At 40.6% G+C, this 144,179-nt stretch overlaps 2 protein-coding genes across 4 annotated transcripts; both read left to right on the top strand.

Moving 5' to 3' along the window:
* The first annotated feature begins 6,335 nt into the window (after nt 1-6,335).
* On the top strand, nt 6,336-23,172 carry LOC140480442 (uncharacterized). The gene is made up of 5 exons (XM_072575311.1): nt 6,336-6,356; nt 6,809-6,851; nt 6,953-7,007; nt 16,213-16,413; nt 22,277-23,172. Exons 3-5 carry the CDS (start codon nt 6,965-6,967, stop codon nt 22,645-22,647), a joined length of 615 nt encoding a protein of 204 aa, XP_072431412.1. The 5' UTR covers nt 6,336-6,356; nt 6,809-6,851; nt 6,953-6,964; the 3' UTR covers nt 22,648-23,172.
* Nucleotides 23,173-48,089: 24,917 nt separating this feature from the next.
* Nucleotides 48,090-119,736, top strand: hycc1 (hyccin PI4KA lipid kinase complex subunit 1). 3 transcript variants are annotated; one of them, XM_072575313.1, is made up of 13 exons: nt 48,090-48,227; nt 64,164-64,292; nt 68,631-68,689; nt 80,789-80,890; nt 87,144-87,320; nt 88,504-88,584; nt 90,280-90,395; nt 91,226-91,321; nt 95,405-95,521; nt 95,993-96,080; nt 102,078-102,237; nt 114,933-115,219; nt 119,116-119,272. In XM_072575313.1, exons 3-12 carry the CDS (start codon nt 68,639-68,641, stop codon nt 115,184-115,186), a joined length of 1,242 nt encoding a protein of 413 aa, XP_072431414.1. In that variant the 5' UTR covers nt 48,090-48,227; nt 64,164-64,292; nt 68,631-68,638; the 3' UTR covers nt 115,187-115,219; nt 119,116-119,272. The 3 variants fall into 3 exon arrangements, with proteins under 3 accessions (XP_072431414.1, XP_072431415.1, XP_072431413.1); XM_072575314.1 differs by lacking the exon at nt 114,933-115,219 and having other exon boundaries at nt 68,634-68,689; nt 87,188-87,320; nt 119,116-119,736; XM_072575312.1 differs by lacking the exon at nt 114,933-115,219 and having other exon boundaries at nt 119,116-119,735.
* Nucleotides 119,737-144,179: the final 24,443 nt, after the last annotated feature.

The following is a 144,179-nucleotide window of genomic DNA, read 5'->3' on the forward strand; positions in this document are numbered from 1 at the left end:
TAATAGCTTTAGTGAATTTCCCACCCAGGATATTGGTACCCCTCTGGTTTAGACAAAGACCATCCTGCTTGTAGAGGTCCCACCTACCCCAGAAAGAGCTCCAATTATCCAAAAACCTGAAACTCTCCCTCCTGCACCATCCCTGTAGCCACGTGTTCAACTCCTTTGTCTCCCTATTCCTCACCTCACTAGCATGTGGCATGGGCAGCAAACCAGAGAAAACAACTGTGTTTGTCCTAGCTCTAAGCTTCCATCCTAGCTCCCTGAATTTCTGCTTCAAGTCCCCATCTCCCTTCCAATCTATGTTGTTGGTGCCAATGTGGACCACAACTTGGGGCTGCTCTTCCTCCCCCCCAAAGGATCCCCAAAACACAATCAGAGACATCACGGACCCTGGCACCCAGGAGGCACCCAGGAGTCTCTCTCGTCCCCACAGAACCTCCTATCTGTCCCTCTAATTATAAAGTCCCCAATGACTACTGCTCTGCTCCTCTTTCCCCTTCCCTTCTGAGCAGCAGGTGACCCACTGCTTTCCCCTGGTAAGTCATCCCCCCCAACAATATCCAAAACGGTATACTTATTGTTGAGGGGAATGGCCACAGGGGATCCCTACACTGCCTGCCGGTTCCCTTTCTGTCCCCTAACTGTCACCCACCTGTGTTTTTCTTTTACCTGGGGAGTGACTACCTCTCTGTAAGTCTTGTCAATAACCCCCTCTGCCTCCCAAATGATCCGAAGTTCATCCAACTCCAGCTCCGGTTCCCTAACGCGGTATCATCACTGGACTAGTAATCCAGTAACTCAGGTAATGTTCTATGAAGCCATGTTCGAGTCCTGCAGATAAGGCTGAAGATTTTGCAGCAATCATCAGCAAGAAATGCTGAGTGGTTGATCCATCTCAGCATCATGCAGACAATATCTATGCTTGGGTTGACAAATAGCAAGTAATATTTGCGCCACACAAATGTCAGACTATGACTGTTACCAATAAGAGACAATCTAACCATTGCCCCTTGACACTGTTACTATCACTGAATCCCCCACTGTCAACATCCTGGGGGTTAACATTGACCAGAAACTCGACTGTACTCACCACATAAACTCATTGGCTACAAGAGCAGCTTAGAGGCTAGGAATACTGAGCAGGTAACACACCTTCTAAACCCAAAGCCTGTCCACCATCTACAAAGTATAAGTCAGGAGTGTGATGGAATACTCTCCACTTGCCTGGGTGAGTGCAGCCTCAACTACACTCAAGAAGCTTGTCACCATCCAGGACAAAGCAGTCCACTGATTAGCAGTATATCCACCACTGATGCTCAGCAGAGATGCACTGCAGAAATTCATCAAAGATCATCAGACAGCATCTTCCAAACCCATGACCATTTCCATCTAGAAGGATAAGAGCACCAGATATATAAGAATACCACTATTTTTGAGTTCCCCCTAAGCCACTCGCCATCCTGACTTGAAAATATATTGCTGTCCCTTCATTGTCACTGAGTCAAAATCCTGGAATTCCCTCCCTAATGGCATTGTAGGTTAACCCACAGGAGGTGGACTGCAGTGGTTCAAGAAAGCAGCTCATCACCACCTTCTCAAGGGCAACTAGGGATGGGCAATAAATGCTGGCCAGTCACATCCCCCAAAATGAATAAATAAAACAAAAGCCCATGCTTCTGCACCAAATTCATGAGCAGAGGGTAGGCTGCTTGCCCAGGTGTTCAACTGATGCCTTGAAGTGCTAAATGATGCCTCATCCACTGCATCACTGTTTTAATTTAATAAGTGACAGGCAGAGGTCTGCACTTGACATACAACCCAGCGAAAGTCTGAGGGACAGACTATGAGGTTGAGGTTGAGGTTTCTAAAGCTCAGGTGACAATTGGGGCTTTCTTCTTGCCCTCCAATTTTCACTTCAGTATCCACCCAACACCTGGAGAATGATGGAAATCTCATCTCCTAACTGTTTAATTCCCATCAGCTGTAATAGTAAAGCCAGTGCAGCAAAAGTGGACTCACACTCAACTCTTTTGCTGGGGTTTGGAGGTAGGTGGGAGCTCATCTTCACTGTGGAATCCCACTATATTTGTTCCAGCCACAAACAGTTCGTTAGCCTAATAATATATATTTCTTATTTTTTAAAATGTGATGATTGTTTTTGTCTCTTTTATCCTTTCAGGCCATGAAGTCCAAATTCTCACAACCCTCTGTGTGAAGTCTTCCTTTCAACTTTGTTATCATCTTTTGGCCAATAAATATAAAGCCTTTGACACAAAACTTTGAATAACTGTGAGGAGTACAGTGTGGAATTCCAAAGGACATTAACAAATTGGTGGAGTGGGAGATAGGTGACAGATGAGGTTCAATGCAGAGAAGTGTGAGGTGATGCACTTTTGCAGGAAGAACATTCAAAAACTAATAAAGTGGGGTGTACAATTCTAAAGGGGGTGAAGGTGCAGAGAAACCTGTGTGTATATATGCACAGATCATTAAAGGTGACAGGTCAGGTGGAAAGTACAATAAATAAAGCACACAATATCCTCAGCTTTATTAATAGGGTCTTAGAATACAAGAGCAAGGGGGTGATGTTAAACTTGTATAAAACATTTTTTCAACTTCAGCTGGAGTATTGTATACAGTTGTGGATGCTACATTATAGGAAAAATGTGAATGCATTGGAGAGCTTGCAGAAGTGATTTAGAAGAATGGTTCCAAGAATGGGAAACTTCAGTTATGACATTAGATTGATGTCTGGGACTGTTCTCCTTGAAGAAAAGAAGGTTTAGAGGAGTTTTGATAGAGGTTTTGGACTGAACAGAGTAAAGTGGGAGAAGCTATTCTTGCTCATAAAAAGAACAAGAAAGAAAGGATATAGATTTAAAGTGATGTGCAAAAGAAGCAACGGTGATGTGAGAAAAGACTGTTTCACACAGCAAGTAATTAGGGATGGAATGTACTGACTGGAAATGTAGTGGAGGCAGGCTCAACTGAGGTATTCAGAAGGGCATAGAAATAATATGCAAAGCTATTAGGAAAATTACAAATGTGGCCTTACTATAGAGTTGTACAGTTGTATAGTGGGCGGCACAGTGGCACAGTGGTTAGCACTGCTGCCTCACAGCGCCAGGGACCCGGGTTCAATTCCTGCCTCAGGTGTGGACTGTGTGGAATTTGCACACTCTCCCTGTGTCTGTGTGGTTTCTTCCGGGTGCTCCGGCTTCCTCCCACAGTCCAAAATAAAATGTGCAGGTTAAGTGAATTGGCCATGCTAAATTGCCTGTAGTGTGAGGTGAAGGGATCAAATGTAGGGGAATGGGTCTGAGTGGGTTGCACTTCGACGGTTCTGCGTGGGCTTGTTGGGCCAAAGGGCCTGTTTCCACACTGTAAATAATCTAATCTAAACATGATGTCTCAACTCCTGTGCTCAATGCTCTGACTGCTGAAAGCAAATGTACCAAATGCCTTCTTAACCACCGGCAACTCCACTTTCAAGGAATTATCTACCTCCTTCCCTAGGTCTCTATGTTCCACAATGCTCCCCAGGCCTGTACCATTTACTGTGTAAGTCTTGCTCTGGTTTGTCTTAACAAAATACAAAACCTTGCATTTATCTGATTAATCCATGTCTTTCTAAATGACTATCAATACTTTCTAAGAACTTTCCCAAGACTTGATGTAATGACCTGTTCTTTGGTTCCCTACAGATGGATGTTTGCCATGTTTGTTTGGCACTTCTTGGGCCTGTTTGAAACAGGACTGATCTTCATCTGATGGCTGTACCTTGGCAAGTGAAGTAATGCTGTCCCATTTTCTATATCAGATTCACTGTCATCTTAACTTTGACTCTAACATTCATGCTGGTAGGTTAGCATCTGTTTAAGTGTCATGCCAAGGTATTTTAAACTTGAGTCATGTGTGAGTGTTGGCCACAAAACCAAGCATGAAGTTCTTTCAGTAATAGAGTCATAGAGATGTACAGCACAGAAACAGACCCTTCGGTCCAACTCATCCATGCCGACCAGATATCCTAAACTAATCTAGTCCCATTTACCAGCACTTGGCCCACATTCCTCTAAACCCTTCCTATTCATATACCAATCCAGATGCTGGTACATATTGTAATTGTACCCGCATCCATCACTTCCTCTGGCAGTTCATTCCAAACATGCACCCTCTGCATGGAAAGTTGCCCCTTGGGTCCCTTTTTAATCTTTCCCCTCTAGTTCCCTCTCGTTCTGGATTCACCCAGCCCAGGAATAAGACCTTATCTATTTATCTATCCATGCCCCTCATGATTTTATAAACCTCTATAAGGTCACCCCTCAGCCTCCAATGTTCCAGGGAAAACAGCCCCAGCCTATTCAGCCACTCCTTTTAACTCAAACCCTCTAACCGTGGCAACATCATTGGGTTTTTTGAAGGGTAAGCCGAAATGGCAGCCTTTGCAGAATTTGGTCAAAACTACCAAACTCTCAACTAGGCTTCAAGAGAATATAAATCTTCCATTGAGTGATTTGTTAATATCCTGGAACTCTTCAGCCTCGAAAGCCAAGACCAAGTAGTAAGAATATGAGAAGAACCATGACTTTGTGGGTATGGAGCCTGTGGGTAGATGTACTGAAGAAAGCCAACTCAGGGTCTGATCTCTGTGAAATCCTGTTGTTGGTAACGTGGGCATAGTTGATTTGAAAGCCAAGATGCATAGAGAATTGTCAGTTGCTGATTGTGGAGTTAATTATTGTGAGATTTTCACACAGCAGTACTGTGCATTGACATTGTAATTGGCCTGGGATACGTCAACAAATGCATGTATTATTTCTGCAATGTTGAAGCTAAATTAACTTGAGCAGCTTCCTGTGTTGGGCTACATTGAACCTGATATCCACATTGAAAACATCCCATCCCACTCAAACAACACCACTGACTGACAGCTAACAAAACACTCCGAATGACAAAATCAACAAAAACGATGTGTGAATCCGATGACCTTTAGTCATTACTGTAAGTCTCTATCCCCTATGAACTGATGAAGGCCCTCCCAATTTATGACATACATCATAGTTAACTGCAAATGTCACCAACTGCAAGCTGGTAACTGATCTGAGTCGCAAAGACCCAGGTTTCAGCTTTCTTCAGAAAATCCAGACAACCCTCAAGTGTTGAAGGACAGGCCTGGGATGATTGCTCCCCAAGTAGAAGAGCTCAAATTCGGAGTCAGACTGCTGACTGCATACTGAACCCCTGTATGTGAGATCTGTTTTTGGTGGCATCACAACCATGAGAGCAGAAGCTGTTGGTAACCTTGACATTGAACATTAGCTGCTTCTCCAGCCATACAAAAATATATCTCTTTGTCTACCCCTTAATTTCATGGTATAATGTTCACAGTCCTCTGGACGTCTGGCACGACACCTGTAGCCAGAATTGGAAAATGATAGTCAGAGCCTCTGCTGTTTTCTCTCTTGTTTCTCTTCGCAGCCTGGGATATGTTTCATCTAGGCATAATGAATTGCTGCCAAATAGAGTCAAATACCACAGAAACAGACCTTTTGGTTCAACTTATCCATACCAACCAAGTTTCCCAAAATAAATGAGTCCCACTTGCCTCTATTTGGCCCATATTCCACTAACCCTTTCCTATTCATGTACCTATTGAAATGTCTTCTAAATGTTGTAACTGTACCTGCATCTACCATTTCCTCTGGCTGATCATTCCACATACAAACCACCCTCTGTGTGAAAAAGCTGCTCAGTCCCTTTAAACCTTCCTCCTTTCATATATGCTCCTTAGTTTTGAACTTCCTCACCCTAGGGAAAAGACCTTTGCTATTCACCTTATCTATGCACCCCATGATTTTATAAATCTCTATAAAAATCCCCTCAATCTCCAACACTCCACTGACAAAAGTCCCAGCCTATGATTGATGCTAAATGCTTTAGTATTCACTTCTGGACTGTGTTTGCAGCATCTGGCATTTCACTCTCCTCCTCAAATACAGAGACTGCTTTGTCTTGTTGGGAAGACAAGGCTGCTATTCCTACTTTTCCTTAAGCCATGTTTCAGTAATCAGCATGATATCACATTTCCAAGTGTCTGTCTGTGCCCTCGGCTCAACTGTCTTATTTACTATAATCCTTACACCAAACTATACACCACTGAAGACTTTGGTTTTGGTCCACATTCCAGTATTTGTTTTCTCTGCCTTCCATAGCTACTTTCTAATTTTCTATCATCTACTTTCAACTTTGCTCCTTTAGCTCTGGTTCCTATTTTCCTGACAAAAGAGTTTCAGGAGGGAGAACAGAATTAACAAATCTCCTCACAAGGACATTGGTTCCAGCTCTGTTGAGGTGTAAGCCATTTAACTTATGCATGTGCCACCTCCTCCAGATTGTATTGCCCCAGGAATCTAAAGCTGTCCTCTTCTGCATCATCACTCCAATCGTGTATTCATCTCCGCTATTCTCCTTGAGATGATAATATTCCATGCTCGTGGTTATTCAGCACACACAAAGCCTCTTGACTTCCCACATGGCACATAAGGTGCATTCAGTGGGACCTAGATGCCCTGCCATGCTGTCCTTCCATTGTTTAGATGAGTAGCTTAACTTACAAAAATAAAATTAATATTTGATTATTCGATCTAGTTCAAGTTCAATGTGGTCAAATTAAAATTTTGAGTGTAACTTATCTCTACATAACATCTACGTGGTGCAATTTCTTCCTTATTTACTAAATTTTACTACTGTATTTACTATATTGCTTTCATAAACTTCCTTGGTGTTTGTTTTATTCATTCTGCAGATTCAATGCAGTTATTAGGATTCAATCTGAGCCCTTTTATGAAGTGAGTTGTGTTGTGTTCCAAGAAGTAATTTTTTTTTATGCATGGAAATTAAGGATAAGTGATAATATAATATGGTAAAGATTTGTCTTTTTTCTTTGCAGCAAGAGCCTCTGATGATTCCACAGTCTGCACGACAATTGCGACGTCCGACAGAAGGTACGTTTTGTTACTACCTTATTTGTGTTGTTCAGCCTTGTTACTTTCCCATGCCCTCTGTCTGGTTACTAAACAACATGCATGATTATTTAGTAGACTAGCCAACAAGCTGAGGTCATGTTTCCATTTTTAGCTTTTCAATACTACTGGATTTCATCTTTCTTTCTCCTTAAAGCCAAATTAAGAATAATAAACTTGGCATTATGGAATGCTTCAACCTGTGGTTATATTTTCTGGAGTGAGGCAAATTGAGTGGATTATTTTAGGGAAACAATATGATTTCACATCAGGCAAATGTAATCTTTGAATGTGTAAATTTTTCTGTCATTTAATTTGGAAACCTTTAGACATAATGACTTGGGTTTTGAGACGGAGTAATGTTGACACAATGAGTAGACACCATTATTATGGAACAGTTTGGACAGTCCATTCCCTACATGTGCAGTTCAACACACAACTCCGGAATGTGCTGCCTGATTTGCTCTGCTCCTTCACATGTTTTGTTAGGCTAGTACCCTAATACCTTGGAATTGAAAACATGAAGGTGTGACGTTGTAGTTGAACTTACCCACTGGTTACCCATTGAAAGATCCTCAGATGGGAATCTGCAATTTGTGGCTCACAGACAGATCTTGAAAGACTCACTTGCATCACTCAATCTTTTGCATTTGAATAGCATTATAATGGGAAAGGAATAAAAATAATTAGTCAAGTAAGGTAAGAACTATGTTCTTATTGTGGAGATAAAATTCTGATCATCATGCTGCACTTTATGTTTTCAATAGATTATTTGAATGAAAAGCATCATAGATTGCTAAATTAACCTGTTCATGTGAAATAGCTATGTCATGATCATTGATAATGGGCAGAATGTTATGGAAGTCTGAGCAATGTAGGCTATGGAGGAATTTGTGGCAGAATTGGGTGAGAGGTTTGGCAAGGTCTCTCTCCACACCGGGAGCATCTTGCTCCACCTTAATGATTTGGACAAATGGCATGGCACTTTTCTTGCTAGGCAGTGGCAAGTTGTCAATGAGGGGAATTATTGCCTGTCAAATGCCGGTAAATAGCACAGTTTGCCTCATTAATATTCAGCTTCATATCTTTCCAAACATACCAAACAAGTTAGACATAGAGAAAATTCAACATGGAAATCAGATCAAGTGGAAACCTATCAAATTCAGCTTGTTGCTTGTCTTGGGACCTCTATGCTTGCAGCTTCCCTGACTTGCACTGCCTTGCATCATCTTTCAGAGTTTTGCTCAGGCATCCTGGCATAGTAAGTCAAGGACAATCTCCAATGTCACACCACAGCTTGGACAGAGTCAGTCAGTCAGTCATACAGGACAGTCAGAGTCATGGCAGCACGGTGGCTCAGTGGTCAGCACTGCTGCCTCACAGCACCAGGGACGCAGGTTTGATTCCAGTGTCGGGTTTCTGTCTGTGCACAGTTTGCATATTCTCCATGTCTGTGTGGGTTTCTTCCGGGTGCTCCAGATGTGCAGGTTAGGTTAATTGGCCATGCTAAATTGCCCATAGTGTTCAGGGATATGTAGGTTAGGTGCATGAGTCAGGAGTGCATGTAGAGTAATAGGGTCGGGGAATGAGTCTGGGAGGGTTACTCTTCAGAGGATCGTTGTGGGGCTGTTGAGCCAAATGGCCTGTTTCCACACTGTAGGGATTCTATGACATTTCTATGAAAGGATCCTCTCTGCATGAAGGGTGAGGAGTCAAATGATGGACAGCATGCCACCTGTCTTGATTCTTTTTCTCCTATTATGAGCTAAATTCCTTCTGGAAAGAGAAAAGGCAGGAATTAAGGGAGCTGAAAGTGTGTGGTGCAGGTGTTACTTTTGGTACAAGTGGGCAGATGTCTTGAATGAGTGAATAGACAATACAGAGGATATGCTGAAAACATGTTGCTGGAAAAGCGCAGCAGGTCAGGCAGCATCCAAGGAGCAGGAGAATCGATGTTTCGGGCATGAGCCCTTCTTCAGATTCCTGAAGAAGGGCTCATGCCCGAAATGTCGATTCTCCTGCTCCTTGGATGCTACCTGACCTGCTGCACTTTTCCAGCAATACATTTTCAGCTCTGATCTCCAGCATCTGCAGTCCTCACTTTCTTCAATACAGAGGATATGCAGGGGTAGTGGCCTTGGGGGTTGGATGGGTGACACTGAGTGAAGAAAGATGATGCCAGCAATATTGACAGTGGTAGAGCATGAGCCTTTGTGGGTGGTGGGTACAGCAGCGGAAATAGAGTTAGTGTGAGGTATTGAAGAGAAGATGGTGATACCCACGCTGACAGAGTGGAAGAGGTCATTGACCTTTTTGCTAAATTGCTGGACATCCCTTCAGTCAACTGCAACTGTTCTAACCCAGGTGGCAGCCTCAGACCGGGCTGGCATGGTCTGGTGTTATGGTCTTGCCTGCTGGTTCAGCAGGACCTCCAGAATCCTATCCACAAATTGGGGTGCCAATATCCTCTGGCCTGTCATGTCCAGGAAAAATCTAGAAGGGCAGCTCTGGACTGAGAGTGCTTTTGCAGATGCAATTGGGCTTTTAAAGATGAGAATTGCAAGAAATGACAGGATATCTTAACAGTGTTGAGTTCTTTCAGGACCAGTGTGTAATAAATTGGGGTTACAATCTGACACAATTGATCCCCTTTCCCCACCTCACCCCATTCCAACCTTCCAGCTCAGCACCGTCCCCATGACCTCTCCTACCTGCCTATCTTCTTTTCCACCTGTCCATTCCATCCTCCTCTCTGACCTATCACATACATCCCCACCCCCATTTACCCATTGTACTCTTTGCAACCTTCCTCCACCCTCCTCTCTGACCTATCACTTCCATCCCTACCCCCATTCACCTATTGTACTCTATGCTACTTTCTCCCCACCCCCACACCCCTCTCATTTATCTCTCCACTCTGTAGGCACCCTGCCTCTATTCCTGATGAAGGGCTTTTGCCCGAAACATCGATTTTCCTGCTCTTCGGATGCTGCCTGACCTGCTGTGCTTTTCCAGCACCACTCTAATCTAGACTCTGGCTTCCAGCATCTGCAGACCTCATTTTTACCTAGTTGATTATACACATAGGCAGGTGATTAATGAGGTGAGTTTGGTAAGATAGTGAGAAATCTCATTAGGCCTTGAGATGAAAAACCAACAAATAAAACTTGACACAACTCTCATTTCGCCAAAAAAGGTGTGTAAGATTCCCCATTTCTTTTTGAAGACCAGGTTTTATAGTTGTGATAATCATTTCTAATGTAGCTGAGATGCTAGATTATTTTGAATGTGCTACTGGAAGGTTTCTTCCAGAATAAGACTCAATAGCTGAACAAGTTGTTATAATTCTACACATCTTAAGTTAAAGCTTGTTGAGAAGATGAGCTTTGACAACACTGTAGTAAAGAAAACCATCAAAAAACAGATTAATTCAGTCAGCTTGATTTTGTTTGCAATACATTATTCGACACAAGTTTTATTTATTTATTATATAAGTTGTAGATTTTTAAGTATCCCACTAGAGACACTAGACACAAATTGGCAATTTGTCAATTATTTGGTTTTGAACAGCTACATTTCTATCTTGTAGCTCTCAATTGTTTCTACTTTGGGTAATTTTTATTTAAATGGCTATTCTAGTAAAACAGTTTGCCAATCCATATGGTAAGTTTTGGAATACTCTGATACACCTACGACCTACTAAGCGGAATTTTGCTTTGGCACTGGGAGACTTGCCTCCTGGATGGACAGGTAAAAGTGCTTCTTCTGGCGGGGGACCTACTAAGCAGCACACAAGTCAATTGATGGCAAGCCCAGCAATGGCCCTTTCCCAAGAATTAAGTCCCGGGGCAAAAGTTCCTCCTGTGAACTATCAGCCTACCAAAACCCAGTAGCTCTTCCATTCAATTGTGTCATTAAGGAGGTGATACTGCCATCAAAGAAACTATACCCTGCACTTCCTGAAATCTCAGGACTGCTGAGGATCCAGGCTACATATGCATAATGTGTGGAGAGGGATTCTTAGGTTAGGGTTGCAGGAAGAAGAGAGCAGGACGGTTGGAAGCAATGACGGGAATTTGGGGGGGGTGGGGGGCAGGGGGGGGGGGGGGGGGTTTGTGGCAGGATTCAATGGTGGCTGTCATTGAGACCCTCACCATCACCTTCCCAATGTCCAGTCCCCCTAGTTAAGCATTAATTACCTTTGATGGAGGGATACCACCTCCCCTAATCTGAGGTGACAAGTGGCCTGTAAAACTTTGTCTTGCCATGTGTGGCAACAGATCCTGGTTGCAGCTGGGTTAGTGCCACTAGTGCGGGATAAGGCCCTTTAATGGTCTTTACTTGGCTACTTAGGAGGGCCTAGTTGATGATAATGCAGGTCAACCTTCGGCCTTCCCACCTTGAATTCAATTTTGGTTGAAGCAGGAAGACAGTAGGTGCAGGTAGAATACAGCTCCATCCAATTAAGTACCCCTCTTGTTTCTCAGCTCCCCACCAGCAGTGTCAAAGTACTGTGTCCAGTTCTGATTGCCCTGTCATAGGAAGGACAGGTTCAGAAGAGATTTACCAGAATGTTGCCAGGTATGGAAGATTTGAGTTATAAATAAAGACTGGAACTTTTTCACTAGACTGTGGGAGTTTGAGAGGTGACTTTATAGAGTTTTATAAAATCATGAGGGGTATTGATAGGGTTAATAGTACGTGTTTTGCCTTGAGGATGGGGGTTTCATTTTTAAGGTGACAGAAGAGAGATTTTTAAAAAAACACGAGGGGCAATTTTTTTTCACAGAGGGTGATCTGCATGTGGAATGAACTTCCTAAAAAAGTGGTGGATGAGGGCACAGGTACAACATTTAAAAGACATTTAGATAAGTGTATGAATAGGAAAGGTTTGGAGGGATATGGGCCAGGAGTAGGCAGGTGGGTTAGTTGGGATTATGTTCAGCATGGACTGGTTGTTTTGTGCTGTATGACTCTATTGCACTAAAGGTGCTATATAAGTTTTATTTTTTAAAAATGCACTAATGAATTGTAGGCATTATTGGTTGGGCCTGCATGAATTGCCCATCCCTAGTTGTCCTTGAGAAGGTGTTGGCTTATGCACATATACTCACAGTGCCATTAAGGAAGTAAAGCCAGGATCTTGACCCAATGATATTGAAGGAATGGCAAAATACTTCTGAGTCAGGATTGAGAGTGGTGTGAAGGGAAATATGTAGATGGTATTGTTCCCATATATCAGCTGCCCTTATCCCATGTTGTAAACACATCAAATAGAAAGAACTTGAGCATTCAGGATTAATTCAATTTTTAATATTGAATATTTAATTAAGATTTTAAAAATGTATTAAAATGTTTTCAGACTTTTCCTGTTTCTTATTCTCAATGTCATCTTTAATTTCTCCTCCTATTTTGTTTTTTGTAAATTATATGACAATGCAATAAAGACTTAAATTTATATTTCTTGGATTAAACTCTCATTCCTCGGTGATGAATTTTTAATCTACATGGTTGAAGGGATATGTTACTGCCTCAAATTCATATCAGATCAGAGGCAACATTGTTGGTCAGTGGTTGGCACTGCTGCCTCACAGCATTAGGGACCTGGGTTCGATTCCAGCCTCAGGGGACTGTCTGGGTGGAATGTATGCATTCTCCCTGTCTGTGTTTGGGTTTTCTCCAGGCGGTTTGGTTTCCAAAGCTGTGCCAGTTAGGTGGATTGACCAGACTAAGTTGCCCATCATATCCAGCGATATGTAGCTGAGTTGAATTAATCACAGGGAATTGCGGGGTTATAGGGATAGGGTAGGGGGATGGATCTGGATGGGGTGCTCCGGAGGGTCTGTGTGGACTTGATAAGCAGAACGGCCTGTTTCCATATGATAGGGATTCTACTTTAGAGAGCTATGTGCTGAAAAAGATCTCTCTGAATATTGAAAGTTGACATTTAAAGAGGTTACCAAAAATGTTTGGGTAGCTGTAAGCATTATGAATGCCTTTCTTTTGCTAATAAGAGGAAAGTTTGCTTTAAAAGGAGTTATTACTTTAAGATAATTCTTTAGAAGTAGGGATTCTGGGTAATCCAAGACAGGAAAACTTTGTAACTGTACGAACTGCTCCTTTTTTGAGGTACTTTCAGTATTGGAGCTGATTTCCTTGAATTCTAAGAACAGTAATTACTGTTTTATCAGCATATTTTGAAACTTTGGGAGAAAAAGATCAAAACAACAGCACTTTAAAATGGAGAAAGAGAGACAAAGGCAGTAACCACATGGGAAGTGATTCAAACGAAGAAAGATACCTACATAGGTGGGGATACCTACATAGACTGTAATGGTTCAAGAAGGCAGCTTACCATCACCTTCTAGAGGACAACTTGGGATGGGCAATTCATGCTGGTCCAGCCAATGATGCCTACAATTCATAATTGCATTTTTAAAAATAAAACAATTTAAGAAAGGTGGTAAAGAAAAGCCAGGGAACTATAGACCAGTGAGCCTGACACCAGTGTGGGCAAGTTGTTGGAGGGGATCCTGAGGGATATGATTCACATGTATTTGGAAAGGCAATGGATTGTGGGTAGTCAACATGGCTTTGCGCATGGGAAGTAGTGTATCACTAACTTAATTGAGTTTTTTGAAGAAGTAGCAAAGAGGATTGAAGAGGGCAGAGTGGTGGATGTGATCTATATTGACGTTAGTAAGGTGTTCAACCTTGTAGACTGGTTAGCTATGTTAGATAACATGGAATATAAGGAGAATTAGCCATTTGGATACAGAACAGGCTTGAAGGTAGAAGACAGAGGATGGTGGAGGAGGGTTGCTTTTTAGACTGGAGGACTGTGATTAGTGGTGTGCCACAGGATTGGTGCTGGGTCCACTGCATATCATCATTTACATAAATGATTTGGATCTGAACATAGGAGGTATGGATAGTAAGCTTGCAGATGACACCAAAATGGGAGGTGTAATGGACAGCAAAGAAGGTTATCTCAGAGTACAACAGGATCTTAATTAGATGGGCCAATGATATGTTTGAGCTATAGGGAGAGGCTGAATAGGCTGGGGCTATTATCCTTGGAACATCGGAGGCTGAGGGTGACCTTATAGAGGTTTTTAAAATCATGAGGGGAATGAATAGACAAGGTATTTTGCCATGGGTGGGGGAGTCCAAAATTAGAGGGCATAGATTTAAGGTGAGAGGGCAAGATTTAAAAGTGATCAAGGGGCAACTTTTTCATGCAAAGTGTGATGCGTATGTGGAATAAGCTGCCAGAGGAAATGGTGGAGGCTGGTACAATTACAACATTTAAAAGGTTTCTGGATAGGTATATATGAATAGGAAGGGTTTAGAGGGATATGGGCTAAATAGTAGCAAATGGGACTAGATTTATTTAGGATATCTGGTTGGCATGGATGAGTTGGACTGAAGAGTCTGTTTCTGTGCTGTATATCTTTCTGACTCCACTGATGAGTCTTGACATTTCAGACAGTATCAAGAGTTCTTTGTGAGATTTGTTTCCCTGTAAATAAACCAGGAGTTTATGCAGAAGCATGTATTTATGAACTCCCTTATACAATGGAGTCAAGTTATAATCTTGGTTTACAATATTTTTCTGTACAAATGGTAAACTTCCTATGAATGCATAAAGAGATAAAGTGCAAGAATATGCTCCAGCCCAATTAGTTTTCAAATGGCAGGCCTCTTCCAGAACTCTCCTGGTACCATAGGGCACCGCATATTCCTTTTCTTAAATTCCATTATCGATTTAGCTTTGAAGCAGGAAGTTGATTTTGGAGGTACGCAAGCACATTAAGATGGTTTGATATTCTAACTAAAGATGCAAATGGTTTTAGATTGGTACTTCACTCATCCTGCCAACACATTCCACCCATTCAATAATATAAAATAGTTGCTACCTTGTTAACTTGGTTTAGAAATAACACAATTGGAGTATTTTGTCTATTTGTGAACATCATACCTAGAAAGGATATAAAGTCTTTAGAGATTTTTATAAAACATATTGAAGAATAGTTTCAGGAATGGGGATCTATGGGTTATGGATAGTTGGAGCAGTTGGAATGGTTCTCTTTTGAAAAGAAGGCTGAAGACAATTTGATAGAGAGGATCAAAATTGTATGTGGCAAAAGTGAGGACTGCAGATGCTGGAGATTAGAGTTGCGAATGTGATGCTGGAAAAGTACAGCAGGTCAGGCAGCATCTGAGGAGCAGGAGAATCGACATTTAGGCAAAAGCCTTTCTTTAAGAATTTCCTGATGAAGGGCTTATGCCCGAAATGTCGATTCTCCTGCTCCTTAGATGCTGCCTGACCTGCTGAGCTTTTCTAGCACCACACTCTCGACTCTGATCTCCAGCATCTGCAGTTCTCACTTTCTCCTAGAAAGGAACTATCCATACTGGCAGAAGTTCTAGAACCAGTGGACAATGATTTTTAGGTAATTAGCAAAGGAATTAGCAATGGTGAAACAATAAAAAATAATTTTAATCCATTAAAATCTGAAACGCAGTGCATGGGATTGTGGAGGCATTTGATCGTGGTTTTCAAGAGGGCACTGAATAATTTTCTGAACAGAAAACATATTAGAGCGCTGTAGGGGAATGGGAGATTCCCTTGACACAGAAGTTGAGTCCCTGCCTGTGGGCCAGTTCAAGACCTGTCTTTCCTGGAGGTGTATCTCATGTTTGAACAGGTTGATTTGAATTAATTACAGGAAATGGGACTGACTGAAATGTTTTTGCAGAATGTCAGCATGGACCCAATGGGATGAATGCCTCCTTTGGTACCATAACCATTCCATGATTAATTGTGTGTGGAATATGGATTAGTACTACATGCCACAGTGTAAAATATTGAAAGTGAAATAAAAGTACAGCTCCCCTATTCCATTATATTCACAGCCGTAACTAACTTGATTAGAGCAGCTTACGCCAATATCATACACTGTGGCATGTAGTAGTATCCCATATTCAATAATCAAGTTATTTATGGTTGTGAATATAATGGAATAGGAAAGCTGTACTTTTATTTCACTTTCATATTATGGTGGGACTTTGGTGAGATTAGTTCTGAATCAGTTCTGAAGTTCTGAAAATTTTGTTTGATGTTAATTGTTAGAAAGCCACGCACATTTATTTTTAAAGTATTGAATAACAATTTTTCTTACAGTTATGTCTGGAAAGGATGGAAAGATTTCTGCAAAGATTGTAAATGTGGCTGAACTTGATCAGTGTTTTGCAAATGTTGTGGATACGTTCAATCATCAACACAGCAACTACATAACTCTCTGTGAGTTCACAAGACTGTTGAAAGAATGTTGTCAGTGTAACGTACTCACAGATTGTTTTCAGACGCTTCAACATGAACACAGTAAGTACTTGGACAATGGGGTAAAATTGACATGGGGGTTCTGTTCATTGCCACAAATATTACTGGGAGTTCTTAGATTGTTATAGAGAGGAATGTTTCTTAATACTTGCTTTTGTGAGGGATTCACAATATTAGACTTATAATTAAAAATATGCTAAAATGAAATATATATTTATATGGTCTTGTACAGAAAATATTTGTCTTTTTACAGATTCTGAAATATTTGTTGCATAAACCTAGCATTTTCAGTTCTTGTTTCAGATATCCAGGCATTATCTTCTCATATTTTGTACATTGAATCCATAGCGTTTGGCAAGTGTTAAATTTAATAGGAAAATGTGCTGCACTTCCTAAGTTCATGTTTTGCTTAATTTTTCTGCTGTTGAGCATTACTCATATCCAGTACTACTATATACCAATACATATTTGTATCAGACATGGAAAAAAACCCTTTTTTTAACATAGTTGAGTAGAGTTCAAAAATATATTTGTTTGTGTCTTACCCATTTTTTTGGGATCTGAACACTGGTTCGATAGATGAGAAGATGATATAATAATTCATTGTCACAACAATCCAAAATTAAGTTGAAGTGGTTTGAAACATTATTGTGTGTTGACCCGATGAAGGTGGATGACCAAAACCACTGATATTGACAACCTCCCTGCTGCAGGTCTGCCACCTCTATAACCAACCCTGCCAATGTTTGTGAAGGTGGAAAGGTTAAGTTACGGCAAAAATGCATTGTTAACTAGGTGCATTTATGTAATTTAAGCTGCTTATTGAGAGTTTTCTTACTAGCGGCCTGAGATGTCTGCAGGGGAGATTGGCTTGTGGGAGCTATTTGATAGCTGAACAATTCCAGCCTGTCAAGGAACAGGGTTGTCAACATTGAAAAAATTTGATAGTTTTTTTCTAAAAATTAAGAATGGACAAAAATTTGTTCCACAGCAATGAATTTAGTCACCCTAACGTTACCGTGCTCTAACCCAGGTTCTAGCTCTTTATCTGCCCTGCCTAGATGAAAACACAGATTCTTTCCTTTGTTTAAGGGAGGACAATCAGAACATGACCTGCTTCCATAGGATTTTGCCTCCAATCTCGCAAGTGTGATCAATAATTTGTCGCTACTTCCATTTCCTCACCAATTACATGCTTGCCTGTACCAAAATAGGAAGCCTTGTCTCCTTACCTTGCAACCTGGAAATGGATCTGGCCCTTCAGCCAAAATCTAGTCTTTACAATGTCACATGGGGTGCATGTGGTAAGCTCAACATTTCACCAGAGACCATGAAGACAAATCTGTAAAATTTTAGCAACTTAGTGAGGGGACATGGGAAGAGTATTAATGAATTAATTACATCCATCTTGTGGTATGGAACTGTTGGAGATGAGGGCCAATTTGAAGGACTGATGTGCCCCAAATATACTTGGAAGATACTGAATCTAAAAGTGGCTAAGATGACTTTTCAAGTGCCCTGGAACTTCTGCAATTACCTTCTCAAGGTCAAGTAGGGCTGAGAAGTAAATACTTGCCCAGCCAGTGACCACTACATTGCATGAACAAATTTTTAAAAAGGCAATAGAGAGCTTTCATATTTAAGTAAGATACTTTATTTTGGACCCCTCTGCCAAACAGCATCCACAGGGTTTAGGTCTGTCGTGCTGAAGATTCTTCTTGGCAGCTGTATAGACAAAACAACAGCCACAATGCAAAGGCAAATTTTATAATTAAAGGAAAATAAAATGTTCCTGTGGAAAAGTATTACTTTACCTCAAGCAAGGCAAGCACTGGAAATTTATAATTTCAAAATATGCAAGCAACCTTTGCAGGTATGACAGGTAACAGTGGTCCACCCTGAGAATGGGAATGAATCCTAGTACCCAATTTCAGGTCAGACTTGGGCTTCCCTGTTGGGATACATGCTTCATGCATGTTACACTTTCAGGTCTGAGAACAGACCTGATGCAATTTAACCCTGGAGGATTACTAGGGTCAGCATTTATTGCTCATCCTTAGTTGCCCTTGAGAGGTAGTGATAAGCTGCCTTCTTGAACTGCCGTTGTCCATCTGCTGTATGTTGACCCATGGTGCTATTAGGAAAGCAGTTCCAGGATTTTGACCCTCACCATACTTGAGGAATGGTGATACATTTCCAACTCAGGAAGGTGAGTGGCTTAAAGGGGAACTTGCAGATTGTGGTGCTTCCATGTATCTGCAGCCCTTGTCCTTCTAGTTGGTGTGGTCATGGGTTTGGGAGGCGTTGTCTAAGGATCTTTGGTGATCGTCGCTTAATGTCAGTACTGAACTTACATTCAACAATTCGTCCATTAAAATGATTGTTGTTGTCAATTCTAATCAAGATTTCTTTATTTGAATTGAGTTTTATTGCAAAAAATTGTCATTTTGAGGTGTTATGATATTATTTAATAAATCAGTCCTTTGTACCAAAAGCTATTTTGAATTGCAAGAAGTCACCCATGACTGATAAATATGAAAGTTTCAACTTCTGAGTTTGCTAATAATTTTTTCAATCAGGAACTCAAAATCTTTCCAGTGTGCTGTAGTTTTGGTCATTTTAAATTTTATTTACCTGGTTGGTTTTGTGCCTATCTTGATTTTAATCCACTGTTTGGGTTTGTGCTGTTCTCCACTTCTTACCTGATCATGCTTATATATAATGTCGATCTTGCATCTGAAAGTCTGCGCAAGTCATACTGTCATTTCATTTCCCCCCTCAGTCAAAGGAAAACACTCAGAGACACTGTATAGTTTTACCTCCTTCATCTTTATTCTGGGCCCTGGAACGAGAAAGAATGATCGCCCATGTATACAAGGACATGAGTTCTCGGTCTTCTCTGGAATAGCAGTTTCTTAATGAATTATATAGTCATTTTACAGGGTGGAGCATCTAGATAAGGCAATATACATATTGATTGGATGACTGTTACAATTAGCGAGCATCAATAACAAAGATTAAGCCATCTGCTGTTACACAATGAATGTTCTTAACCTTAACTGGCTTCACATAATGAATACTTATCACTTGTTATACTGACTTTACATGCTGAATGCTTCCAATATTGTTAAATGGCTCTAAATAATGAATGCTTTTTCACCTTGTTAACCCATTACACTTGCCTCCAGCACCCCATTCTTAACTGCAAGTTCTTATCTAATCTGAGGCATGCTCAGCTGAACGTCCTGCTTCACAAAACTCAGAACTTAACTCTTTCCCTGCCTGCTTATACCCTATACACATTCTCATTAGAAGTTAAGAACAATGCAACATTGGTTATTACATTAAATGTGTTAGTTCCTCAGAGGTCCTCCTGTTCACCTGCTATTTATGACCTTTCTGTCTTAGATTTCTGTGGAGTCTTTGATGAAAGTGTGGACAAGTGGAAGAGTCCTTAAGAAATTTACATCCTGTATTAATGAACTCCTCTCTGCTATCTAGAAAGTGTCATGCATGCACTGCCTGGCAAGTACATATTCATATGGTCATCTGGAGATTGCGACTTTGCATTGTGTCTTCTTGCATTTTCTGTGAGCAGAACTGCATGGTTTGGCACAAATAAAATAAATATTTAAAAAGAACATGTGGGGATAATCAGTATCTGATTTCCCAAGCAACAGCCACAGAAATAGAATTTTAGCTTGGTTCAGCATACTTCAGTAGCCTTGTTATTCCATACAATTGTCCTCAGTTTAGATTAGATTAGATTAGATTACTTACAGTGTGGAAACAGGCCCTTCGGCCCAACAAGTCCACACCGACCCGCCGAAGCGCAACCCACCCATACCCTTACATTTACCCCTTACCTAACACTATGGGCAATTTAGCATGTTCTCTGTCTATCTGAGATCCTTGGCAATGACTTGCCGAGTTGTGGTGAAGTGTCACAGTCTTGTCACTATGGATAAGGTGTGAAAGTAAAGCATGAGTCAATGCCACAATTTAATAACATTTTCTGATAAAAGATCATGACCTAATTTTTTTTATCCACAGATGGTGAAAAACCTGTTGAGTATTGTCTGTTGATTAAAAGATTGAATTGCCACTTGTGAGATTTTAGAGAAAATGTTAGTGTTGGAAACAGAGCTGTTGCGAAAGCAGGAAGGTTGCTTCTCTTGAGGACTCTCCAGTAGCAACTCTCCACTTTTATGCCACACCTCTGGCCTCTAAAATCCTCATTACCCACCAGTGCCCCTCTCTCTCTCTCTCTCTCTCACACACACACACACACACACACACACACACACACACACGTAGACATATCTTCAAGTCATAGTGTAGAGTCATTGAGATGTACAGCATAGAAACAGAACCTTCAGTCCAACTTGTTCATGCTGACCAGATATCCTAAACAAATCAAGTCCCATTTGCCCGTCCTTGCAACATATTCTTCCTGTTTGTGGTTCCAGCAGTGGTCATCAATCTCTTCTGCTAAGACTACAGAGCCAATAACCAAGTAGATTGACTGGCAACTCTCTTGGCTGAGACTTCTGTTCATGACGGTTGGAATTGTCATTGTCAAGTAATCAAGGGCACCCCCAATGTACTATTATTATTGGCGATTGGATGTCTGGTCTGTGTGGTTCTGACTGACCTTGTGCCAGGTAGGCTATCCATCCACTGTATTCCCCCTCCACATTAACTGAAACATTTGGACTGAAGTCATGCTGTCACTGATGCATCAGCTCAGAGTGAAACTACTTTACATCAATTCTACCATTATATTGTAAAAGCAAAATGTGAAGAAGATGGTCTTGCATTAGTAAATGTGCCTTTCGCAACCACAGGAGGTCTCAAAGAACTTTGTAGACAGTGAAGTATTTTAAAAATGTAGTCACTTTCATTATGTTTCATCCTTCTTTCCCGTTTGATATAATCAGGATCTGAAGTTAAGATGTGGTATCCATTTAGAAGCAATATATGCATGTGCATTGGATATGGAGCTTTGTAACATTGACCAACCTGGCCTGTAGTTTCCCCACCTGTGACTGACATCGAGTCTATTATTTTTGTATATCCACTGTCTAATACCTGTGTCAGACCCGTTGCTAAATTGGGTCACAATTAAATTCACACTCTATTTGGTTTTCATGGGTGTCCAGGGGTTGAAATAGATGTCCCTCAAGGGGAACCAGAAGACTGAAATATAATTTTTTTTTATATGAATCCAGAGCCATATGGAGCGGAAGTGTTCCAATTGGCTCTGTATCAAAACAGTAGGCTGCTAACTTCCTGTATGTGCCACACCCTTTCTTTTGGTCCACAGCTTGACAATTTTCTTTTATCCAGCCCTGTGCTAAGATTAACAGTCTGTCTCTGGGACTACAATAGACATTTGTAGTTCCTCAGCAACATACAAGTGAGGTCAGCTGAACATTTTGACCTTGTCCTTCCTTAAGTCTGTTTGTGTGCCTGTAGTTTGCTTTGCATCCAGATTACATCCTGATTGGACACAATGAAATTTTTATGCTTTAACCACAAAAAAAAGTATCCATTAATCACCATCCCAGATTGCTGGACCCACATTAATTAAATCGGCTGCTGATTACATTTCTGTGAAGGATCTCCTGACTATCATTTCCTACTTCAGGAGATCAGCATCTTGAAACCCTGGGAAAACATCAGAAACAGTTTTCTGGGATTTCTGCAGACCTACCACAGAAGATATGATGGAAAATTGGAAAGCACAACTTATCCTATTTCCAGGACATATTAGGGTTACTGAAGTAGTTGGTGGAGTGTTATGGAGAATGTGTTGATGCTTGCTAGTCATGTGACATTTAGGCAGTTGAAAACATTAAGTCTTAATTATGAAAGAGCTCACCGCATTTTCTGTTTTCTTCAGGAGATTTTACAGTCAAGCTCAACATGCGGGGATACAATTTTTCTCTTTCTGTGCAGCCCAATCAATCAATCCCAAGGCAACTTCTGCTTGCACAGCAGTATACAAAGGAACTGTGTACTTCAACAAAATCCATATTAGCAGCTGACCCTAAACTCCAGGAGATGATCAACTCCATGCTGCAGACTGAAGATCAGCATCTTGAAATGGTGAAGCATCTGAATGAATCCTATCAAGAGCGGACTCGATGTTTGTCGAATGCCAAAGACAATTTCATGGAATTAAGGCGAGCCAAACAGTTTTCAAATGTACACAAGGAATTAGCCGATAGTGTACTTAAAGACATTGTGGAAATAGTGGGCATAAGTGTATAAAAGTTTGGAACTAATGTACGATCATACTTCTGTGAGCTCATGACTTCAAAAACAAAACACTGTGGAATTTAGTAACCATTGGGATGTTGCCTCCTATAACTATTACTATTATTTTCTTGCTCAAGCAATTTCCTTTGTTATTATGAATGGCTGGTATATCACACTGATACAAGTTGATTAAAAATGGTGTTAGATTTCAAATGTAACCCACATGAAAATAATTCTTTAATTCCTATGTATAGTATTTCATATCCTGAACACATCAGGGATGGGGTGGAGAGTAAATTTCTTTATAAGCTCACTAAGTGATCTGTCACAACTTTGGATGATGTGTTGTAGTAGCCTATAAAAATACTTGCAGTAAATTCTCACGTAAAGTCATGATTGCATTACTGAAAATTGCAACTTTAAGTGAACGATGATTTCCCATAGGAATAAATGTTAAAGCCAGAAATAGGCTCCTTCAGACATTATTTGCCTGGAATAAACAATGTACAAGTTGAAATACTGTACCACACATGCTGTACTGTGCACTCCAAGCTAAAATAACTTGCAAAATAAATTCCTAAATGTAACAAATATTGTATACATTCAAATTAAACAAAATCCAGCAGTCCCTTTTAAGCAATATCTGTGGATTGGGGATAGTTTGTATCCACTCTGACTGAAGAGTTTAGAAATGGCCGACAAATCCAAGAGGGTGAAAGTGAGGACTGCAGATGTTGGAGATTAGAATCAAGATTAGAGTGGTGCTGGAAAAGCACAGCAGGTCAACCAGCATCCAAGGAGCAGGATAGTTTTCCTGCTCCTCGGATGCTGCCTGACCTGCTGTGCTTTTCCAGCACCGCACTAATCTTGATAAATCCAAGAGCCAATCTCCAGATTCTACTCTGTGTGGGTAGATATTTAGAAGGTCTGTTAGTTGAGTTACTTGGAGATTCTTGCATTCTCTTCATTGCCTGGTCTTGATCTCTTGCTCCCAAATGAACATTCTCCCATTTTGGTCGGTCACCATGATATTGTTTCTAGACTGGCTCACCCTGCTAGCACTTAAGGGGGTAACATTTTGTGCATTTTGTTTTATGTTGTCAGTTTTACCAGGGATTATTCTCCCTGTTGTAAGGGGTAATCTAGACAGTCTATCAGTCAGCAATATTTACTACTTATTCTCCTGCCTGACATCATCTTAAATCACCTCAGTTCCTTGTTGATTTCCTTGATGGCCTTGCAGCCGCGAGTTCATTGCCACCATTTACTGAGGCTTGTGGCCTTGTACAAAAGGTTTTGCAGCAATAATCACAAACATGAAATAAGGGGCTTAGAGCTCTCAGGCAGAGGTTCGAAAATAAAATAAGAGTGCATTGGATTGGTCATGATTTAGAATGCTGGTGTTGGACTGGGGTGTACCAAGTTAAAAATCACACAACACCAGGTTAGATTCCAACAGATTTAATTGGAAGCACGAGCACTATCCACCTGATGAAGGAGCAGCGCTCTGAAAGCTAGTGCTTCCATTGGATTGGTGATAATATACTGATATGGACTGTGAATTAGTTAATGCACAGAAAACAGAGAGTAGGAATAAACAGATCATTCTCTGGATAGCAGGCTAGTAAAGTACTGCAAAGATCACCGCTAAATCAAAGCTGTTAAAAGTCTATGCAAGTTATGTGGTGCCGGACCCAACTGTATGTCATATTTCTAAACTTGTTGATGACTCAAAACTGGAATCTAAGTTGTGAGGAGAATACAAGGAGGCTTCACGTGATCAGGCTAAGTGAAATAGCTAGAAGCTAGCAGGTGGAATATTAACATAAAATATGAAGTTATTTACTTCGGCAGAAGAACAGACAGATTATTTCTGAAAATGATGAGAAGTTGGGAAGTGCAGGTTTCCAAAGGGACTTGGGTGTCCACATTATCAAGCAAATGCAGCAAGTAATTAAGAGACAAATGGTGTCATTCATTACAAGGGATCAGAGTACAAAAGATAACTTGGTGCAATTGTGTAGAGGCACGGTGAGATGTTTACTGACATCAGCACATGTACTCTATGTGCCACATTAATTTGTGCATGCATATTTAAATGATTCCAGGAGGACAGGACCTATGGGCTGGGGTTGGAGTTGGGGTAGGACCTGGGAGGTTGGGGGAATAGCACCCAAATCCCCTCGTCAGTAGCCCCTGTTCCTCATTCTCCTCCATTCTTACTCTTCCACCTTCTATCCTCATTCTTCTGCCATCCTCACTCTTCCTCTGCATTCCCACTCCCTCCTCCCAACCTCAACATTTCACATGATGGTGTGTTGGGTCTGGAATTATGAATATGTGCAATTCTATAGTCGCACATAGGCATAGTTTCCTGTGGATTAGTGGTGCTGGAAGAGCACAGCAGGGCAGGCAGCATCCAAGTAGCTTCGAAATCGACGTTTCGGGCAAAAGCCCTTCAAAGTTTCCTGTGGTTTCAAGTGTCAGCAGACACTGCCTCTCAGTTCTGGTCTCTTTATCAATGGAATGATTATAATTGAAGATCACCAGATTATCCCTAAGGATGCTGGGATTATTTTGTGAGGAACCTGTATTCCTCGAGCTTTGAAGAACTAGAAATGATCACCTTGAAAATTCAGCTAGGATGTGAAAGGGTGGATGTTGGTAAAATTTGCAAAGCTTAGTAAGTTTTCTTGCTGTATCTGACCAAATTTGCCTCAATAATTGTCCCTTAATATGGTGCCTCTCTTGTCCAGTTTCTGCTTCATCATATCACGTGCTGTTCCTGAAACAATTCACCACTCAACAGATGTCCTGGATTCATCAGCATCTCTTGCATTCGTCCATCTTTAAAAAGCTGTTGTGGACCCAGGCAAGCACTGTCAGTCTGGACGTGCCCCGCAGGGTTGCTGATATTTGCTTCTAACATAGTGGACAGAGAAAATTGGTGCTGTGCTTTGCGGTAGATCCTGCAGGTCCTGCTGGAATGAGCTGGTACAAAAGTAGGACTTCCTCTTCCCTCAGGACCAGCAGTGGGGGACATATCACCAGATCATGTTAGGTTGCCACCCGAAATAAAGCAGTTTCAACCATCTGGAAGCATTGTAGGAAGAAGGTCAATCTCCTTCTCTACTCCGCCAGGGTAAGTGCCATCATTTTCTTCATACCTCACACTCACTCTGTCTCTGGTAATGTACCCACCTCCCACCAAGGTTCATGTGTACTACTCTCACTAATGCCTGCAACATCACCTCCAACTGCCCTTACCCAACCCTGACACCACTAACACTGCATACCCTCTGTGCTGCCTACTCACTTGCTTAGGATACCATCTCACCCACACCAACAGCAGTATCTGAGCCATCCACTTTTATCTTCCATAATACCCATTCCTCCTTCAGGAGGAAAATATACAGAAAAAGTCAAGACACATAATGTGCTGCCTACCATACAACTCTTCATCCCTTGTGGAGAACATGATCCTGACTCTGCTCAGGGCCTGAACTGGTATAGGGAGCTGCCCTAGATTTACTGCCCTTGATATGGCCATGCGCCAGTCTTTGTCTCTGTGATAAACAGCATGGCAATATGAGGCTGGTACCTCGAGCTGAGGGGCAAAGCATAAAAAGGCAAGACAACACAAGGCAGAGATGCTGTGACATCTGGGTATGGGTTAAAATTTGTGAGTGCCATGGCAGTGAGCAAAGAGCTGCAAGATGCAGCCTGGACCAGTTCATGAGCTGGTTGTGAGTCCTTGAGCATAGTGTTCTTCCTGCAGCAGTACAATGGTAGTGGCCAGTGCAGCCCAAAGTATAGAAATGTCTTTTAAGTAGATTGGAATTGTGACATGACGGTTTTTGGGCTGTCCATGGGTGTGGAGTGGGTGTGGCTGGTGCCCACCGAGCCTGCCCTGAAATGTGGATGCCCAGTTTCCAAAATGGAGATCATTCAGAGCAAGTAGTGAGCTGAATGTTCTAGGTACTTGCCCTGGTTTTCTTGTCGAGTTTTCCCAATGTCTAGCTTGTTTAGTGTGTTTGTTAGATAAAAGGCTGAATATTATTGAGGCACGGTAAAGAAAGCATTTTAACGAGCATGATTTCCTGTTGATTGGCAACTCAGTGCTGCCTTGTGAGAATCTCGCCACTCTGCTTGTGAAAGGCATAAAAGATTGAGTTGCTCTTAACGTCAAGTTGGGCCTTCCTACAGGTGTTGCCCAATTCTGTTACAGATCCTGTCATTCCCATGGTGCTCAGAAATCTCTAAGATTCCAACCCAAAGACATCAACTGAATCATGGGAGCTGATGGCACAATTGCTCCTGATGACAGCATGCCCCTTGCACAACGTCACACGGTCATGATGATATGTTCACAACCCATAAGTGCTAATTGCGCAAGCAGAACGCAGATTAAAGCTCCATGGTGCCAATATTAAAGTGAAGATAGTAATCTTACCTGAGAGGCACGGCCTGAAAAAATACACATTCAAGCAAAACAATGTTCAGTGCCACAACTAAAAGCTGGTTTGTATATTTATGTAAGAAGTAATTATGTAACTTCTTTGCTTTCAACTCCTTCTTTAATTGTTGCATTTGCAAAGCTCAGATGTCAGTTTATTGGGCAATGCAGAATTGATTCTCAATTACAAAGTTGTAAATCAGTGATTTATTGATTGGACTTTACTCAGCCCACAGCACCAACAGTGTTTGCAAATCTAGATGGAGCAGTTGCTCCTTGGGGGGTAGGTCTGACAGTTGAATCTCCAGAAGCAGAAATCAGTTTATGGGGAGGAGGTTGAATAAAATTGGCTGAAAGTAACACATGTCTCAATGCAGGAAGATGGTGTTGAGTCAATGAGGAGGTGGGTGAGTGCTAATATTATGCAAAGTTAGGAGGTGGAGCCCTTCAGGCAAGTATAAAACTTTGGACTTAATTTTCACAGCAACCCTTAGTGTGCTGTTTGATCATAAGAATTCAAAGGATGGGAGAAGGAGAAAAACATTTGGACTCTTGAGCTACATTGCCATTCAGTAAGACCATGGCTGATCTGATTGTGGTCTGGATTCCACTTTCCCTCCCCTGCTCTCGTAACTCTTAACTCCCTTGTAGATCAAGAAAATCTGTCTGCCTCAGCTTTGACAGTGACAACTCAACCTCTATTGTTCTCTGCAAACGAGAACTCCAAAGACATATGACCTCCTGAGAGAAGAAATTCCTCCTCATCTCTGTCTTAAATTAGAAACTCTATTTTTAAATGATGCACGTGTGTTCTAGATTTCCCTGTGAAAGGAAACATTCTCTCAGCTTTTACCACGTCAATTCACCCAGAATATTTTATGTTTCAAAAAGAACATCCCTCATTCTTTGAAAATCCAATGAGCAAAGGCTCCAACCTTCATAAGACATCATTCTATAAATCAGTCTTGTGAACTTTAACGGAACTACTTTCAATGCAAGTATATCTATGTTTCTATATTTCTGTAGCGGTTAAATTAAAGATATGTTTTCAAGAAGGAGTTGGATATAGTTCTGAGGACTAAAGGGATCAAAGGAAGGCAATGTCCTGGTTGTATTATTGCTGGGCTGTCAGAGACCCAGGTAATGTTCTGGGGACCTGCGTTTGAACCCAGCAATGGTAGATAGTGGAATTTGAATTCAATAAATATCTGGAATTAAGAGGCTAATGATGACTATGAATCCATTGTTGATTGTCAGGAAAATCTTATCTGGTTCACTAATGGCCTTGAGGGAAGGAAACTGCCATCTTTACCTGGCATGTGACTCCAAACACACAGCAATGTAGTTGACTCTGGGCAATTAGGGATTAGCAATAAATACTGGCTGCGGAAATGATGTCCTCATCCCATGAATGAATTTTAAAAAGGGATATCAGGAGAAAATGGGAACAGCATACTAAGTTGGATGATTAAGTCTGATCATATTGAATGGTGGTACAATCTGGGAGGGCTGAATGGCTTAGTCCTGCTCCTATTTTTGATGTTTCTATCTTTTGTTTTAAGTAAGGGAACCAGAACTATGTCCAATAGTCTAGGTATGATCTCACCTGGACAAATTTACAGTTGTAGCAAAACTTCCCTAATTTTATACTACATCCTCCTTGCAATAATGGGTAACATTCCATTTTCCTTCCTAATTTCTTTCTAAAGCTGAATGCTAACTTTTTGTGATCATGTACAAAGATTCCCAGATCCATCTGTACCACAGGATCTGTCCATTTAATTAATATTCTGCTTTTCCTCCCAAAATGAACTTCACCTTTCCCCATATGACAAAGACCAAATTTTTGCCCATTCTCTTTACCTATCTGTATCCTTTTGATGGTTCTTTGAATTCTCACAACTAGTTTCCTACCTATTTTAACTCGTTCACTCATGTCATGATACACCTCCAGTGCAGAATAAGACTGGAACCTGGACTTTCCTGCCCAGAAGTAGGGTTACAAACATTGTGCCACAATGCCTATTTGCCTTTCTATTTATTTTATTCCAGAGATATTACATAACTCTGAAGAAGGTGGGACCTGAACCTGGGCCTCTTCGCTCAGAAATAGGGGCATTACCACTGCACATTGGGGCCCTCCTGATCTCTGTATAATTAGAAAATTTAGATCTAATACAAAGCCTTCATTTGAGTCACCCGTGCGGTTTGTATATATTTGAGGCCCTAGCACCTACCTCTTTGTTACAGTCTAGATTGATTGTTGCATTTGCAACAAATCAGAGCACAGCGTGCATTGTTCCTACTGCATTTACTCATGGTCTAATTTGGCAATGAGGTCTGAAACAGATATTATGCTCCTGATTTTCATAGACAATTTTTTTCAACAAGTTTTTAACTGCCAGACTGCTTCACAGTTCCAGGTATTTTCCAAACAACCTGTTCAGAGATATTATTACAAACCTCTGGAACAGGGGAAACTTGAACCCGGGCCTCTTGGCTCAAAGGCAGGGATGTTACCACTGCACCATAAGACCCCTACTTAATTTAGTTCCATGGTTGCCACTTTAAAATACGTCACGTGTTTGTGCTAAAAATAATTGTCCTGTTTTCCTCAACTTTCTATCTAAAAGTACAAGCATATCCTAAATACTTCCATTCACGTCCTGAATCAGAGACACCAGGGCCCATATTAAATAAATAACGATAGTCAGTATTCCAAGGACGAAGTTGGCTAATCTATACATAGGCAGCTACTCACAATGCTAAATTGGAAATGAACACTGGTCTATTTTAATACTCAGATCAGGCCTCTGCTTTCATTTCAGACTGGAACTTGTTTGTTTAGTTGCATCTTGCAATGCGAAAACTTTGATAAGTTGTTTCAGATCTTGAATTGTTTAACAAGTCATTAAAGTGAACACTAGAGGCTGGTCACATCAAAACTTTGCAAAATAATATTGCAAAGGAACAACTGCAGAGGGTAGAAACCCACAGGCGATTTGGTGATGGGGGACAAAACAAAAATCAGTTGTGTGCAAGAGAACTTCTGGATATTAAAAAAAAGCAAAAAGAAAAATCACAGCTGCTCTCTTCCCACACTGGTTTACTAGCTTTCCCAATTCCCAACCCATTCCCAAAGGTTCTGTAAAATTTTAGTCACTTACTTAATTATAATGCTAATATCAAATAGGTACTGTGAAAGTGGAAAGTGAGTTTCTTTCCAAATTAAGATATTATTTTTTGATGAATAAACAAATGAGGTAGAATTCATAACATGGTAAATTAACATGGTTGATGGAAGAGACAAGCCCTAATGGACAGAAAGAATGTGTGTTTTATTCCTACTACCTGCAAGTGTAAATCTATCAATTAAGCAACAATACATAGAGGGAAAGATTGAGCATATGGAGAACAAAAGAGCAAAGAAAGGGTCAGAAAATTAACAAAGGGCATAATTTACCCCTCCTGAGGTAGCAAGAATAAGTCAAGAGTCTAAAGTAAAAACTGAAAAATGTTTGAAATAAATTAACTTCAGATGAATGCTCAGGCTAGAGACTGGGCTGACATGAAGATATCAAAGGAGCAGTAAAATCGACGTTTCGGGCAAAAGCCCTTCATCAGGAATAAAGGCAGAGAGCCTGAAGGGTGGAGAGATAAGCTAGAGGAGGGTGGGGGTGGGGAGAAAGTAGCATAGAGTACAATAGGTGAGTGGGGGAGGGGATGAAGGTGATAGGTCAGGGAGGAGGGTGGAGTGGATAGGTGGAAAAGAAGATAGGCAGGTAGGACAAGTCATGGGGACAGTGCTGAGCTGGAAGTTTGGAACTAGGGTGAGGTGAGAGAAGGGGAAATGAGAAAACTGTTGAAGTCAACATTGATGCCCTGGGGTTGAAGTGTTCCGAGGCGGAAGATGAGGCGTTCTTCCTCCAGGCGTCTGGTGGTGAGGGAGCAGCGAAGAAGGCCCAGGACCTCCATGTCCTTGGCAGAGTGGGAGGGGGAGTTGAAATGTTGGGCCACAGGGTGGTGTGGTTGATTGGTGCGGGTGTCCCGGAGATGTTCCCTAAAGCACTCTGCTAGGAGGCATCCAGTCTCTCCAATGTAGAGGAGACCACATCTGGAGCAACAGATACAATAAATGATATTGGTGGATGTGCAAGTAAAACTTTGATGGATGTGGAAGGCTCCTTTAGGGCCTTGGATGGAGGTGTGGGCGCAGATTATGCAATTCCTGCGTTGGCAGGGGAAGGTGCCAGGATGGGAGGGTGGGTTGTAGGGGGGCGTGGACCTGACCAGGTAGTCACGGAGGGAACGTCTTTGCGGAAGGCAGAAACGGGTGGGGAGGGAACTATATCCCTGGTGGTGGGGTCTTTTTGGAGGTGGTGGAAATGTTGGCGGATGATTTGGTTTATGCGAAGGTTGGTAGGGTGGAAGGTGAGCACCAGGGGCATTCTGTCCTTGTTACGATTGGAGGGGTGGGGTCTGAGGGCGGAGGTGTGGGATGTGGACGAGATGCGTTGGAGGGCATCTTTAACCACGTGGGAAGGGAAATTGCGGTCTCTAAAGAAGGAGGCCATCTGGTGTGTTCTGTGGTGGAACTGGTCCTCCTGGTGTTTTTACCATGAAGATATTAAAAACAATTCAATGTTGATCAATGTGCCAAAATATTTTGGGGGTAAAAAAAAATGAAATTGGAGAGTTAACTTCATGGAATGATGCTAAAAACTGTAAGTTAACAGAATGATCTTTGGCATTAAACATGTAACTCAAAGTGTAGCTCCAGGTAGAAAGAAGCTGAAAATTAACACCAACAATATTTTGTGTTTTATAAGCACAAAAATAAAGAAGGAATGAACCATTATAGAACGGTGTCGTTGGGTTGTCATTGGAGATACTGACCTAGAAATTGCTTCATCTCAGCTTCCTGAATAAACTGAACTCAGGAAACAATCTTTGCATAAGAATAAACATACCCTAACCACACTCAAAATTAGATATCTGGTGTGACATAAATTAAACCACTGAAGTGTAGTTGCATGTGAGACATCCTCAGGCCTCTTTGCTGGCAAATGAAAATCAACTTTGAAGTCCCTGTGTGGCTGGCCATGGCTCTCAGCTATGTGCTCGACTGTAGTGAACATGTGGAAGAACAGGGCGAGAAGATCAGGAGGGACCCAAGTGGGAGACAGTGATGGTATTCGGTACCTTGATGGGGCCACAAGTTGTCAAGTTGGAGTAATTTGCAGAGTGAGGGAAAAGCAAGGCTACGAATGGAATTAAGTAACAGCACGGCAATTTTGATGTTGACAGATGCTTTATTCTAAAGCAGTATGAAAGGATTAAGTTGCAATGGGATGTTTTTCATGCTGGGCTCTATAAAAGTGTTCCGTGTGAACAAATTTAAAATTGCTGTGAATTTTAAAAGTAATATTACAGTAATTTTTAAAGTAATAAGATAAAAGGAGCCCAACTCATTTCAACTGATTATAAGTCAAATAAGTAAATTAGAATTAAATAATGTGGATCTATGATATTCAAATGTATGCATGGTTTCAAATCACATTCTGATTTATAGCCGTCAAATTCATTGCCCCACTGATATGCCAGATTTCAGTTCAGACCAGTTAATATATTCCTAAAGGAGAAGAATTTTTTTACCTTTTGTCAACTTAGAATCAATAATGGTAGCTGAAAGATCCTTAAAAAAATTGATAGTGCTTTATAGATGTTAAATTTGTTTTCTCGATTGTTAGAGTGAAGGTATTATTGGATGACTCAGTGGTACAGTTTCTTAATTGATATTGAAATGAATGGTGACTAAAAATAACTGGAATAAAAATGTAGACACTGTGAATAAGACCTTACATAAGAGGAAACAAAACTGTTCTTATCCACATTAATTGTCAGCAAGGATGATGAAAATCTGGGGAATTAAATTAAAATTGATTCATTTAAGTGTACAGAAGAAATCATGTCGCAAGGAGGCATTGAAGTGAGGAAACAGAAGGGACAGGGAAGAAAAGAGGCAGTCGCAAAAATTCATCAGGTACAGTGGAATTTACATGTATAAGTAGAAAAATGTAATTAAAAAGGCTAATTAAGTTTTAAGTTTCAGTTTAAATGAGCTAGAATACAAAGGGGAGGAAGTTGTTTTGATCATTGATGTGGAAATTTGGTTAGTGCAAAACAGACTTTCCTCAAATTATTCTTATTTAGGGAACAGTGTTACAACAAGGAAGGAAGCAGTGTTCATTCTTGGGAATGAAATAAAGCAGGTGGTTTATTACTGTAAAGTGGGAGATGACAACATTAACAATGACCACAATTCTGTTTATAGTAATAACGAACAGAGACAAGAAAATATCAAAGGTAAAAATGCTCAATTGGACAAGAACTAATTTCAGTGTCTTAAGAAAGGATCTAATACATATTGGAAAAAAGTACTTGTACTGAAAAGCAGAAGCAGAGCAGTGGAGAGTAATCAGGGAAGGGATATTTCAGGTGCAATCTCGACACATTTCTCAGAAGGGATAAGGTACACCATCTAAAGCTTATGACAAAGGATAGAATAGTAAAAGAAAAAAAAGGATAAGGGGCATATGACAACAGTCAGGAACAGAATTCTGTTAAATAACTAGGAAAATTATGGAAAATACATGGGAGTATTGAAAATGTTAAAGTGAGAGGTGAAGAAAGATGATAAGAAGACTACTGTCAACAGTGAAGTGAACTCTAAAAACATTTCTGAGACATGTAGAATTAGATTTTTCCTTCCTACTGTAGGTCTGAAGGAGGTTGGACAGGCTTAAATTTTTGCAGGACTTGAATCCAGGATTCCCACTCATATTTCCAATGCTGGCAATCTTTATTGGAGTGCAATATGGGGGCAGATTAGAGAACAGTTTGTATGCTTGATGCTGCCAAACATTGCAGAAGTGGACCTTTGAGATCTTCTGCAGTTTCAATCAAGTTTAGCTACTTTTTGTAAGTAATGTGAATCATACTAACACAGAACATTATGCACATTGTAAACTAACTTAAACTGGTCTGTTCCTAACATAATTGCTATCTTAAGAAATGCTTTAGAAAAACCCATCAAAAGCACCCTCACCTATCAAACACACCCTCAGATTTTCCATCACGTATTTTGACAATTTCTCGCATCGCTCCCGTTATCAATGCTATCATTTTTTTCTGTTAATCTGTCTTGCATACCCAAAGTCACTTTAATTTCCTATTTTACTTAAGAATTGCTCAACACACATTTAACTACACGCTAAGATTGCTGCTTCTCAGCTTCTTAAATTTAAAGTCGAGAAGTGTGGCGCTGGATAAAGCACAGCAGGTCAGGCAGCATCCGAGCAGAAGGAGAGTTTCAGGCATAAGCCTTTCGTCAGGAATGGGGAGAGGGAAGGGGGCTGAGAGATAAATAGGGGGTGGGGGTGGGACTGGGTGGGAAGGTAAGTGGGATGGCAATAGGTGGATGCAGGTAGGGGGGTTATTGTGATAGGTCGGTGAAGAAGATGGATTGGACAGGTGGGAAAGAAGATGGACAGATAGGTCAGGTCAAGAGGGCAGTGCCGAGTTGAAGGAATGGATCGAGGATGAAGTGGGAGGTTGTGAGATTTGGAAACTGGTCTCCCTGTGCTCACACCTCCCAGCTCATCTCTGTCCAAGGCCCTCAAGGGTAATTTCAAATCCGGCAGAGATTTTCCAGCACATCCTCCCACGTCATTTACTGGATCAGTTGCTCTCAGTGTGGTATCCTCTCCAACAGGGAGACCAAGCGCCAACTTGTGGAATGGTTCAGGCAACATCTCTAGTCTGCACACAGCAAACAGCCCCACCACCCTCTGGCCAACCACTTCAACTCCCCCTCCCACCCCTCCTGGGCCTCCTTCACTGCCAAGTCAAAGCCACCCATGAATTGGAGGAAGAACACTTCATCTTCTGCCTTAGGACCCTACAACCACACAGCATGAACATTGACTTCACTAATTTCTCACCTCATCCCAGACCCAACCCTCCAACTCGTCACCACCCTCATGACCTGATCCATCTGTCCATCTTCCTTCTCACCTATCCGCTCCACCCTCCCTACTGATCCATCACAATCTCCTCCTATCTACATCCACCTATCGCCATCCCTCCTACCTTCCCCCCAGCCCCATCCCCACCTCCCCTTATCTATCTCTCAACTTCCTTCCCCCTCCACATTCCTGATGAAGGGCTTATGTCCAAAACGTTTTCTCTCCTGTTCCTTGGATGCTGCCTGACCTGCTGTGCTTTTTCTAGCGCCACACCTTTCTACTCTGACTCTATAGCATCTGCTGTCATCACTTTTTTCTTAAATTTAAAGCCAATTAAATCACAACTTTTGTGATATCACACTTCTGACACTACTATTAGATTTTATGGTTAATTAGTGTTTTGTCTGACTGTATTTCATCGTGGACAGTTTTGATTCATTATATATGGGTGGGCCTGCCTTCTGCCCATACTCTGCTGTTTCCACTTTTGAGTTTCCTGAGTTAATATCTCTCTCACCTTCACCGTTATCAACACTTACTATAACCATTGACTTTTTTCTTTCTTTATTTTGTTAGTTATTAGTATTAACTTGTGGTGATGAGCATTATTCCTATTTGTTCTTTCTTTCTTTTGACCCTCTATGAACTTTTATTCTCCCTACAGGTTCCACCTGTCCTTTTGCACACTCACACATGCACCCTCTCACAGACCTGTACCCCTTTTACACTCACACTCACATACATACACATACACACACACTCTCGCATACACTCATAGCCCCGCTCCCCCACATGCACACCCACATGCGCACATACACATGTAAGTTTGTGGGGTGAATTTGTACTTGTAGAATTATATTTTAATTTGCTCAAAAACTGCATGAATCCATGTAAAATTCTGTAAATTTCTTTTTTAGAAACAGCATCAGTCTGAACTTTGGGGCACAGACAGCCTCACACAGGGCACCTCATACCTTCAATGCATTATCTGAGACGACGTGGCACCTATTGTTAAAGTTCACTTGAGAATGTAACTTTTAAAAAGAGTTCTGGGATTTACATATGAAATAACTGAAACCAACATGGTCATTCTAAAAGAGGTGAGACTTAACAAACAATCCTGGTCTTTTTCAATACATAATTTCAGTTACATCACAAAGTAAACGTTTGCTATAAATTCTGTGTCTTATGATCTTGTATTCCACAACCACCGCCACAACACAGCCAAGCAGCGCTCTGAAAGCTAGTGTTTCCAAATAAACCTGTTGGACTATAACCTGGTGTTGTGTGATTTTTAACTTTGTCCACCCCAGTCCAACACCGGCATCTCCAAATCATGCCTACCATCAACATCACTAACTGCTGGTTCAAAGTGGAGAGGATCGCCAAGAAGATCACGCACATTGACACAGACATTAAGCTTCTGCAGAAATGCAGAAAAGCAGGGAAGATCCCAAAAGGATTAGGCATCACAAACCAACTCAAGCCAACCTACAACACAGGCTATGCGGAGAGATTTTGCCACCACATCTCTCATAAACTCCTCAATTATCTCGTGCACCAACTCTACAGCAGGCGCCACAACCTTGAAAGTGAGATGGAGTCCACACTCTCATCCTGCGCTCAGGATACAGCAGTACAGTTATGGCACATTGCCAAACAGGCAAGGCGACAAAACAACACTACATACAAACCAAGAACAAGAAACTGCAGAAACTTGGCATCACCACCAGCAGTAGCCAAGTCCGCCCTGGCACCATAGTGGAAAACATTATCATCGTGGGGAGGTCGATTGTAAAAACTTATCGGACCACACCCTTCAACCGGAAGAGATTGAAGTTCCTAGCAGGGGTCTCAAATTCTGCCCCACCACCAAGATGGACCCCATGGGTCTTATAGCAGACATGGAGGAATTCATCAGATGAATGAGACTCTGGGAATTCTTTCAAGATGCCAGCAGAGATTCCACTGAGGAACAGTCATCACTGGGATCTGTAGAGGGGCAATCAAAGAAGGAGACGACTTAGATCCCATCAGAGGGCCGCTGCCGTGGGCTTGACATAGATGATTAGATTCCCTACAGTGTGGAAACAGGCTCTTCGGGGCCATCCGAGTCCACACCGACACTCCGAAGAGTAACCCACCCAAACCCATTTCCCTCTGACTAATGCACCCGACACTATGGGCAATTTAGCATGGCCAATTCACCTGACCTGCACATTTTTGGACTGTGGGAGGAAACTGGAGCACCCGGAGGAAACCCACGCAGAGACAGGGAGAAGGTGCTAACTCCACACAGACAGTCGCCCGAGGCTAGATTTGAACCTGGGATACTGGTGCTGTGAAGCATCAATGCTAACCACTGAACCACCATGCCACCCTCAATGTATGCTCAAACCGTCAGGAAATATATAAATGCCAGATTCATCAGCCGCACCCACAAGGTAGAGCAGAACATCACCTGATCACAATGCAATGCCATCCAGGCTCTCAAGACCAATCACAACATTGTCATCAAAACAGCAGATAAAGGAGGAGCCATCATCATTCAGAATAGAACAGATTACTGCAAGGAAGTGTACCGACAACTGAACAACCAGGAACACTATAGGCATCTACCGGCCGATCTGACCAAAGAGCACACCCGTGAACTAAACACAGTGATCAGGACTTTCAATCCACTCCTTCAGAGTTCCCTATGCACCCTCATCCCACGTACTTCTCACATGGACGACTTCTACTGCCTTCCAAAGATACACAAAGCCAATACACCAGGACGTCCCATCGTATGAGGCAATGGGACCCTGTGTGAGAACCTCTCTGGCTATGTTGAAGGCATCTTGAAACCCACTATACAGGGGACTACAGATTTCTTACATAAACTCAGCACCCATAGACCAGTCGAACTGGGAACATTTCTCATTGCAATGGACGTTTCTGCACTCTACACCAGCATCCCCCACAATGACAGCATTGCGGCAACAGTCTCAGTACGCAACACCGACAACTGCCAATCTCCGAGCACCATCCTACAACTCATCTGCTTTATCCTCGACCACAACATTTTCACCTTTGACAACCAGTTTCTCGACCAGACATACGGAACAGCCATGAGGACAAAATTTGCACCCCAATATATCAACATTTTCATACACAGGTTTAAACAGGACCTCTTCTATATGCAGGACCTCTGCCAACACTAAACACCAGGTATATTGACAACATTTTCTTCCTCTGGACCCATGGTGAGGAGTAACTGAAACAACTACACAGTGATATCAATGAGTTTCAACCCACCATCAAACACACTGTGGACTACTCTTTAGTATCTGTCTCATTCTTGGGCACATGTATCTCCATCAAAGATGGGCACCTCAGCACTTCACTCTACCACAAACCCATGGATAACCTCACAATGCTACACTTCTCCAGCTTCCACCCGAAACATATTCAAACAGACACCCTAATGGACAAGCCCTCCACATACACAGGATCTGTTCAGGTGAGGAGGAACGTGACGGTCATTTGGGTATACTCAAGGATGCCCTCATAAGAACAGGATAAAATGCTCAACTCATTGACCAACAGTTCCGACGGGCCACAGCAAGAAATTGTAATGACCTCCTCAGGAGACAGATACGAGCTACAACCAACAGGGTACCCTTCGTTGTGCATTATTTCCCAGGAGCCAAACAACTACGCCATGTTCTTTGCAGCTGCAACACATTTTTAATGAGGATGAGCACCTCGCCAAGATCTTCCCCACACCTCCACTTCTCACCTTTAAACCACCACCAATCGTCAAACAGATCATTGTTCGCAGCAAACTGCCCAGTTTTCAGGACAGCACCATACAAGTCTGTCATGGCAGACACTACAGGATGTGTCAGACACGGATACCACCATTAGATGTGGGGACACCACCCACCATGTATGCAGCAGGTATTTATGTGACTTGGCTAACATTATCTACCTCACACGCTGCAGGCAAGGATGCCCTGAGGCATGATACATTGGTAAGATAGAGCAGTGGCTATGGCAACAGATGCATGGACACTGCACAATAATCAACGATCTGGGACATTTGACCTCAGACCTTCGGGTGACCATCCTCCAAGACGGAATTCAGGTCAGGCAACAATGCAAAGTGATCGAGCAGAGGCTGATAGCTATGTTCAGTACCCATGGGGATAGCCTCAACCAGGACCATGGGTTCATGTCACACTACAGGTGACTCCATTGCATTACACATACTCTCTCTCTCTCTCTCTCTCACACACACACACACACACACACACACACACTCACGCAGACCCTCTCTCATACACAAGCTCTCTCAGACGCTCAAACATGCACACCCACACTCACACACACACCCTCTCACAGACTTATACCCTTTTACAGTCAGACACATACACATACACACAGTCTCTCACAGATACTCATATCACCCCCACGCCCCAACACACAAAAGCGCGCACACACTCAGATACATTTGTGGGGTGAATTTGAACTTGCAGAATTATATTTTATTTTGCTCAAAAACTGCATGAATCCATCTAATATTCTGTAAATCCCTTTTTTTAGATTAGAATCAGTCTGAACATTGGAGCACAGACAGCCTCACACAGGGTACCTCACACCTTCAATGCATTATCTGGGCGACATGGCACCTGTTGTTAAAGTTCGCTTGAGAATGTAACTTTAAAAAAAAGAGTTAAAAACCAGGAAAGAGTTCTGGCATTTACATATGAAAGAACTGAAACCAACATGGTCATTATAAAAGATGAGAGACTTAAACAAGCAAGGTCTTTTTCAATATATAATTTCAGTCACATCACACTGTAAACGTCTGCAATAAATGTGTCTTACGATCTTGTACTGCACAACCACCTGATGAAGGAGCAACGCTTTGAAAGCTAGTGCTTCCAAGTAAACCTGTTGCACTATAACCTGGGTGATTTTTAACTATGTGCAACAAGACTGGGTGACATCCAGGCTTGGGCTGATAAGACAGGTAACATTTGCAGCCCACAAGTGCAGGCAATTACTATCTTAACTAGGAGAGAATTAAATTAAATCCTCTTGGTATTCAGTAGCATCATCACAATTGAAGATGCCACGACCAGCATTCTAGGATTTACCACTGACTGGAAATGGAATGGCTCACCCATGTTACACTATGGCTATAACAGTAGGTCAGAGACTAGGAATTCTGTGAAAAATAACTCAACCCAACAACACCCAAGAAGCTTCACAAGCAGCCCACTTGATAGGCACCCAATCCCACATCTCCAACACCAATGTGTAGTGCAAATTGTATATAACATCTACAAGACGGACAGCAGTGGCTCACAAAGACTTCTTCGAAATCAAAAGAAGAACAAGGAAGAGCATGGAAACACCACCATTTCCAAATTCCCCTACAAATCACACACCATCCTGACCATACATTATCATTTCTTCACTGTCACTGGGTCACAACACTAAAATTCTCCACCTTACAGCTCCATGCATATACCTGCACAGTACATGGACATTCCAATTCAAATAAGCAGCCCATTCCCACCTTCAGGGATCTTATAAATGGGCTTAGACAATGACATCTACATCCCATAAAAATACATTTTTTAAAAGTATTTTTCATGTTAGAGTAGTGGAAATGTGGAATTACTTCTTCAAAAGTTTCTGAACGTTGGACTAGTTTAAATTTTCAAGACTGAGTATAAGTTTTAATTAAGCAAGATTAAGCAGTGATTTTGCAGTGTTCAACAAGCAAAATTCTTTTAACTCACTTTCTATTTTAATATGAAATTTCCCTTTTTGATCAAATATTTGGTCATCTGACCTAATATATTTTACATGATTTGGCATTAAATGCCTTATAACAATTTTGTGAAGCGGATTTGGGTGCATGTTTTCTTACAGTAAAGGCCCTTAACAAATACAAGTTGAAAGGTGGAAATTGAGTCCAAATACAGATCAGCCATGATGTAATTGAATACTCCACTTGAGGGGCTGAATGCTCTAACTATAGTTTACCTTTTATTGCTCCATGTAGAAGTGAATGGTTAGATTATATTCCCTGCAGTGTGGAAACAGACCCTTCGGCCCAACAACTCCACACCGACCCCCCCAAAAAAAACCCACCCAGACTCATTTCCTTTCAAGTAAGGAACCTAACATTATGGGCAATTTAGCATGGCCAATTCACCTGGCCTACACATCTTTGGACTGTGGGAGGACACCAGAGGAATCCCACACAGAGAATGTGGAAACTCCATACGACAGTTGCCCAAGGCTGGGATTGAACCTGGCACTAGGAGGCAGCAGTGCTAACCACTGAGCCACCAGGCTGCCCAGTATTTTCCTGTATGCATGTCAGTATTTTGCAAACAAACATACACCATCAACAGTAAAATCTACAAAATTAATTGTTTCAAATCCCATGAACTTCAAGCTGTTTATGTGAGTTTAAAGTAAGTGCTAGGAGAAAGTGAGGACTGCAGATGCTGGAGATCAGAGCTGAAAAATGTGTTGTGACAACCACCTGATGAAGGAGTGGCGCTCCAAAAGCTAGTGTGCTTCCAATTAAACCTGTTGGACTATAACCTGGTGTTGTGTGACTTTTAACTTTGTGCACCCCCCCCCGTCCAACACCAGCATCTCCAAATCATGTCTATCTAGGGTATTGTCTGCACAGCCACCTATTGTATATAATAGCATACTGACCTGCTCACTGCTTGGCTTCACAGTGAGGCTAGAAGCAGAGTAATACCTTTTAAATCTTTTGCACCAATTCAACCTCCCTTTTGCTTGTTGGAACCCATGATCTGCTGAAGTATTTTCCCTAATAGCAGAAACTTATCTATACTTATTTTTCATTCACTGCTACCATAATATTTTTGGTCTTGTTGTACTCCTTAAAACATGTCTATTGAGGTGAGGAAAACATGAACTTAGGGAAAATCTCACTATGTCTTTCTCTTCTCATGAGAGTGCAAGAGGTAGGAAGGTGATGTGACATTACATCATTTCCTATGGCGTTGCGGCTATTTTCTTTAGCAGTCAAAGTCAGACTTAATTCATCAGACTACAATACTAAGTAACACAAGACTAGTTTTGTAATGTTCACTGCAATATTATTACAATGTTGCAACAACTAGGGGTTACTACACATGTTTCTGACAATATCTTGATGATGTAAATTCATAAACTGGACTGAGGCAGTAATTACACTATTAAAGAAAGTTCAAAATTACTGCTTAAACTAATAAATAATCTTTTCACAGGTTTGTTGAAAAAATATCCTGAGTGTTTGGTGCCTACACTGACAGATTTCTGGCATTCAAAGCTATCTTGTGACTCATGATTGTCACAAAAAAGTCACAAAATCACTCTTGAGGCACTTACTTTAAAGCTGAAAAATGTGTTGCTGGAAAAGCGCAGCATCCAAGGAGCAGGAGAATCGACATTTCGGGCATAAGCCCTTCTTCAGGAATCCTGAAGTGTGCTTCCAGTTAAACCTGTTGGACTATAACCTGGTGTTGTGTGATTTTTAACTGGATAGACAAGATGTCAACACAAAAAAAGTAATGTATGAGCAAGTAATAACAACATTTGACACACTTCAGTCTGTGAGAAAAAAAATTGTCATTTTGATGAGGATACAGCGATAAGGGGAAACCATTTTATCAACGATGTGTGACATGTAAAGAATTATCTACTGTATATAGTACCTTAATAGAACCAGTTAGGGAACTGATTTGCCGAGAAATGCAAATCTTAGTCAATGTATTATCGCAGGAAAAGTTAAATTCCAAAGAGAACATTTATTGATGACCTAGAGAAGCCATGAAAGTTTCCTAATCCTGGTTGTATAGCCAGCAAAATGGTGGAAAATAGATATCAATATTGAAAATACATGAATAATGCTGGATAAAAAAAATACATTGTACACCTTCCCTGATTTTGTTTCCAAGACAATTTCCATTAGAAATGTGGACATGATGTTTAAAATTGAAATACAAAAGAAAGGACACATGTACAATTTCAAAATGATGACTGAACTTAAGCATGTTTTAGGACCATTGTCAGTGTTGGATGAATCTGTTAAAAATGCTGTTTTGTACAATAATTTCTTTAATAATATAATTACTGCCTTAGTCTATTATAATATTTGTTCACCATAAGCTAGATATTGCCAAAAAACTTCAGAAGGTTTTGTTAATTGAACATATTTGTTGGCCTTTGAGGAAACTCCTAAATTATGCTAAATAAAAACTGAAGAACTACTGAAGCTGGAAACCAAAAACTAAAACAGAAAGTGCTGGAAAAGCTCAGCAGGTCTGGCAACATCTGTGGAGAGAAATCAGAGTTAACTTTTCAGGTCAAGTGACCATTCCTCAGAACCTAAATTAAGCTGTTCTTTTAGGTAAATGAACACTAAAAGATAATTTTTTTAAACTGAAAAATGATTATTCTGCCTTAATGTAAATGCAAGTCAATTTCCGTTCCTTAACAGAATAAAATTTAAGAGTATACTTGGGGGACTGAATGGCTTGCTTCGATTCCTGTTGTCATTCAGTAGCTCAGTGTAAATTTATTGTACATCCATTTCTGCAAAGCAAAGATACCAGTAGTGGAATCAACAAAATATGATGTGGAGGTACTGGTGGACAACATTAAAAAATCACACAACACCAAGCTTTATTCAAACAGGTTTATTTGGAAGTACGAGCTTTTGGAACAAAGCTTCTTCATCACCTTGCTCCCTGATGAAAGAGCAGCGTCCCAATAGATCAGAGCTCTTACAGTATGAAAACAGGCCTTTCAGCCCAATAAGTCCACACCAACCCATTTCCCTCTGACTAAGGAACCTAGCACTATGGGCAATTTAGCATGGCCCATCCACCTGACCTGCACATCTTTGGACTGTGGGAAAAAGCCCACACAGACACAGGGAGAATGTGCAAACTCCACACAGTCAGTTGCCGGAGGCTAGAATTGAACCTGGGACCTTCGTGTTGTGAGGTAGCAGTGCTAACGACTGAGCCACTGTACCACCAATAGCAGAAGTATAATAGCTTGTACTTCCAAATAAACTTGTTGGATTATAATCTGGTGTTGTGTGATTTTTACTTCAACCTACAAAATAGCCATTTTAAGTGCCATGAACTTAAAATTTGTTTCTTTTAATCTAAATTTAAGTAAATATCTCAAATATACTTTGCCAACCTCTTTGTGACACACTATTTGTGGCTCACCAAGATAGCTTTGGGAGCTGGCCATTTGTTTCTGAGCCCAAAGGCTGAATAATCAATCTTAATCTTTTTTATCAACAAAACTATGGAATGAACTATTTTGTATAATTTTGCAATATGTTTTTAATAATGTAGTTACTGCCTTAAATTGCTATATTAATGTGTCTCTGTAGGCGAGATATCACAAAACATTTGTGGTAGCCATTGGCCTTTGCAAACTTTTAATGACACTGCAATGAAAAGTACAAAATAGCATTGTGCTGCTTAATATCATTAAAACTTATTATTTGATCATACGTGAACTAGTTAAATTAATGGTAGTTTTATTTTAAAAAGTAAATCATTGTTCATAATTGATTTGAAAGTATTTCAAAGGAACCTGTTGAATGACTAGTTTGTTAGTCCAATTTTGTGAAGCATTAATGTTATATCCTCATTTTCAAAAAAAAGCACTTCAGGTTTCTGGCAATGTAATCTTCCTAACATTTATTTGTAATATAGCTGATTTGCTAGGAGATGCAAAACTTGGACAAATTCAGAAAGAAACAATTAAGATTCTATTGAGATGTTTCCTGGTGACTTGGGGAATCAGAGCATTGTCTGTGCTCCATTTGTAGTCAGCAGAGTGGTATGGTATAATTGTCTAAATCATATGGAATTTGCAGCATAAAAAGTCAATTCAAACTTACCTTGACTTTTAGTCCCAAGGCAGTCCCATTTGAAATGTGGTGATGAAGGGTTCAAGTAATATAGTTGCTGTTGTGGATCAAACTTCTCAGGTCTCTCCTAATTTCATCAATATGTAAAAAAGATTTATAACTTACTGTAATATTTTGCAAGTTCCACCTTTTGTTATAAACCACCATATCATCTGTCATGAAGGTATAAAAATATGGATTATTAATTGCTAATTCCATAAACTGATTTAATACCTGGGGATTTGTGTTTGAAAGAAATCACTTTTAAATGAGGTACTCTTTTAAAATGTCTGTGAAGCGCCCCCCAGTAAGGTGGCCAAGCTCCTTAAGAGAATTACAAAATGAATGCCTGAATAATATTGCTAATGAAGTGATTTGCATTAAGATAACTGAAATGGACTACGGCACAAACAGTTCAGTTGTGTGTGGAAAATGACCATTTTGAGGTGTGAATGCTTCTCTCCATCTGATGGAGGTTAGATTATATAGAAGTCACAGCTGAAGCATTAATATTTAAGTACCTTGAGGTATCACAACAGCTAACAGGATATAAAGGATTAATTAACCATCTTTGTTGGAGACCATTTTGGATCAATCATGCTTCAAACAATGGACAAGAGAGAATCCCACTATCTCATCGGACCATGACTGTGCAGTTTAAAAGTATTGGGACATCAGCAGTCATTATTTCTGTTAAGTATAGCAATCAGCAAAAAAGGTTGCTATAAAGAAAAAAAGCTAGAGGCTACCACATTCTTGTAAAGTTTAGACCCTTTCTCTATTACAAGTTGGAATCCATCACAATGACAAAAACAAAAGAATTTCAAGAGCAAAGATACCTACCCTGGGAAAAGTAAGAGTTGCAGTTTTTAAGAGATTTGTTCTTCTCTAGACTATTCACCACAACATCAATTGATTGCTTGCCATGATCGTCTATGATACAGAAAGGAATGGAGTCAAGGATTCCTTGCTTCCATTTCTGGAACAATTTTCAATGTAGCAGAAGAAGGTTGGAGACCTAATGAATCCTCCTTCATATCTTCCATACTGCCCAGATTCCATGACTGTGTAGTACAAAGGAACATGACTTTCAGGATTGTTGATTTTTAATTGTTGTGGATAGAGATGAGCTCTATGAATACATCTTCTATTCATATGTAGAATTCCCGTGGAAAGGGCAATCAGGAGTTTCAGGTGGGTAAAAGTGAGATAATTCAAATATGACACTGCCTAAATGGACCCTATATTGCCACTGTCATTGGGTTCAATAACACTCATGTGAGTCATGACTTGGAGGTTCTAGTGGAGGACTGGGGTGGACAAAGTTAAAAATCAGCAGGCCAGGCAGCATCCGAGGAGCAGGAGAATCGACGTCTTGGGCAAACGTCCTTCATCAGACTTCACACCTATTGTTTAAAAAGCTGAGCTAATTTGAGAATGTAATGTAAAAGTTCTGCGATTTACATATCAAAGAACAGAAACCAGCACATCCCATTATAAAAGGTGAAAGTTTTAGTCTAAGATTGTTTACTATATCACACCTCCATGACGCTGGACTCCTTTGGCTATGAATTCTATGAGCGTGATCTTAACGAATACAATCACCTGATGAAGGAGTGGCACTCTGAAAGCTAGTGTTTCCAAATAAATTTGTTAGACTATAACCTGGTGTTGTGTGATTTTTAACTCTAAGTGATATGATTCATGTATCTTTGTGTTAACTGTCCTATTTGGATATTCAATGTGCACCTTGATATTATACAGACAATTTTTATCCAAATAAAAAACAAGTATTTAAATGAAGTTTTCTCTCTTTACATGCAGGTTCTTCTGGAAGCTTTCTTTCATGGCTGCCCTGGTCCTGAGATGAGAACATGTGCTGCTTCATCACTCAGATAAAGTTAAATATCACGCAACACCAGGTTATAGTCAAAACGTGTGGTGCTAGAAAAGAACAACCAATCAGGCAGCATCCAAGGTGTAGGATAGTTGACATTTCGACATAAGCTCTTCATTAGGAATATGAGGGCCCCAACGTGGCTGAGAGATAAATGGGAGGTGGAGGGGGTGGGGAAGCTAGCTAGGAAGACCAGAGGTAGATGAAGGTGAGGGGTGATGAGGAGTCGAAAGCTGTGCATCCAACTAAACCTGTTGGACTCTAAACTGGTGTTTGTGTGATTTTTAACTTTGTCCAGCCCAGTACAACACTGGCACCTCCACATCATGGTTACCGCTCAGAGGCATAATCAATCCAGATAGTCTAGCACTATCTTGACCACTAATGAATGCCTACATGGTTGGAATGCAATCATAGATGTCCATTGGCTCACTCAAATCTTTTTTGTAGTCGTACACATAATAGTGAGGAAAGCTGAATCATCATACAACATGTTACACAGATGTGAATATGTTTGAGTAGACTACTTAATATTTATGACTTTCCTCTGTGGGGAATAACACTTCCAGTTAGATGCGTTCTGGTGGTACCCTGATTCGCGTACATTCCATTGGCGGAGACCAAGGACTCACTTGATCGCGACGCGCATCGAATTGAAAATTGGTGGAAATAAGATCGTTTCTTAAATGATGTCTTCGAAGGTTGCTCCTAACATGGCTGTAAAAGATAATCGGAACTGATATATGTTTATGTAATTGCAAAGACTTTGCAAAGTTTGTTTATTAAAGTGGCATACTCGTAAAATCATTATAAACTTCAAAACATTTAAAACAAGAGACAGTGCTGAGGACCCTCTCTTCAGTTACGCACGATCTCCCATCCATTGTCTTAAACGCAATTGCTCAAGTGGTTGATGTGTGGGGGTTTGGGGGCGGATTCACTGGGCTCAAGGCGTCGGGGGGGGAGGGGACATAGAGCTCAGCAGCGCCCCGTCCCCGCCTTCCCATGATTGGCGAGCCGGAGCACCACCTTTGTGACGTAGACGAAAGCCATTGGCGGTCCATTTCAGCCCGCGCTTTGATTGGACGGTTGCGGCCGCCAATCGCGAGAGCCCGGCACTTGGTGGGGGCAGGATCGTACGCTCGGAGGACAATCCGCCTGAAAGCGGGCGGGTAGCTCGCTGAGAGGGGGGTGGTGTTGCAGCTGCAGGCGGGGACATCTGACAGCGATTTGAAACCACTCGTTCTCGTGGTAGGTAGCTCGGTGGGCTTCTTGTACTGAAACAGCTCACACGGGACTTGGCGTAAAGCGATGTTCCCGATCCTAATTAGCGAGATTGAGAATACAGTTTGAGTCTGGTCCGATCTTCCCAGTTTGCGTTTCTATGGGTAGACCAGGAGGATGCGGTTGTTTGTCCTGCGAGTCCCGAGGAGGGTAGTTGGGTGAAGTCTCGGGGCTTTCCTGTCTCCTCCCTGGTGGTTGCTAGTTGCTAAGTAAATGGCTCAATTATAATGAACTCGTGTTGAGGCTCATAACGTGGCGACTTCCTGGGTGGTTGAAGTGTATTTCTTTCTTTCTCTCTCTCTCTCTCGCTCACTGAGGCACACCCATTGTCTGAGGGACCAGGCAACTGTCAGCGAAACAAAAGGCAGCGAGCCAGGCCCATTACATGCACTCTTCATGTATAAAAGTTGTTGGTGTTGAAAGGGAGTGAAGTGAGAGGATGGATTGCCGAGAGCTGAATTTATTCGCTGTGTACTGTAGTTTTCTCCGGTATGAACGTCGCAATGGTTAACACCCTCTGCTTCCGAAAGTGAGGATATGTGGAGTCACATAAGCGAACGTGGATCGTTTGTTTTGAAATGGGAATGCTATCAATAAATTTCCTTTGAGGAAATTTGAGACCCCCGCCGTTATTAGATTTGCAGCTGATATGGACAGTTTGATTTGTTTTTGGCTGCCAGGGTTGTTGGATTTACTTCCATTTGTGCAACGAATTGAGTTACAATGCTGTCGAGGACAGAACGAAGCAACTGCAGTTAGTTAAAAGTTACGATAGTGCCTTCAACGCAAAGCAACTTTGACTAGAATGGATGGCTGAACACAGAGAGAAGTGCAACTTTTTTGCAGGAGTTTTGGTGTTTTGACGAACATTTGGCTCAACTAGTATAGCCCAAAAAGGATTATCAATTGATTTATCTCTCTTCTATTTATGGGGCTGTTTGGCAGTTGTTTGCCATATTTGTCTAAATAGCAATGCTCACCCATCAAAAGTGATGAGTTGACTGTGAAGAACTTTTGAAGCATTGAAGACTGAGGAAAATGCCATGAATGTTTTTATTCTGCGTCAGCTTGCTGTTTAGTTCTGGGAATGATGGTCTTGATCTTGGCACAGAGAGCACTGAAAATAGCGTAAATAAGAAGTTGGAGCATGTATTTGAATACAGGATGTTTGGGTTATTTTTCAGGTTCTTTCTGTTCTGCAAGTGACTACAAGACCTAAATTCTAAGAGACATTTGTTTCGATTACACTTCCTTGTTGAACCATCTGGTTATAACTCGTAGGCTGTAATCAGGATTCAAAAATTCAATTTAGGTAGATGGGTTGGAATGAGTTGACTTGTTTAAGTGTCATGATTGCAATATCTAGCATGATTACATAAGTTTCTGTAGGGAAGCTGTTTCCTGTCATTTTATACTGCCTTGTATTGGTGTCCTAAAGCATTTGTGAAATCTGATGCTTTATAATTGACTTAAAAATAAGATTAATCTTTTTACTATTCAGGTTACATTTATTTCCTAATTCATACATTCATGTGCATAAATGGTTCTTAGGAAGGTTTATGGGCAGTACATGTGAGTCAATAGGAATGAGAAATGTTTGTGCCTCCAACACCCTCAAATTTGACTGTGCAATCTATGCCTTCCAGTTTTGTTGGAATTCAATAATAATTTCATTTTTGTACTGCCTTTCTTAATGTCACGAAAACCTTTTTAAGGTGCTTTACAGAAGCTCTATGTAAAACAAAATAACACCTGATTTACATGGGGATGACAAAAAGCTTGGCCAAAGAGGTAGTTTTGATAGCGTTTAAATGAGAAAAGTGAGGAGCTAAACTGAAGCGTCATAATGCATTCAAAGTTACAGGTGGGTTTGTAAGTTTGCAGATGATGCAAAGATTGGAGTTGTGGGTAGTGTAGAAGGTTGTCAAAGGATACAGTGAGATATAGATTGGTTGCAGTTATGGGCAGAGAAATAGCAGATGGAGTTTAATCCATCTAAAGTGTGAGGTGATGCAGTTTGGGAGATCAAATGTTAAAGAAACATATACATTATGGCAGGATCCTGAACAGCATTGATGTGCAAAGGCATCTTGAGGTTCAAGTCCATAGGTCCCTGAAAGTGGCCATGCAGGTAGGGTGGTAAATAAGGGGTATGATGGCATGCTTGGCTTTATTGATTGGGAATTAAGGACAAGAGTCAGGATGTCGTGTTGCAACTGTGTAAGACTTTGGTTAGGCCATACTTAGAATATTGCATTCAATTTGCCACATTTTATAGGAAGAATGTGGGTGCAGAAGAGGTTTACCAGGATGCTGCCTGTATTAGAGGGTATGAGCTATCAGGGGAGATTAGAAAGACTCTTTTGTTTTTTACTGTGGAGTAGGGAGAGAGGTGACTTTATAGGATTGGCAGTCAGAATATTTTTCCAGAGTTGAAATGCCCAAAACAAGGGGACATGCATTTAAGGTGGGATGGGGAAGGTTCAAATAAGATGTGAGGGGTAAGTTTTTGACAGTGGTAGAAGTCTGGAATGCAATGCGAGAGGTGATGGTGGAGGCAGATATGACAGGCGTTCAGGGAACATGCGAAGAATGGAGGGATATGGATCAAGGGCAAGCAGAAAGGATTAGTTTAATTTGGTGTCATGTTCAGCACAACACTGTGGGCCAAGGGGCCTGTTCGTCTGCTGTACTGTTCTATGTTCCATGTTAACTGTTTTTCTGTTTCTCAGAAATGTTGCCAGACCTGAATTTTTCTAGTACTTGATTTGTTTCTTTATTTCTGGTCTCCAGCAGCTACAGTACGTACTTTTTATTTCATTGCGCAATTGTTCCTTGGGCATAATGAGCTGTGAACTTCATTTTACAACCACTCATTAGAACACCATTGGGTACCTTTTTGGGGAGTTAGTATGCTTCAAATTAATGTTACTGTTCTTTCAGATACATCTCAAAGCATAAGTCAGAACTGATCTTCACGGTTTGACTTTGAACGTTTAGAGTTTTTCACTTTAAGCAAAAATTATACAATGCAGTTTTTTTTTGTAGCATTTGTTAAATTCTGATGATAAAGTGAAAGTTTAGGATGGTCATTTAACTTGTGGCTAAATGTCAGTCTGTTGCCAGTTAAAACAAAATGTAACTCAACAAAAAAAATCTTAAATCATTACACCTACACAAGAGCATTGCTATGCTTAGACTTATGCATTTTCTACAGTGCACGTTACCATGATTGATATTCACTTGACAAGCATTATTGATGTTCGCAGACTTTCTGCTAATTTTTATAGCAGTGCATGAAATCAATTTAGTGCAGCTGAAAAATGTGAATTCTGCAGGCCCAGAAAAACATCCCCTTTATAATATGACATCATTTGTTGTCGTGCTCCTGATTAGTAATCTCTCCAAGCAGCCAACAGCACTGAATCTAGTCTTGGCAGCTGTAAAGTTCACTTGTATAATTGGTAGCAAAGCCAACAATAGATGTCTCTGTCAACAAGATTGCTGTTCATTACTAGATAACATTTTTTAAAAAGTTAAAATATTTAATGATACTTAACCTTTGCAGAAACATTAATGAATTATGCAAGAATCTTGAGGTCATTCTTTCTTTTGCGTAAAGGGGGAATTTATGCAAGATTATGCATTTGTGATCTTAAATTACAGTTACACTGTACTTTAAGATCACAAATGCATAAATTAGCAAACACTTTATTAGATGTGAAATACTGTTCTCTGGCTTCAAATCAGTGGAAGTATTGCACGTGAAATGATTTGGGGTTCATTTTGTTTGGTGGCAGCTGCACTGTCTTGGCTTTATGGCACAATGATCCTGGTAATTCATTTGCTGTAAAATCATCAGATTAGTATATCATGTCAGACTTTTGAAGCAATGGGTTACAGTGCACCAAGTTAAATGTGAAAACATTCCAACCCCAAAGAAGCTGTTCTAATGCATGTTTTAAAGTTAGAAAGTAAGACTGAGGAGGTTTTGCTTTGGACTTGAGCTGAGACATGGGTAAAGTTCTATGTCCCATTCCTCTTTCTCCATGGTAGACATTGAGTTGCTCCAAGTCAGGCAGCAACTTTATGTTGGAATTCTTATGCATATGTCTTCAGAACTGTTGCATTTTATTTTTGTCTGTCTCTCAACTCTTCAAGATATCTCAAATTCTGGCCTCTTATATATTTTACAGTAATGTTTGCTTCACTCTTAGTCTCTTTCTGCTTTCAGTTGCTGGAGCTGTAATCTCAGGTTCCTTCTCTTCACATACCTGCCTTGCTTCTCTCTTTTGGAGCTCCTTGGACCATGCCTCTGATCTGGTGTCTCCTTGTATGGCTCATTGTCATGCTTTATTTTGTGGTACTTTTGTGAAGCATCTTGGGGTAATTTACTGCTTTTCAGAACTGCTATAATTTTGAAATTGGGGCAACAGCAGAAATTTCTGTCATGCAAAGTATGGTAAGTGGAAAAAATAGCAGACATATACATCTTGGCTAAGAGGGAGAAATTTAAATAGATTTGGGGAGTATTAATAGAATCAACGACTAACATGAGAAACTGCAGAGCTGCAATCAGCAGATCAAAATAGTCCTTGACTTTGTAGTCCATACCGTAGAATATAGTTCCCAGGATATCGCACCAAACACCTGCTGTTCAGGTCAAATTGTGTTTGCCAAACTTTGTCTCTTGGGTACATGTTTAAACTCTGAAAGCAATGGAAAAAATGTTTTGCATAATGAACCTACCTATGGGATAGGGTGTTTGGGACTGAATGGGAAGCTTAGTGGTATTTTAATATTAGGGATTTTAATTAATATCATAAGATGAGCAGAAGTAGGCTATTCAGGCTCCAACCATGATCTAGTTGAATGGTTATCTGATGACCCTTAACTCCACTTCCCTACCAATTCCTAAAGCCCTTGCTGATTTAGAAATCTGTCTATCGCAGCCTCTATACTTCACAATCCAGCTCCTTGAGCAGTCTGTTCATTAGCCTCAGCCCTCATCTGTGTTAAATTATGCAACTCTTACTCTGAGATAATGCCATCTGGTCTGAAACATATTCAATGGGGGAACAACCTCTCTCTGCATCCAGGATGAAAAGGTAAAGTCGCCACAGTCTGGAGGATTTAGGGCTGTTTTCTCATTTAAAGGTAGATGGTTTAGCCTCTGGGTCATGGGTAGTGGTGGGAAGACATAGGTTGGCAACCAGAATGTTGACCAATTACCTAGTGAACCTGAATGCTAACTATTGAGAGTTATGCACAAGAAGCCTCATATACCTACATGTTGTAACTTTCTGTAATCTTTTTCACATAAATAATGTTGAATTCCCTATTCTTCTTGCCAAAGTATTTACTTTCACATTTTCCCACTTTATATCCTGTCTGCCAAGTTTTCTCTATTTGCATCTGCAGACTCCTTTACCATCCTAACTGCTTGCTGTTCCACCTAGTTTTGTCATCATGCATTTGCTTCCATTGTCAAAGTCCTTTAATAATTGTAAACATATTGCAAAGTGCTATCCTGAAAAATCCGCCCATAACCTGTATTCTATTTGTTAGCCAATCTTCAATTGAACATTGAATATGAACATACCATCCGAATGCAATTGCTTTTATCTGAAGTAATCTTTTATGTGGTAACTTCCTGAATGCCTTTTTTGGAAATTGAAATCTACAGGGTTCCCTTTATCTATGCTGCTAATTCAAGTGCTACTTCACGTTAGCCTGAAAGATTCAGCTATGAAGATATGCATTTAAATAAGTAAAAGACAAGCTTAAGGCAGTTGAAGTTTGAGCAGCAATGAATAGTAGAATTTATTGCATAATGTAATGGTTCTAAAAGGGTTAATGTTGGGGACTCTAAGTTTCAGTTTATCTGATGGTCATACGGTCTTGATTTGGGGAATTGTGTCAATTAAAAACAAATGCCATCATTGTCTCAGTTCCCATTGTTATCATGCAAGAGATCCATCTTGTGAAGGCAAGTGCACTTTCATATGACTAACTCATGGTTTAACCTTTGTCACTGTTGACTAAATAGGCCGTCAGACATAGTGGCCTACAGGGATGCAACAGAGTTTCACTGGGTTCATAGTCAAGAGGTTAATGGATTAAAACCGTCCCCTGCTCTTCATACTCTCTCCAACACCAGCAAGTAGCATCTGCTGCTGAGATGCTGGAGTAGAAAGGAGGATTGGTGATGGCATATTACTTTAAACATTTAGCTGTAATATTTGGTTCTGAAGAACGTAACAGAACAGAGGGGGAAGAAAATTCAGTGCAGTTACTGCAAAACCATACTCTTGAGTCCAATGACTCTAATTGCAAATTCTAGCCCCATCCTAGATTTTTGCATGATCTGCATTCCAGGTGTTAAACCTCATTTTGGACTGAAAAGTTTATTTTTATGTATTTAGATACTTTTAAGAATCTGTAATGGCTCAAACTTGGTGCAACTGCTCAGACTGTATGCAATTTGGAAGTAGCACTAAGTCTATCTGTTGTAAAATGATTTCAGATATCTTGCACTAGAATATATTCCTTGCTTAGTTTCAATGCCCGGCCATAATGTGGCCAAGAGGGCATCTTGCTTCAAAATTTCCAAAGCTGCTTTGATTTTAACCAACAGAAATGACACTAATATGGAATACATATCCTAATTTGGCAGCATGCTGATCATTGACTTGCTGGTTTTGAGCAAAGTTAAGTTAGAATAGGTCATGTTCAGTAGTGGGATTCCTACTTTGAAGTTTTAAAATTAGAAAGAGGAAAAAAATAATAATCAAAACACCTAGTTCCACCCTGACAACCACTCCTCTCTGAACCCAATCTAACTTTGAACCCTGTCAATCACCCAATGTCTGTTCAAGACTTGGGCCCTTTCCTCCACCCATTTCCCTGGGGACCTGACTGACTTGTATGAACTGGAGAGGGTTGAGCAAACTTGGAATATGAAAGCTTTTTTATTTTGGAAAAAGGTAGGGTCACTGCAATGAGTATCGTGCGTCTCTTTGAGCATCAGGCCATCACCGCAGTCAAGACTGCTGTGATGCCCACCTGCCCCCGTTTTGCCTCCAGCACCGGATCCAGCCAATAATACAGTCATTGATCCTCAGGTGTCACCTCTTTGTCAACAACAGGCCTAATGTAGTCTGTTGGAGTTATGGAATTCAATATTGAGACCTTTTAGACTGTAAAGTGCCTATGTGGAAAATAAGGGGCTGTTCCTTGAGCTTGCATTGTACTTCAATGGAACCATTACTCAGACCAGCCTCCAATTCAATATGTTAATTGAATTTAAATTCCACTGGTTCTGATGAGGATTTGAACTGATGAATCCAAGGCATTAGTCTGCACCTTGATTGATAACCAGCCATTATTGTACTAAGTAAGTGCTGATGTAGCGTAGTATTGCTACTGTCTAACTGGGATCTGAGTTGTACATACTTCAGCACAGAGTGTGTGGTCTGTAATGTTTAGACTTAAATTCAATAAAATCCTAAATTTAAAATTCCAATCTCTAGTGATGGGATTCCAAGCTCGTTTCCTAGATCGTTTCAAAAATGTGTAAGCTTCTGTGAAGAGATCAATTGAATTACATTTAACTTTTTTTAAAAAAATCAAAATTTGGCATTAATATTTGTAAATGGCTGTTAGATCTTTCATTTTGATGTTGTCCTTGCTTCCACATAGTTTTTCTCAAATAGAGCTGACCAAACTGTTTAGAATATATAAATTGGAGTTCTGGTTATTGACATGAATGCAGTGACATATAACTAATTTTCATTGAATGTAACTTTTGTTGAAAATTGCAAAGTGACTGTGTTTTTGTTCAAGGTTTCCCCTTATAGACTATTATTACAAGGCTTTCTCAACTTTTTTTTCTTTCAGATTGAGTTTAAAGCTGCAAAGCTTGGCCACTTAATATATGGTCAGTAAGGCTGACAGTTTTTTTTATTTAAATAACCTTGTAGCTACATGATGAACAGTTCCCAGAAAATATTAGTCTTCCAAGTTTCTTCTGCCTCAGAAATCTCCTAAAATCTATGCTGTTCAGCAAATTAGAGGTCTAATAGAAAAATGTCTGAGATTGTACATGAAATTGCAAAGCTGGCTTTTAATTTACTCTCTCACTTTAGATTAGATTCCCTACAGTGTGGAAACGGGCCTTTCGGCCCAACCAGTCCACACCGACCCTCTGAAGAGTGACCCACCCAGACCCATTTCCCTCTGACTAATGCATGTAACACTATGGACAATTTAGCATGGCCAATTCACCTGACCTGCACATCTTTGGACTGTGGGAGGAAACCGGAGCACCTGGAGGAAACCCACGCAGACACGGGGAGAAAGTCACCCAGGGGTGGAATCGAACCCGGGACCCTGGAGTTGTGAGGCAGTAGTGCTAACCACCAAGCCACCGTTAGAATATTTAGTCACTTTTTATATCCAATTTATTTTGCAGTAGTAGATCATGAACAAAGATAGTTCCTGCAAAGAATTTTTTTTCTTTCCAATGTGCTCAAGATCGTTGACAAACTGGTGTTTTTCTGTTCTGATTTGGCTTTCAAATGTCCTTTGTGCTCACAGATTGTAAGTTTATTTGCCTACTCCTTCTATTTGCTATGTTATCTATCTTGCTGCCTTCTGATGTTTCTTTTAAAATATTTGTTCACAATTTACAGGCATCAGTGGCTAGGCAAACCTTTATTGCCCATCCCCATGATTTGTTGCTGCTTTACAGAGATGAGTCATTCCAAAATGAGTTTCTTTGCAGGAAATAGGGGGGAAAAATGATGTAATTCAACTCCCTCTTGCTTGGGTGAATACTCTTCTATCTTAAGAGTAGAAGGTATGTAATTTGTTAAATGGTTTAAAAGGTTTTGTACTAATTTGACAAATCTAGGATTTCAAAACTGAGATTCATTATTAATTTAAAATTTTTTTTAAAAGATGGAGGGGGCATTAAGTTTAATGTCATTTTGCATTGAACTCCACCATCTGAGTCTGGGTGAGGCAAAAAATGACTTGACCCACATGTTGGAGAGGACAATATCGCTGATTTTTTTTAAAAAAACAAAGTATGTGCAGTGTGTTAAGTAATTAAAGCAACGTCCAATTAATTTAATGATTTAATGTGCTTTGAACTCTGCCCACACATGTTCATGTGCATGCATTGTTGCTGAGTGCATTAATTTGATATGGAACGGGTGGTTATAAACAGAAGTTAGCTTTTTCTCTAATTGGCTCCTCTAGAATCAGTTCAATCTCATTAAACACCTGTAGTTTTATTGTGCAAAGGTGAAAAAATGGCTAGACACCAAGTGTTGACTAATGTCTCTCTTCTCCGTGGTATAACTATCTTTTACAAAGAGCCATTGATTTTTGTAGTCACTGCAGCCGTAGATAAAATTTGAACGAATTTACCTGTGTCTGTAGTCCTTCCTGTTTATGCACTTAACTTGCAAACACCTGTATATTAAGCAGGGAAATGTGAGGTGGAATCCCAGGTATCCAGTTTAATTGGGATAACAATATGCAAGCAATGTGGTGATGGTGTTTTTCTCCTTGGGAGTAGCCATGCATCGAGGACAGTGTCTTTTATTTGGTGTTTTTCAAAAGCCGTAGATTGAGCAAGAGCTATTTTAAAACCAGTACAGGTATTTGAAAAGTCTACTTTCACTCACTCCACGTGGATTCTGTCCTCTGACCTTTTTTACCTGCACTCAACCTGTTCATCGAGAACTGTTAACATGACTGTGGTTGCCACAATTTCTCTCTTTCCCTCATCACCGATTCCAACTTCCCTGTGAACTGCTTGCACTCTGTGCTCTCCGATCCAACCCCAACCTTGTAAATAAGCCTGCCAACACAGGTGGTCCTGGCAGACTGGCCTCGACAATGCAAAGGCTCAGGGTCAGCTCTCTGATGCCACCTCTTTTTTTTCCCCCCCTGGAGCATGACCCCTCCATGGAACATCAGGCCAATGTGTCCATTATGGTCACTAACCTTATTTCTTCTGGTGTCTCCAAACTGATGGTCTCCCAAACCCCAACAGCTTGCTTCTACCTTATTTCCAAAATCCACAAACAGGAGTGCTAGGGCAGGCTCATTTTGTTTCTACCTGCCCCTGCCCCACAGAACTCATCTTTACCAACCTTGAATCAATTTTATTTTCTTCCCTTGTCCAGGACCTTCCCACTTATATCCGTGATTCTTCTGACGCTTTAGTAGTTTAAAAATTTCCAGTTTGCGGTCTCCTGTCGCTGCCTCTTTACCAAGGACATGCAATCTTTACATGTCCATCCCACCAGGATGGTCTCAGGATTCTCCACTTCCTGGGACCGTCCCAATCTTCCACCACCCTCTTCCTCTGCCTGTCCAAGCTTGAACTCACTCTGAACAATTTTGCTTTTAACTCTTACTTTCTTCAGGTCAGAGGGGTGGCCATGGGTATCTGCATGGGCCTCAATTATGTCTGATTTTTTTTTTTTTTGTTTGGCACATGGAACTTTCCTTGTTCAAGTCCTATCTTGGCCACCACCTACAACCTTTCTCTGGGTTATCGATGATGTCATCGATGCTACTTCCAATTTCCACCCTGCTCTTTTGTTCACCTGGTCCATCTGATTCCTCCCTTCCCTTTCTCGAGATCTGTTTCCATGTCTGTGGGTAGGCTCACCATCAGTATCCCCCTTCAAACGTACAAACTTCCACAATTACCTTGACTATATATCCTTGCACCCAGCTTCCTGCAAAGACTCTGTTCTGTTCTCCCAGCTTCTTCGCAACTTTGAAAAGGGGGCCTCTGAAATGCTCACCACCTTCCTCCGCCATAGTTGACAGAGCTCTGTTGGGTCAAACCCATCTCCGGCACTTCAACCCTCTTTCCCCCTCTGTTCCCTCCCAAAACAGCAATACAGTCTCCCTTGTCCTCACTTACAATCCTAACAGCATCCACATCCAGAAGATCATGAACTGCCCTTTGTTCCACTTCCAGTGGGATGCCACCACCAAACACACATTCCCCTCCCTTCCTTTGTCAGTCTTCCACAAAGACTCTTCCTTCTTGGACACAGTAGTCTATTACTCCTTTGTTCCCAAACTTTCCCACAGCCCCATGGCACCCTCTGCTACCACTAGTATATGGAACATCTGCACAATTACTACTTCCTTCCTCCGTACCGAAAGGTCCATACACCCTTCCAGGTGAAGCAATACTTTTACCTACACTTGACACAATCTAGTCTACTACATTTGCTGCTCACAAAGTGGTCTCCTCCTCCATTGGGGAAATGAAGTGTAGACTGGGTCACCGCTTTGCAGAACATCTGTCTGCAAAAAAGACTCTGAGCTTTCAGTTGCCTGCCACTTCAACACACCACCCTGTTCCCTGGCGAATATCTATCTCCGGCTTGTTGCAGTGCTCCAGCAAAGCTCAGTGCATGCTGGAAGAATAGCACCCCATTTTCTGCTTGGGAACTCTTCAGCCTTCTGGACTCAATATAGAGTTCAACAATTTTAGGGCTTCAGCCACCTTCTCCCATGTTTTATCTCAACCACCACAGTACATCTTGTTACCACATGGTCTGCTATTACACACAACCCATTGTTTGCCATTAACAGTCCCCATTAGTCTTTGGGCTTTCTCTCTGGCTACAATTACTCCTTAAACCTGTCCTCCCACCCTAACCTCTGCCAACTTTTTCCTTGCTACTGTCAGTTCAAGGACCCAAAGTTTTAACTGATTTCCCTCCACTGACCTGCTGAGCTTTTCCAGCAATTTCTTGTTTTTTTTTTCTTGTTGCGTTCAAAAGGATAACTGTTTTGAAAGCAAGTAAACTGCCACTCACTGCAGGTATTGTGTAAACTGTTTGAACAAGCAGTAATTTAAGTTTGAATTGCAAATGATTTGGAACCGGGGGGGGGGGGGGGGGGGGTGAAAACAGTTGTTTTTTAGGAAAAACGTCAGTCTTAGAAATGAATGTACTGAAGCACTGTGTTTTTGAGGTATACCAGACATGTTGAACTCATGTATCATTAGCAGGTTTTACTGTCTTTTCCTTCACTGAGTTGGTAGAAGGAATATACAGATGCAGATTTTCCCGGCAACAAGAAGTTGATTCACTATGGACTAGTGACCAGTTAATAGTAACAAACCTTTTGTACAACAGCAGGTTATAGTCCAACAGATTTAATTGGAAGCACTAGCTTTCAGAGCGCTGCTCCTTCATCAGCTGGTTGTCAACTACCTGATAAAGGGGCAGTGTTTGGAAAGCTAGTGCTTCTAATTAAACCTGTTGGACTATAACCTGGTGTTGTGATTTTTAACTTTGTACACCTCAATCCAACACCAGCATCTCCAAATCTTTTATGCCTGCTAACAACTGCGTGACTGCACCTCTGGTAACTGAACAACTCACAGAGAAAGAAGTTTTCGGTTCTTCCTTATCTCGAACAGTCTCTCTGATCTCTGCAGTTAAACTCAGTGTAAACCTGAAGAAAATCAGCCTACAACAGAGGTCAGAGACTTTGTAAGAAGTAAATTGGCCACTTTGTGTAACTGCCCAACACACGGAAGCAGCATCTGGAGAAAAGTAATTGAAACTGGAAAAAGTAACAGACAACGTGCTGGTCAGCAGAAGAATTAAAGTTCGCATCCACACGTGAAATAATTCAACAGGATTACTTTCAATTAGTAGTATCTCATGCTGACAGTTTATAGCTGTTTACCTGTAGTTGATGTTAAATTACTTCTGAAATAGTAATTTGTAGTCTGTGTGTTCTGTCAGCTTGGGTCTGAGGGAACTTTGCATTTTTTTTCCCTAAAATCCTTATGATGACTCTAGGAATAGCAGTTTGGTATGCTGTGCACTTTTACATTTAGTAAGCTTTGGAGGCAGTACAGAGAATGTTCACTGATTTGATCCTTGGGGTGAACTGAAAAAACAAAGCTTCCAGAGACATCCCCCTCCCTTTACTATGCCAGCTTCATATACAAGAGCAGGGAATGCATTCCTGAGAGATCTAAATGCTTTAATGTCCTGTCCAAATCAATCTGAACTTCTTTGTTTTTTTAACTGGCTATATTGCACTCTCTGTGCTGTCTTCTCTAGACTGGGAAGGTCAAATGTAGATTGGGTGACATCTTTGTAGTTCATATTGTTTAGTCTGCAGGTATGACCATGAGCTTCTGACCATGTGAAATTTAAATCCTTGGCTTCTGACCTCTATGTCCTCGGCTTCTCATGTTGTTGTATTACTGAAGTAGAAGACAAACTTGGCACACATCAGCTTTCAGGAATTGACATGATGTTCAATAATTTATGAGAACAGCCTCTTACTTTTTAGCTTTTGGATACAGGATCCCTTGGCCATTTGCGTTTCCTGCAAACATGTTTTGGTTCCTATTCCATTATCACCACCTTTTACTTTTCTCCAACATTGTCTTTTTTTTAAGTGTTTCTGCCATTGCCCGTTCTCTTTGCTGAAAGAAGGCATGCAATCTAAGATTTTCATCTCTTATTCATCAGGACAGAATCACAAGAATGGCAAATCTCCAAGAACAACAATTTATAACTCTTATTGGTTATCATGTGGACTCTGCCTGTGTAGTGGTAGCATTGCCATGGATAAAAGATTGGCCAGTTAACAGTAAGCAGAAGACAGATGTAAAGTCATACACGGCATGTTGTCTAGATGTAATAAGTGGTGTGCCACAAGTATTGCAGATAGGACCTCAATTGTTGCCATTTATATAAATTCTAACCTGAAGAGATGGAAGGAAGGAAGGATGATCGCCAAATTTACTGATCTCACAGATGGTTAGGAAAATAAATTTGAACATGAGGCTCCAAAAAATATAAATAGCTGAAGTGAGTGGGTAAGGATGTGGCAAATAGAATATAATATGGATAAATGCATAATTTCTCTAATTTAGAAGGAAGAATGATAATCTAAATGGTGAGTTTGTAGAGTCTTGAGATGCAAGAGCATCTAGTTGTCCTTGTGCGTGAATTGTAAAACCTTAGTCTGCAAGTACAGGCAATTGGAAAGGCTAATAAAATGACACCATTTATTACAAGTGAAATTGAGTACATGTGGAGAGGTAATGCTTTAGTTACTGGTGAGATTTGTACCTGGTGTACTGTACACAGCATTCTTTCAGGAAAAATAGAAATGTGTTGGAAGTAGTTCAGAGAAGGGTTACCAGCTTGATACCATGTTTGAAAGATTGCCTTATGAGGAAAAGTTAGACTGGCTGGGCTTTTATTTTCTACAGCTTAGAGTAGGTGACAACTTGATTGAAACATACAAGATTCTGAGGGTGCTTGACAGATGGATATGGAGGCTGAACAATGGCTTAGTGAGCTCTGTGCCTCATAGCATCAGGGACCCGTGTTTTATTCTACTCTTGGGTGACTCTCTGGAGTTTTCATGTTCTCCCCATGTCTGTGTGGGTTTCCTGAGTGTTCTGATTTCCTCCCACAGTCCAAACATGTGTGGTTGGGTGGGTTGGCCATGCTAAGTTGCCGATACTGTCCAGAGATGTGTAGGTTAGATTGGTTAACCGTGGGAAATGCAGCGTTACAGGGATATGGTTGGGGATGGGTTTGGGTGGGATACTTTTCAGAGGGTCCGTATGGACTTGAAGGCCGAATAGGCTGTTTACAAACTGTAAGGATTCTGTTGTTTCTTATGGGACAATTGAGAACTGGTGTCATTGTTTGGCAAACATTGATTTTTTAATGTAAAACCAATTATGCAGTTTTTTCGCAATGTTAGGAATCTCTGGAATTTTTTTCTCAAAGGTATGGAAGCAGAGTCCTTAAATATTTTTAAGCAGGGGGATTTAAGGGGTTTGAAAGGCTATTGGGAAAGACACAAATTCAGACTTTGAAGTTGCAAGTGATCAATCACTATCTTACTGAATGTCAGGACAGGCCCATGGGCTTTCAAACAAAGGCTGCCCCTTCTCCTGCTCCTCATTTACACTTATGAAGCTTCCAGCAAGCTTAAATGTGAGCACAGCAGTTCATGCTCAAATTTCTGGACTAAAAACAAAAAAATGCTGGAAACTACAGGTCAGGCAGCATCCCCAGAGAGAGAGAGACAGAGCAAGCAACCTAACTTTTGAGGCTGGATGACTCTTCAGAGCTGACCTAGTGTGGAGGGGCAGCACTATGCAATAGTTGGAGGGAGTGGTGGAGTGCTGGGAGAGAAAGGATGTTAGTAGTGGGCATTTAAGTGATGAGAATGTGAGAATGGCAAAACAATGGTCTGTCTAACTCCCAGACTGGAAAGAACAGACTGTTCCACTGCAGTGAGGGGATGGAACAGTACATGGTGACAGAGTGTAACAAGTAAAGCTAAAATAAATGGAAGTGAGCTCATAATTTGAAGGTGTTGAACTCCATATGAAGTCCAGAAGGTTGCAAAGTGCCTAGTCTGAAGATGAGATGGTTTTTCCTCCAGTTTGCGCCATGATTTATGCCAAGGAAAGACAAGTGGGCATACAAGCAGGATGTTGTGTTAAAATGACCGGCCAGGCTTCATGGTTCAGCACGGACTGGAGGTGTTCCACAAAGTAGTCACCCAGTCTGTTTGGTTTCTCTAATAGAGTTGGCCACGTTAGGTGCAGCAAATGCAATCGACCAAATTAATGGAGGTACTGGTGAAATGTTGCTTCACCTGGGAAGATTGTTTAGGTCCTTTTGGATCGTGAGCAAGGAGGAGGTGAAGGGGGTTAGGTGTTGCCGTACTTTGACTTTGCTGGAGTTAGAAATTCAAAATTCTATCCCCTTATGGAAGACTGGAAGTACTTTTCCACTGAGTTTTGAAATTTTTTTATGCATTATTTGTATACAATATTTTAAAATTGTTCCTTTTTGACAGACTGAATTCCGATAACTGATCCAAATGGTCTGAATGTACCTGCTTTTGAAAATGAAGTTTCTTTTGAACTGCGCTTCAGTCTAATCATCAAAGGTTTTCCGAACGACGGCATATTCTCTCCTTTCTGAGGTAAGGGATTTAATTGTATGATGGAGATAAATAAAAGCTTGAGTGATTACAAGGTATCAGTTGTCTAATTGACTGTGTAGTGAAAAACTGGGTGGGCTTAGAGCTGCAATGTCAATCTGAAGATTACACAAGATGTTTCTGAAGTCCTTGAATGACTTCATAAAAGGTAAACTAGACATGTTAGAAACAAACTTTAAATGGCATTCAAAACTCAGCTTAACATTTTCAGTATTAATGTTGCTAGTGACTTTGGTTTTCTCGGCCACAAGGATTACCCATTTTTTTTTCTTCCTAATTTTTTAATCAGTTTCAGCATCGGGAATAAAATATAAAGCGCATTAAAGGCATTTTTGTTTGAATCATGCTTTCTTATGCCGTGCGTTGTTCCAATGTATTTAACTTTAAGGCTGTAGAAGGACTTTGTAAACATGTATGTTTCTGAAATTGCTTATTTGTAATCTATTTAAAATCTGTCACTATCTGAATGTATAGTGCATAGGATATGCTTTGAAAAAATCTCTCTAGGTTTACCTGTAACGGATATATAAGGAATAAATTAGGATTATTTAATTTATTTGTAATTTGTGAAAAGATACATTTAACATTTTATATAGTAATTATTAAAATGATTGTGTGTTTCTACAATTAGGTGGTATAACATTAACAACCAAGGCTGTCAACACTCATTTGAGACAGAAGTCTACAGGAATAATTTGTTTCAGTATATTTCTTGCAGCTAGTGCTTGCAGACCTATTTTAATCCAGGGTTCTTTCCTTTTTGACTGCCTCAGTTCTCTAACTTATTTGTTGCATCTATGTGCAAGCTTGTTTCCAGGTGTAAAACATTCATCTGTTCTTTCTGGATGTTTGCACGGTTTTTGGTGTGTTGTCTGACTTGGTTATGGGTGAGCTGGATGAACTGGGGAGACCAGGCAGATATTATCAGCATTATTCCCCCACTCCCAAACTTCAACTCCCAAGACTTTTTTAATTACCCTCTTGAGGATGCACTGCAAAGCTTTGTGTCATCCATTCCACCCCCCCCCCCCCCCCTCCCTTCCCCAGTCAAAGCAAAATGCTCAAAGACAGTATCGTTTTACCTCCTTCATCTTTATTCTGGGCCCTGGAGGGGGAGAGAGTGATCACCCATGTGCATAGGAACATCAGTTCTGTCTTTTCTGGAATGGCAATTTCTTAATGCATCTAGATGAGGCAACATACATATAAATTGGTTGACCGTTACAGTCAACAAGTATCAATAGCAGAGACCAAGCCCTTACTATACAACGCATGTTCTTAAACTTGTTAACTGGATTTATACAATGGATACTGTCCTTTTTCTTAGCTGACCTTGCATACTGTTTCCAATATTTTTAAATGGCTCTACAATAATGACTGCTTTTCCACCTTGCTAACCCACTACCTCTGTTTCCAGCACCCCATTGTTAATTAATTCCTCTCTGATCTGAGGCATGCTCAGCAGAACCCCTTGTTTCATAAAACTCGGAACTTAAACTCTTTCCCAGCCTACTTATACCCTATACACATTCTCAATCCCTCCTTTTACAACTTAGAAGTTTATGGATTATATAAAACTTGATAATATCATAAATAGTGAACAGAGTAATAGACCTCAAGAATTCAAAGGAAGTTGAAATAGGCGGACACAATGTAGTGTAATTAAATGTGTAACGTCTGTCCATTTTTAAGTATTTGGCTGCCAGCAGTTCAGATTTCTTCGTGGAGTGATGCACAGGGACAATTTGAATGAATTTTGTTTTCAGGTTGAACTTTACTGAAAGAGAGTTTGGAGGATTGGATTGTTTCCATTCGACTTGGAGGGGATGAGTGGTCACTAAGGACTATGGATTTGGGAACTTCTCTGGTGAAAGTTTTTTCGACATGGGAGGATTCTTCACACTCCAATTACTGTAACAGACAAGCGATTCTTTTTACTATAATCACTGCATATTGTGTATCAAGGACTGTTTGGATCTTGGCTGTTAGTCTTATGAAAGCTAGTAATGTCATCGGTTATCATGAATTGATAAAAGGAGGGAATGAGAATGTGTATAGGGTATAAGCAGGTAGGGAAAGAGACGATCTGAGTTTTGTGAAATGAGAGGCTCAGCTGAGCATGCTTCAGATCAGATAAGAACTTACAGTTAACAATGGGGTGCTGGAGGCAAGGGTAATGGGTTAATGAGGTGGAAAAGCATTCATTATGTAGAGCCATTTAACAATATAGGGAGCATTCAGTATTTATGGTGAAAGGTATTTCACCATAAACATTCAGTAACAAGGTGATAAGTATTCATTATGTGAAGGCAGTTAAAGATAAGAACACTCATTGTGTAACAGCAGATGGCTTAATCTTTGCTATTGATGCTCGCTGATTATAACAGTCATCCAATCAATATGTATATTGCCTTATCTGGATGCTCCTCCCTGTAAAATGATTATATAATTCATTAAGACACTGCTATTCCAGAGAAGACCGTGAACTCCTGTCTCTGTACACATGGGCAATCATTCTCTCTCCCTTCAGGGCCCAGAATAAACATGAAGGAGGTAAAATTATACTGTGAGTGTTTTGCTTCAGTTTGTGTGTGTGGGGCGCATGGAACAAGATGATATTTGTTAATAACATTTTTCATGCACAAGGAAAGGGGATTTGTATGTTTGTCTCGTGTCAGTATGTATAAGACAATGATAGGAATACAGTATAGCAAGTATACTAAGACATAGACTGTAGATGGCACACAGTGAGCATAATAAATCAATTCATAAGATTAGCTACAAAAGTCACACCTTGACTATTATCTTTTTCTGGTAGCCTGTTAGCGAACAAGGAAAACTTGCCCTTAAAATAAAGATCCTTCTTTCAATTGAGGTAGCAAATGGAAGTCTGAATTTTGCATAAGTCTCTCTCAATCTAAAAGATTCATAAACCCACTACTGTGAATTATAACCTTCCAAGATGGGAGTTTGTGGAAGAACAAGTTTGATTAATGTTGGTACCTCTTGTGATCTCAAGTTGTCCAAAAGTGTTTTGCAGCTAATTAATATTTCTGAGATATTGCTACTATTGTAAAATGTAGAAAGGGAACTGCCAATTTGTGTCCACCAAGCTTTCAGCAATGACCAGATGATCTTATAAAAGTGGTATTGTGTAAGGTGCAGTCATTTGGCTGGGATGTCAGAAAAGCTCCATTGCTCTGTAAAATAAATAGTTTGTGTGTATCTGAGGGGAGCATACAGGACCTGTAGTTATATCTCAACTGAAAATTTTTCACCTATGACAGTGTTGCTCTTTGCAGATTAGAATTGTCAACCTAGATTATCTGCTCAAATCTGTAGAGTGGAGCTTGAAACCACAGCCTTGAGTTGGCGGCAAGCAGTCTACTATCATGCCAAGGCTTGGCATATTCAAATGATGAGATTCATTAGAGCCAGAAGAAAGTAACTATCTTTTTTAATTCCTATCAATGCTGCTTCTTTAGATTAGGAGAAGCAGACATGGTTTGCAGTAACTTGGTTCAGTTCCTATTAATATTAAATAAGCATTCACAAGTAGCACTGTGACATACATTCTACAACATTTGGACAAGCCAAGCAATTTTGTGCCAAGTTTAAATTCTTCACATTTTGCTACTTTGTCACGTGTCTTGTTCTTGTTAACAGAATGGAGGCTGATGATCAAACCCTTTTTTTCTTTTGGCTGCTTAATGTTATCTTCACATTTATACTTCCTTTTACCTTTTTTTTAATGTTTGCACTGTTGTTGTATTTCTGATCTGTGTATTTTGTGCTTGCCTGTGTAGAATGTGCTATTATGACCTTGTTGCATAATTTTTTGACCTGAACTCTGGAGACATAAATTCAAGTAGAAATGCACTAACATTGTTGAAACATTTTTTTTTTTGTTTTCCTGAAAGCAGGAACCAACCCCGCCCCCCCCGCCCCCCCCCCCCCTCCCCAACTTCCCTCTTCTCCCCCCACCCCACCCCCTCCCCCAAGCAAAAATGAAAACCCAAAAGTTGCCCTCATGGAACTAAAATGAGTTTTGCTGTGATCAGGGAGTTATTGGCTGTGCTTCTCAATTAATGTATGTAGTTGTTTGAGTTTACCATGATCTATTGTCCATTAATTTTCATTAATACTTTGTTAGTTAATAAGCAAATTTTTTGTGATTTTAATTAAATATTGTTTCATATTTTTTGTTTTGGAAAGTAATCCAGTTCTCACTCAAGACTAGCCAAAATTGTTTTCTGTATATTAACAAATGGGTTCGTGCCATATTTAAGTGTCATTCTAATTTTTGGTTTTTATTATAAGAAGGAAAGATGTTGGCCACAGACAAAGGGGTGGTGGAGGAGTGGCTTTCAGAGTTTAAGGTAAGTTCTCATTATTTCAGTACTAATGTTTAAATAAGCAAATAGTCTCAAGTATTTGTCATAATTTTTTTTACTTTAATATATAAATAGGCACTGAATCCCGACCTCTGGATTACTGCCTTTCCTGTTCTGAACTTAGATAATTTTGGTGTCAAGTGAAGAGGTGCTATTTGCTTCAACAGTGGAAAGATGATACCTACAGGCATGAAATAAAGCTATTTCTTTGAAAAAGATGATAAAATGGTGGGCAGGGTGGGGAGAATGTTCTTTTTTTCAGATCACTTAGAATTATTTCGTGCCTGCAATACCCCCTTCTCTCGTACTGTTCCTCTGGAAATTGTAAACAGCAGGCCAAGATTATCATCTGTGTTAGTTGACAATCTAAACAAGATCCCAGGGAATGCAAAAAACTGCCTTTTGAATGTATGTTTAAAAGTGCAAAGTATGCTTTGAGCAACTAATATAGGTTTTCGTTCCCACCAATTTACTGGAAGTTTAGTTTTCTGTTGTGGTGAAGGTTTCCTCCTTTTTTTTAAATAATGGAGTCTTTTAAATAATTGACTATGGAGGGGATTTGAAGAAAAAAGATAACGGATTAGCAAGAATTGAGCTTCACAATAAAAGTGCGCCAGCTGAAGAAAGATGCAACCTGTGACAATAACTTTAAAGGTCTTGATTGGTGAATAAGCACAATAAGTAGTATATAAATAATTGAGTATTTACATTTCAAGAAATAATGCAGTGTTTTGCATCCAATTAGTGTATAGTCTAGGACCTGGTTTAATTTTGTTTTGCAATGGAAGTATTAACAAAAAAGAATTGCACCTCTGAAGTTTTGTTAGACCTAGAGGCAAACAAGGTGGATTTGTATAAACTATATAGTGTGTATGGGGGAAATTCTGGATCCAAGGACGTATGGGGGTTCCTATCTTTTTTTAATTGTAGTGGGTAACATCAAATGTCGTGTGCATTTGATTTTAAAATCTCCTTTTTAAGGGAATGGTTAAACAAAGTTTGCAGTACAGTATATCATGCTTCATCGCTCATCTCCTTGCAGCAAGATTATTTATAAGCAAAATTTCACATCCTCTCCGGACAATTTTATGTGCATAGGGAGCTGGTGACTGTTGTTGTGATGGGTAGTATCAAGATCTGGGGGAGAGAATGAGCATTGAGTCAGAAAGGGGTAGATGGCTAGGAAGCAGGCATGAGTGAGAAATTGTTGGGTGTGAACATTTTGAGAAATGTTTGCAAGTCAAGTGGGAACTTAACCAACTGTTAGAAACTGCAGATGGATGAACTGAACACCAAATTCGGCGTGTTGTCAGTTTGTGACAAAAGTAGTGCAGGTTTAACATGTACTTAGTTTTTCCAATGTTTTTCCAAGGTTTAGCATGTACTCTTTTTAAGCATGTTGGGGGGGAAAAAAAAACTGAATATGCTGAATTATGAACCAAAAAACACCGTGTTTATTGCAAAGTTATTTTCACTGTGAAATAAACTGTGCATCGCATGTATCACTTCAGCCACACACTTGCCTCTCCCATTTTACATTTTGTGATGTAGCAGCATTTTTTTTAAAAAGCTTTGATCCTCAAGAATCTCTGCTGGAACTGATATCTATCTATACCATGGCTATTACTGTGATTATTCTTTTTGAACAAATCAGTCTGAAGAATGCAACCATGATGTTGCCATTGCACAATTCTCTGATGCATGGAGACTGTTGCATAATGTTTATGTAACCAGGACTGGTTCTGAATTTGGTATGGTTGTGGGTAGAGGCTGATTTAGATTCTACTTTGTTTCTTTCACTTAGTACTAACAAAATTTTAGCTGTGACCAATTTTCACAGTAAAAATCCACAGTAAATGATTCAACCAGCAAGGACATCATGAGAGCTCCCCTACTTTTCTAGGAATGTTGTTGTGGTGTGGGATGTTAGTGTCCTGTCACCACTGAATCCTCTAAGATTCCGAAAGAGAGCAGAGCTGACAATGTTGCATACCCTCCGTACTACATTTGAGTTGACAGCTTAAATTCTCATGACCTGATTGTCGAGGAGCAGAGCTGACAAAGGTGTTAAATGCCTTACCTTCATATTTGTTTTTAAAAGACCTTACCAGGACACTGCAAGATGGCAGCAATTCTGTAGAACTGCTGGGGACAGCTCTGCCAAACAGCCAAGGCATACCGGTGTTTTTCTTTACCATCCCTGACCAACTTATGTGGTGGAATTATTAGCTTAAAACCTTACAGAACACATATTTGTTAATATTTGGGAGTGGGACGGATGCCAAAGGGAAAAGGAGCAAGCAAACCGAAGCAGAGAGGACCCTCCCCCTGCAGCACCAGGCATACCAGAGACTGCAGCAACAGCAGCCTCTCTGAACCCCCCCCGGGGACCTGACAGACTCACAGGAAATGGCTGTGGCGATGGAGAGACTTACCTTGAAAGTTGTGACTGCGATTGAGGAAATCCATGGGGAGATTTGTGCATCCATGCTGCAGAAGCATGAGCAGGAGATCCAGGGCCTCCGGGAGCAGGTGGAGGGTCGAACTAAGGCCTCAGAAGCTGTGATGGAGTCCTCATCCAGTCAGATCCAGGTGCTGGAGCGAGAGGTGCGGGCCTTGCAAAACCATATCAAGGACCTCGAAAATCGAGGTTGGAGGATAAATCTCCGAATTGCCGGGTTCCCTGAAGGTGAGCAGCCAGTCAGCTTCTTTGAAAGCTGGATGCCGAAGTTTTTGAGCCTTTACGTGAGTCCAGCAGGCTGCAGATTGAAAGGGTTTATCAGGTTACAGTATACAGGTCAGGGCTAGTGCAGCATCTCCGCCCGGTCCTAGTGCACTTCCAAGCAAAAAGTACTAGAAGCCTCTCGATTACTGGGAAATGATCTGCAGGCACTTCTATACTAGGGGTCAAAAATCATGTTTTTCCAGGATTTCTCAGCAGCTTTAATTTGAAAGAGGAAATCCTTCGATGAAGTTAAAAAGAGGCTGAGGAACCTGGGCAACCAGTTTTCCATGAGGTACCCCGCAGTGCTGCGTTTCTGCCACGACAACTCGGTTTATAAATTTGACTCGGTGGATAAGGCTAAAAACTTTGTGGACACTTTAACTATATTCTTCAGGCCAATCCGTCTATTTTAATGTTTGTTCTCTTTTCTATCTTTCCCCATGTTTGCCCGCCCTTTTTTTATATTCCTTACTTTCTCCCTAATACTTTCCTTTTTGGAAAGGGGGCAAAAGACTTTGGAATAAGTTGTTCCTTTTTTTTTAATAACTGGATTTTCTGATGGGAAATTTAGTGGATGTTCTTTGTTGTCTCTTCCCCCTTTTTTTTTTGTTTGTTCTGCTTCTCTTTTAGTCACAAGGAGGGGTGTCATGAAGCTAGGGATGGATGGAGTGCTCATCCTGACTTTGTCTTTTTTTCCTGTTAATTTAAGGATCATCTCCATTGATTTTATTCTTCTGGCCTAAGGCTGGGGCACAGTCCAGGTTTGAACGAGCAGTGAAGGAGGGGATGAGTAGGGTGAGTGCCCCCTATGGGTCATTCAAGGTTCTATAGTTGGTTTTCTTTGTAGTTTTTTGGTAGTAATGGTTGTTTATAGTTATGATAGAGTAGTTTGTGTATATATAGTCTGAGTCTTTATTTATGCTTGGCGCTTTGTAAGCAGGGCTCTCCCTCAGAGGGGTTCAAGGGTGTTTGAAAAGGGAAATGGCTAAGTGTCTTATTAAATGGTGCACCTGGAATATTAAGGGAAGTCATTCGCCTGTTAAAAGGAAAAAAGTGCTTTCCAGCCTTAATAGGGAAAGGGTTGATATCGCTTTGTTGCAGGAAACCCATCTTGATGGGTAACACCTGAAATTACAACAGGGGGGTTATGACTGGGTATTCTTTTCATCCTTCACTACTAAAAGCAGGGGAGTGGCGGTACTTATCGAGAAAAATCTTCCGTTCACATTATTAGAGAAGGTGAAAGATGAGCAGGGACGGTTTGTGATACTTAAAGCCCTGATACGTGGGGAGAAATATGGCATTTTAAATTTCTACTGTCCTCTGGCGCATTCCCTCAAATTTTTCATTAGTGCTTTCTCTAAGTTGAGTGCTTTTGGAACATGGCACATTATTATAGGAGGGGGGGATTTTAATTGTCTTTTGAATCTGACAATGGGCAGGATGCCTTGTGCGCCCCCCAACTATTTCTTTGCAGGCCAAGCAGGTGGTTGACTTCTGCGAGGAGTTGGGGCTGGTGGATATTTGGAGATGTCTTCACCCTACTGGCAGGGACATCACCTTTTTTCCCAAATCCACATAAATGTCACACGAGGATTGACCTCTCTCTGGCTCTCTCTGCCCTTCTGGATCCGATTTTGAGTTGTAAAATTGGGAATATAGCTATCTCTGATCATGCGGCAGTTTATTTGGAGGTTAAGGCCAGGAGTCAAGGGCTTTGTTTGTGGCATTGGTGTTTGGACTCTTTTTTTTTTTTTCTTCTTCTTAAGGATTCCAAAATTGTGGAATACTATTTGAAGGAGTTTCAGGAATTCCTGACTATCAACTCAAGCACAGTTAGTAGTCCGTCCATGCTATGGGAGACTGCTATGGCCTTTGCGAGGGGATTAGCTATTTCCTATTCAGCTAGCCGGAAACGACAGAAGGAGGAACAGCAGCGTCTACTTGAGACGCGGTTGAAAACTGCAGAGGCAGCACATTTTGCGTGGCCTTCGGTGACTATGCTACAGTGGATCACGGCCCTTCGGGCTGCCTTGAATTTAATACTGCCACAAAACACAAAGAAAGAACTTGCTTTTGCTAGACAGAGGCTGTTCGAAGATGGAGATAGGCCAGGGAAGTATTTAGCATACCTGACTAGGAAAAAGCCTGCTCCGCAATCCATTGTTGCAATCAGAGACAGCGTTGGCGTCCTTACATATGATGCTAAAAAGATTAATGACACATTTCAGAGCATTTACTCTGAATTGTATCATTCTGAAGGTTGTGAAGACAGGAGGGCTAAAATGGAGACCTTTTTTTTAGAACCTGGACCTCCCAGGGGTAACCTTGGAACAGGCCTCTCTCCTTAATGCTCCCTTGATGGTTCAGGAAATACAGAAGGCAGCTAGGCAACTTCAGAGTGGGAAAGCACCTGACCCTGATGGTCTTCCAGGTGAGTTTTATAAGGAGTTTATAGGGATTCTGTCAGGGCCGATATCAGAGATGTACAATCACTCCTATATGCATGAATGCCTGCCACCATCTTTTGAGAGAAGCTAATATTTCCCTAATCCTGAAGGGGAAGGTTCCTGAGGATTGCTTCATACAGGCCCATCTCTCTCTCAAATTCAGATTTCAAGATTCTGTTTAAGATTCTGGTGCTGAGATTGTAAAAGGTGTTGCCCCATATTATTAAAGAAGGCCAGACAGGCTTTATAAGGGACCATAGGTCCTCTAATAATATTAGAAGGTTATTGAATGTGGTCCAAGTTTGTCAGCAATGATCGATTCAAGGGTTGATGATTTCCTTTAGATGCAAAGAAAGCATTTGACCGGGTGGAATGGCTGTATCTTTTTTATGTCTTAGAACAGTTTGGGTTGGGTGGGTCTTTGCTAGGGGCGTGGAGGTTTTATATCGCCACCTTCTGGCCACGGATATCACCAACTGGGTGAAATCTGGGAATTTTACGATTGGTAGGGGTAGTTGGCAAGGCTGCCCCCTCTCACCGTCGTTGTTTACGTTGGTGATAGAGCTGCTGGCAGAGGCCATTTGTCAGAACGTCCACAGAACCGCTTCGGAAGTGGGATTGAGGACACACAAGATTACACTGTGTGCAGATGTCCTTCTGTTTTTATCAGACCCAATGACCTCTGCACCCCATTTGACACAATGTATCAATTCATTTGAGTCTATTTCAGGATATAAGATTAACTTTGCAAAATCAGAGGCTATGTCTTTGGGGAACCTTAAGGATGTGCCAGAAGTTGAAGGTGGCTCTAAGTTCCCTTTTAAGTGATCACGGGCAGGGTTCCGATACCTAGGCATTTTTATTATCCCCAAGTTTGATCTGTTAATTCGGACTAACTTTGCTCACTTGCTCGACAATATTAAGTGAGATCTCCAGAGATGGGAGGCTCTTCCAATTTCATGGCTGGGCCGAATATCTCTCATTAAGATGAATGTTCTTCCTCGTTTGCTTTTATCCCATGTGTATGCTCCCTATAATGTTTCCCAGGTCAACGCTGTGGAAGCTTATGGGGTGGTTTGGTTCCTTTGTCTGGCATCTTGGGCGGCCCCTCATCAAACTGACTAAATTGCAGTTGCCTCAAGGAGGGGGAGGAGTTGATTTCACAGACATCAGGAGGTATAAATTGCGTTCCCTGCTGTTCTTTGTCTGCGATTGGGTAGATAACGATCCAAACTCAATATAGCTGGATATCAAGGCCTCCCAAACAAAGTGCCCTCTTATTAACCTATTGTTCATATATAAGATGAGGACAGTTATTGAACACTACCGGAACCCCAATGACATTAGTACAGTCAAGGCTTGGAGGGCGATGTGTCAGAGTGAGGGTTGTTCTACACCTATAGTTGGCATGCCAGGGTTCCGACCAGGAATGATGGACTCACGGTTCAAACTATGGGCAGCAAGCGGAGTTTCTAGTTTGGGAGACTTGTTTGAGGGGGCGGTTATGATGTCTTTTGAGCAACTGAGCCGTAAATACGGGTTGCCCAGCAGAGATCTTTTCCGTTTTTTTTTCAGGTTAGGGATTTCATCCAGAAGAAGACTATACTTCTCCCTAAGCCCTATAAGCCCAATACAGCGAGGTTGTTGCTACGTTCCACAAGCACCCTTTCAGTTAGTGCCCTCTATCAACTGCTGGGTGGCAAGGCCTGGCAGGATATTAACCGGTTATGTGAGGTCTAGGAGCAAGAGCTGGGAGTGGAGATCTCTTCTGAAACATGGGAGAACATATGGGAGAAGGCTCAAAAGATCTCAATCTGTAATAGAACATGTGCTACCCAGTTAAAAATTCTGCACAGGGCTTATCTGGCACTAGACCGTCTGGCAAAGTTTTAAAAAAGGGGCCTCTTCAGTGTGCCCCAAGTGTAAAATAAGTGTAGGTACTCTTACCCATTGCTTCTGGACATGCCACAGGCTCCGTGTTTATTGGAGCGCTGTGGTGGGAGAGATAGGGAGGGTATTGAGGACTGAGGTCAAAGGTGACCCGATATCTCTCCTCTTAGGTCCACCAAATTTACCATCTTTAGACGGGCATGGGAAGATTCTATTTAATATTCTTGCAGACTGTGCACGGAAGAATATTCTGATGAACTGGGTGTCTGAGAACCTGCCAGGCTTGCTGGGATGGCAGAAATTAATTATGGAGCACATTCCCTTGGATGTTTTTACAAACATGGTGGACCACAGAACAGACCATTTTTATAAGACGTGGCAGCCCTACTTGAGTTATTTGGAAACCAATTTGTCAGTTGTCTTAACTAGGGCATTTATTTAACCAGGATGGTTAGATTTGTCAAACCCTGGGCTGTGGAGAGGGTCTCCTGAGTTAATATGGGTATATACATACACAATACTTCCATTCCTCTGTTTGGGAGCTTTGTGCTGAGCATAGCTGTTCTGTATTCTGTGGGTTATTTTTTTGTTTTTTGCTTTTCTTTCTTCTTTCTTTTTTCTTTTGGTGTTGCTTTGCATAGTGTTAGGGTTTGTTTTGTATTTAGAGGGTAGGGTAGATTAATCGTTAGGAGACAGTAGTTGTATTGTTTTTGTTTGTTTTTCTCTTTATTATACTGATTGATTTGTATTTTTCAATAATTCTATATGTTTGTAAAATTTTTAAAAATTTGCTAATAAATAAATTTACAAAAAAGACGACCTTCTCAGATGCAGACCAGGTTAGAGATATTAGACAAGTCAACTATTTTATGTAATATCCCCTTAATGAAAACTAATACAGTTGCTTGTTTTTTCTTTGAAAATGAATCTGTTATGATTGTAACATGCAGAGATCACTGCTGTGGATAAATCAAAGAACTACACTTTCCTGGAGATCTGAATCAAACTCAGCAGATTTAGTAACATCCATGGTTAGAAAACAGTTAATATTCCAAGTCTAATGCCCCTTCTTGACTAGCCTTCATGTTAATTGTTTTCTCTCCATGGAAGCTGCCAGACTGAGTTACTCCCAGGAGTTTGTTTTTACCTGTTGATGAGAATAGATCAAGAAAGCAATTTGACCCCTGAGAAGTTGTGCACATGATGCAAATGGAGATTTTGAGTAGCAGGGCTTGACTTCTCATCTGCTACCCCAGTGAGCTGTCACATGGACTTTGAACACATTCTAGGTTTATCTTTTGACTTCTGTTCTAACGGGAACAGCCCCAACTTCTCTCTTTTCTGTGTGTGTGTGTGTGTGTGTGTGTGTGTGTGTATGTGTGTCTTCTCGTCTCATCTGTGCCAAATTCCATACTCCCTGCCATACCATGTCATGTGTTTTAATACATTTCTTTGCTCCTTAAAATGTGCCTTCAACATTTCATCCCTCTTTCTGCCCACATTGCCAATAGCCTTCACTTCGTAACATCCTTGTCATCTGACCCTCTGCATCAATGTACTTTCCTGGAATTACATCTGCAACAGTAGGAATGCGTGTCTGGGTCAATTTAATTATGTTTAGTCAAGAACATGATCAGTGCTGTACAAACCCAGCATGATACAAGGTGTACTGCAGGCCTATTGTTCTTTTGTTATCTAAGATTTCCAATGTTCTTGAGTTGAGCTGATGATTCATACTGGTATTCTCCAGTTTCAAATTTTACTCACTGAAATAATTGTGGTCTGGGTTTTATTCTTTAACTATTTTATTACTTTTAAAGCTTATTTTAAACCCATTTAATATGGAGTGGGGAGGTCTGTTCTATGGGAACTGGCATAAACTCTGAATGTGAAAGTCACTGTTGGAGTCCTCTATCTTCAGAAGAGGAAAATTATCATTAATAAGCTGAATTGAGGACATAGATGTAACTAAATTCACAAAGCAGGAAACATGACAAAAATATATTATGTATCTCTCCTTTTTCTACTTCTCTTTCTACCTTTTTCATTCTTCTATCAGCATTTGCTCACTTCCTCCATTTCTGTATCCTACCTTACCACTGTTCTTTTTTTGTAGTAGTAGTAGTCGTCGTCGTCGTCGTCATCGTCGTCTTGAATTTCCTGATTTGTTTGAAAACAATTTAACCTGTTTTTCAATTAGAGGGCAAGGAATTAAATGGCAGTTAGTTTTGTGTGGGACTGCTTACTTAATGCACGAGAACCTGGACAGCATTGAGTCAAGACATCCAACTATGTTAGAGGAAGGGGTGAGCTGGGGAGATGGGTTGGAGGTGGTTGGTTAGTTATGGGAAAGGGATTCTTCCTGAAGGTTTCCTGGGTCTCTCTTGGGTTGCTTTCCAAAGTGCCCTAATCCTGCACTGGATAGTATTAGTGCTGATCGACCTTATTTGAACCCATTGTTATGCTCAACATTGGTATGTTATGGTTCTGTTCGCCGAGCTGGGAATTTGTGTTGCAAACGTTTCGTCCCCTGTCTAGGTGACATCCTCAGTGCTTGGGAGCCTCCTGTGAAGCGCTCCTGTGATGTTTCCTCCAGCATTTGTAGGGGTTTGTCTCTGCTGCTTCCGGTTGTCAGTTCCAGCTGTCTGCTGCAGTGGCTGGTATATTGGGTCCAGGTCGATGTGCTTATTGATTGAATCTGTGGAGGAGTGCCATGCCTCTAGGAATTCCCTGGCTGTTCTCTGTTTGGCTTGTCCTATAATAGTAGTGTTGTCCCAATTGAATTCATGTTGCTTGTCATCTGCGTGTGGCTACTAAGGATAGCTGGTCAGGTCGTTTCGTAGCTAGTTGGTGTTCATGGATGCACTCGTTAGCTGTCTTCCTGTTTGTCCTATGTAGTGTTTTGTGCAGTCCTTGCATGGGATTTTGTACACTACGTTGGTTTTGCTCATGCTGGGTATCGGGTCCTTCGTTCTGGTGAGTTGTTGTCTGAGAGTGGCTGTTGGTTTGTGTGCTGTTATGAGTCCTAGTGGTCGCAGTAGTCTGGCTGTCAGTTCGGAAATGCTCCTGATGTATGGTATATTTCGGAACTGAGGACAAAGTCTGAGGTATATAAAAAAAATTAAGTTTGAAATGAGGGTGGAAGGGAGCACTGTCATCTAAGGCCTGCAACTCGAAGCAGTGTGATTTCATTTTGTAATTCTTAATCAAGACTTTGCATTTTAAATAGAGCTTGAATGTGTGGTGCTGGAAAAGCACACCAGGCCAGGCAGCATCTGAGGAACAGGAGCATTTGATGTTTTGGGCATCAGCCCTTCATTAGGAATGAGGCTTATTCTCAGCGGGGGCTGAGAGATAAATGGGAGGGGGGTGGCGCTGGGGAGAAGGTAGCTGAGAATGTGATGGGACAGATGAGAGTGTGGGTGGAAGTGATAGGTCAGAGGGGAAGATGGAGCAGATGGGTGAGAAGGAAGGAAGATGGACAGGTAGGACCAGTCAAGGGAGTGGTGCCAAGTTGAATGCTTGGGACTGGGATAAGGTGGGGGGAGAGGAATCCAATGGGGCCTTGGATGGAGGCGTGGGTGCAGGTTTTGCACTTCCTGCAGTAGCTGGGGAAGGTCCCAGGGATGGAGGTTTGGCTGGTGGGGGGGGTGCATGGATCTGATAATGGAGTCACAGAGGGAATGGTCTTCACGGAATGCAGATAGAGGTTGGGAGGGAAATATATCCCAGGTGGTGAAATCTGTTTCCAGATGGCCGAAGATGATGCGATGTCCGCAGAGGTTGGAGTGGAAGGTGGGGATCAGGAGGATTCTGTCCCTGTTGCAATTAGACGGGTGGGGTTCAAAAGTGGAGAAGCGGGAAATGGAGGGAATGCACTGGACGGCATCATTGACCGCATGGACGGGGAAATTTGTGGCCTTTGAGGAAGGAGGCCATCTGGGATGTTCTGTGGTAGAATTGGTCCTCCTCCTGAGTAAATGCAGTGGAGGTGGAGGAATTGGAAATAAGTGATGGCATTTTTACAGGCGGTAGGGTGGGATGAGGTGTAGTTCAGGTAGCTGTAGGAGTCGGGTTTGTAGTAAATGTTCGGCAACCAAATGGACACAGACATTTACTACAAACCCACTGACTCCCACAGCGACTGGACTACCTCCTGTAAAAGCACCATCTTATCCCAGCCCCAAGCCTCCAACTTGGCACCACTCCCTTGACTGGTCCTACTTGTTGATCTTCCTTCCTACCCTCCCCTCTGACCTATCACTTCCACCTGCACCCTCATCTACCAATCACATTTCCAGTTACATTCTTTCCCCCTCCCATCTATCTTGCAGTCCCCCTGGCCCACAAGTCTCATTTCTGATGAAGGGCTGATGCCCAAAACATCAATTTTCCTGCTCCTCGGATGCTGCCTGACCTGCTAGGCTTTTCCCGCACCACAATCTCTACTTTCATCTCCAGCATCTGCAGTTCTCACTTTTTCTCATTTTAAATGGAGCTGTTTGGAAAATTTCCTTTTTCCTGCAGTTCTTTCAATCACTAGTTGTGGTGTGCATTTTTTCTGAGCATTTTATATCCTCTGCATTCTCCATACACTTATTTGACTCCTACAATTCAGTTTATTTCTCATTAATGGTCATTTAATCCAGATGCAATTTAAGTGGTGTTAATTTGTTTTGGGTTTTAGTTTATTTGTAATTGCTAATTTGTCTCCATATACAGCTATGTTGTAATCATTACGCATCTTAGATGCCAGGAAAAGTAAAACTAGAGATGTAGAGATATTACCAAGTTCTCGTAACCTTGTTCTTAATGTGGTCTGTTTGAATGGAATTGAGATGAAACCAGAATTATTAGATATGGCCACATCCTATTGTAACTCTACAAGCTGTCAAAAGCTCCCACTCTTGAAACATTCAAAACAGGCTTTTAATTTCTTGTGAAGTACAAGTGAAATGGATTCCATTTTAAAATATTTGTGATTTTAAAACTCCCTTTTCTTTTTATTTTTGAATTCAGACACTGCCTGAGACCTCGATATCCAGCTATGCTTCAAGTTTAAAAGGCAAAAGTACCCTGGTTTCAGAATTATACACCGTCATCTGTGAGCCACATTGTGAGGTAGGAATTAAAAATAAAAATTATGATGTGGCTTGCTTTGGATGCAACTCTGCTTAATTCCTCAGATATCTAGGACAACATGCTGTGGATTTCCTGCCATACTCCATGTTCTTTCCAACTCCTTAAGATTTTACATAACCAGACCATTCTTATTTCCTCTTTTGGCGTGCCATTCATTGTTACTTACGCGTGTCTAAAATGGCTTTCGATGTTTTTATTACATTTAACCTGCATTTATATTGTAGCTTTATATAGGGCAACATCCTCATTTTTGAATTCTGGTTACAAACCTAGGTCTCTTTGGATGTTCCTCTCTTCTCTCACCTCTATTTTTGTCATGTCAAATACAGGTGATCTCTGTTACTCCCTCCTTTTACTGCAGATTCTTTTGGTCCTAATTCTTCAATATCTGTGTATCTTGTTTTCTCTGTGCATTTTGGCTTTGGCTCAGATACAAAGGCCAATGCTTAGACCCTTTTGCATCTTTCTGTCCTGATTCCTGTTGTTTATTTTCCTTGGGCAACCTTTCTTTCACTCCACTGAATTGTCTGAACCCATCATTTTTATTTCTCCACCTTCCTGCTGTGTTTCTAACTCGACCTTTATTCTTAATTTGCATGCTATTCCTTGGCGATATGATATTGCATGCTGTTGAGTCCACTATCCTTTGACTCCAGTCTCTGTTGTCAGACTATCCTGTATCCTATCACTTAGAGTCATAGAGATGTACAGCATGGAAACAGAGTCTTCGGTCCAATTCAGCCATGCTGTCCAGATATCTGAGATTAATCTAGTCCCATTTGCCAGCACTTGGCCCATATCCCTTTTTAAACCCTTCTGATTCATATGTTGATCTATATGCCTTTTTAAATGTTGTAATTGTACCAGCCTCCACCACTTCCTCTGGCTGCTCATTCCATACGCTCACCATGCAAAAGCTGCCACTTAGGTTTAAGGTGACAAGGGAAAAATTTAAAAAGGGACCTACACCCTCTAGTTTTCGACTACCCCCACCCAAGGAAAAGACTTTTGTCTATTTACCCTATCCATGCCCCTCCTGGTTTTATAAACCTTTTTAAGGTCACCCCTCAGCTTCCGATGCTCCAGGGAAAATAGCCCCAGTCTATTCAACCTCTCCCTTTGGCTCAATGCCTCCAAACCTGGCAACATCCTTAAAACTTATCTGAACGCTTTCAAGTTTAGCAACATCTTCCCTGTGGAAGGGAGATCAGAATTATACACAATCAAAAAGTGACCTAACCAATGTCCTGTACAGCTGCAACATGACCTCCCAACTCCTGTACTCAATACTCTGACCGATAAAGGAAAGCATACCCAACGCCACCTTCATATATCCTATCTACCTGCAATTCCATTTTCAAGGAACTATAAACTTGCACTCCAAGGTCTTTGTTCAGCAACACTCCCCAGGACCTTACCATTAAGTGTATAAGTCCTGCCCTGAATTACCTTTCCAAAATGCAGCACCTCGCATTTATCTAAATTTAAACTCCATCTGCCACTCCTCAGCCCATTGGCCCATCTCACCAAGATCCCATTCTTGAGGTAACCTCTTTTGTTGTCCACTACACCTCCAATTTTGGTGTCATCTGCAAACATACTAACCATACCTCTTACATTTACATCCAAATCTTTTATATTAATGAAGAAAAGCAGTGGACCCAGCACTGACCCTTGTGACACACCACTGGTCACAGGCCTCCAGACTGAAAGGCAACACATCAGCACCATCTTGTATCCAAATGGCTAGTTCTTCCTGTAATCCATGTTATCTAACCTTGCTAACCAGTCTCCCATGAGGAACCTTGTTGAATGCCTTACTGAAGTTCATATAGATCACATCCACTGCACTGCCTTCCTCAATCCTCTTCATTACTTCTTCAAAAAATCTCAATCAGGTTACTGAGACATTATGTCCCATGCACAAAGCCATATTGACTATCCCTAATCAGTCCTTTCCTTTCCAAATATGTGTAAATTCTTTCCCTCAGGGTTCCCTCCAACAACTTGCCCATTGAGGTCAGGCTCACTGGTCTATAGTTCCCTAGCTTTTCCTTACCACCCTTCTTAAATAGTGGCACCACGTTGGCCAACTTCCAGCACTTCACCTGTGACTTTCAATGATTCAAATATATTAGCAAGCTGCCCAGCAATCGTTTCCACAGAGTTCACCTGATTAGGGTCCTGGGGATTTATTTACCTTTTATGTATTTTAAGACATTCAGCACCACCACCTCTGTAATGTGGACATTTTTAAAGATATCACTATTCGTTTCCCTTGTGTTATATTTTCCATATCCTTCTCCATAGTAATACTGATGCTAAATACTTGTTTAATATCTTCCCCCATCTTCTGTGGTTCCACACATCAGCTGCCTTGCTCATCTTTGAGGGGCCCTATTCTCTCACTAGTTACTGTTTTGTCCTTACAAATACATTAACTAGGGAGAAAATAGGGCCCTCAAAGATCTCTTTGAACATTAGGAACACAAACTAGGAAATGTTTCTTTGCTACTAAGTCTGTCCTTTCCCTTGCCATTATCTTGGGTTGAACCAAACTTCTGGCATTTTGGTCCCTTTTTATCCTCTTGTCTCCACACTGAAGGCTTTCACCTTCACTATTGGCCTTCAGTCTTGCCGCATCTGATCTGTCATACCTGTGCAAATACATGTAAATCCTGCTCCTCAGGATGCTCTCCAACAGCTTGCCCACCACCTGATGTTTGCTGTTTGTCAAACTCTGCTGCTCTGATTATTTCCCTGGTTGTTCTAGTCCTCCATGTTCTGTAAACCTTAGCTAATCTGAGACTCCGTGTTATGCTCAATTCCTCTCAATTCAGTTATCCTTGTTTTTTGACTCAAAATCCCTCAGTGCCTACATTTTAAAACTTGCCTTCACCTTACACACCTTCGTTTGAGATTGTCCTTAATACCTATTTCTTTTGACTTTAGTCATTTCTCATAAATTTATCTTAATTTTTATCTGGAATGCTGTGGTGTTTTCTTCTAGTTTTAACATCCTGTATCAATGCACATTGTTGGTTTATTGCAACTGGAATGGTTCTGGATTATTCATTATTATTGTCCTAAAGTTGACTATAATTTCATGACCTAGCATGTTTCTCATCTACCATTTAAAAGTAGATGACCATTTCAATGTGGTGTGCAGAAGAGCATGTAGGCTGGGACAGGGCACATTGCAATGAGTTGCCATCCTTGAGGCGATAGCACAGTATTACATTTGAAATACTGGAAGCAGCATGCACAGGAGAGGTAAACAATGCCATTGCCAATGGATCAGATCAAAGCTCTGCAAGTCTGCCACATTAAGTTGTAAATTATGGTGGATGATTAAATACTAATGGGAGAAGACTCCACAGCACATCAGAACAAATTATTCCTAACTCCTCTGCCTCCACCGCATCTGTTCCCAGGAGGACCAATTCCACCACAGAACACACCAGATGGCCACCTCCTTTAAAGACTGTAATTTCCCCTCCCACATGGTGGTTGAAACCCTCCAGCACATCTCATCCACTCCCCGCACCTCTGCCCTCCAACCTCACCACTTTAACTTCAACAAGGACAGGACCCCCTGGTCCTCACCTTCCATCTTACCAATCTCTGTACACATTGCATCATTCTCTGCCATTTCTGCCACCTACAAATGGACCCCACCACCAGAGAGGGTTCGCTCCTTACCCCTATCCACTTTCCATAAAGACGGTTCCCTCCATGACTGTTTTGTCAGGTTCACGCCCCCCCCCTCCCCCCAACAACCCACCCTCAACAACCCACCCTCCCCTGCCACTGCAGGAATTGCCAAACCTGCACCCACACCCTCCCCTCACCTCTGTCCAAGGCACCAAAGGAGCCTCCTGCATCCATCAAAGTTTCACCTGCACTTCCACACGTCATTTACTGTATCCGTTGTTCCCAATGCGGTCTCCTCTACATCAGGGAGACAGGATGCCTTCTTGCAGAGCACTTTAGAGAACATCTCTGGGACACTCGACCAATTAACCCCACTACCCCGTGGTAGAACACTTCAACTCCCCCTCCAACTCTGCCAAGGACATGCAAGTTCTGGGCCTCCTCCATCGCCGCTCCCTAACCACCCGACGCCTGGAGGAAGAACGCCTCATCTTTCCCCTGGGACCCTTTCACCAATTTCCTCATTTCCCTCCCCTACCTTATCCCAGTTCCAACTTGCCAGCTCAGCACTGCCCTCATGACCTGTCCATCTTCCTTCCCACCTATCTGCTCCACCCTCCTCTCCGACCTATCACCATTACCCCCACTTCTGTCTAACTATCACACTCCTCAGCTACCTTCCCCCTCAGCCTCACCCCTTCCCACTTATCTTTGCACCCACGAGGCTCCCAAACTCATTTCTTGATGAAGGGCTATTGCCCAAAACTTCAATTTTTTTTCTTCTCCTCGAATGCTGCCTGACCTGCTGTTCTTTTCCAGCACCATACATTGGTGATCTGTTTTTGCTGCCTGCTAAGGTCCTCCATATCATAAATACTGGTCTTCAGCTATTTTGGTTCTTTCCAGGCATCATTTGACTCTGTCTGGCGTGTGTAAGATTGACCATGACAACGTCAGAAATGGAAATGTTGATTGATTATTGCACCATGTTCAGTGCTAGTTTTCACTACCCAATCACTGGAGCAGTCTCTCTCAACATGCAGTTAGCCCTGGAAAATGAGGCTTGGACTGAAAAGTCACAAGTAACAGGCAGTGACCGTCTCTCTTTCGTCTGCTTAGGCATTACCATTGCAGAACTTCTACTCACTGATATTCTGGGACTTTAGAATAGATTACGTTCTTTAGAATAGATTACTTAGTGTGGAAACAGGCCCTTCGACCCAACCATTCCACACCAACCCTCCAAAGAGCAACCCACCCAGACCCATTCGCTTAACTTTTACCCCTTCACCTAACACTACGGGCAATTTAGCATGGCCAATTCACCTAAGCTACGCATTTTTTGACTGTGGGAGGAAACCGGAGCACCCAGAGGAAACCCACGCAGACACTGGGAGAAAGGCAACTGTCTGTGTGGAGTTTGCACAGAGGCAGGAATTGAACCTGGGTCTCTGGCGCTGTGAGGCAGCAGTGCTAACCACTGTGCCACCATGTTGCCTGTGCCACCCGACTTAATTGACCAGAAGCGCTGCTAGATAAGTGATATAATAATGTGCTTAAAAACACCAGTCACAGGCTGTGAACTTGGTAGTGGCTGACTCCCCTAATTCCTTAACACCTGTTTTTCCATCTACAAGGCATGTGGTCCTTGCCTGGATGAGTATGTGTTCAAAGTTTAACACTACTCCAGTCTGATTGGCATCCCAACCTAGCAAGTGTCGCATAGAGGTAGCATTCTATACCATGGACTAAATGTATTGCAGCAACTTGCCAAAACTACTATGACATTACCTTCTAAGCCTAAGATCTCCAATCCTAATAAGCTGTGTACCTACACAAGATGGACTGTTGTATTTAAGAAGAGACTTGCCCATTCCCAGTTGCCCTCAAGGTGGTAGCAAATATTAGACCTGCTAAAGATGTGCTTGTCATGAAAGAATATAAAGAAAATGGAACAACATAACACATTTCTGGGGCTGATGGCATCAGGTGTTTTCTTCTGAGATACCAAGTCCCACGTAAGTATACAGCACCTAAACCATCAAGGTGAAATGAAATAGGATGCGGGTGGCAAAGATAACCTCCCTCTTAAAAAAAAATGATATGGATTGTGGGTGTGGCTTTATCCACTTAAGGCACTTGGGTGCTTCCTTTTAAAGGGATAAATATTGTGAAGAAACATTAGTCCAATATGTTGCTTTTGGCATCTAAGTAAGTTTACTGTATGTTTGGTCTGGTTAGCCTTGTTATGTTTCTAAAGCAATGGAACTTCTAAATGTGAGAATGCTCTGCTCTGTTCTTGTGAGAAAAATGACCAAAGTAGAACATGTCAATGTGCTAAGTTTGTAAGTAACCCTTCCTCCGAGAATACACCAATTGCTTTTCAATAATGGAACTTTCAGGATCAAACTTTAACTGTTTACCAAAGTTGAAGGATGCAAGGATTCTGAGATGTATAGGGGGCTATCATAGTTGGGTTTTTAAAATTATTGTGCTCCATTGACTTCATGATTTATGTCCTCAAGTTTGACATTTTCTAGAAACTCTCATTTCTTATTTTAACTTATTTTGACTTTAGTTGCTGGAGCCAGTTTGCCACCAATTGTTTGAATTTTATCGCAGTGCTGAGGTTGAACTGAAAAGATTCACATTACAGTATCTTCCTGAACTTGTATGGAGTTACCTTTCAGTGATAACAAGAGATATGCACAGTAGTGGCTGCATTGAGGCACTCCTCTTGGGCATCTACAATTTGGTATGTTGTAATAAATATTTTGCCGTAATACATAATTGGCAATGCAATTTATTTTAATGTCTATGCCTTGCTTAGATATCTTTAGACAGTCATTCGTATTCTGTTCAATGTGGCACTTTTTTAAAACAAAGTAGTTTGGTTTCTGAATTTCTTAAAGCTGAATGTTCTCTATCTAAATTTGCTGCAATCCAGACTTAGAAGTAAATGATATTTAGGCACAAGTTAATTGCCATTTCAAGGAAGCCTACCACTTTTGTTTGTTTTTTTTGAGGAAGGCAGCAACAAATCATCCAAGTGACTATCTTAACTTGAATGTGGCTTTAACTAAAAGTTGACCTTCACTCAAGGACATTACTGAATCAAAATCGTTGATCCTTTCGAGGAGAGAATTGTGGGCAACAGTTAATTGACAGAAAATCATGGGTGTACACATTCAGCTCTATCAGTATTTATAAAATCAACTTTGGTTTAAACAATTAAATAACTTCATTTGTGAACTTGTATACAGTATTTCAATAGTTAGTGATGGCTCATTGTTTTCTCCACTGATCTGGCGAAATAAGCCTGCATTTAATGGCTTTGTTAGCAAAATTTGTTGTTTACTGTTCTTGGAATAAAATTGCAGTTTCTGTTGTGCAGGTTTAATGATGTTTATAGCATTATTAATGCCATTATTGGCATAAATAAAATAAATTCATGGTACTTACTCAAATGAATGGACAAGTTGTTCATAGCATCGTGAAAACAGTTGATTGCCATGAGTTTCAAGAATTACTGCGTTCTACATTGTTGAAATGAATTACATTCATTGCAGAAAATACGTAATAGGCAAAATGTGATAGCAATCTTAAATTAAACAAAGTGATAGAAATGGGGGGGAAAATGTGCCCAGAGGAATGGAATAAATTTGAGTTGTTCCTGTGTAAAGCTGGCACGGGCTGTCAGGACTAAGTGGCCACCTTCTGTGCTTTAACTATGCTTTAATCCTATGAAATTCTCAGCAGGTGTAGCTGCATGTGTGAGAAGATGAACAGCATTGACATTTCAATTTGATGACCTTTTATCAGAATCTGAGTTTGAGAGCTCCTGTTTATAATCCTGAAATGAATAGTTTGTTTACTGTCTTGTTTACCAAACCAAATTGTTGCCTAAATCAGGATTGAAGCTGAGATTTGTTTTCCAGGAAATTGCAGATAAGGACGGGTGTAGCAAAGTGCAGACTTTTACAATCCCATCTCTTTCAAAACCTTCTGTGTATCATGAGGTAGGATATCTATTTTAATGTATTCTTTATACATTTTGGTAAATTGCATGCATTTTACTACCTCTTTAAGATATTGGACACATTACTGAAACAGCACGGTGAAAGCGATTTTAATTTTAAAATTGGAAATGTTTTTGGCATCTAAACTCAGCTGTTTATTTTAAATAAATTAATTTGTAAAGCAGAGCTAAATGTAAACTATAATGTACTATTTTGCAGTACAAATATGCTTGTGCTGCATAAATAAGTGCTGTTAAGCTACCGGCCACTTATTATGAACTTTTCAAATGGCTCCCCTATTTTACATAAATTTGCCTTCAAACCTACTGGCAAAGAGCATAAAAGTTAATCAGCAAAGTGTCAACTTGGAGTGTTATAATTTATTTCCCTCTTCTGCCCAAAGGGACAAACATCACTTAACTTACTCATCCTGAATGCTAACCACCAAATTCTGGTGATAAATATAAGAATGATATGATAAACATATATGTTGCAATGGAGTTGGAGTGAAGTGACTGGGGATAATGGCACCCAAAGTATTCTTTGATGTTTGCAGATGAGGCTTGATATCAATATTGTGTTTTCCTTGGGCCTGTCCATTCTATTGCAAACATGACCACAAAATCTATAAAATTTGAACATTCAATGTTAGCTGAGTCCATTTACCACTTAAGCCAAACCGTTCTTTATGGCCCACAAACTATTTTTCATATTAAAGCTGTAAAAATGTTCTTGACAGTGTTCTTCAATCCTCATGTTAATATAACATCTTAAGACTACGCATTTATAGGAAGAGAAGTAGGCTCTTGAGCCCATTGAGTCTGCTCTGCTGATCAGTGGCTGATCTAATAATTTTCAACTCCACTCTTGTGCCCTATCCCCATAACCCTTGCTGATTCAAAAAGAACTGTCCATCTCAGCCTTGAATACAGTATACTTTAATCATGTCACCTTGACAACCCTCTAGTAAATAGTTCCACAAATTTGCTACTGTCTGAGCGAGAAGAATTTCTCCTCATTTTTTCCTAAAATGAGTGATCCTTTACTTTTGAGATTTTGACATCTGATCCAAGGTCATTCCCCAAGAGGAAACACACTCTGCATCTACCCTGTCAAGCCCCTGTCCCAGTAATCATTGTATGTTTCAATAAGTTCTCCCCTTCTTCTCTGAAACTCCAACTGCTACAAGCCCAAACTACTCCAAATGTTACCTTTAACTGCTGTCTCACAACTTGTTTCAAAAATAAGAATTATAATCAATATGCTGGATTGAGGTGAAGAAATTACAGAAAATGAATGATTATGAAACTGCTCACTTCATCTGGAAAATAGAAAGAGATTAAATTAAATAGTTTGAGCATTCTAAAAATTTCATCTCAATGCAGGGACATAATGGTTTATAATTCTGATTTTTTGCAAAAAGCTTCAAGATACCATTGGTGAAAGTTTATTCTAACATGAAGTCCCAGAATAATACAACTGGTTTGTTTGCCTTCCTGAAACATTGTGATTCACAGCTTTATTGAGTGGGCTCAAATGATTTTCTTACCATTTCTTTCAATACTAGTTTTGTAACAATATGCTATGATGCCCTGTTCATTTTTTTTTGTACAAAATGTTATTCAAAATATATTTTCATGTCCATATTTTTGTTGTTATACTTTTTAAATTAACATTTTTCAAATGGTGCTTTAGCCTTCTAGTTTTGGTTCTATGGCACTTACAGAAGGCGCTTTATCTCGACATGGCTTGACGAAAGTTGTACATAGTGGACCTTATTGTCAAAGGGAAACATTTACAGCTCAAAACAGGTCAGATATTAACTGTTCTGTAGATGTTTGAATTTATGTAATATGGTTATAAACTAATAATCAATGTATGTGCTTTTAAAATTCAGTTATGAAAATTGAACTATACTTTCATACTTTGAAATTTCACATAGTTAAAAGAATACTAGGTAGTAAATAGGTAGTCTTATTGCAGACTACATAATGGTTTCTCATAGATCCAATCTCAAAGGGTGCCCACTAATTATAATTCATGTTGTAGTCAAATGGCATATTTCTCCTCAAAACAAACACCTAGCTGAGAATCTGTGTTTATGAAGTCATTGGGCAGCAAATTAAATCAACTGGTAACTTCATTTATTAGCTCGACAATGAACCATCGTCTCAAATAATTGAAATAGTCATGGTTACAGCTAGCTAAATTGTTGATGGGTGTACCAAATGATCTCATTTATAATCCAGTTAACATTTTGAATATTGATTCAGCATCAATGTCACAGCTAAGGTGTAGGACTTTAGTCTGTTCTATCACTGTCTATTTATCCTGTAAATGATAGACAAATAGTTTAAGCTTGAAATTTGAATTAATTAAATGAATGTTAGTTAAATTAATCGCTAGTATGGTTACAAATCTGACCTTGTTTTTACCCTTATCTTCATGAAGTACTGAAATGCTGTTTGAAGATTGTGGGGGGAAGAATTGTGAAATATTTGAGTAATTGTATAACACAAAGTAAATTGTTCTATTGTTTTGGGGAAAAATTTGAGTAGAGAAAATTATAAAATTCGTACTTAGCATATATGCTTTCTGATGCCCTTTTTAAAAGATTAAATTAATTTTCCTTATTAAACAGGTTTGAAGTATTGACATTCCTATTTCTCTGTTACAATGCATCAATAATCTACATGCCTTCTCAGTCACTGCGTTCTCTTTGCCATACATGCTCCAGGTGAGATTCAGATGATTCATAACTCATCAAAGCATGATGAGGAATACTATATTTTAAGTAAGGTTTTCTTAAGAATTAACAAATGCATTTTTGGATCAGAGCAAATACCCTCAATGTTTCGAGAAGACAGCCTATTCCCAAAATTTTACCTAATTAAAAGCAAGTGTAGGTGCTGTGTTCCGAAATTTGATTGGTCACATTATTAGGCTTTATTCTTACAATGCACAAAAGGCATAACCTTAACTCCATTGAAATACTTCACAAAATAATATGTTAATTAATTTCTAGACCTAAACTGTCCTGATTTAAGCAGCATCTCTTAAACACACCCTTGACGTGGCAAATTAGCAAAATCATTTCAATCTCATGTGCTATCTTCTCACTTGAGCAGCAGAGAAGAACTCTAACTTTTAGCTGGAGGGGGAGAGAGAGCTGTATCTCACACTTTCAACTCCAGAAACTCACTCCAAGAACTGAAAGCAAAAACTAACACTGGATCTGTGTGAGCCTGGCTTCAGCCACTCATGTTTCCTAATTTAAAAAAAAATCTATTTACAGTGAAACCTCGATTATCCGAATGGGATGGGCGGGCACTTTTTTGTTCAGATAATTGATTATTGGGTTAATTGATTTCAATGCCTTTCCTCTGGCGCTCAGTTTTCTGTTAAGTCTGCTCCCTGTTCAGGAGACAAGGTGACAGCACAGCACACCGCAAGCAAGCCGCCGCTCCCCAACCCCGTCCAACACTGCTCCCCCTGCCCGAACCCCCCCCCCCCCCCCCCCCAACACTGTCCCCGCTCAACCCCATCCAAATGGCCCCTTGCCCCGCTCCCATCCTGTGCACACCCAACCCCATCCAGCATTGTCCCCGTCCCTGGGGCAGCCACACTGGACACTAACAACAAAACTGCTGCTGCCTTTTGAGGGGTGATGAGGGGTGAGTCCCCAAATGGTGCGTGCGCACACAGCCACACACGCACCTTTTTTACTGCAACCCTTTGACAGGTTCCACCTTTGCTGTGTACAGGACAATGTTGGAGAGAGTATCTGGGGAAGGGGAGTTTAGGGTACACCCCTGTGTAGGACTCCAGGGTACGTGTGTGGGGAGACAGTGGGCAGGAGGTCAGTCATTTGGAGACGGTGCCTGGACTCCCAGTCCAAGACTGTTCTTGGCAGCATTACAGTAAGCCGAGTTCACGTTTCATCACTGTAAACAAAAGACGTGATCAGTGTTGGAAACACGTCTTTGTAACGTTTTTATTGGGACCTCGAGATCTCCTTTTGGATAATCTGATATTCGGATAATTGATATTCAGATAATCGAGGTTCCTCTGTATTCTGCTTTCCAAGGAACAGACACCTCAGCAACTGGTTGAAAACTCCCCTCTTCAAAAAGAATAGGACAGAGCAAATGCATCTTAAAGATGCATATTGTCGCAGTTGGCTTGGATCAACTGTAATGATATGGTTGGTTTGAGTATGAGCAAGGATTTGTCAAATTGAGTATATGTGGAGAACTGAGGTAATCTGCTACAGGAAGAATAGAAAACTTCTTTGAAAAAGGAGAGACTGCAGGAGAAGGGGATTTGAGTGTACTTTTACATGAGCCAAGTAACATTAGCTTGCAGTAATTCAGAAGGTCAAGTGAATATTGACCTTAATGCAGGCAGAAATCTTACTACAACTGTGCAAGGCACAGGTTTGACTGCATCTGGAATCTATTCTATATATTCTTGTTCATTAGCAAAGTGGTTGCCAGCAATGCTTTCAGGGAGCACTGACAAAGGAATAACTGTTCACTAACATTCAGTTTGGGTTCTGTCATGGCCATCTGGCTGCTGACATCATTGGACCCTTGATCCAAGCATGGATAAGCAAGCTGCGCTCTTGAGATAAGTGAGTCCATGTCCCTGACATCAAGGCACCATTTGATCAAGTATGACATTGAGGATTCCTAGCAGAACTGGGATTAGTGGAATTGGGTGGTGGTGAAATCTCTCTGCTGTTTAGAGTTGTATCTAGTACAAAAGGAGGGTATTCAGTGGTCATATCACCTCCAGTCCTGGACATCACTGTTAGAGTTCCTGTTTTGTTCTAGATGTAGTGATTTTTGGCTGCTTTGTCAGTGATTTTTTCCTTCATTGAACATCAATACTTTTGATGTAGAATGATCAGAAAACATTTTCGGCACCATCTGTGACTCCTTCAATACTGAAGACGCACTTGTGTCTATATGCTCTAAGCTTGGACTGAAGTGCCAAGTGATGTTTGTGCTTCACAATTACCAGAAAATGCTTGTCTCCAGCCAAAGAATCTAATTCTCTTCCCTTGATGTTTACTGTTGTTAGCTTCACCTGAATTCACTGCGCAACCCCCCCCCGCCCCACCCCCCCATAACATCCTGCGATTATCATTGACCAGAAACTGAACTGGAGTGTTCATAAAAATACTGGCTGCAAGAAGAGGTCAGAAAAAAGGAATCCTGTAATGAGTGATTCCCCTCCAAAGCCTGGCAACTATATACAAGGCACAGGTTAGGAATGTGATGGAATATTAGGGCAGGTCGTGACATAGTGGTAATGTCACTGATCTCGGAATCCAGAATCCTAGGCTATCGTTCTGCGGACATGGGTTCAACTACTCTTCTGGCAGTTAGTGAAATTTGAATGCAACAAAGAGGCTGGGAAGAAAGGCTAGTCTGATGGCAAGTGTGTAACAGCTTCAATTGTCAGAAAACATTGTCTGGTTCAGTAATGCCTAATATGACAGAATCTGCCATCCCTGGCCTGATCTGGTCTACATGAGACTTCAGGCCAACAGGAATCTAGTTGACTATGAACTCTTTAGAATGGGCAATAAATACTGGCCTAGCCAGCAACACCTGTGTTCATGAATCTTTTATTTAATTCTCCACTTGCCTTGATGGGTGCAGCTCCAGTAGCACTAACTCCACAAGTTTGACACTATCCAGGACAAAGCAGTCTACTTGGTTGGCACTCAACCCCACCTTCAACAATGACTTCCTTCACCATCAGAGCACGGTGGCAGTAATGTGTGTGCCCTCTAAAGGGTACACGACAGTAATCAGCAAGCACATGAGAATACCACCTACAGGTTCTCCCATATTGCACAGCATCCTGCCTTTCCTTCATTGTTTCTTGGAACTCTGTCCTTGAACGGTGTCATGAATATCTCTGCACCCCAAAGCCTGCAGGGGGTTTAAGAAGGTAGCTCATCAACCTCTCCAGAATACAATAACCACTGAGAATTTCCCATTAACCTCTGCTTACTAGGACTTATATAAATCATATACTGGATTAGTGGTGCTGGAAGAGCACAGCAGTTCAGGCAGCATCCAACGAGCAGCGAAATCGACGTTTCGGGCAAAAGCCCTTTACCTTTTTACCTTATATCATGCCTAGTGAAATAATATCTTGAGCTTAAGACCCAGCATTAGGTTGGTTTGTATCTGGATGAAGGCTGTGATAAATAGCTCTTCAGGGTTGTTGAGGTTATGTGACGCATTCTGTTGAATGTGCTGAAAAGTAGTTAATTACCATATGCAGCTTCTGACTTCAGAGCTTTCATTTAGTTATACGTTTTAATCCTGTTGAGTTGCATGGTGTCATAATATGATGGTTAGTTACACTGAACTAGAGTTGATGACTTCACTAATACATGACTACAGTGACAATGATTGATCCACCTAATTAGTATAGATGCAATAGTCAGACAAATTATAAATTTTCAACACATTACTGAATTGAAATTGCACATTTTGAGACTAAAATTGTCACCAAGAATTTGAGACAGCCAAGGTTTTTTTTCTTACTCAAACTGATAGTACAGTGAATTATGTGGGGTTTATTTTTGTATCATTGTCATTACTGCTTTATCCACAACTTCCAAGCTGCACAGATTGCATTTTTAAATACTCTGAACACACATGTCCCAGTGACTATTAATACTTTGTTACGTTTAATTTTGATCATTTAACTAGCATTTCAGTTGAGATGTAGAGGGAGGAGGAGGAGGATAGGAGATTTTAAATGTTTTTAATTCTATGTGCAATTTGACTTTCAGGATATGCATTAGTGGATTTCCCAGGAGATTGCAGAAGGAATACACTGATGTTGATAGCAGGATACCTGTCTCTGCTGAATTTATGGTGCACATGTTAACAGCTATTTATTATGCTATGTAAGTATAAATATGCATTTAATATTTTGTGCCAAGAGTTTGTGGTGCTGGAAAAGCACAGCATGTCATGCAGCATCCGAGGAGCAGGGGAATTGACGTTTCGGGCAGGAGCCCTTCATCAGGAATGATATTTTGAGTTGCTCCATTGGCTGTTTCAGTCAATATATGAAAAGCTGTCACTGCTGAACAGTTGACTACATAGTGGAGAAGCATGTAAAACACCAACAGAACCAACCACATACTCTGTTCCAGAGATGGACAACTTTGCACACCATTACTAGTTTATTCTTCACTGCAAACAGACAGAGCTTTCATTCAGAATTTAAGTATGAAGGTCTAATGAAAGTGCTTTCCAATTGAATAATTTTCAGTGCAATCTATCTCTTTTCTAAATGTACAAATTATTATACTACTGTATAGCTAAGCATAACGGCTGCTTTGACATGCATGCATTTTTAACTTTTTCTCCAGGTATAATGGAGAATGGGACTTGGCTTGCAAAGCACTGGATGATCTATTGTATCGAGCACAGTTGGAGATGTTTGCAGAACCCTTACTAGTGAGTAGTCATCTGACCCTTCAACTTAGAGTGGTATGATGTAACTGTTATAGGAAGGGTTTTATTTTTTGAAAGACAGGAATTTGTCACTAGCTTTTGGACTTGATGAATACTCTGAAGAATTATAAATCCTTATTTCCATTTTTCTATGTGAAGATTTTTGCCAATGAGTTTCTTTGATTATAAGATTGAAAAGGGAGGTGAGGCATCTAGACTGTAAAATCTTGTTCTTTAAAGAATGAATATGCTTTGGCCTTTCCTCCCTTTCAAGAAATGGGTCATAAATATTCTGAAGTCAGTTTAGTGCCCAGCCATTTATCCTTCCACATTCACCATGCAATAATTTAAACTAAATGATCATTAATCTTGTACTATGAGTTTTTCATGTATTCTTCACTGACGCAATGGTATTTAAAATAATTGTTTTAAATGTGAAGTGCTTTGAAAGTCTGAAGAGATGTGTTGAAGTAGAATGATTAATTAGCTTGAATTAATATCAGAACGTGGGTAAGAGCATTTCTATTTCATTATTTTGAGTGGACTGCCAAATAAAATCAAACCAGAACTTTTGAGATCTTTCCGGTCAAATGCTCATTAGATTTGAGGCCCCATTTTTAAGCAAAACCAAATTGACTAAATTTTTCAATGTGATAAAGCTAGGAAATCCCTTTTCTTACTGTTGTTTTAATTTAGACAAAGGCTTACAGATATTTGATTATAATTTATCTTGCAGACTGAATCTCTAGGTTTATATCAAGATGACATTTTTATTGTACAATGATGGTGAATTGCAATGTTGAGGTTTCAATTTTCTTTAGGTAACTTGCTTGCCAAGCTCACTGTTACTTTCTTAATTTGCAATGGGTTATTAAACTGTCTTGGAAAGCAAGATTCTCTTAGGAATCCAAAAGCCCACAGTTCACAAAATCAAAACTGTCACTATAGGTATCACTTAAGTATTGTCAATTTCTAGTTTCCCTAAGATGGTCATAGTGCGCCACTCTCTTTGAAGCAAATTGAGATAACTGGTTTTAATCCAATCAGCTGGTATTTTGTCCAGGTTGCTATTAGAGTGGAGTCATGTACAAGTTAAAACAGTTAAGGTGCAATTAAGCACCAGTTTTTTTTTCACAGGTCAAAGAATTTCACAACACTTTTTTTATAGTGTTTGTTTGACTTAAGTTGTCATCTGCTGTTTTGAAAACTGTGCATTTCTGGTTGCCCTCTTTGCCTTGATATTTGACCTGACTTTGACTAATTATGACTCTTTGAAAATATGAAGCAAAAAAAGAGAAACTAGATGTGTGCACAATTTTAACTGTTTGACCAAATATTTTTCGTACACAACTGATTAGAGCAGCTTCTGTGAACTGAACTAACCATCTAAGTGTATTAATATCTTGGTCATATCTCAGTAAACTTGGTGTCCAGCATCTTCCAAATCTGGCTTGAAACAATGCTGTATAGTTGCACAAGTAAATTATTATTATATTTACGCTTCATAGCATCTTAGATTTTATATGTCTCAAAGCATTTCTATGATCAATTCATTGTAGGAAAATAATTCCTTTTTAAGCTGAAAGATCAGTTATTGAAACTGAAGAATTGTGGGCCAAACCCAAACCTTCATCATGAATTGGCCAAGGATTTGTAACATTTTGTCAATTTGAGAGTGAGTGAAGGACTGACCTTTTATACTATGATAAGGAGGAATTTCTTCAGCTGGAGGGTGGTGAATCTGTGGGACTCATTGCCGCAGAGGGCTATGGAAGCCAAGTCATTGAGTGCATTTAAGACAAATATGGCAGCCGGTCTCCGGGCAGGGCCAGAGTTGAAATGTTTTTTTCAAACTGTTTTCTGGGGTGAAGAGTTTGGGTGCTGATGACACAGCATGAAGACTTGAAAGCTCCCTGCCTAACCTCCTCACCGCCTTTCGGAAACCCAAAGAGTTAAAAATCTGAGGTAGAAGCATTGCTACTTGTCCTTCAGTGAACTGAAAATGTGACCCTGATCTGTATCTCCAGGAAAAACAACCAAAGAGTCAGCATCTGTGCCTGTGAAGCAATGCATTTTGAAAACTATTTGAGTTATGTCCAGTTTTGTGTTTTTGTTTTTCTCTCTTTTTATCCCTATTAACTGTTTGTCTTTTGAGTGCTGAAAACAAATATTGTTTTTAAAGCATAGATGTTAATAAGTTCACCTTGTTAATTTTCCTGAAAGCTATTGTATATTAAGTCAAAGAGACAAAACCAGTGTCTAGAATTAATTAGTCACACAGTGTGTTTAGGAACCGTTTAAGAAACTATTTGGGGTCTTGGGTTCTAATTTTACTGTTTTGTGAAAACAGGTAAAAAGGCTGGTTTAGTTCATTGCGTGTCTCCGTGTCATAAAACAAACCAGTAGGAAAACTTATTTTGGACACTTTTTAGCTTAATTGACTCAAACTTGGATGAATAAAAACGTATACCTGTCTATAAAGCTACACTTGAAGAGTACTTTTACTAAACATAACTGTAAATTTCTTTTGAAAGATGCATTAAGAGCTTCAATTATTTGAGAATGCCCATTTTCATAAGGATTACATTAACACTTAAGATCCCCTGTTTTGGTTTTCTAGAAATGCAGAAGACGATGACTTTATTAGATACATTCATTGCAGGAATGATAAAATGTTCAGCTTAATAGAGTAGAATTGTATCGTTTGGACAGCATTAGTGTAAATGGATAATTTTACATACCTGAATATTGAATTTGACCAAACAAAAATTACGTTCAATTAAAATATCACCAAAAGTAAGTTCTAAGATGTTTGCCTTTAAAATTAATCACTGGTAATATAACACAGAATAGCAAATTACTATTCAACACAGTGCAAGGAACTCCATTAGGAGTAAGCCCAAAGGTTTGTTGAGCATGTTGTCATTCACTATGATCATCGTTGAATCTTTCTTGTCTGTTCCTCACTTTCAAAAATACAACAATTTGGGGCATTGAATATATTCAGTGCCTCTACCTCTGGGATGGAGAATTACTTAGGTTCACAATCCTCAGGAAAATTAAAATCCTGTTATACCCATAAATGGGGAGCCAACTTTTAAAACACTACCCAGTTCTACATTCTGCCTGTAAAGGAAGCATCATGTCAGTATGTCATGCTCCATCAGAACCTTGTTTCAATAAGATTGCCATTCATTAATTGATTCTTTTAAACTCTAATGCTCATAGCTCCAACCTGCTTAATCTTTCCTCGTAAGACAAGCCCTTTCATCCTAGGAATCCACCTAGTCACCCTTCTCTCCAAACTACTTCCAATGCCAAAATATTCACCATTGAAGAAAGGTATCAAAAACATGTGGAATACTCTCGATGTAGTTTCATCAGCATGCTGAATAGTTTTAGCAAGACCTGCCATTTTTACTCTCTCCCAATTGTGATTAAGGATAATATTCCATTTTGCTTTACTACTTTTTTCTGTATCTGCAGTGCTAACATTGTATCATGTATGAAGATACTGAAATCCTTTTGACTTCAGCATTCTGTAGTCTGTCTACTGGAATAATACTTTGCTTTTGAAAGGAAGAGAAGGAAAGCAATTGGCCATTTTCCTACATTATGCACAGTCTCTCTTTTTTTAAACCCATTGATTTTCGCACATCACTTTCCAGACTGATGGGCCGGACTCTGAATTCCAAACCCTGAACTCACATTTGAATGCTTTTGTGATGCTATTTTTAAATGTAATCAGACTGATTTTTACAGGAGAAAAGCTGCCTGTCTGATCCGAGTAGCAAGTGGCAACCATTATTGGAGTTGTCATTGCTTTTCTGAGGAGACCAGACAGCTTATGAAAGTAAGATGAAGATCGTTCAAAGCTTGGCCCCAGATATAGTTGATGCTGTATCTTTCACAGATAGAAATGAGCTTTCTTTTTTACCATATGGTAATGCTGAACATGCACCAGATTATTTGCTTAATTCAAACGTATTGGAAGTTTTTTTTGGTTCTGGAACAGTCCCTTTACAAAACCCTCAGAAGTGGAAGATTTAATTCAATCCAGAGGGTTGTTTGTTGCTTCCTTCCCTTGTTGCAGGATCTTTGAATTCACAAAATATATCCTGGAGGCTGTGGGCTGATCTCTGGAGTGAATATTGAAAACCCATTCCTTCGTGGTGTCCTCCTCAATTTGCATTCTAATTTTTTTGTGTATTATAAAATTTGGTTATGATATGCTTGGTCACTTTGCCCTAGCACTGATAACTGCCACAATCTATTTGCAGTTTGTGAACTTGAAAATATCTATTTGTCCAGACTCATTTTAGATGAATTAGTCAGTTTGTTTCATGTATTACCTGATATTATGCTGATATATTTGAATAGTGTAGGTTAGATGGGCTTCAGGTTGGATTCATAGGTCAGTGCAACATTGAGGGCCGAAGGGCCTGTACTGTGCTGAAATGTGCTATGTTACTGCCAGTGTAGACTCTTTCTTTTTAATGTAGCAACCCTTTATGTGGCACCTGATCAGATGCTTTTTTGGAATTCTAAATACACTGCATATCTCCTTTATCCTTCCTGCTTCTAATATTCTCAAATTATATTTTCATTGAAAGCATCTATCGACTCTGCTGTTTGCTTTGTGTTACAGGTTTCTAAATGCTCTGTTGCTTCCTCAATTATAGATTTTAGGTTTTTGTCCCCACGTGAGGTTGTTGGCTAAGTGGTCTCTAGTTTCCAAATTTGTTGCCCCCTCCCAATTTTAAAAAGAACATTACGTTTGCAGTTTTCTAATCCGGGGGTTTCCAGAATCGAGAGAATTTAATATTGCAAGCAAAATGCCAAGCATATCTGCAACTTTTGAAGATCCTCTCTGGTTCAGTCCATTTGAGTCAATGAGGACATGGCAGCTATTAGTCTCGTTCTGATACTTTTCTCCAGCGGTCACGGTAGTTATATTCCTTGCCTACTCCTGACCCATTTTTGTTTCCCAATTTTTGTTGGGATGCTTTTGTCTTCTATCATGAAGTTACATACAAAATGCTGTTCAAAATGTCTATTGTATTTTTGTGTCCCTTTACTAATTCCCTGGTCTTGCACCTGAGGGGCTAACTTTAACTTCAACTGCTCTCTTCCTTTTAAAAATATATTGTTGAAGTTCTTTCAGCCTGTTTTTATGTCAGTAGTTTATGCAATCTGTCTTCTTCTTTAATTACTTATGGTTACCCTTAGCTGATTTTTCCCAATTCTAACCTACCACTTATCTTTGTAGCATTATATGGTTTTTCTCTCAAATTGATGACCCCCTTTAACTTAATTAGCCACAGATGGTGCATCATTCTTGTAGAATCTATCTTGTACAATTTTATAATTCTTAAAGATTATTCAGTTATTGAATTTCAACTACTTTCTTACCACCTTGCCTTTTCTCCCCAGACCACAGCATACAAGTTAACTGTCTTAAACTTTAATCATATTTTGAAGGTTAAGACAAGTTTCAGACCCTAGGTTTTTCCCATTCAAACTAAATGTGAAAGTAATATTATTATTACTCTTGCTTAGAGAACCCTTGACTACAAAGTCATTTATCCTGTCTCATTAGACAATGCCAGATCTAAAATAGCCTGATCAATTGTTTGCTGCATATTTTATGCAAAGAATCTGTCACACACACTGTATAAACTTGTCCTCAAAGCTACCTTTGTTAATTTAATTTTTAAACTCCAGTTCACAAGTCTCAACTTTTGAATCAACAGAAAATCCTTTTATTGCTATACCCAAACTTGATATTATTGTTTGGTAAGCTTCAGACACTTGTCTTTTCTACGTTATCCCAATTGTGCCATCACATTGAAATAAATGATACTGCAACAGTCTGACTCATTTTTGTTTGGTATGAAAATGGGAAAAAAGTATCTGCATTTTGCCTTGCTACTTTTTTTTTAATGGTTAAATCTTGAACTTAACAATTCACTTTTCAATTTTTGATACCTTTTCATGTAGGTTGGCAATGCAATCAAAAATATGTTACCTTTTGGTGCCCTGAAATCATCAAAAGATGCTCCACGATCGATTGAGGTAGAGATAACGCCAACGTCATCCAGAATATCAAGGAATGCAGTCACCAGTTTATCAATTCGAGGACATCGATGGAAGAGGAATGGTAAGAAAGAGATGAGCATGGTCAGAATGGATAAGGTTCTTTATTTCATACAAATTTAAATTTAAAATTTTCATTAAAAATGTGACTTCAGATGAACATTTAATATTTCAACATGAGCGAATTTGTCTCATTGCAGGAAGGGATGTTTCTGATTATGTTTGGAGAAAGGAGAAATTTAATTTTCGATGCAGGGTTGTGAATGACAAGGTGGTGGGTGGCATAGTGGTAATATCACTGGACCAGTAATCCAGAGCCCCAGCTCATGCTCTGGGGACATGGTTCGAATGTCGTAATAGTAGGTGGTAAAATTTTAATTCATTTAAATGAGGGCCTAGTGCAACCAAGTGTTGTCAATTGACTTAAAATATCCTTCTGGTTCACTTGCATCCTTTGGGAAATCTGCTATCATAACCTGTTGTGGTTTACATGTGACTCCAGAGCAATGTAGTTGACCCTTATCTGCCCTCTGGGTAATTAGGGATCAGCAATGAATGTTGGTATAGCTGGTGACCTCCACATTCCATGAATGGACATTTTTACAAAAAGAATAGAGTGGTGTAAAATGAAAACGTGAATAAGCCTGTTCCACATCAGTTACTTTCCAGAAATCTACATTGCTCTAATTGATAAGGACATGGACCTGTGAAATGGCTGTAAGGATTCTGTTTTAAAGAATTGTGTAGAGGGAAGATAAGTGGGCCTCAAGTGTGGGAATTATTGTCTCAAAATGCAGAAAAGTTTCTACCTATAATTTGTTTATTATGTATGTTTGTTTGGTTAAGTGATTACTTGATAAAGTATTTCGGACCAAAGCTTGAGTTTGTAATTCTGTCTTGGCGTTGTTGAATTTTAATTCAACAACCGTGATCATTTTGTGAGCTTGTACCAGAAAATAAATTTATGTATAACATTTTAAGCTTTTAAATCCTCACTTGTTCACAAAAGACTATCTGGGGACAAGATCTGTCACTTTTCACATCAAACTTCAGTCCCACACTGTGGTGGAATCCTTAATGCTTGAAGAGTGACAAATAACTTCCATGTTAACTGTAGCCTAAACATAAATGCACTGAAAGGCAATTTGGAGTTTTCCATTCCATACAGTAGTGTGGGCACCACCAAATTTGGGACAATGCAGTGAGAATGATAAAATCAGATTTTATCATCAAGTGAACATCTCAATGGCTAAATGAGAATGTCACTAGCAAGAGTGTATTTCCATATGTTTGCATTTCATTATTTGTTAACCTCATTTTATATACAGTGTGAAATTCTCTCAAGCAATCTCAATTCCCAACTTCAGTCAGAATTAGCTGACTCTATGACTTGCATTTTGTCAGTTGCTTCTTCATCCCTCTATGTACACCCTCCTTCGCCAACATCTCATGGCATGCTCCATAGACTGCCATTGTCTTTACTCTTTTTTGCCAATGGAATTCCGCATCGGCACAGCACCATTCCCACTACGTCATGGCCCATCTCCGACTAGCTCATATCCTTCAGTACTTCATTTTGGACCATACCAGCACCTTACTTTTGAAATGCTCCCACCAAGCTGCTCAATCTCCAGAAGTGGTCACCCATTCATGCATCAGCACAGGATGCATCTCAGGTCTTTGTTTGTTTTCTTGGCGCTCATTTGCTTTGCACTTGGACAGCCTCAGCATCTCTGGCTTGCTGCTTAGGGCCAGGCAGCTGCTTCTGTTTGCCAGCACTGAACAGTCAAGGCAAGGGACATGTTACTATACAGCACTGTGCTATGTCAATGTCATACCTATAACATGTACCAACCGTTTCCATGGCAAAACATGTATATATCAAATTGTCATGTCAGAACAGTTAGGGGGAGTAGTCCTTAATCAAGTGGAGGACAACTGTGATCTATAAAGAAGTCTAGCCCCTCCAATCAAAGGCATTTTCTTGTCCCAGTCCAGGGGTTGGTGAGGGTCAGTAAGGTCCTTTGTGATTAGGTTCAAAAATTCCTTTCCTTCCTGTCAAGGAATTTGGCTGCAATCTGTCTGGCAGGTTAAACCTGATCCATCTGGGAATTGCAGGCACGTTGGTCTGGAGCAGGGGCTGGGCTATGCTCTGCTGGGATTGTCCTCACAAGTCAATCTGTAGTCCGTGGCCGTGGTCAACTCTTGGGTTTGGGCAGTAAATATCAAAAGGAAGCTTATCCATTCTGTGTTGGGGAATGTGGGAATTGGAGCCATGAGGCTGGAATAATGACCATGGAGGGGTGGGGTTGGGGGAGGTGTGGTGTGGAGTTAGCATGATTCAAAATAACAGGGTGGGATTAAACTTAATATAGAAAGGTATGACTTACTGTGGAAGGGGATTTTTCATGTGACCACCACTGGCTTCAATGGGGCAATGGATAGTGATCTTGGGGATAGAAATTTTGATAGACCAGTGGCTGAGGAAGAAAATGAAGATATTTATCATTAAGTAAAAGGGTTGAATTAGTCATCAGACTTTTCACGTGAGATATTCACTCCCTGCACCTAGTTGCCTGCCAAGAACATTCTGCCTTCTTGAGAGAAAGAGACACCTGGAATGAATTTGAGGTCTCTTTTTGATCGGTGGCCTTACTGCTAATGTTGGACTCCAGTGGCTAAAACCATGGTGGCCTGTGTGCATTTGTGACTGTCGAGACAGTCAGGCACCACCATATTGATGGTAAAATTGGTGAACTCTTCCAACCTTGGATCCAGGTCTGCCAATTCTGTGATATTGCATTTGGGCAAAGTTATTAAGGGTGACGTCATCAGGTGCCTGGTCTCCAGCAGTCCTCTGCTTGCCAGCAAGCTGGCGAGTTTCTTCTTTGACCAGCTGCAGAGATATGTCAGTGATTGTGCTTCCTAGTCTAATCTCGAAACAGAATCCACTGAGGTGAAAGTCTGAGCTGCTGGACGGTGAAGGAGAAAGGCCTTGCTTATCTATGCTCAGTGTTGTGACTTCCTCTGAGGTAGAGGAGGAGCTGATTGGCTGAGGGATCAGTGTCTTTTGTGTCAGATGCTTGTATGGATACTGCTGGTGCCTGCAAAAGAGAGCAGAGGGAATTTGTTACAAAACTGGGGCTGGTAACTTGAGCATGTTTTGTATATGTTCACCACGGTAAATGGAAGGGCATCACTGCACAGTGAAGCTTGCTTGGTTGCCTTGAATTGGAGGTCTCCAATCTGTATGAGCATGTTCGATCCTGTTTCGCAAGTTTAAGGATTTTGCTTTTCCTCCTTGGGGTGAAGGCATAAAAGTCTGCCAGCCCTGACCTCCGTCTCTGCCCCCATCAGCCCTACTGGGCAATGTTTTATTTTGGATAGAAGAGCTGTTCGTGGTGGTGCAAGAGGGGGACGGATGATGTGAGTAGGAAGCATAATAGGCAGGATGACGAAGTAGTTTAGGCAGATGATGTAAAGAGTCATGAAAAGATGTTGCATGCATTTGTGAGAATGATCAGCCATTTGTCTTGGTGGGAAGTGTGTGAAGTGGCAGGATTTGAGGGAGGTATGGAGAGAATATGATGGCACCTACGCCTTACAGAAGGCTATTGATCTTAAAGCATGGCTGACCGTTTCTTCACACTGAGGATAGTGCTCTGATTCATGTGGCTATTGGTTCCATGTTGGTAGCGTTTGGCGTTGTTGCCTTCTGGATGAAAGAAGACTGCCCTTTTTCCCGTGCAGTATCCACCAGGATCTCCTCCATGGCTCAAACAGGATTGCCAACAGCTGTGGAATACTGGTCAAATTGTAAACATTGGCAGCCTCTTACCATGCACAATTTAAAGTGGTGCCCAGCTGGTGTTTAAATGTGGCATCCATTGTGTGAACGCCATGAGGTCCTGGCTGGGTTGAGCAATGCCATAAGGATAAGGGATTTATGGACCTTGGATTAATTAATATGGTGAACAGCAGAAGATTTGCATGAGAAGTTGCTGTGACCCATAAAAGAAATGCTTGTTGAAACTTGCTAAAAATGACAATTGGGCCAAAGTAAGGGAAAGTGTGGCCCATAAACTCTGCACATGAACTCGTGCTTTTAAAATTTTTGCTTTTTTTATTTCAGGAAGTAATCCATTTAATTCAGTTGCTTTGATCATCTGATACCAACATCTAAAGTTTTTCAGTAACAAAATTCAAATGGAAAAAAAACTTCAGCCCTTTCATTTTGCTGGGTGATTTAATCTTTTGTTTTAGTTGTACTGTAAGATATTGAATTTAGTAAAACATCTGCTATATTAATGGTAACAAAGTTAAATATCTGTAATTGACTGGTGACAACTGCACTCCCTAGCAGCAAACTGGGGGAAATAGGCAATGATTGCCAGAAGGTCAGTTGGTTCTTTTGTTGAGATTGAATGATTATGACAAAACAATGAGAAGTCCATCTTACTGTGACGTGTGGCAATCAGAATGTTGACTTATCTTCACTCCCCTGCCCCAAAATAAAGGCATTACTACTGTTCATAATATTGTTTTAGTAATTACATTAATGCTGTTTACAACAATATTTGATGCATGGCTGAATATACTCCCAAGATGCACAGAATTTTGTGCTCCAGTTAATTTGTTAGGAAGTGTATAATAATTTTAACTTGTTTCTTGTTTGCATATCAATTGCTTATTCTGTTGTCTAATACTGCCAGTGAATTGTTTTAACATTGCCAGTTTAATCAACTGTCTTTTCCCAACGAATCTAATTGAAAGAATTATGGAACAAGGAAAATGTGTCGAACGTTCATGCATGTGTTTCAGGATTGCAACCTAAAATGTGTTTTCCTGCCTCAAATGTAGTCACCCACTATTTTATCTAATTTACACTGGTTTTAAGCTCTGAACCGAATTTTCTTTTTTGGCAACAATGATGGAAGATTTTCGTGAACCTCTGACTCTTGCATTGAATAAGTCATTTTTTTTGGCAAGTTTCAGTATGTTTGGAGATTGGTATTGTCTGGATGTTCAGGAAAGTGGGCGGCACGGTGGCCCAGTGGTTAGCACTGCTGCCTCACAGCGCCAGAGATCTGGGTTCAATTCCCGCCTCAGGCGACTGTGTGGAGTTTGCACATTCCCCCCGTGTCTGCGTGGGTTTCCTCCGGGTGCTCCGGTTTCCTCCCACAGTCCAAAGATGTGCAGGTCAGGTGAATTGGCCATGCTAAATTGCCTGTAGTGTTAGGTAAGGGCTAAATCTAGGTGTATGGGTGGGTTGCGCTTCGGCAGGTCGGTGTGGACTTGTTGGGCCGAAGGGCCTGTTTCCACACTGTAAGTAATCTAATCTAAAAAAAAGAAGTTGCAAATTATAGGACTCCTGGTATCATGTTAGTTGCCAATATACTGTTAATATGATAAAACTTTGGTCCAGATTGAATTGCATCTGCTTATTGAGTGAGGGAAGAAATAAGGTATTAAGTTTTTTTTTCTAATGTATAACATTCAATAAGAAAGGGAGTTGGGGCAATTAACGTAATTATCTATGGAGATAGAACAAGTCCAAAGAATTAGGTCAATTAGCTTGTTAGTGGTGATAGGAAAGATGATGGGATCCTTTGTTGAATGTAATACAAATGAAAGCATAAAATATTTTGTCACCAGATTTCAAAAGGTTATGTTAACCGTGCTGTAACTACTACAAATAAGTCACTAAAGGTAACCAAGAATAATGAATTTTCAAAAGATCTCTTGAGATACTGCATAGTTGATTTGTCATCTGGATCAGAACATATGGCATTGAGACTCGTGAGAAAATTGATATGAGTGCATACTAAGATAGTTACCTCTTGCATTGAGTAGAAAGTGAGGACTGCAGATGCTGGAGATCAGAGTCGAGAGTGTTGCTGGGAAAACACAGCAGATCAGGGCTTGATGAAGGGCTTATGCCCGAAAAGTCTATTCTGCTGCTGCTCCTCGGATGCTACCAGATCTACTGTGCTTTTCCAGCAGCATACTCTGGACTCTTAAGAAATACTGGCATAAAGTAAGAAGAGTCAGTACTAGTAGTACTTAAAAAGAGAATTGATTATAGGAAATCCTTTGACAAATGAATTGAGGATAGAACAAGTCAAGGACATGGTAGATATCAGCTTGTAAATAGCTGAATCCTAGTGCTGCTGATCCTTGTGGCGCACGACCACAATATGTCAATACAATCCCTCATTTATTATGTTTCCTGGATGTTGACTAATCTCCTATTCATGCTAATATATTACCTCCAACTCCAACCCTTTGTCTTGCATGTTAATATTTTGTGTAATTCCTTGTTGGAAGTGTAATAAGATTTCTTTAACACTGATTTCCAGCATCTCCTCTAAGCCAAGTACCTGGTTGACTATTCCCCTTATGTCGTTTTTTTGCAATTAGGGCACTCTCCTCCTTTTCCATTTCATCTGTCTTTTCAGAATGCGCTAGTCCTGTAATACTTATTTCCCAAGCTTGATTATATTTGTAACCGTAAGCTAGATTTTACTGACTCTCATGTGCATTTTCGGCAGATGTATAAAATGGGCTACATGTCGAGCTCACCATCCACCCTAACTAACCACTATACTGTACTAGGTGGGTGTCTGAAATAGTTTGCCAGCTGCCATGTTTATATAATTATAGTTCAATCAGGCTTATTAACAAGCCTTTTGACCTGAACAATATAGTGTTCAGACCATTATATGGCTGCCAGGGTAATTCAGCTGGGGAGTGGGCTAGCCGTTTTTAAAGGCAGACATGAAGAAAAGCAGAAAGGTGGGGGTGGGGGATGGTCACCTCAACTGGGGGATGCTTTGTACCAATAAGGGACACCAGCCAAGATGCTGTCCTCTCTTCTTGCCTCTTCATCATCACCACTGTCACAACTGATTCAGTTTCCCAAACTGCAAGTAATTGTGTAGATATAGTTGTTCAGGATAACCATGTCCTTCCTAAACTCCCACGTACTGGAGTAACATCACACCAACTCTCCTGTCATTTCTGATTTAGTCTTATTTGATTCGTTAATTAATTTTTAATTTATTCAATTATTATTGTTTTAACTAGATTAAGTTCCTAACTTGGTAAAGTTTTAGCAAGTTATGCAAAGTTGTGTGCACTTACTCCACATAGTCAAACATGAAGATTCAAAATTTAATTTTCAATTTAAACCCTCCAAATTATGCTTTGAAATTGAATCTCATAACAAGCTGGAAGAAGTTTGCTCTTTTTGTTTGTCATGACTTGGGGATTTTCTGTTTTCAGTCACTAATTGATTAAAATGATTTGGCACTCAACATTTTATTTGCCTTTTACTGTTAGAAATTTTGTTTCTAAATTATGTTGAATGTTATATTGTTCTTGAGCCTTCAGATTGTAATGTCTGCACGTAAATTCTGAGTAAAGATTACAAGCATATCTTCCTTTTGTATACTGAAAAGAATCCAGAATTAGTCTCCAGTTCTTACAGCTTCTTCTATGGGACACAATTGTGAAAATTGATGAACTTGAGCTTGAATGCTAGGCAATGAGGACATAACTCAATGACTTGGCCTCCAAGTGTTAATGAGTTCCATGGAGTAACCAGCCTCTGGCTAAAGAGATTCCTCCTCATCTCCATTCTAAAGGTCATCCCTTCACTGTATGGCTGTGCCCTTGGGGCACAGACCCACCTACTGATGGAAACATCTTCTCCATGTCCACTGTATCCAGGCCTCTCAAGTATTCTGTAACTTTTAGTGAGATCTAATCAAAACTCACAGCTGCCAATATTGAAAAAGGCCCTTTTTTATCCCTACTATTTGTATCCCTATATTCCTGGCCTATTCATATTTGTCAAGATGCCTCAAACGTTGCTATTGTATCTGCCTTCACCACCTCTGGTAGCATGTTCTAGGCACTTGCCACCCTCTGTTTTCTTTTCTTAAAAAAAAACTTGCAGGGATCCAAGATGGCAGCATCCTGTTCCTGTTAAGATTGTGTTTGCACTGCAACACCGACCCGACAGAGCCAGAACCCATCCCAAGCGCTTTACTCTGAGTAAAAACACAGTAAAGGAGATAGAAACCTGGAAACATCTACTTACCTTTGTCCTTGCAGCTGGAGAATGCCAGAGAAAAGAGGAAGCTCGGCTGGGGCCACAGCTTAGGCCTCTGAAGCAGCGGGCTTGCTTACTCACCAGACCCTGGTTGAGGAGCTGGCCAAATCTTGAGAGGATCTGGGGAGGCAGATCCAGGAGAAACATTTGAAGAGAAATTGGCTCCTGTATCTGCTATGCTGCAAGACTTGGAGGGGGGGGGGGGGGGAGGACCAATGAGCTCTAGCACCAGCTTGCAAGGGTAGAGGCAGAAACTGACTGACTCCTCCAAGAACTGGATTGAAGCCCTGGAAACACCGGTCTGTGGTTTATTGGATATGGTAGACTATCTCAAACAGGGGCAGAAGAAAGAAACTGCAAGTTGTTGGCATACCGGAGAGGACGGAAGGTGAGCGGCCGGTGGAGCTCTTTGAGAAGTGGTTCCCAGATTGCCTTGATTTGGAGGTTGAGAAAGGAGAATAACAATTGAAAGAGTCCACTGGATTGCAGCACGAAAACCAGGTGTAGATCAATGCCCGTGCCCTGTCTGGTAAGGTTCGATCTTCTAAAGATAAGCAGAGGGTTGTGAAAGCCTATAGAGCCCAGGGGAGGAACCCAAGGGCGTTGGTTTGTGGTGGCTCCAGGGTCATGTTTTTTCAAGCCTCCTCGGCAGCAATGGTCCAGGAAAGGGAAGTCCTACGATGTTGTCAAGAGGAGATTGAGAGAGTTTGGGATCCAGTATTCTTTAAGATACCCAGCGGTGCTTCAAATCAATCATAATGGGACCATACATGTGTTCGACTCTCCAGAGAAAGCAAAGAACTTTGTGGACACGTCGACTTAAGTTGAACGGTCAAGTATGGGTAGAGGACAAAGCTGTTCAGGTTTGCTTTCCTTCAAAAAGCACTTGGTGGAGTCTCCTTTCTAGTAATAAGTTGCATGAAATGATGTCCAGGATGGGGAAACTATTTGTCTTCAATTTCTAAGTGAAGGGATAAGTAATGTGTTTATTTTTAGTTTACTTGTCTTTGGTACTAACTAGGCTCTTGGGTGTTTTGTTTTCTCTACCAAGTGGTCAGTGTATGTGGCATGATCCTAGCTGTCGGAGTTGAGGGCGGTTGGGATGTTTTAGTTAGGTTGTAGGATGTTTAGGAATCCTCTTTGAACGGGGGTGGGGGGTAAATTCCTCCAATGAGTGCCTTTGGTGTTTTTGTTTGTTCTGTTTTTGCTGTACATAGTTTTTGTAAGTGCTTGTAGATTTGTTAACTGTAGTTATTTTAGTCTGTGTAATTTTTGGGTTTTGTGGATTCTTTTGCAATTAAAGCTCTGCAATTTATTGTTTGGGTTCATCCTCTCTGAAGTCTAAATGGTGCTGTGGAAGGTTATGGCTAAGGATGTGTTTCAGTGGTGCACATGGAATATTAAGGGGAGTCATTTGCCTGTCAAGAGGAAGAAAGTACTTTCCAGCCTTAAAAGGGTGGGTATGACCAGGTTTATTTTTTCATCTTTCAATACTAGGAGTAGAGGGGAGGCACTGTGATGGGTGGGCACTATTTCGTTGGGATAATCGATTATTCAGTTAATTGATTTGATTGATTAAATGCCTTTCCTCTGGGACTCTGAGTTTTTAAAGTATGCTCCCCATTCAGGAGACTGCAGCAGCACACTGTGTGTGAGGCCCTAGCCCCCCCACAACCTTCTTTTTTTTTCTTCTCCCCCTCCCCCCCCCCCCCCCCCCCCCCACCTCCAAACCCATCCAACACCACTCCCTGCCACCGCCTCCCTTCCCCCAGCACCGTCCCCACACCGCCCCTGCCCCCGTGCAACAGCACTGCCCCCCCACCCCAACTCCGTCCAACACCGCCCCCGCCCCAACCCTGTCCTACACACCCCCCCCCCACCCCCATGCAACACCTCCTGCCCCCATACCATCCAACACCGTCCCTGCCCTAAACCCTGTCCCACACCGCCCCTGCCCCTGTGCAACACCTCCCACCCCAAACACATTCAACACCGCTCCCCGACCCCACCCACCCACCTCTCTGTGGCAGCTGAACTGGACGCCAACAATAAGACTGCTGTTGCTGCCATTGTGGGGTAATCTCCAAATAACGCACGAGCATGCTGCGCACACGACACACACACGCACAGCCCCACACGCAACTTTTTTGACAGGTTCCATCTTTGCCCTGTACAGTACAATGTTGGAGAGATTATCTGGGGAAGGAGGGGTTTAGGGTACCCCCTCTGTAGAACTCCAGGGAAAATGTGGGGAGAGAGGGAGGGTGGGCAGTCAGTCATTTAGAGACAGTGCCTGTTAACTCACTAAACAAAAGACACAATCAGTGTTGGAAACACATCTTTGATGTAATGTTTCTATCGCGACCTTGAGATCTCCTTCAGATAATCCGATTTTTGGATAATTGGTATTCAAATAATTTGAGGCTCCTCTGCATTGCCAAAACATCATTTTTGACACCCATAGTTGGCATGCCGGGCTTTTAGCCAGGGATGATGGCCTCTGGGTTTAAACTATGGGCAGCTAGGGGGCGTGTCTTGCCTGGGTGACCTTATTCGAAGGGGACATATTGATGTCCTCTGACCAGCTGGCTCGGAAATATGAATTGCCCAGTAGGGATGTCTTTCGTTTCTTTCAAATTAGAAACCTCCTACAAGAAGAGACTGCAACTTCTAACTGATTCTTACAGGTCCAAGGGGAGGGGTGTTGTTTGCTGACGGTACATTATCTGTTAGCAATGCTTATCATATGTTGGGAGATGGCCCCTCTGAGACTGAGTGGCTCTGTAAGGTATGGGAGAGGGAGTTGGACATTAAGATCTCTTCTGAAATGTGGGAGGATATTTGGGGAAAATGCAAGAAGGATCTCCATTTGCAACAGGACCCACGCCATGCAATTAAAGATTCTCCACAGAGTCCATCTGGCTCCAGACTGCCTCGATAAACTTAAAGCAGGAGCATTTCCAATGTGTCCTAAATGTAAAGCAAGCATGGGCACACTTACTCATTGTCTTTGTCCTTGGTCCTGCCACAGACTATGGGCACACTGGAACACAGTGGTAGGCGAAATAGAGAAGGCCTTGGGAACAGAGGTGGAGATGGATCCAATATCTCCTCCTCTTGGCTTTGTTAATTCTCTTTCATTCAATGCACACAAAAGGCTTTTCAGTATCCTCCCTTTTTGTGCCAGAAAGAACATTCTATTAGGGTGGGTGTCAGAAAATCCCCGGGGCTGGCATAAGCTCGTCATTGAGCACATCCCCCTGGACTTTTACAATTATGGTGCACCATAAAAACTGAGAATTTCGATAAGACGTGGCGGCCCTTTTTGGACTACCTGGGTACAGATTTGTCTGTTATACTAATAAGAACTTTTATATAGCCTTGGTAATTCTATGTAATGGATTTGGTATCCAGAGAGGAGGAACTAAGAACATATTAATCTGTATAAGCTTAAATTGTGATGATCGAGGGCTAATCTTTGTTTTGCTCAGCTGTGTTACGGTTGTTATCATTATTAAGATTTCTGTTATTTAGCTTAGTTTTTATTTATGTAATTAGCGGGTTTGTTTTTTAATATTGGTTTGAATTCTTTGGTTTTGGATTTGTAATATTCAAAAGAATTTTTAAATCAAAATCTTTTTTAAAAAACTTGCATCTCAGGTAAGTACGATCATTAAACTGACGAATGAGGAGCTTCAACTTAGTGTGGACCTTTCACAGGGTAAAAAAGTCATTGTAGGGATTCTTTGAGCACAATAATAGCATTCCAACCTTTTCAGCCTGAAGATCTGCTCCACAGGTGTGTCAAACATGTCTGAACAGATTGATTTTGTTTTAAAATCATTCCTGTGTACCTAAAAATATGTAACTTCATGATGTTAGTGAGTTCAATGGTACAGATACTTGTTTTTGTTTCAATAATAGACCAATGCTTACATTTTTACATTGTGTGCCTTTCATTACCCCAAGATGACCTAAAGTGAGTTAAAGGCTATTTAAGTATTTTTGAAGACTAATCGTTAATATTCATTGCAGTAAACAGTTAGCCTAATCAAGTAGTGGTTATAGCTGTTCAAGCAGCTATAACTTAAAATGTCAAATTTAGAAATCAAGAAAATATGCTTTCACAAAATATGTGAAAATTGGAATATGACTTTTATCATTTCTGCTTCATGTCTTCAATTGAGGATGGAAATCTTGGTTGTTCTAGACCGCTATGGCCAGGCTGTAACATTAAACGCTCTCTGGTTGAAGAAATTCCTCCTCCTCCTCTTAGTTCTGAAGGGCGATTTCCTGTACAGCCAGGTTGTAACACATGTAACATGTTACTTTTGTCTTTAACTTTTTATTTGTTATTTAACAACAGTAAACATTACAACTATTTAACAAAGTATTACAAAGTAATCAAAACTTTCAACTTCTCATTGTGACTATATAAAATGCTATTGGCTGTACTCGGTAGGAGGAAAGAGATGAGTGTAAACTTACTCTATATGAAGGTACAACTTCCCTGACATTCGCTTTTAGAAATAATGTATGTTCATAAGTCTGAGATCTCTAACACCAAAATTGTTTGTCTTGTATTTTTATCTACATTTTTTTGTGGTTCAGCCATTATACACTTTTGTCATTTTCAATCCTAGATGTATCTTCCAACCATACTGACTCAGTCGAAACTCACAAGCTTCCTTTATCAGACTCTAACGTGACAAATGTGCAAGAAGATAAACATGATAATGGGGAAAGAAGCAAAATACAAACAGAGAATGATGTTCAGCATTATCAGGGTATACAAGAACCAGCTTCAGATCCTAAAACAGATGGCAAAGAAGTCAAGAGACAGAAATCTCTGAGGAAAAAGATGGAGGATGGAATACATGCCTCTAGCAGAGTCTAGTACTAGCTGAGTGCTCTATGCTAGCAGCCAAAGGTATCTGCGAGTTGGAGTCAAAAACTGCATATTACTATATTCTGGAGATCCAAAAAGGAAAAATTTTAAATCGAATTGATGCTAAATGTAAAATATATATTTAGTAATATGCCAACTACGCATGATCCACCGTTCTAACAATTAACAAAGATTGCATGCATCTAAACATTGCACTGAGAACTTGTCCAACAGAAACTTTGCTTAACAGCAATTCTGCAAATGTTCATTTTTAATTATTACAATAGCTGTTTAAAGGATGTTGAGCGAGTAACTGACCCTCATTAATATATTGACAGTTCTTGAATAGAATTACTCACAAATCAATGTCTGTGCCAATAGACTAGAAATAATATCCACATGCATTCTAAAACTGGAAATAACTACTAACTCTGCACAGAAAAGTAATGCAGTCTTCTGAATGGGGTGTTTTGTAACAACTAATGTAGTTCTCACCAGCTAAATGTGCGCAATAAATATCTAGACAATTTAGCTTTATATCTCCTTTCATAAAATGTATGTTTAAAATACATTTATGACCATGGTAATGCAAACATTAACTTAAATAATTGAACAGAATTGTTCGTTGAAGTGTTCACAGAATTCTGAAGTGGAGTGACCAATATACATTACTTTCACATACAGCATCATGTCTCTCTAGGATTCCAGAGAAACCGCTTCAATTATAATGTCTTTCCTTCTGTTATCAACTATATGTTTTTAGTTCACTGTATTCTAGATTATATTTGACATTTGGAAATGTAGAAATCAAATGACTGGGTGGATGACAGTGTGAATTTATAGGAGGATATAAACTGATCAAATGGGTGGAGGGAATTTAACTTTGCAATGTGAAGTCTTGCACTTTGGAAAAAGTGACAAGATACGGGAGTACTCTGAATGGCAGAAGACTAGAAAGCTCATAGGAACAGATGGGCCTTGGCATGTTTGTCCACAGATCCCTAAAGGTGGCAGGGCACTTGCCTTTATCAGTAGTGACATAGAATATAAGAGCAGGGAGGTTATGTTGGAGTTAACTTGGAGCTAACTTTGGTTAGGCCACAACTGGAGTATTGTGTGCAGTTCTGGTCACTACACTATAAGAAGGATATGTTTGAAATGGAAGGGAGCAGAGAAGATTCACCAGGATCTAGCATTTGTTATGAAGGCATGCTGGATAAGTCAGGAGCAGAGAAGGTTGGGGGGGTGGGGGGGGTAAGGTGGGATCTGATAGAAATATATAAAATTGAGGGGTATTGACAGGATGAATAGAAAGCAGCTGTACTCCTTAGTTGAAGGGCCAATAGCAAGGGGCACACTTTAATGTGAAAGGCAGGAGATTGAGGGCATTGAATTGTTTTTTCACCAAAAATGTGGTAGGAATCTAAAATGCATGCCTGGGTGAATAGTTAAGGTGGGTAACCTCAACATTTTAAAAGTACATGGTTGCGAACTTAGTTTCATAACATTTATGGCTATGGCCAAGAGCTGAAAAGTGGAACTAGTGTAGATTGAATACTTGTGGTAGTACAGACCTGATAGGCTGAAGGGCCTCTTGTGTACCATATGATTCTATTGGATGCCCATAGTTTAAAAATATTTAGTTAAGCTCCTCAGTCATTTGTGTATATTTTTGAGAAAGTCATTGAATTAAAAATTATAAATAATATTGATCAGTCTTTTGGAGTTGAGTAGTCATCAAATTTGCCTTTATATGTAAACTCCGTTTCTATCCATGCTACTGTAGTGGTGAAATATCAACTCTTGAATTGATTTAAACCACAACACATCTGAACTTGAAGATAAGGTAGTACTGTCAATTAAGCCAAGCTGGCCTGATAGTTCCTGCCAATTTTGCTTTGTTGGCTAAAATCTTACCTTTGGCAACATGCCACATTGTTCTGTCTCTATTAAGAAGTTATAGTACACTCTTAGTAGAAAAAGGAGTGCCAAGGTAATGATTCTCATGATCTCCAGTTCCATAATTTTTAAAAAAACGTTTCCCCTAAATTTTCATCTGGTCACTGAGGTTCATTATATCATCGTTCAATTTAGATGATTGCATTGCAAACCTATTCTTTTTTTTTGTTTTCTTCTGGGTAAAGGTATTGATCCTGGTTGTGTGGCAGTAAAAACTAATTTGGGAAGGCAAAGTAAAATTGAACGTTGTTTGTCATTTCAAATGCAAATACATTTTGTCTTCCATATGCTACTACTGAACATTTTTAAATGTGCTTTAAAGTTTTCTGCACTCAGTGCTTCCCTACAATTCTGCTTTATTTAGCAAAACAGTAATTCTTTAGCACTTGCGTATGCTGCTGAAAAGTTTGTTTTTGCTATAAATTAAATTTTTAACATAAACCAGAACAGTCATGCACTGCATGCTTTAATGGTTGTCTTATTTCCTCTTTTTGCATTCTCTGTTACAAGGGAACATTTTTTCCTGTCCCTTGGCTGGCCAGCTCAGAGTTGAGATGCCAGTGAGCTTATTTGAAAGGAATCCCTGATGTAGTTCTGTTTTACTAGAGTCTAGAATAGCAGTGCTCACAAAAGCCCCTTTTGAGCCTGCAAGATGAGGAGGCTACCATCCTGCCTGTTTCAGCTCATCATGGATTTGTGTACTTGTCTAAACCTTTTCTCTGTGCTAAAGGAAGTGAGACCGTACGGAGAAAAATATTAACATGCAGTACCACTCCCTGCCTTCCTGCTTCCCAGGCATGTGTGATTTAAGATAAATTTCAGAGGAGATTGCTTCAGAATTGATTCATTCATTTGTTAGAAATGAGATATGAAAAGCAATTGTGTGGAATTACCTTTTTAAAGTTTGATTTTAGCAGTTTTTAATGCAGCCTGCAATGAGGTGATTGCCATTAATCTTGAGTTGGAGAGCAAATTGTCCATACACAACTGAGGCTGCTTTTCAGTTACTCAGATGCCAGTTTAGCTGGCTCACAGTGCTATGATGTGCTAATCCAGCTAAAAAAAACTACTGTCTAGGTGTTGCATGTAATGTTAATGAATGCTTTTGTGTACAAGGTTAACTTTTTTTGCAATTTAATTTTTTACTGAAGTTCATCTGATTTGAAGAGACAGGATGTTTTGGTACAAATCTAATGTTAGTTGATGTATTCTTGTGATTTTTAAAAAAATTTTACTGTGGGCAACGCCAGATTTGTATCTCGTCTATGCTATCACTGTAGTATGCTGACAAGCCAGCCTTTTAGTGGCTTCGCCTGTGAGAATGAGCAAGCAGTAACAATATCCTCTAGAATTACTGATATTCAAAACTTTGTTTCCAATACCCAGGAGGGAATAGTTTGCCTGCTCAATCTCCTTTTCTGGAGAATAGGGAAGCTAATAAGGAAAATTGAGAGACTGTCTTCTCCCTTGTAACCTGTGTCATATTGTCTTGTGCACCAGTTCATATAAATTAGTTAATGGCCATGGGTTTAAGCTAACCTCCTTTAGCGGATGTTATTCATTTTCAGCAATCATTTTTCATAGTTGATGTCCAGATGCAGTGTAAAATGGATTTTCAACCAGCGCTTGTCCTGTACTCACTAAGCAAGTGAGGGTAAAATTGAGAAAATGAGGTAATAAGCATAAAAGTATAAGTGTTCACTTTGTAAGTTGACTATTGATCTTTATGTACCTCCAACAGTTACATTTAATCTTTCACATTTTCAAGTTGTCTCTTGGGAAACAAGTGATTTTAAAAGAAAAAATATTGTATAAATGGCATGTATATATTGATAACTTTAAAAAATACGATGAGGAAATTTGTAACCAGTTACCGGTTAAAAATTTGAACTATAATTGCCAGGATGGAGAATTGAGATGGGTGAAGGTTGATCCATGAATTAGGATTTTCTTTTTCATTATTTTTCTTCTTTTTCCAGAACTAACTGATTTACAAGCCCAGGAGGATCTTATGGACATCTCTGAAGTCGATGAAGGATTTTGTTCCAAGGCTTCTAACACAAGCAATAAGACATCTGCTGGGAAGAGTCAATTAAAATCATCAAGCAGCAAACCTTATAGAGATAAAGAAATGGTGGATGAGACTTGTCGGGAACATTCTGCTCGTAAGCAATCTCGAAGAGCTGTCAGTGAGAATCTAGAACTCTTGGCCATGAAAAGACTGACTCTGACTAGTAGTCAATCTCTGCCTAAGCCAGGAAGCCACAATCATCTGGCTAGCACTGCTACAACCCATTTCAGTAAATCCTTTGAGCATGTTAGTGGTGTTTTTATTGGAAGTAGTCCAGCTGGTGTCACAGGTAGGAATTTAGAAGAATCCAATCGATTCTCTGCTTGTAGCCTTCAGGATGACAGACTTGCACTTGTGCCTGATTGAGACTTTCAAGCTTCCATCACACAACACCAGAAGCATCATTACTGACCTGGTTTTATGATTTGGAGGTGCCATTGTTGATCTGGGGTGTACAAAGTTTAAAAATCACACAACACCAGGTTATAGTCCAACAGGTTTATTTGGAAGCACTAGCTTTTGGAGTGCTGCTCCTTCATTAGGTGCTTGACAACTCACCTGATGAAGGAGCAGCGTTCCGAAAGCTAGTGCTTCCAAATAAACCTGTTGGACTATAACCTGGTGGTGTGATTTTTGACTTTGTACACCTGGTTTTTAATGTTCATCTCTCAACTGATATGTAACTTTACAAAATGGACATTAAAGAAAAGTTTCTATTTTTTTTGTATAATTTGTTTGTCAAATGCGAAACTGTATTTTTACACAGTATAAATTGTGAGGTTGACTCTTTTATCAATGTGCATGCAAAAACTAAAGTGTTAAACATCAATGATAGGAATGGTGCATTACTTTTGAATCCTTTCTCTCAATGTGCATTCTCATTTCTTTTGATCTAAACCCCATCTTTTAAGAAATTAATTATTTTATAATGATGAATAACCTATCATATTCCCATTTGAAGGAACTTATTTCTATTTTGACCTGTCCTGCTTATGATGACTGAAAGCTTGTTATTTTGTTAGGTATTTCTGCCACATTTGATGAAGTTGTATTTTTAAGGAGAGAGGTTTGTTATAGTGTAAGCAGTTTTGAATTTAAGGTAATTTTAGTACATGTAGAGTATGGATATTAACCTAGTTTAACTGGAGTATGTAGCTCTCTACATATTTATGTCTGAGTTGTGTGTGTATATATGCATACAATCCATATCTCTCCCTTTTTCAAAGGCATTTTTATAAACTAATTCTACTTTTCAGCAGTAAACAAATTTTTAATTTTAATCACTTCATTAACTTTGCATTACATAAGTTATCCACAGAACTTTGATAAACCAGAAATTGAAAATGCTCACTTGTGATACCATGAGGAAACTTGAGAGGGTTGTGCAAAATCATTCACTATTGTGGATCATATTGCCACTGCAGCACTTTTTTGAGCAGAAATCATCTGTTGAACAGCTTGTAAAATCTTAACATCTTTTAAGCTGTCAATTATTGTGAAGCCTAATCTAAATTTTAGTTATGACTGCCTCGTTTAACATACATTGAAAAATAAACTTAATTGAGTTAAAATGTCTTGTTAAAAAGTGATCATTTCAGTTTTGTACACATTTTAAAATTATTTCTCAATTCCTTGTTAAAGTTTTGTCAGATAACAACTTGCATTTACTGAGTAAAGAAAGCCATTGTTAAAGTGGTTTTTAAAGTTTGTGTGTTTTCCTGAAGCATTAAATTGTGCTCGCTTGTATCGTTTTCTGCAGCTAAATTGTGCATTTTTTTCAAAAAATTAAGTGTTACTTAATTGTTTTTCAACTTCTACATATGCATTTCTTTTTTTTTGCTGGATCACCTAGAACTAAGTAAAAACAGGAATTTGGTTATTTACCTTCCCGTCGCTTGGTTAGGGCAATTTTTTTTAGTGCTTAATTTAAAATTCAGACAAGGGTCATACTTCAGACTTCCTTGGTCTGTATGACTTTGTTCCAAAAGTAATTCTTAAACTGAATAATGTCATGTCCACATGATGATGCTTTTTAATGTGGAATAGCATGAACAATTAATTCAGACTTTCTTATGTCATCTGTATTGGAGAAATAAATAGAATTAAGAAATATAATTGGTTTTATTATTATTTGATTAGCCGATGCCCTATATTTTATACAAATGCCTTCATTCAAAGAGCTTGATATTTCTGCAGTGTTTCATGTTGGGTTTTTTTTGGAGAAGTTATAAAATAGCACTTTATTTTAGATTTATTCCTTTAGCATTTGCAATTGAAGCAATTTGAAAAGACCATGAACATTCTACAAATGAGGTCTGGATTAAAAGGTGAATTGATTCAAGTATACAATTATGCTGTTAAATAGCACTGTAAAATATGATGCCGTCTTGAACATTTTAGACATGCATTGTTAACCAGTCATTTTCTTTGTATTAGTCTTTGTGTCTGTCAAAAGGATAGACAATAGGTACAGCTGTTTTGGCTACCCTTCAAGATTTTGTATATTTGTCTTGACTAGAAATGTTTACTTTTATACTAATGCTGACTTTAAAAATTCAGCAATGTATTGTAACTGTTTTATTTGTACTGTCGACAATTAATCAGAAACTGGTGTCCTACAATTACTCGTTTATCTTTAATAAAATTGAGAAGTATTGACACTTATTAGTCCTAATTCCACACAAGTAATATAAATTTGCTAAAGATATAGGTGTATTTGTCGTAATTTGGCATTTTTATTAATAATCATGGACATGGAATTGACTTACATAGCATTTCTAGTCTAGTGCTTCAGGTGACTCAGTGGAACTCTGCATGCTGCAGGAAAAGGCCATGCAGCATTCTAGTCCAGGATGGTGTTAGGATGTACATCTACCAGAAGCAGGCTACCATAATGACTGACAGCTGTTCTCATTCAGCTGTTGCTGTTTCAACAAATGTTAGTCTTACGTATGCATTGGGAATGACTTGAACAACAGTATTAATATGTTCAGCACCACACTGGATTGAAAGAACCAGGCCCAACTTGAAGTTAACTGCTTCTAATTTTTGGAGAAATGTTGCCCAAAAAACAAGAAGGCAGAAGGATTTGATATCTGGTAGAAGGGCTGTGGTTTCAGTCATTAGAAATGTTCTGGTACTAACCACTCCAGCTTAATGGTTGGGATAGAGTGCCACTATCAATCCTCCTTTTCCATACTGGATCTAAGAGCCTATTTAGTTAAATGGTCAAGGATAAACTACTCCTTAGTCTTAAGAGGTGCTTGTCTAATAACAAAAGGCAGTTTATTGCATGATAATTACATTTAACTAGCCAACCTAGCTCGTACCTATTTCAGAGATTGTCAGGAGCAATACCTTTTTTTTTGTCTTTTGGTGCATGGGCTTCCATGGTCAATGTGTTGGTATGAATATTGGCATGAGAGCAAACTTGGAGTTCAGGGAACACTTGTCAGAAGCCAGGGATGATGCATCTCACCCGGTTGGGATCTCAAAACTAAATGCCTGATTCTCCACCTAAGACACCATCACTGTAAAAGCATTACATTTATCATTACTCTGATCCTCCCTGATACATCAAGTATCTGACTTCTCAAAGTCAGATGGTCTGAACGTTTCACTTTTTCCAACATGTGTACATGTGGAATTGGAGAGTTGATCATTTTTTGGCTTGAGGACTATTGACCTTGGACCAACCTTAGTTGGTCTTTGAACCATTACCATTAAGACATTTCTCACTGGGTTTTTCTGTTCAACAATCATCCACTGATATTTAACAATGAGACAAGATTCCTGTAGTTCTACCATACAACTCCCTCAGCTGTATGGGCAATATGCCATTCAACAGTTGATATCTTCGTAAGTTAGCTCCATGTTCAAATCTGAGGCCCAATATCTAATGCAATCACAATAGAGGTCGCATGTGTAAAGAGCATTTCATGCAAGTTCTTAATGACTGCTCATAATTTAACTTTTGCAATCTAGGTATCATTCTGGTAAATAATTTGCACACTCAGCAGCTACAGCTACAGCTTGTTATATCAGAAGCAAGATGGCTACTTCCTTGTACTCCCTTGTTTTGAATATGAAGGCCAGCAGTCCATTAGAAATTTTGATTATTTCCATATTTTAATCTATGCAGAGGATGGTAGAAATTTTGGAACTGGCTTCTGCAAACAACAATTGATGAAAGATAATTGTTTTTCAAGCAGTTTTATCTAACATTCATTCAGGGAAATTAGGTAAAAGCAAAGATATGGTGTTAGGCTGCAAAAGGAGAGGAAAAGGAGAAAATACTCACGAGGATGTGGGAAGTGACCGGCAAAGACAATGGTGTAGAAATATAGGTAATGATAACCAGAAGGTGACAGGAAGCCAAGGAGCATACATGCATAAGGATGCAACAGCAAATAAGGTCTGAGTCGGGAAAATTATAAGGTAGAATTAATATTTCCTTTTTAATACTTGAGCATTTTTAATACAATAAATGGCAGCATGAATAGAAATAATTGATACTGCCATGGTATGAGTTTACAAGACTAGGACCTGGAGATTTAAGGTTATTTGTCATTTGGGAAGGATAAGAAGAAAGGAAAAGGTAACTTCCTCAGTAAGAAATTAGATCAGTATAGTTGTGAGAATGATTTTGATCTACAGGATAAAGGTGTCCAATCAGTTTGGACGGAGATAAGAAATTGTAAAGGAAACCAGTCACTAGAAGCAGGTAGCTTATAGGCCCCTTAACAGCTGATAGGCTAGTACTGAATAGAAGTGAAATAATAAAGGAGACTTGTTTTTTTAAAAAAATTACTGTAATAATCATGGCAATTTCAATTTTGTAGAATGGATGAATCAAATTAGCAAAAGTTGCCTGAAGGAGAAATTTGTAGCGTAATCTGGACAATTTGGTTTTGTCCCCCTTAAGAAAATTGTATTCTGGAGCCAACCAGGGAACATGTTTTTTTGGAGATAAATCGTTAGTCAGCGTGCACACTAGACATTCTAACAAGACATTTGCAGACACTCTATATTTTCAAAAAGGAAACCAACCTCTATCCTTCTTTAGTTTGGACTTGTGTAGTTTAAGTGCATGACCCAGTCTTCCCAAGAGTAAAGTAACATAATAGATAAATAATAAAGTCCTTTCACTGTTAAATCTCTGTCCCATAACCCTGCATATCTCTAGAATTAAAGTAATGCTTATATTCATTTTATCTGAACAATTAAGTTCGGAGTTGGTGTTGCAACTCATTTATACCTCTGGCAAAAACTCTCATCTCTCATCTCTCATCTGTCATCTGGGTCAAAACTCAGTGCAGTAGGATAGTCGATGTAATCTATCTGGGAACTGTATAAGGGCAGAATTATGTTCTTTGTGATGAAGATTTTGCTGCATAACCAATATGGATTGCTTTGGTTATGGTTCCCATCAGACAGCCATGAGACTCGACTAGTCCATGCACCATGATATCTTAAATTATTTTCAAACTTTTCTCTAAATATCGGATGCATTATGTTGGTCCTATCTACATGTATCACTCTACGTTAACTATTACCTGACCTATTCACCAAGTGCAGGGTCTGTAACCATTTTTAGGCACTTAAAGATCATGCCAAAAAGCAAAGCCATTCGGAGCTGCAAGATGAAGCTTTTTCATCTCTAAATCAAATATTTGGCAAGTCGCTAACATTACTGTTGAGCAAAGCTGACTGAGAGCTGAGATATATTAGGGAGTATCAGGTGATGGGCGAACAAGCTTAAGGAAGATAACCTACATGATCTCCTTTCTAACAAACTTTATCTAATGAAGATTGATTTTTCTGTGATGTATTGGTAGGAGTAACCACTATGCAGTCCTTCTGAAAATGAAGCATCTTTTCAAATTGATAATACCTTCCATGCTGTATGACACTATCACCAACTCCAGCCTCGTGCCAAAAAGACAATCTATCTCTGTCTCCTAAGCTCCTCAGCTTCACAGATATCCGCTTTCAGTCAATTTAATTTAGTCCAGCCGTATCCAGGAACAGCACTGGGCATAGCAAGAGATATGGGGCTGATAACGTGCTGACTGTAGGGCAGGAGACTTGTTTTGCCTTGCTAAAAATAATTCTAGTATAGCTACAGCAATGGCATTTATGTGACAACGTAGAACATTTTTCCAGATATGGTCTATTCATGAAAAAGACAAATCCAATCCAGCCAATTACCAGTTTATTAGTCTTCACTCAATCCAGTAAACTGATGGAAGGGGTCCTCAACAATGCTATTAACCAGTTCTTCTATAGCAAGGACCTGCTCAGTTTGACCCAGGATCATAGTGGGATCCTACACCAAAGGTGAGCAAAGACAGATGACTTTTGTGGGATGAGGGTCATGATGAGGAATGGGGGAGGGAAGTGAGTCAGAAGTAAGAGCTACTGAAAGCCAATCCACTACCTCATATGTGTCCAATAATGCCACAGTTTGCTTGAACATCAAGGACTCTAGGTCCTTGGCAAAGCCAACAAGGATTGTTTGCAGGGCTTCTGAGGGAGCATGAATGCTGTATCTTCCAATTTAAACCACTATTACATTGCGATGGGCTTGAGGATAATAAGTGTCAAGTGGCTCAATAATGAACCTACCTGAGATACTGCAAGCAAAGGCCAGGATTCCCAGCTCAACCCCCTCCAACCTAGTTGGCAGGACATTGAAACAGGGTCACTCCCTCAAGTAAGTGGGCCTGGCTGTCATGTTTACCACCATGATAGCTTTCATGCTATTGATAAAGGGTGGTGGTTGGGGGGGGAGGGGGAGGAGCAAGTGGAAGATGTTTTAAAGATGCCCCAAAACAGAAAGCAAAGGTAGTAAAGATATATAGATGAACAGTAAGTGTTAATGGTAGGTATGGATAGTGGAAAGGTTGGCTCTCCTGAGATCAAACCCATGCAAACAAGACATTGGGGCAATGATGATCATCAAAATTTAGGAAAGAGTTCATGGTGTAAAAGTTTTTCAGCTCAATGCTGAGTCCTAAGGCTACAAGATGTTTAGGTGTAAAATGAAATGTTGTTTTCCTTTGGCTTTTGGCAGGCTTTTCTTGTTCTGAAACCTGTTAAAGTGCTTTTATTAAGCTGGAGGGGGGAAATATTCACATTTTCAAAGGAGAATGAGCAGGCTGAAGAGTCTGGGCATATTAGTTCAAAGCTGTGAGGATCCATTGATTATTTATGATGACTACAGATGTAAAGTATGGAGAGAAATGGTTGGTGACAGTGGGGCACTTGTGCAGTGTCACAAAGTTGCCATTGTTTGAACTAAACAAATCAACTACCTCATGGTTTGGTTTTATACTCCCCAAGTGGTGGATTTGATGGGGGTTTGTAAAATTCAGTCGTGGCCTTTCCATTGTTTGCCTCAAATCTGCCTAAACTTTTACAAGAAGTAGCAAGCACAAAAAGCATGTCCACTCTCTCTCTTTTCCTATTGATACCCATTGATAACTTACATATAGTGGGAGAGTTATGAGAAGCCCAGTGGATTTACCTAAAGTAGGCAGTTGGGGGAGAATTTCTTTGAGGGTGCCAGGTCGGCAGTCCCCTCCCAATCCTATTTCCTATTCCTGCTCTTCCCAATCCCTGTTTTTCATCTACCCAATTCCAAAAAACCTTCCATCTCTTCCCAACGCCCCCAAGACCCACTGGACAGCCCAGGTCACCAAGCTGTCACAGCCAATGCTTGCTCAGATAAAAAGAATTCAGCAAAAGAGACTGGGATAAACTACATTCTGGAGAGGCCTTAACTGAGATGTCGGCCAAAAGGCTGAATTGTGAAACAGTCTTGGGAATCTGACAAGAGTTAGTCACCGTGCATCATTGACATTCAGCACAGGGTTTAGAGCCAGGCATTGGCTTCCTGGATTGAAATATTTCTAATGTACAAAGTCAACCTTTTGACTGAAACTACCGAGCATCATTCAAAAAGGTAACTCTGTGATTGCGGAAATTGTTTGACAATGTTTGAAGTATTTATCACTCTGTAATGTACTTTGGTTGCTCCAGAACTACTACATTTTATATTTTTAAACTCTCAATGAAACGTGACAATATTCACTTATACAGAGCACAGGCTACCATTAACCCTGACTCCAGTCGTACAATGTTTCCTCATTTAAAAAGATCTATGTGCAGAGGCAAACTACCTATCTGAAGTTAGTAATCTGTTCAGTTCTCAAACTGTTCTATGTCCTCCGACCCTATTCCTCATAAATAAGGAACACTGCCAGCCTCATATGGCTGTGTTTGTTTCCTGCTCAAAAGAGCAAGTTTAAACTGATTTAGCACAATGCTAGCAGGAAATTGGCAGATAATCCGGGGCAGTATTTTAAACATACTGTGAAACCTTTCTACTACTATTTATTGAAAATGATTAAAATCATAATACTTAAAGTACATTATTCTTTTCCCACCTACAACTGACAAAACAGTCCTGGCAAGATTGCAGGATTCAAGATCTGGAACTATTCTTTTTTCTTCTCTTGTACGTGACTCATCTTAGAACCACAAAATTGCGTGTTCATTGCCAATGGGATAATGAATTCATAGCGCTCCTTTTAAATATGTGCTACAACTTTTTTGTGAATTTTTTTTAGTAGTGTCATAAATGTTATTGTTCAGAACTTCATTTATTTTATCTTTTAGAACAACCGCATGTGGCATTTTGCCATTTCTGTCTCTTTGAACTGGTTGGATACAATCTACTTTTTACTGGAGTGTTTGGTTTGATAGGAGTGGGATCTGTGGCAATTTAATGGTGCAATTGTTGGAGACTGGGTAGGCAAGAATTAAAGGTAACGCAGTGGTATCTGTAGTTCTATAAATGTGCTTATTATCAATTCTTAAATTATACTGTGAAACTGTGCTCTGATTTAGCTGCCTGTATCATGTTGTTGCTACAACTTCTCTGTAAAATATGAAAAAGTTAATCTTTGAGTACAATATCAAAAGCTCTAACAAATGCAATTTGTAACTGCCTGAGAGGAGGCAGCTAATGTGAAAATGAACATACAGGGCAGAGTCTTGTAGGGGTCTCCGTGATGTGGGCTCTGGCAAGATGTGTAGCAGAAAAACTGGATGAAAAGACCAGCGAGGCCTATCTTGACTTTGGGAGCAACTCGCGCTCTTATATGCTTTTCGTAAGTAGCATGGTGAGACTCTCATTTGGCAATGTGATGACTTCAGCATCCTATCTTGCCAAAGTCACCAGATAAGCTAAATGTTCGGAAGACTCAACATGGAAATGGAGCATGTACCTGGAAGATTCAGCTTGCCATTTGCTCCAATTGGTCTCTACTGGTGCCCACGACCAAAGGGCAGCCCAGAGCACAATTCAGTGTTAACTAACCATTTTAGGTTGTTTTTGGCTTTGCTTGGTGAACAGACCCAGCTCATGGTCTGTATGAGGCTCCCTTTCAGGGCTGCTTGACTACAATCTTAGCTTTCATTCACTTAGCACATCCACAACATTGTCTTGCCTTGCCACATAGCAAAGTCACATGATGGGAAAGCTTGTCTCACTACTTAGCAGTTCTCAGTCCAGGTTGGGGGGTGTGGGGTGGTGGTGTGTGCACATTTTTGCTGTATCACAGATGCTACATTCGTCTCTCACCTGCACCATCTGCCAGCAGCTTATTTGACAAATACACTGAGCGTGAAGGAAGTGAGCAGCCATGTCAGAGTCATAGAGATGTACAGCATGGAAACAGACCCTTTAGTCCAACTTGTTCATGCCAACCAGATATCCCAACCCAATCTAGTCCAACCTGCCCATATTCCTCCAAACCCTTCCTATTCACATACCCATCCAAATGCCTCTTAAATGTTGCAATTGTACCAGTCTCTACCACTTCCTCTGGCAGCTCATTCCATATAGGGTCTAGAGGAATAGTCCTCACTAAAGTATATGGGTGACTCGGCAAGGTGGCGGCAATTCTGTAGAACTGTTGTGGACAGCTCTGCCTAACAGCCAAGGCATACCAGTGTTTTTTGCCATCCCTGGCCAACTTATGTAGTGGAAATGTTAGTTTAAAACCTTACAGAACACACATTTATTAATATTTGAGAGTGGGAAGGATGCTAAAGGGAAAAGGAGCAAGCAAACAGCAGCAGGGAGGATAATCCCCTGCAGCACTGGGTACACCAGAGACTGCAGCAACAGCAGCCTCTCTTGAACCCCCCCAGGGACCTGACAGACTCACAGGAAATGGCTGTGGCGATGGAGAGACTTACCTTGAAAGTTGTGACTGCGATTGAGGAGATCCGTGGGGAGATTTGTGCCCAGGTGCAACCTCTTGCACCCATGCTGCAGAAGCACGAGCAGGAGATCCAGGGCCTTGGGAAGAGGCTGGAGGAGGTGGAGGGTCGAACTAAGGCCTCGGAAGCTGTGATGGAGTCCTCATCCAGTCGGATCCAGGTGCTGGAGCAAGAGGTGCGGGCCTTGCGAAACCATATCGAGGACCTCGAAGATCGAGGTCAGAGGATAAATTTTCAAATTGTCGGGCTCCCTAAAGGTGAGGACGGTGAGCAGCCAGTCAGCTTCTGTCTTCACATCGAGGCTGCAGATTGAAAGGGCGTATCGGGGTATAGTGCACAGGTCAGAGCCAGTACAGTGCCCCCGCTCGGTCCTAGTGCACTTCCACTCATATATGGACAAGCAAAAAGTCACAGAAGCATCCAGATCCCTTGGAAAAGATCTGCAGGCACTTCTGTACAAGGGGTCAAAAATCATGTTTTTCCAGGATTTTTCAGCAGCTATAATTCGAAAGAGGAAATCCTTCGATGAAGTTAAAAAAAGAGGCTGAGGAACCTGGACATATAGTACTCCATGAGGTGCCCCGCAGTGCTCCGTTTCAGCCACGACAACTCAGTTTATACATGTGACTCAGCGGATAAGGCTAAAAACTTTGTGGACAGTTTAAAATAGATAGATTGGTCTGAAGAATATGGTTAATGTTTGTACTCTTTTCTATTTTTCCCCATGTTTTCCCTTCCTTTTTTTAAATTTCTTCCTTTCTCCCGAATAATTTCCTTTTTGGAAAGACTTTAGAATAAGTTGTTCCTTTTTTTAATAACTGGATTTTCTGATGGGAAATTTTGTGGATGTTCTTTGTGGTCTCTCCCCCTTTTTTTGTTTGTTCTGCTTCTCTTTTAGTCACAAGGAGGGGTGTCATGAAGCCAGGGATGGATGGAGTGCTCATCCTGACTTTGTCTTTTTTCCTGTTGATTTAAGGATCATCTCCTTGAATTTATTCTTCTGGCCTAAGGCTGGGGCACAGTCTGGGTTTGAAGGAGCAGTGAAGGAGGGGATGGGTAGGGTGAGTTTCCCCTAATGGGCAAGGGGAAGAGTCTTCCATTCAAGGTTCTATATTGATTTTATTTGTAGTTGTTTGGTAGTAATAGTTGTTTATAGTTATGATAGAGTAGTTTTGTATATATAGTCTATAAGTCTTTATTTACTTATGCTTGGCGCTTTGTAAGCAGGGTTCTCCCTCCAAGGGGTTCAAGGGTCTCTGAAAGGGGATATGGCTAAGTGTCTTATTAACTGGTGCACCTGGAATATTAAGGGAAGTCATTCGCCTGTTAAAAGCAAGAAAGTGCTTTCAAGCCTTAAGAGGGAAAGGGTTGATATCGCTTTGTTGCAGGAAACCCATCTTGATGATGGGTAACACCTGAAATTACAACAGGGGGGTTATGAGCAGGTATTCTTTTCATCCTTCACTACTAAAAGCAGGGGAGTGGCGGTACTTATCCAGAAAAATCTTCCGTTCACGTTATTAGAGAAGGTGAAAGATGAGCAGGGACGGTTTGTGATACTTAAAGCCCTGATACATGGGAAGGAATATGGCATTTTAAACGTCTACTGTCCTCTGGCGCATCCCCTCAAATTTTTCATTAGTGCTTTCTCTAAGTTGAGTGCTTTTGGAACATGGCACATTATTATAGGGGGGAATTTTCATTGTCTTTTGAGTCCGACAATGGACAGGATGCCTTGTGGGCCCCCAACTATTTCTTTGCAGGCCAAGTAGGTGGTTGACTTATGCGAGGAGTTGGGGCTGATGGATTTCACCTTTTTTTTTCAAACGCACATAAGTGTCACACGAGGATTGACCTCTTTCTGGCTCCCTCGGCCCTTCTGGATTCGATTATGAGTTGTAAAATTGGGAATGTAGCTTTCTCTGATCATGCAGCAGTATACTTGGAGATTAAGGCCAAGAATGAGGGACTAGGTTTGCGGCACTGGCATTTGGACCTTTTTCTCCTTAAGGATTCCAAATTTGTGTAATACTTTTTGAAGGAGTTTCAGGAATTCTTGACTATCAACTCAGGCACGGCTAGTAGTCCATCCATGCTATGGGAGACTGCTAAGATCTTTGCTAGGGGATTAGCTATTTCCTATTCGGATAGCCAGAAACGACAGAAGGAGGAACAGCACCGTCTACTTGAGACGCGGTTGAAATTCGCGGAGGCAGCATATTTTGCGCGGCCTTCGGTGACTATGCTACAGTGGATCACGGCCCTTCGGGCTGCGTTGAATTCAATACTTACACAAAACACAAAGAAAGACCTTGCTTTTGCTAGACAGAGGCTGTTCAAATATGGGGATAGGCCAGGGAAGTATTTAGCGTACCTGACTAGGAAAAAGCGTGCTCCCCAATCCATTATTGCAATCAGAGACAGCGCCGGGGTCCTCACATATGATGCTAAAAAGATTAATGAGGCTTTTCAGAGCTTTTACTCTGAATTGTATCGGTCTGAAGGTTGTGAAGACAGGAGGGCTAAAATGTAGACTTTTTTTTAGAAGCTGGACCGCCCAGGGGTAACCTTGGAACAGGCCTCTCTCCTTAATGCTCCCTTGACAGTTCAGGAAATACAGGAGGCAGCTAGGCAACTTCAGAGTGGGAAAACACCTGACCCTGATGGTCTTCCGGGTGAGTTTTATAAGGAGTTTATAGGGATTCTGTCAGTCGCCGATGTTTGGGATGTACAATCACTCCTATATGCATGAATACCTGCCACCATCTTTGAGAGAAGCTGATATTTCCTTAATTCTTAAGGGGAAGGTTCATTCAGGCCCATCTCGCTATTAAATTCAGATTTCAAGATCCTGTCCAAGACCCTGGCACTGAGATTGGATAAGGTGTTGCCCAATATTATTAAAGAAGGCCAGACAGGCTTTATAAGGGGCCATAGGTCCTCTAATAATATTAGAAGGTTGCTGAATGTGGTCCAAGTTTGTCAGCAATGATCGATTCAGGGGTTGATGATTTCTTTTAGATGCAGAGAAAGCATTTGACCGGGTGGAATGGCTGTATCCTTTTTATGTCTTAGAACAGTTTGGGTTGGGTGGGCCTTGCTAGGTGTGTGGAGGTTTTATATCGCCACCTTCTGGCCGCGGTCATCACCAACTGGGTGAAGTCTGGGAATTTTACGATTGGTAGGGGTAGTCGGCAAGGCTGCCCCCCTCACCGTTGTTGTTTACATTGGTGTTAGAGCCGCTGGCAGAGGCCATTCATCAGAACGTCCGCATAGCCGTTCTGGAAGTGGGATCGAGGGCACACAAGATTACACTGTGTGCAGATGATGTCCTTCTGTTTTTATCGAACCCAATCACCTCTGTACCCAACTTGATACAATGTATCAATTCATTTGAGTTTATTTCAGAATATAAGATTAACTTTGCAAAATCAGAGGCTATGCCTTTGGGGAACCTTAAGGATGTGCCAGAAGTTGAAGGTGGCTCTAAGTTCCCTTTTAAGTGGTCACGGGCAGGGTTCCGATACCTAGGCATTTTTATTATCCCCAAGTTTGATCTATTATTTCGGAATAACTTTGCTCACTTGCTCGACAATATTAGGCGAGATCTCCAGAGATGGGAGGCTCTTCCAATTTCATGGCTGGGCCGAATATCTCTCATTAAGATGAATGTTCTTCCTCATTTGCTTTATCCCATGCGTATGCTCCCTATAATGTTTCCCAGGTCAACGCTGCGGAAGCTTATGGGTTGGTTTGGTTCCTTTGTCTGGCATCGTGGGCGGCCCCTCATCAAACTGACTAAATTGCAGTTGCCTCAAGGAGGGGGAGGAGTTGATTTCACAGACATCAAGAGGTATCAATTGTGTTCCCTGCTGTTCTTTGTCTGCGGTTGGGTATTAACCTATTCATAAAAAGATGAGGACAGTTATTGAACACTACCGGAACCCCAATGACATTAGTACAGTCAAGGCTTGGAGGGCGATGTGTCAGAGTGAGGGTTGTTCTACACCTATAGTGGGCATGCCAGGGTTCCGACCAGGGATGATGGACTCAGGGTTCAAACTATGGGCAGCAAGCGGAGTTTCTAGTTTGGGAGACTTGTTTGAGGGGAAGGGTATGATGTCTTTTGAGCAACTGAGCCGTAAATACGGGTTGCTCAGCAGAGATCTTTTCCGTTTTTTTTCAGGTTAGGGATTTCATCCAGAAGAAGACTACGCTTCTCACTAAGCCCTATAAGTCTGATACAGAGAGGTTGTTGCTACGTTCCACAAGCACCCGTTCAGTTAATGCCCTCTATCAACTGCTGGGTGGCAGGGCCTGGCAGGATATTAACCGGTTATGAGAGGTCTGGGAGCAAGAACTAGGAGTGGAGATCTCTTCTGAAACATGGGAGAACATATGGGAGAAGGCTCAAAAGATCTCAATCTGTAATGGGACATGTGCTACCCAGTTAAAAGTTCTGCACAGGGCTCATCTGGCACCAGACTGTCTGGCAAAGTTTAAAACAGGGGCCTCTTCAGTGTGCCCCAAGTGTAAAATAAGTGTAGGTACTCTTACCCATTGCTTCTGGACATGCCACAGGCTCTGTGTTTATTGGAGCGCTGTGGCGGGAGAGATAGGGAGGGTATTGAGGACTGAGGTCAAAGGCGACCCGATATCTCTCCTCTTAGGTCTACCAAATTTACCATCTTTAGACGGGCATGGGAAGATTCTATTTAATATTCTTGCAGACTGTGCACGGAAGAATATTCTGAAGAATTGGGTGTCTGAGAATCTGTTGGGCTTGCTGGGATGGCAAAAATTAATTATGGAGCACATTCCCTTGGACTTTTTCACAAACATGGTGCACCACACAACAGGCAATTTTTATAAGATGTGGCGGCCCTACTTGTGTAATTTGGATATATCAGTTATCTTAACTAGGGCATTTATTTAACCAGGATGATTACATTTGTCAAGCTCTGGGCCCTGAAGGGGGTCTCTCGAGTTAATACGGGTATATATACAATGCTCCCGTTCCTCTGTTTGGGAACCTTGCACCAAGCATAGCTGTTTTGTATTTTGTGTTTTGTGTTTTTTTGCTTTTCTTTCTTTCTTTTGGTGTTGCTTTGCACAGTGTTAGGATTTGCTTTGTATTATAGAGTAGGTTAGTCATTAGTAGATGGTAGTTGTATTGTAATTTGTGTTTTTTTTTCTTTTTATTATACTGATATTTGTGATTGTTTTTTCAATAATTTTATCTGTTTGTAAAGTTTTTAAAAAATTGCTAATAAATATATTTACAAAAAAAGGTCTACGGGCAGTCAGGGGTCCTGGGGTAATAAGCCAAGAACAACCTTGTGTACTGGTCCAGGGGATTATCTGCTGTCAGTTATCCTGTCAGGGTTTTATTGGTTGGGGGTCCATGTCTCTGCTGTCAGGGAAGTCACAGTCCACAGTACGTATGGCTCCATAGTGTCCAGTTGGGTGGGGAAGGGTCCACTGAAAATATGAGGAAAGACAGAGAGCTGGGCAGTTTGTGGCGGTAGCTGTTACAGAGTCTCAGCAGGTTACTGTTCAACTCCAGGGCCTTCCAATTCTAGGGAAGAGCACAGTCAAGTTACGAAGGGAAGCTACAGGTTCTACAAGAGGAGGTTCGTGGTAAAGCATGGTCATCAAGCATGAGGGATCATCCACAGTCAGGAGCACCCTGTCTTCAAGGGGGTGGTGGGTTGGGGGGAGAGGGAAAAATATATCACCTCATGGCCTTGATTATTTCATATGGTTGGTGGTAAAGAGAATGTAGGACAGAGCAACAGCAGCAGATGTGTATCCTCTGACGGGTGTTCTAGCCAAGGTTGGCGGGGGTATGGGAAGTATGAAATCTGTGGTGTTAATGGCATGGGCTTCTCGGAAAGACCTATGAATAGTTTGAGGTTTCACCAGAATGTTCAAGCTGAGACTGGGAGCCACTGGTGGGGGAATGCTCACTGTCACTGACTATCAAGCTTCAAATTGAAAGTGTGCAATGAGGAAGAAAATGGATATGACTAAACTCTGAATGGGCAGGGTCAGTGATTCGACCTGTGAGGAAGGGAGCTAGAGCATTCACCAATTGTAGGGCTTTTAAAGGGAAAGAACGTTGTTCATAGGCCCATCTAATGTACAGTTCATAGACATGGAGGGTTGCCTGGACTCTGGATAGCCTACAGCATTCACCCTTTCTGTGTATTGTACCTCACTGATCCTGCTGGTCATCTGATTGGCAGCACATAGAGTAAGCATAATATATGGGATATTTATCAGGGAGGGCCAGAGACCTCAGCATAACTCAATGTCATATGGACACAGCTCTCCTGCTTCCAGACAGTATAGTAGGCTCCAGTGTAGTGCTCCATCTTTTGAGCCTCAACTGTGACCGAGAAGCAATGCTGGGTGGTATAACAATGCATTTAACAGCTACACAAAGAGACAAACAAGCAACATGTAAGGTGAGGGCCAACAATTTACAGGGGATATGTAAACAGAGTCATGTCAAAGCCATTGTCCCCAGTGCCACCAAAGTGTCCTCAATAAGTTTTCTTCTTCCTCTCCCTCCCTTTGCTCTTTAGTGCATTCTCTGGCTCTGTAGCTGGGTGAAGGCTACCTGTTCAGCTGGGGAGGATCTCTGTGCTGGAGGCTTGCTGGGTGACCCTGGGGGCACTTGCATATAGACAAGCCACACATACTGAGGGGAGTTGACCCACCTTGAGCATCCAAGAGTCAGAGATACCGGTCTGATGCTGTCGCTCTGCCCTATGCAGGTGAATGAAGTCTCTGATTGCTAACCACAGGCTCTTGTCCTGTCTGAGGCTGCGCAGATGCCTGGTCTCCGGCAGTCCACTGTGGTGTCCATATCTGAGCTGGTGGGGGGGGGGGGGGGGGGGGTGCACTTCTAAGGGAGCTGGGCATTTCTCCAGAAGAGGTCATGGGGAGGCTAGTTGTATCTGCAAGACAGAAGGAAGAGTGATGGCATTGCAGCCAGCAGTTAGAAGTTGTATGCATTGAACGAGTGGCAGTGAAAAGTGCTATATCTGCCCAGGGAGCTGGACTTTGGTCTGAATTACTATATTCTGGAAAAGGGAGGAGGAAATTAATGTCAAAAAAAATCTAGATTTTTATTTTCAAGTTCAGTACCAGAAGAGTTGATGACTTAATCCATTCTTGGTTTCATTGTAGTTTTCAGTTCAACCAAACATGGATTCCAAATTGCTATATAATCAAAGTGTCTAATTGCTGAATAATTATTTCAATGTTTTCTAAAAAAAACTCCATGCTCAAATTGAAGTGATGAATATTGTTTTCAAAACTAAGCTCATCTAACTGTCAGTGGGGATATACAATAGGGAGGCTAGTGGTGGAATACAAGAAATCTGTAATCTGAGTTTATTTCAATTCAGAAGCCTTTATTTGGAACATGCATTTTAATATAATTTTTTTACGCCTCTTTTTATGAATTATATTTTAGTTGCTCATGATTCCCTGTTTGTTCAGAATGTTTCCTTCATTCTCTGATGCGTCATCCTAATTTTGGTATTTTCTACAAGAAATTAATCGAAAAAAACTTGAAATGGATGATTAGCTGTGAGTATTAGTTGAGGATATTTAAAAATATTCCGAGCTATATAAACCATGTTAGTTTGTGAAAAACATTGAACTTACTTGAAAGACTCAGGGTGGACACATGCCTTTCGCAGCAGAAATTGTAGTATTTCAACTCAATTGGATTTTGAAATGGGACTTCCTGGAAGAAGGTAGATATTTCAGAGGTGCAAACCTTTCAAATCTTTATTACTACTGACTAGGCCATTATGACAGTGTCACCTCGCCACCACCATAGCCCACCACCCTCCCCAACCACTACCACCACACCAAGAGAGCAGTCTTCCAACACCAAGGCTGAAATAGATCCAGTCAACAAAATACAAATTACTCAACAAAATCCATTAAGACTCCATACCTTTCACTTGACCATCTTGGAGATTTCGGTTCATAATTTTCTCATTTGAAGAGTCCAACTATAGGTTTTCAGTGGCACTATTTCCTTTTAATATGATAGAGCCAAACTGATTGTGGATAATGTTCAGCAATTTTGGTGACCTTCTTGATGTGCTGTAATGTGTTTAGATATTTTTGCTTTAAATAGGTTTGTTTAGATTTCCTTTTTAATTACATTGAAAAGATGTGCCTAACTTGCAAGGAATTTTGATGATGGATCATGATACTTCTAGGACCCAAGTAAAGTAAATGTTGTCAGAACATGTTCAGTTGGTTAATTGTTCTGAATTTCTGCAAACACTTAAAAGCTGAACATGATTTCAAAGTGAAAGTGGGAGGAGATTCAACTCTGTATGTTGCCTAAGGTTTCGTTTTTGTGTTATATTCCCAGCTGTGGTTAAATTAGGGCAAGTCAAATTCTCGTGTGAAATCTGTCTTGATAAATCATCGGCATTATTTTTACAGTGTGGAGATCATGGTGATTGTTCACAAACAGCTGCCATTTAGTGACTAATGTTCTGATAACAAAAGAACACACATCTGTTTCATAAAACTAAAAACACAAGGCTACATATGCTAATATCTTTGTAAATTGCATAAGCAGCAGAAATAAAGATTTAGCTTCTTTCCACTATTATCCTTGATGGATACTCAATCCCATTGTGAAGTATCACTCCTATTTTAATGTCAGGACTCTGGTGGCCTCGATTCTTTTTTCAGAACTGAGAGCTTAGACTTATTCTCAATTTTTAAAAAAAATCATTCATGGGTTGTGGGCATTGCTGTGAAGGTCAGCATTTGTTTCCCATTCCGAATTGCCCTGGAGAAGGTGGGAGTAAGTTCTCACAACCTGGAGCTTTTTTTCCAATTAAAACTGAAGAGCTTGGAAATGTCTATGTATTAACCTGTCCTGCTGTTAATATTAAATTGTACTTCACAACAGAAAACAGCTTCTGGTCTCTGGCCATCTGTTTCTGTGTCAGTCATAAAACTCAACCATGCAAACATTCATCAGTTAACTGCTCACATATCTCATCTAAGCAAATCGCAAGCTTTCTTGGAAATGCTTCCTTTGGGTCATTATTCCAAATGCCCTCTTTAGTAAGCAAGGAAGTCATGTACACAAACTACTGTACACAAAATACTGTTAAGGAATAAAAGCCACACAATTTCATTGTTTTGTGACTCTGGTTCTTGACCTACAGACTTTATGCTAAATTATCAACATGAACAAATTAGCACAGAACATGCTGCATGTTGGTCATACTGGCAAAACTGCTTCATTTGGACTTTGCAGCAGTGTTAATAACAGTTGTAGATTAGTATAATCTCAGTACTCTCACTCCACACCCATCTCTCCCATCACCCTCCACCTCAAGCAAAGGGCAACCTTTTCCATTATAATAGATATTCTGAAATTGTTGGAGGAGAAGGAGCCAAATTGACAGGAAAGCTGTACACAGTGGACAACTTGGTGCTGCAGTTATTCCACTTCAATGCAGATTTTCCACAAGTTCACAGGGATTGGGTCAAACACAGGTATTGGGACTAGTTTAGTTTGGGAAACTTGTTCAGCATGGACTGGTTGGACTGAAGGGTCTATTTCCATGAGGTATGACTCAGTAAGTTCGGCATGCTGAAGTTTCCTGAACACTGGATCTTGTCAGGATCAATGATGAAAATGCACAGCGAGGACTCATTGTTGAATGAAACAGATGAACTGGGAAGCCTTTAGAAAGTGAAACTTTCTAAACTTGTGCTCAGCCAGCGGGAAAGACAGGTGCTTACAGGATTTGTTCTGAGTGCCCGAATTCAACATTCTTCAAAGATGATTTTCAATTGGTTTCAATTATCCTGGAGTACCCTCACTTACATCTTAAGATCCTCACTGTCAGCATTCACTGCAGCAATGGAGCAATGTCTACAGCTGTTAGTCAGCTGTTATATCAGACACATGGTAAGAGCAAATAGGAAGAGTCACAGAAGTTGTGCCAACAGCTGTAACACCAGGGCCACAGTATAACAGTTTCCTTCCCTGAAGTCACATGCTGTTTCAGAGGATGGAGGGGAATGGAGAGAGATCTGTAGAAGGAAGGAATGTGATCGCCTCAACACAAGGTACACAAATGGCAGGATGGAACTTCAGTACTTCAGGAGGCCCAGGCTTTCATGATAGTTGTTGACATCTGCAGCCTCCTAGTCGAACATATTATTTTCAGAGGTCAGGATGTATGCCCGTGGCCATTATGATCCCCACAACCTGAATTTCTTTTGTCTCCAGCTCTTTCTTAGGACCTGCCATTGATTTCAGAAATCTTTCAAACTGCCGTGCCTGAGTGTGACACACAGATCACCGATGTCTTGTTTTCCAAGCCCCCCACTTCAGATTCGCTTTCCCACAGGTGAGGCCAGTCAAACAAAGAGGGCTGTTAGCCACAAATGGTCATGGCTTGTACATGTGTGGCCATCAGGCCGCCTCAGATTAGTTTGGAGCCTTTATCAATTGCAGGGATTCCACTTCCTCAATACTCGGCTAGTAAAAGGCAACATTGTCATAGTCTTAGCAGATCACAGATCTGTTCTCTCAGAGAGAATGCCAGGTAGTGGTTTAACCTGAGGGCCACCACACCTAAGGTGCAGGGAGAGTTTGGGAAGGAGAATCCTTCATAGTGACCTCAGCTGGTGTGGGAATTGAACCCGCATTGTTAACATCATTCTTCATCACAAACTCAGCCAAATGAGCTAACCTGTATCTCACCACCTAAAGTGGCCATTATTGCTGTGATCAAGAAGGTAGGAGTAGTGATGAGGACAGTGATAGACAACAATCTCATTGTAGCAAAGGCCCGGTGAAGTTTGTTTAAATATGTCCACGTTCAAAGAGAATGCTGTAGATGCCTTTTTCATTTCATTTGGATTTGTTTCACCACTTTCTCAATGATCAGTGACCATATGGGTATTGTTAATTCAAACAAAGATGGTGGGTAGAGCTGGTGACATATTTGCATCACTATCAGAGGCAGCATCCGGGGAATATAATGAGGTGAAAAATGCCATCTTAAGTGCATGTGAACTAGTAGCAGAAGCCTGCAGGCAACATTTTAGGAATCTAAGAATGGTACCTGGTGAAATGTACACGGAGTTTCAAAGGATCAAACAAAGTAATTTTGATAGGTAGAAAGGGCATTGAAAATAGATCAAACATAAAATGCTCTAGAGAGACAATTACTTTGGAGAAGTTGAAAAATTCACTTTTTGAAGTAATGAGAATTTCTGTAAAAGCAGAGAGTTAAGATGGCAAAATTAGTAACATATGACCAGTGATTATGAGTTGGTTCATAAATCAAAGTTTGGCTTCTGATATAAATTTCAATCTGTGAGGGATATAAACTAGGGAAAGGAGAAATCCTCAGGTGCTGGATTAGTGGTGCTGGAAGAGCACAGCAGTTCAGGCAGCATCCAACGAGCAGCTCGTTGGATGCTGCCTGAACTGCTGTGCTCTTCCAGCACCACTAATCCAGTATTTGATTTTCAGCATCTGCAGTCATTGTTTTTACCTTGAAATCCTCAGGTGGTCAGGAAACCTATGAGGGGGGAAGAGAAGCAAAATGTTCAGGTGTTGTCACTGTAATATAGACGGCCACATGAAGTTGCAATGTCAGTGGTGTAAAGAATGCACTGGGAAGGCGGATATGGCAAAATGGGATAAGCCAATGAATTTTGTTGAAGTGGTAAAGGAAAGCACAGTGGAATCTGAAAAGCTGCAAAAGAAATGTGCAACTTGATTAAGGGCTGGTTGAGAAGAAAGTGTCAGATCTCAATACAATTTATTTATCTGGGTAAGGTTTACTTATGTAAGCCAGGAGGAGTAAATAATGAAATTAAGATTTTGAGAAATATGGGAGCAAGTCAATCTTTGGTGAGAGATGAAGCGATATGTAATTCAGAAGTATTGTTAGAAAAAGTGGTAATGTGTGGAATTCATGGTCAGAAGTTCTGTTCTATAAAGTGAGATTGGAGAGTCTGGTAAAAAGTAGTGATGGGTGAGAGGAGTAATTGAGAAATTCCCGATTCCAGATTTACAGTTTCTCCTTGGTAATGATATAGCAAGGGTCACAGGGAGGAGTGATGCCTACTGTAATTGAAAAGCCAGTGAAAGGTCAGGCAACTGAGGTGTCACAGGAAGTATATCCTGGAATTATTTTTCTGACTGTCTGGCAGCAAGATCACAACGCTGCATGTGGAGAAATCTAGGAATAAATTAAGGAAGTTGGAGTTTAATTATCAAAGACTTTGCTTGATCAAATGATTGTGAAAAAAGCAAGAACAGATAGAGGGCAAAGTGGATATTTTTAGTTCAGAGAAATTAGCTGAAACTGGTACAGTTGGAAAAGGAGCAAGTCAAGCAGTCAGGGCAGGCAGGAACAAAGCAGAGAACAAGGTAGGACTGATCAATTTAAACTGCATTTACTTCATGCAAGAGACCTAACAGGGAAGGGAGATGAACTCAGGGCATGGTTAGGAACATATGACTGGGATAACATAGCAATGACAGAAACGTGGCTCAGGGATGGACAGGACTGGCAGCTTAATGTTCCAGGATACAAGGTAGAAAGGGGGGGCAAGAGAGGAGGGGGTGTGGTGGTGTTTTTGATCAGGGACAGCATTATTGCTGTTCTGAGGGAGGATATTTCTGGAAATACATCCAGGGAAGTTATTTGGGTGGAACTAAGAAATAAGAAAGGGATGATCACCTTATTGGGATTGTGTTATAGACCCCCTAATAGTCAGATGGAAATTGAGAAACAATAGGAAGGATGTTGTGAAACTTGAAAGGGTTCAGAAAACATTTACAAGGATGTTGTAAGGGTTAGAGAATTTGAGCTATAGGGAGAGGCTGAATAGGCTGGGGCTGTTTGCCTTGGAGTGTCGGAGACTGAGGGGTGACCAAATAGAGGTTTACAAAATCATAAGGAGTATGGATAGGATAAATAGACAAGGTCTTTTCCCTGGGTTGAGGGAGTCCAGAACTAGAGGTTTAGGAAGAGAGGGGAAAGACATAAAAGGGACCTAAGGGGCAACTTTTTCACACAGTGGGTGGTGCGTGTATGGAATGAGCTGCCAGAGGACATGGTGGAGGCTGGTACAATTGCAAAATTTAAAAGGTATCTGGATGAGTACATGAATTGGAAGGGTTTAAGATGGATATGGGCCAAGTGCTCACAAATGGAATGAGATTAGATTAGGATATCTGGTCAGCATGGTCAAGTTGGACCGAAGGATCTGTTTCTGTGTTTGTATATCTCTGTGACTCTGACGTTAGCTGACTTACACTTGCTTTAGCTTTTCCCCTTTCTGTTGTATTGAAAAACATAAACAGTATCCTGGAACATTACTACCTTAAAAATGATATCTTGATGAGGAGGTAGAGGTGGATATGAAATGGGCAGAACTTCATCAAGTCGATTACTGTTGGATTATAGAAAAGTGATGTTGCGGGTAACAAATGAATTGCCAGTAGGAGGTCATTTGGGAGTTCGGAAAACTTAAGCCAAAATATCAAAACATTTTTATTGGCCTGGACTGCATAAGGATGTGGTTGAATTTTGCTGGACATCTCATATGTGTCAGGTAATTGAAAAACCTCAGGCAGTGATTAAATCAGCACCCTTAATACCCACTCCTGCATTTGAGGAACTTTTTACAAGAGTCTTGATTGTGTAGCACCCCTACCTAAAACAAAAATTGGGAATCGGTATAACGAATGTGTTTTCCAGATTTCTAGATGCCATTCCATTACTTAGTATCATGGTTAAAAGACAGTTAGTCAATTTTTTTTAACTAGATGCAGACTACATACAGAAAGAGTCAGATCAAGAAAGTTATGGATAGCTTAGGAATAAAATAATTTAAATCCACTGCCTAACATCCAGAATCACTGGGAGTATTATAATGGGCCATCAAATTTTAAAGCCCATGTTGAGGGCCTATTGTCAAGACTATCCAGAGGATTGGGATAAAGGAATTCCATTGGTACTTTTTGCAATTAGGGATATACCTAATTAATCAACTAAATTCACTCTTTAGATTAGTATTTGGGTATGAGATGAGAGAATTGCTGAAAATAATTCAGGAGAAATTGGTAAGTCAGAGTTCAGACACCATATATTGGACTATGTATCAAATTTTAGGGAGAGATTGAATTTACTGGGTGAGTTGGCTGAACAGCATTGGAAAGTAGCACAGCATGTGATAGAGCAGGAAGCAGATGAGAAATCAAAAATTTGTAATTTTGGTGGTGGAGATCAAGTGTTAGTGTTACTCTCAATGGTAGGTAAAGGCAAGGTTTAGTGGGAAAAGGAAATTGAGTCTCGTGAATTCTTTAATAGGAACGCCAGATAGCAAGAAATCTTTGTCATGTGAATATGCTCAAAATATATTTTGATAGGGAAGGAAAGCAAAAGGAGAATTTGCTACTGGTTATGACACACAGTGAAGAACCAAGTTCAAATTATTCTGAATTAGACATTCCTCAAGTTAAACTGGACAATGAGGAAGTTCACAAAAATTGGGATAAATTATTGAGTTACATTCCAGAGGAAAACTGAAATTACCTGGAAATGTTATGACAATCAGGAAAGATATGTGGGAATAAGCTGGGAA

This window comes from Chiloscyllium punctatum, chromosome 8, assembly GCF_047496795.1.
Source record: "Chiloscyllium punctatum isolate Juve2018m chromosome 8, sChiPun1.3, whole genome shotgun sequence".
In the NCBI taxonomy this organism is placed as follows: Eukaryota; Metazoa; Chordata; class Chondrichthyes; order Orectolobiformes; family Hemiscylliidae; genus Chiloscyllium; species Chiloscyllium punctatum.

Bases quoted from the DNA above. Each gene is read 5' to 3' on its own strand.
- hycc1 (XM_072575312.1), top strand. From the start codon at position 68,639: ATGTTGGCCACAGACAAAGGGGTGGTGGAGGAGTGGCTTTCAGAGTTT. The intron at 90,396-91,225 runs GTCAGATATTAA...CTTATTAAACAG, and splicing joins ACATTTACAGCTCAAAACAG to GTTTGAAGTATTGACATTCC. The intron at 102,238-119,115 runs GTAAGAAAGAGA...TTCTTTTTCCAG, and splicing joins ACATCGATGGAAGAGGAATG to AACTAACTGATTTACAAGCC.
- LOC140480442 (XM_072575311.1), top strand. From the start codon at position 6,965: ATGATTCCACAGTCTGCACGACAATTGCGACGTCCGACAGAAG. The intron at 7,008-16,212 runs GTACGTTTTGTT...TTTTTCTTACAG, and splicing joins ATTGCGACGTCCGACAGAAG to TTATGTCTGGAAAGGATGGA. The intron at 16,414-22,276 runs GTAAGTACTTGG...TGTTTTCTTCAG, and splicing joins GACGCTTCAACATGAACACA to GAGATTTTACAGTCAAGCTC.